This window comes from Anolis sagrei, chromosome 7 (genome assembly GCF_037176765.1).
Source record: "Anolis sagrei isolate rAnoSag1 chromosome 7, rAnoSag1.mat, whole genome shotgun sequence".
NCBI classification, from domain to species: domain Eukaryota; kingdom Metazoa; phylum Chordata; class Lepidosauria; order Squamata; family Dactyloidae; genus Anolis; species Anolis sagrei.
The window spans coordinates 16,470,961-16,595,444 of NC_090027.1; the positions used below are offsets into that span (position 1 = coordinate 16,470,961).

The window sequence follows — 124,484 nt, forward strand, 5'->3', positions numbered from 1 at the left end:
CACAAAATTACATCAATTCAAGAGAGATATTGACAAGCTGGAATGTGTCCAGAGGAGGGTAACTAAAATGATCAAGGGTCTGGAGAACAAGCCCTATGAGGAGCGGCTTAAAGAGCTGGGCATGTTTAGCCTAAAGAAGAGAAGGCTGAGAGGAGATATGATAGCCATGTATAAATATGTGAGAGGAAGCCACAGGGAGGAGGGAGCAAGCTTGTTTTCTGCTTCCTTGGAGACTAGGACGCGGAACAATGGCTTCAAACTACAAGAGAGGAGATTCCATCTGAACATGAGGAAGAACTTCCTGACTGTGAGAGCCGTTCAGCAGTGGAACTCTCTGCCCCGGAGTGTGGTGGAGGCTCCTTCTTTGGAAGCTTTTAAACAGAGGCTGGATGGCCATCTGTCAGGGGTGATTTGAATGCAATATTCCTGCTTCTTGGCAGGGGGTTGGACTGGATGGCCCAAGAGGTCTCTTCCAACTCTTTGATTCTATGATTCTATGATCAATTCACAGTTAACAACAATTCATATATTATAACCATAAAATCAATAAAATCAATAAAAACCAAATACAAACCCAATTTCTCCTCTTACATGGTCAGCGTTCATTAACACATAGATCTAGTTTTACGTTCCGCTTCATCAATCCTGCTGGTCTTACTCGCCTGATTATCTGATTTAATTGCCAGAGTGCCCAAAGGCCTGGTCCCATAACCAAGTCTTCACCCTTCTCCTAAAGGCGAGGAGGGATGATGATGCCCTGATTTCCCCGGGGAGTGAGTTCCACAGGTGGGGGGCTACCACTGAGAAAGCTCTGCTCCTCGTCCCCACCAGCCTCACTTGTGACAGTGGTGGGGTCGAGAGCAGCCCCCCCCCCCAGATGATCTTGATGCGGAGCATCTCCCCCCCCCAAGTATTTGTAGTTCGCCAAGGGCCGGACAATGGATTCTGTTGCTTCCTGATCCAGCACACATAACTGGGTTCCTGTTTCCTCTCTGTGAATTCTCTGGCTTGTGCACTGGACCCTGGCCCCTGATCAGGGAAATGTAGTTTTCTAAAGGACATTGCCCCACTCTCCACCATTTGTGAATTCCTTGCGGACCTCTTTGCCCTCACTGATTGACTTGATGCCCTATCGTCATGAACTTCCCCCACGGACTCTGAGCCAGGCCTCTTGGAGAGAATAGTCTCCGCCTGTGCTTGCGCCCTTGCCAAGAAGATCATACCTCAAAACTCTGATGAATTGCTTTTATCAATTGTTACTGCCTCTAATAAACTTTGCTGGGATGGGATGGGGATCTCTTTATGAAATTTATGAAACTTATGAAGATTTATGAAGAATGTATATGATGTGTATAATATGAAATCTGTGAGATGTACCTTTGCCCTTTTCCCTACTTTTCCCCTCTGAACTTTTCCCTACCAAGAAAGGATGTGGCCTGAGGTTACAGCTGAGGAAATCAATTTCCTCAAAATAACCCCATTCATATTGACATTTTGCATGGATCAGGGTTGACAATTATCTCAAGGTTTGTTTTCAGAGTCAGACAAACAACCCAGAGATGGGTCAACCGAAACCCGGAAAACGGACTGATTAAATCAATCATGGTATTTGTGTAAGCTCCTTTGTGATTAAGGGTCCCCTTGTCTGCAGAGTTTGAGATCCAAATACCACCAATAGCCCCTTTTCATGTCTATACACATCTGCAATCAGAAATCAGGAAATCCTTTGTTTCTCCCGTCTGCCACCCTGCCGTGTAAGAACAAAGGCTCTCAATCAGCTGGCGGACTCCTCCCAGGCGTTCCGCCCCCTCTGAGCTGTCAAACCACGTCCCGCCTCCTGGCCGCTGATTGGACCATCTTCGGAGGCGCTCTAAGGGCTCTGATTGGCCCCCTGGAGGCGACAGCGCCTGGCGATTGGAGGGGAGGCGGGACAAGCGGCCAAGCCTCCTCCCAGCTGTTCCAGAGCCAGCCAATCAGGGCGGAGAGAGCTGACAGAAGGCGGGCGGGAGTTTCAAACCAGGTTTTCTTTGTTTTACTTGTATAAATATGCCTGGAAATCACTGTACTGTATGCTTATGGTGGAATTATCCCTGTAACGCATCCTTTTCAGCTGAATCGCAGAATAAACGCCTCGGTCTCTGATACCTTTTCAGCCTGGTGAGATTTATTTTTAACACTTTTGCGTCTTTTTGGATTGGCATTTGCTGGCTGCTCACCAAGGCCAAGGACCCACTTCGCGGTCCTCAGGGATCTCCCCCGCTGGGAAGACCCCCCAAAAGAGCTCGATATCAATCTCAGACTCCGGGGTGGGACGTAGAGGGAGATACGTTCGGACAGATACACTGGACCGGAACCGTATAGGGTTTTGTAGGTCAAAACCAGCACCTTGAATTGTGCTCGGAACTGAATCAGTAGCCAGTGGAGCTGGCACAGCAGGGGGGTGGTATGCTCCCTGTATGTCGCTCCGGTGAGCAATCTGGCTGCCACTCGCTGGACTAGTTGAAGTTTCCGAACAGTCTTCAAGGGCAACCCCACGTAGAGAGCGTTGCAGTAGTCTATTCGGGATGTAACAAGAGCGTGGACCACCGTGGCCAGATCAGACTTCCCGAGGTACGGGCGCAACTGGTGCACAAGTTTTAATTGCGCAAAAGCTCTCCCAGCCACCGCTGAGACCTGGGGTTCCAGGCTCAGCGATGAGTCCAGGATCACTCCCAAGCTGCGAACCTGCGTCTTCGGGGGGAGTGTAACCCCGTCCAGCACAGGCTGTAACCCTATACCCTGTTCGGCCTTATCATAGAATCATAGAATCATAGAATCAAAGAGTTGGAAGAGACCTCATGGGCCATCCAGTCCAATCCCCCTGCCAAGAAGCAGGAATATTGCATTCAAATCACCCCTGACAGATGGCCATCCAGCCTCTATTTAAAAGCTTCCAAAGAAGGAGCCTCCACCACACTCCGGGGCAGAGAGTTCCACTGCTGAACAGCTCTCACAGTCAGGAAGTTCTTCCTCATGTTCAGATGAACTTCCTGGCTGTGAGAGCCGTTCAGCAGTGGAACTCTCTGCCCCGGAGTGTACTTAGAAAAAACTTTTAGATTTTACAAGCCATGCATGGAAACCTGTCACAACGTCTCAACCTTTCCTTTTGGGTTCCGCAAATTGTTCCGTCAGAGAGTTGGAGGCAAAATCTTCGAGATGACAAACTTGGATGTTGATGAGAATATATATTTTTTTAAAAAAACCATAAAGTGTTCTAGAACACGCTGTGGGCTTTTCTAAAGCAGAAATCCAAACATCAGGAGTTAAATTTCATTCTTTGTTCCCACTGCAGTCCCAGGACAAATGTCTTCCCTTAGGACATTTCCTATTGCAAGTGTCAACACTACAGGAGAAATATGGCAGAAAACAGGGGTGGAAAATATGCGCCCCTCCAGTCATTGCTAAGATGCACCAACCGTCAACTGCAGAACATTCAGAGGGCTGCACATTCCCCAACAGCATCATAGAATCATAGAATCAAAGAGTTGGAAAAGACCTCATGGGCCATCAAGTCCAACCCCCTGCCAAGAAGCAGGAATATTGCATTCAAATCACCCCTGACAGATGGCCATCCAGCCTCTGTTTAAAAGCTTCCAAAGATGGAGCCTCCACCACACTCCGGGACAGAGAGTTCCACTGCTGAACGGCTCTCACAGTCAGGAAGTTCTTCCTCGTGTTCAGATGGAATCTCCTCTCTTGTAGTTTGAAGCCATTGTTCCGCGTCCTAGTCTCCAAGGAAGCAGAAAACAAGCTTGCTCCCTCCTCCCTGTGGCTTCCTCTCACATATTTATACATGGCTATCATATCTCCTCTCAGCCTTCTCTTCTTCAGGCTAAACATGCCCAGCTCCTTAAGCCGCTCCTCATAGGGCTTGTTCTCCAGACCCTTGATCATTTTAGTCACCCTCCTCTGGACACATTCCAGCTTGTCAATATCTCTCTTGAATTGTGGTGCCCAGAATTGGACACAATAGTCCACGTGTGGTCTAACCAAAGCGGAATAGAGGGGTAGCATGACATCCCTAGATCTAGACACTATGCTCCTATTGATGCAGGCCAAAATCCCATTGGCTTTTTTTGCCGCCACATCACATTGTTGGCTCATGTTTAACTTGTTGTCCACGAGGACTCCAAGATCTTTTTCACACGTACTGCTCTCGAGCCAGGCATTGTCCCACATTCTGTATCTTTGCATTTCGTTTTTCCTGCAACAGTGGAGTATCTTGCATTTGTCACTGTTAAACTTCATTTTGTTAGTTTTGGCCATTCATCTCTCTAATCTGTCAAGATCGTTTTGAATTCTGCTCCTGTCCTCTGGAGAATTGGCTATCCCTCCCAGTTTGGTGTCGTCTGCAAACTTGATGATCATGCCTTCTAGCCCTTCATCTAAGTCATTAATAAAGATGTTGAACAGGACCGGGCCCAGGACGGAACCCTGCGGCACTCCACTTGTCACTTCTTTCCAGGATGAAGAGGAAGCATTAGGGAGAATCACCCTCTGGGTTCGTCCATTTAACCAATTCCAGATCCACCTCACCGTAGTTTTGCCTAGCCCACATTGGACTAGTTTCCTTGCCAGAAGGTCATGGGGGACCTTGTCGAAGGCCTTCCTGAAATCCAGGTACGCTACATCCACGGCATTCCCTGCATCTACCCAGCTTGTAACTCTATCGAAAAAAGAGATCAGATTAGTCTGGCATGACTTGTTTTTGATAAATCCATGTTGACTATTAGCGATGGCCGCATTTGTTTCTAAGTGTTTGCAGACCACTTCCTTAACAATCTTTTCCAGAATCTCCCTTTGCATCATCGCCAGGTGGCCCACCTTCAGCATTCTTCCTCTCCAGGCGCTTCCCACTTGCAGCGCTGCAAGTTGGAGTAGGCTTGGTTGACCTCGCCTGGAATCATACTGTGTCCAGTTCTGGACTGTGGTGTTATTTATTATTTACTAGCCGTCCCCTGCCACGCATTGCTGTGGCCCACATGGTGGTTCTGTGTGGGAGGTTTGGCCCAATTCTATCATTGGTGGGGTTCAAAATGCTCTGTGATTGTAGGTGAATCCCAGCAACTACAACTCCCTAATGTCAAGATTCTATTTTCCTCAAACTCCACCAGTGTTCACATTTGGGCGTATTGAGTATTTGTGTAGAGTTTGGTCCAGATCCATCATTGTTTGAGTCCACAGTGATCTCTGGATATAGAGATCTCTGAACTACAACTCCAAAATCAAAGGGCACTGCCCGCCAAACCCTTCCAGTATTTTCTGTTGGTCATGGAAGAACTGTGTACCAAGTTTGGTTCAATTCCATCACTGGCGGGGTTCAGAATGCTCTTTCATTGTAGGTGAACTATAAATCCCAGTAACAACAACTCCCAAATGTCAAGGTCTATTTCCCCCAAACTCCATCTGTGTTCATATTTGGGTGTAATGAGTGGTCAAGCCAAGTTTGGTCCAAATCCATCATTGTTTGAGTCCATGGTGCTCTCTGGATGTAGGTGGACTACAACTTCCAAACTCAAGGTCAATGTCCACCAAACCCTTCCAGTATTTTCTGTTTGTCATGGGAGTTCTGTGTGCCAAGTTTGGTTCAATTCCATCATTGATGGAGTTCAGAGTGCTCTTTAATTGCAGGTGAACTATAAATCCCAGCAAATGCAACTCCCAAATGACAAAATCATAATTTTTGAGTGATGGTCACTCCTTGTGTTGTGAGACGTTTTGTTGCCAAATTTGGTGTGATTTCGTTCATTGGTTCTTTTGTTTTTAAGGTACTCATTATGCACAGAGCATTTTTATATATATAAATTAATTTATTTAGAGTTTTTATAACCCGGTCTTCTCAACCTCCAGACTCAGGCCGGCTAACAACAGAGGATTCAGTACAATAAGATAAAGCAAATATACATCATCAATATAAAATACATTAAAATGATGCTAACTGGAGCTCATTATCAAGAGAGGTCTACCCCTCTGTTTAAGGAGCTCCACTGGCTGCCATTTATTTTCCGAGCCCAATTCAAGGTGCAGGTGCTCACCTACAAAGCCCTGAACGGTTTGGGACCACCCTACCTGCGTGACCGCATTTCCATCTACGAACCCACACGCTCGCTCCGGTCATCTGGGGAGGCCCTGCTCGTGATCCCACCTACGTCGCAAGCGCGCTTGGTGGGGACACGGGACAGGGCTTTCTCTGTGGCGGCCCCCCGACTTTGGAATGCCCTTCCAAAAGAGCTTCGTCAGGCCCCTACTCTAGCAGTTTTCAGAAGGAACCTAAAAACTTGGCTGTTCCGATGTGCCTTCGCAGATTAGGAATCCCCCATCCCAAGTCCTAGAAGCACTTTAGCACAACCAATGTTGCTGCACACCGCACTTTTAATCCTACGTTCCTCCTGCCATCTCAGCACTTTTAACCCCTGTACCCCATTGCGCCAGCCGAACCAGTTTTAATAGTGTCTTGATGTATTGATGTATTGTCATTGTTGTTATTTTGCTTAATTGTTTTGATTTGCTTTGTTTATTGTTGTGTTATGTTTTCTATTGTATTGTGTTTTGAGGCTTCGGCCCGTGTAAGCCGCATCGAGTCCTTCGGGAGATGCTAGCGGGGTACAAATAAAGTTAATAATAATAATAATAATAATAATAATAAAAAAATACAATTCATACCATTAACAAAAAAGTCAGTTTGTCAGAGCGAAATCACAAATTACAAATTCATTGCCATCCGCCAGTAGGTCAACAGTTATTGACTCAGTCTTCAATGGCGGAAACAGAAGAACGGCCTACCTCGGGGGAGTGTGCTTGCTCCATCCATGTTCAACATCTACACAAATTTATTTATTTATTTATTTATTTATTTATTATTTAAACTTATATGCCGCCACTCCCCTGGGGCTCGGAGCGGCTTACAAGAATAGCTAAAATCTAACAAAATTTAAAAACAATTTAAAACAATGTAAAAACAACACTATCAAACATTAAAATCCTGTCGAAACAGGTATGTCTTACATGCCTTGCGGAAAGCTGATAAGTCCCGCAAGGCACGGACTTCAGGTGGCAGAGTATTCCAGAGTGATGGTGCCACTCCTGTGAAGGCTCTGCGTCTGGTTGCTGTTAGACGCAAGGTCTTGACACTGGGGACTTCCAATAGATCTTGGTCCTCAGAACGGAGGGATCTCTGGGGTTGGTAGGGGGTGAGGCGGTCCTCAGGTACATCGGCCCCAGACCTTGCAAGGCCTTAAAGGTGAGTACCATCACTTTGAAAGTGATCCGGTGCTCAATTGGTAACCAATGCAGCTGTAGTAAGATTGGTGTTATGTGGCATCTCATCGGAATTCCCGCAAGACGCCGAGCAGCTGCATTTTGTACCAACTTGAGCTTCCGGATCACCGACAAATGGCCAGCTACTGCCAGAAGGGACAGAGAGTTTCATCTATGCTGATGATCGTGCCATTACTGCTCTCAAGCAGGGAACTTTGAGATGGTAGAACAGAAGCTCTCTGAAGCTCTCGGTGCTCTTACTGCCTATTACACGGAAAACCAGCTGATCCCCAACCCATCTAAAACACAGACATGTGCCTTTCATCTCAAGAACAGAGAAGCATCCTGAGCTCTGAAGATCACCTGGGAAGGAATCCCTCTGGAGCATTGCAGCGCACCCAAATACCTGGGAGTCACTCTGGGCCGTGCTCTTACCTACAAGAAGCATTGCCTGAACATCAAGCAAAAAGTGGGTGCTAGAAACAATATCATACGAAAGCTGACTGGCACAACCTGGGGATCACAACCAGATACAGTGAAGACATCTGCCCTTGAGCTATGCTACTCTGGTGCTGAGAATGCATGCCCAGTGTGGAACACATCTCACCATGCTAAAACAGTGGATGTGGCTCTTAATGAGACATGCCAAATTATCACGGGGTGTCTGCGCCCTACACCACTGGAGAAATTACACTGCTTAACCGGTATCGCACCACCTGACATCCACCAGGAAGTGGCAGCCAATAGTGAAAGGACCAAGGCAGAGACATCTCCAGCTCATCCCCTGTTTGGGTATCAGCCAGCACGTCAACGACTTAAATCCAGACATAGTTTTCTAAGATCTACAGAGACACTCACTGGAACACCTCAGCAAGCGAGAGTCCAAAAGTGGCAGGCTCAAACCCAGAACCTCAACCAATGGCTGATACCAAATGAGAGACTCCCCCCTGGGCACACAGAGGACTGGGCAACTTGGAAGGCGCTGAACAGACTGCACTCTGGCACCACAAGATGCAGAGCCAACCTTCAGAAATGGGGCTACAAAGTGGAATCCTTGACATGCGAGTGCGGAGAGGAGCAAACCACAGACCACCTGCTGCAATGCAACCTGAGCCCTGCCACATGCACAATGGAGGACCTTCTTGCAGCAACACCAGAAGCACTCCAAGTGGCCAGATACTGGTCAAAGGACATTTAATCAACTACCAAGCTCGCAAACTTTGTGTTTTGTATGTTTGTTTGTTTGTTAAAAAATGCAATACAACTGGTTTGCTCCTGGCATGATAAATAAATAAATCTGAACATCCAGTTCAGGACTGTGGTGTTGGAGGAAAATCCTGAGAGTGCCTTGGACCGCAAGATCCAACCAGCCCATCCTCCAGGAAATAATGCCCGGCTGCTCACTGGAGAAAAGGGTATCAGAGGAAATATGAAGTACTTTGGCCACATAATGAGAAGACAAGAAAGTTTGGAAACTACAAGGGGTATTTTTTAAGTAAGGTCCATTTGAACATAAGTACTCAACGAAAGTTTATTTCAAAAAAGTAAATTTATTTTCAGAAAGTATGTACTTCACTCTATTTTTTGACATAGTTGCCAAGTTTGTTCAAACTCTTATCATACCTCTGAACCAATTTTAAAATACCCTCTTCATAAAAACTTGCTGCCTGCTGACGCCACCAAATCGTCTGTAATCAAAGAAGGGCGACTGGAGCGGTCCTCATCATGGACGTTGTCACAGCCATCTTTGAATTGTCGTACCCACTTACGCACTTTGCTTTCACTCATAACAGTATCACCATACACTTCACAAATCTGTCAATGAATTTCTGCAGCAGGCAGGCTGACAAAAACCGTATCACTGAGCGAACCTCACATGCGGCGGGTGAGTTGATAGTCTTAAACATTTTTGAAGCACAGAACAGAACCGTACAGGTTAGCTACAGAGCGGAAACTGAGCACAGTTGTTCCCGAGGCATGCCGGAACACGACACAATTAAACATTAAGAAGTTATTATCTGAAGGCCAGGAATGAGGTTTATAGTTTGTTAGAGAAAGAGAGCACTGCAGAATATTTCTGATGTTCAAAAAGTAGTGAAAAAAACTGATAGGTATAGATATATTTATTTATCTATCAATAACTATCCCTTTCTCTGGCTGATCCACAGAGTACAAGGGAGCCTTTTACAGCCTATTTCAGAGCCTGGCTCTTTAGCGCAAGCTGTAGAGACTCACGCTTTCAGTTCTGGAGGTCCCCGTTTCAATCTCTGGGGTCTGTCAAGATGGCAGCCGTCACATATGCACCTAAGAATCAGAAGGGAAAGTGTTGCATCTGTCAAGCAGGAAATTTAGGTACTGCTTTATGTGAGGGCTGCATAGGTTGACAGCAAACTAGACTAATGGCCAGAAGCTCACTCCAACTCGGGCTGGCTTTTAACTCATGACCTCCCAGTCAGTAGTGATTGAATGCAGCTGGCTCCCAGCTAGCTGCGCCACAGCCCGGTTTCCAACATTATTTGCCTTTATAATGTTGGAAACCGCTTTGAGTTCTCTTTAGGGGGAGAAAAGTGGCATATAAATGTAGTAAATAAATAAGTAAATAATAATTCTGGGCCCCACATTTTTTTCAAAAAAATGTTATTGCTAGATTTAGCAATCAAAATGTATAAATGTTCATCCTTTCCCCTTTTTACAACATCTTAGTCAAAAGAGTATACCCTATTTTATACAAATCAACCATAAAAAAGAAAGAATCAAACACAGCTTAAGTATCATTCTTATCTTGTTTTTAACTTTCCCCAGTTACCACATATACCACATATATCCATACTACACTTCTTTTATCTGGTTATACATGTTTCATTACTATTATTATTATTATTATTATTATTATTATTGTACCTCCCCTCCCCCTGTCCTTGTTTTGTGCCACCTTTGTTGAAGCTGTTTGCAATTTATAATTTAGATTTCAAAGTATGCATGTATGTATGTTTAAAATGTAGCAGCTATGTGCCGAGTGAAATGTATTCATGTGTGGAAAAAGTTAACTGAACCATGTAGGGAACGGCATTCCTAGAGAGGTTATAAATCAAGTGTATAGAACAAATGGACGCAGCATCATGCATTGTATGTTATACGTCACTCTGGAATGCAAGAGGTGTGGACTAGTACTGATAACAGTTAGGATGTTCGCGATGTTACGATCGGATGGTAAAGCAGCAAGTTTACGATGTGCTGAGTGTTAAGTAGCTGTAAAATAAAGTAGTTTGTAGCGTAAAGTGGCTGTGATTGATCTGTTTCCAGCCTTGCTGTGCTGCTGATGCCACTGACAACCTTCACCAGGATCAACCACTTCATCTTGTTTCACAAATTTGTGAGAAAGAGTTGAGGAGCCTTCTAACCAAGGTAAAAGGAGAAAGCACAAAAATGGGTTGCAGTTAAACATCAAAAAAGCCAAGATGATGGCAACCAGACTGACTGATAACTAGCAAATAGAGGGAGAAAACATGGAGTTCGTGACAGACTTTGTATTTCTAGGTGCAAAGATTGGTGCAGATGCAGACTGCAGCCAGGAAATCAGATGACGTTTACTTCTTGGGAGGAGAGCAATGGCCAATCTCGATAAGATGGTGAAGAGTAGAAACATCACACTGGCAACGAAGATCCACATAGTTAAAGCAATGGTATTCCCCATAGTCACCTATGGATGTGAGAGCTGGACGATAAGGAAGGCTGAGTGAAGGAAGATAGACACTTTTGAACTGTGGTGCTGGAGGAAAATTTTGAGAGTGCCTTGGACCGCAAGATCAAACCAGGAAATACTCCAGGAAAGAAAGCCTGACTGCTTAATGGAGGGAAGGATAGTAGAGGCAAAGATGGAGTACTTTGGCCACATAATACTTACTTTACTTAGGCGATCACTCGTAGCTCGAAGATTATTGTCTTCCAGATGTGGGATAGCCAATACTCCAGAGGACAGGAGCAGAATTCAAAACGATCTTGACAGATTAGAGAGATGGGCCAAAACTAACAAAATGAAGTTCAACAGCGACCAATGCAAGATACTCCACTTTGGCAGGAAAAACGAAATGCAAAGACACAGAATGGGGGACAATGACTGGCTCGAGAGCAGTACGTGTGAAAAAGATCTTGGAGTCCTCATGGACAACAAGTTCAACATGAGCCAACAATGTGATGTGGCGGCAAAAAAGTTAATGGGATTTTGGCCTGTATCAATAGGAGCATAGTGTCTAGGTCCAGGGAAGTCATGCTACCCCTCTATTCCGCTTTGGTTAGACCACACCTGGAATATTGTGTCCAATTCTGGGCACCACAATTCAAGAGAGATATTGACAAGCTGGAATGTGTCCAGAGGAGGGCGACTAAAATGATCAAGGGTCTGGAGAACAAGCCCTATGAGAAGCGGCTTAAGGAGCTCGGCATGTGTAGCCTGAAGAAGAGAAGGCTGAGATGAGATATGATAGCCATGTAGAAATATGTGAGAGGAAGCCACAGGGAGGAGGGAGCAAGCTTGTTTTCTGCTTCCTTGGAGACTAGGACGCGGAACAATGGCTTCAAACTACAAGAGAGGAGATTCCATCTGAACATGAGGAAGAACTTCCTGACTGTGAGAGCCGTTCAGCAGTGGAACTCTCTGCCCCGGAGTGTGGTGGAGGCTCCTTCTTTGGAAGCTTTTAAACAGAGGCTGGATGGCCATCTGTCAGGGGTGATTTGAATGCAATATTCCTGCTTCTTGGTAGAGGGTTGGACTGGATGGCCCATGAGGTCTCTTCCAACTCTTTGATTCTATGATTCTATGATATAGTGGTATGGTGCATGCAATATAGCAATGTTTAATGCTGATATAGTACTATGCTAATCATATAATATATTTTATGTAATATATACCTTGTAAGCCGCTCTGAGTCCCCTTCGGGGTGAGAAGGGCGGCATATAAATGTTGTCAATAAATAAATAAATAAATAAATAAATAAGCCTCTCCGCATAAGTGGTACCTAAATTTCCTACTTGACAGATGCAACTGTCTTTCGGGCTGCAAAGGTCGACAGCAAGCTACACAAATTGGTGGGAAGCTCACTCCGACCTGGGCTGGCTTCGAACTCATGACCTCTCTGTCAGTAGTTATGGAATGCATCTGACTCCCAGCCATATATAACAGTATAGTATATTGTACTATCTATATATATAAAAATGGTCTGTGCATAATGAGTACCTTAAAAACAAAAGAACCAATGAATGAAATCACACCAAATTTGGCAACAAAAGGTCTCACAACACAAGGAGTGACCATCACTCAAAAAATTATGATTTTTTTCATTTGCGAGTTGTAGTTGCTGGAATTTATAGTTCACCTACAATCAAAGAGCATTCTGAACTCCATCAACGATGGAATTGAACCAAACTTGGTACACAGAACTCCCATGACAAACAGAAAATACTGGAAGGGTTTTGGTGGGCATTGACCTTGAGTTTGGGAGTTGTAGTTCACGTACATCCAGAGAGCACTGTGGACTCAAGCAATAATGGATCTGGATTAAACTCTACACGAATACTCAATATGCCTAAATGTGAACACTGTTAGAGTTTGAGGGAAATAGAATCTTGACATTTGGGAGTTGTAGTTGCTGGGATTTACAGTTCACCTACAATCACAGAGCATTGTGAACCCCACCAACGATTGAATTGGGCCAAACCTTCCACACAGAACCAATATGTAGGCCACAGCAACGCGTGGCAGGGGACGGCTAGTACCATTATATATTATCAGTAATATTACATGTAACATAAAATATACAGTTATAATATAAATATAATAATATAATCCAGTTCAAAGCAAATAATGTGGATTTTTCCCATGCCCGGTCAATATTGTAGCTTCTTATCCTCCTTTGGAGTCGTGTAAGCACAGGATGGATGGCCATCTGTCGGGAGTGCTTTGATTGTGCCTTTCCCTGTTGCAGAGAGCGAGGGAAGGGAACCAGTGACGCGCATGCGCCCATGCTGCGAGGCTGGGACTACCACTCCCGGCATGCCAAGCGCCGCGCATGCGCCGCAGCGCGAGTGGGTGGGTGAGCGACGGAGCCGGGGCTGGAGCGGCGGAGGGGCGAAGGAGCCGAGCTGCCCGCGATGACGCCTCCTTGGGTACCTTCCGGCGGGGGCGCCCCATTCCCCAGGGGAGGGAGGGAGGGAAGGAGCGAGGAAGGGGGTCTTGGCCTCGATATCGCATTGGGCTGGACCTATTCCTGAGAGAACCAGAGGGCGGGGCTAAACTGAGGAATTGGGCCATTGGGGGCGGGGCCTCATCGGTTAGGGGCCTCCAGGGGGCGGGGCTATAGCGATGTTGAATTGAAGCATTGGTGGGCGGGCCTTGTTGGCTTGGCGATCAAGGGGGCGGAGCGATGAGGTATTGGTGGGCGGGCCTTTTTGGTTAGCGGGATCAAGGGGGAGGAGCCATACCAAAGATGAGGTATTGGTGGGTGGGGCTTATTGGTTAGGGATATCAAAGGGGAGGAGCCATGCCAATGATGAGGTATTGGTGGGTGGGGCTTATTGGTTAGAGGGATCAAGGGGGAGGAGTCATGCTAATGATGAGGTATTGGTGGGTGGGTCTTATTGGATTGAGGCCAAGGGGGAGGAGCCATGCCAATGATGAGGTTTTGGTGGGTGGGGCTTGTTGGTTAGGGATATCAAAGGGGAGGAGTCATGCTAATGATGAGGTATTGGTGGGTGGGGCTTATTGGTTAGAGGGATCAAGGGGGAGGAGTCATGTCAATGATGAGGTTTTGGTGGGTGGGGCTTATTGGTTAGAGGGATCAAGGGGAGGAGCCATGTCAACGATGAGGTATTGGTGGGTGGGGCTTATTGGTTAGAGGGATCAAGGGGGAGGGGTCATGCTAATGATGAGGTATTGGTGGGTGGGGCTTATTGGTTAGAGGGATCAAGGGGGAGGAGTCATGTCAATGATGAGGTATTGGTGGGTGGGGCTTATTGGTTAGAGGGATCAAGGGGGAGGAGTCATGCCAATGATGAGGTATTGGTGGGTGGGGCTTATTGGTTAGGGGGATCAAGGGGGAGGAGTCATGTCAATGATGAAGCATTGGTGGGCAGGGCTTATTGAATAGGGGGATCAAGGGGAGGAGTCATGTCAATGATGAGGTATTGGTGAGTGGGGCTTATTGGATAGGAGGATCAAGGGGGAGGAGTCATGCTAATGATGAGGCATTGGTGGATGGGGCTTATTGATTGCAGGGATCAAGGGGGCGGAGCAATGTCCAGGATGGGGTATTGGTGGGCAGGGGAGGCTTGACCCATTACGCAAAGTATGCATTTGCAGTATAGTTGATTTTGCCCAGGGGCGCTCTTGGAGGAAAATAGACCTTGACATATGCGAGTTGTAGTTACTGGGATGTATAGTTCACCTACAATCAAAGAGCATTCTGAACTCCACCAGTGATGGAATTGAACCAAATATGGCACACAGAACTCCCATGACCAACAGAAAATATATATCAGTGATTGGGGGGGGGGGGGGGCAAAATACTGTTTGCTTACCATTGAAAATTACCTAGGGCCGCCTCTGTTGGTGGGTGGATCTTATTAGGGTGATCAAGGGGATGGAGTCATGCCAATGATGACGTATTGGTGGGTAGGACTTACTGGATTGGGGACCAAGGGGGAAGAGTCATGTTAATAATGAGGTATTGGTGGGCGGGACTTATTGATTAGGGGTATCAAGGGGGCAGAGCCATGCCAGTGATGAGGTATTGGTGGGCGGGACTTATTGGATTGGGGATCAAGGGGGAGGAGTCATGTCAATGATGAGGTATTGATGGGCAAGCCTTATTAGGGGGCATCAATGGGGCGGGGTTATGCCAGCGATGAGGTATTGGTGGGTGGGACGTACAGGTAAGGTGGGGGGGGGGTCAAGGGGGCAGAGTCATGTCAGTGATGAGGTACTGGTGGGCATTAATTAATGGGATCAAGGGGGCGGAGCCATGCCTAGGATGAGGTATTGGTGGGCAAGCCCCATTGATTAGGGGGCTTAAGAGGGCAGAGTCATGTCCATGATGAGGTATTGGTGGGCGGGACTTATTGATTAGGGGGATCAAGGGAGTGAAGCCATGCTAGTGATAAGCTATTGGTGTGCGGGCTTTATTGATTGGGGGATCAAGGGGGTGTAGTCATGTCCATTGATGGGCGGCCTTATTGGTTAGGGGAATTAATGGGGCATGGCCACTAAACTGGTATGATCAAACAGTGAATTTTAGCATTGCAGAATTTCTATGGAGTTTCTGCAATGGCTTCTATTTTGGGTGCTAATTGACAAAAGCAACTATGACTACAACTTCCAACATGTTCTCTCTTCCTTCGTACATAGGAGACTTTGAGACTAATGTGCTCCCCAGTGACTCTGATTTTATTGTTTCCATTAGGGGATGAACCGATGTAGCACAGACAACTACTGCCAACATGAAGATCAGAATGTTACGTATCCAGGTTACAAATCTGTCCATGTAAGTATTCTGGTTACTATCAAAGGTAACTTGCAACAGTTAAAATACACAAACCGTCATCAAAAATGGGAAGAAAAGATACATAAATCAAACCAAACCTTTGATGTGGATAAAAGAGTACTGCAAACCATGATCTTAAAGGGAAAAAAGAGCCATTATATTGTAAACTTAAAGACCCCACAACCTCTGAGGATGCTTGCCATAGATGCAGGCTTAAGGTCAGGAGAGAATGCTTCTAGATCATGACCATATAGCCCGAAAAACCTACAACAACCCAGTGATTCCAGCCATGAAAGCCTTCGACAATACAAAGTAGTTTGCTGAGTTCTTAAATCAGTATCCATAACTCTCTTCCTACAGCATTAATACTGTATATACTCGAGTATAAGCAAACCCGAATATAAGCTGAGACATCTAATTTTGCCACAATAAACTGGGAAAATGTATTGACTCGAGTATAAGCCGAGGGTGGGAAATGCAAAATAAAAATAGATACCAATAAAATTACATTAATTGAAGCTTCAGTAGGTTAAATGCTTTTGGATATTTACATAAAACTGTATTTTTAAGATAATTTTAAGATAAGACTGTCCAACTCTGATTAAACCTTGGTTCTCACCTTCCATGTAAATGTGCTCACTTATTCTTCCCATAATAATGAAGAGAGTAAAATAATATATGTAAGAATAATAATAATAAATAGATTATTTATTTATTTATTTATATTATTATATAAATGTAATATAAACAATAAGAAATAGAGAAAAATAATAAATGCAATAATAATAATAATAATAAATAGAGTAAAATAATAAAGGTAATAAAATAATACTAATAACAGAGTAAAATAATAATCTTGACTCGAGTATAAACTGAGGGGAGCTTTTTCAACCTAAAAAGGGGGCTGAAAAACTAGGTTTATACTCGATTATATACAGTAATTAATAATTAGGAATGATTTTGCACTGCACTTTGTGTTATGAAACCTATGAGGACTACAAAAATCCTAATGGGCTATGCAGCGGAAATATAGGATAACAGAATTGAAACAGTAAAGGCAAACTGTTTTGACACTCATCCAGGCAGATAAATGAAAAGTTTTGAGGGCCTAATCTGATGTATTTCCTCGCTGCCATGCTTTCCAATGTATTTGAGGAAACATAAATGCTCCATATCCACTGGGATGTTTGTGGTACCCAAATACTGAGGTGGGACGTGCTTTATGTAGTTACCAGCTTTTTGTGTTTGCCAAAAATGTAACTTATATAGATAGATAGAGATAGATAGATAGATAGATATAGATAGATATAAATGTATGTATGTAAAGTAAATATGTGCTGTCGAAGGCGTTTATGGCTGGAATCACTGGGTTCCTGTGAGTTTTCCAGGCTGTATGGCTTTCTGCAACATGGCCATACAGCCAAGAGAACTCACAGCAACCCTGTAAAGTAATGGTTTGGACATTTTCTGTTTGTTTTTTAAAATTCACAATTCTCTATAATAATAATAATAACTTTATTTTTATACCCCGCCTCCATCTCCCCAAGGGGACTCGGGGCAGTTTACAAAGGGACAAGCCCAAAGAACACAGAGTTAAAACCATAAAACAAAACAAAATAAAAACATATCACAATAAAACATAACAGTAAAAACTTTGCAATGCTGAGCAATATAGTACAGAGTTCAGAGAGCTCGTGAGTTTGTGCAAAATTCCTAGATAGAGCTACAGCATGGGAAAGTGCAAAATCAAAAGGCAGGGCTGGGAGAATAATGTTCTTGGGCATTAAAATGTCAGAATAATGTTCTTGGGCGTTAAAATGTCCGGCACATTAGCACATGCTAAAGTGCCGGAAACTTAGGTAACATTCAAACAAATAGCCAACACCTGTAGGGAAAAGGTCCGCAAGGCTAAAGCAAAAAACGAGCTCAGACTTGCCTGGGACATTAAAAACAATAAAAAGGGCTTCTATTCTTATGTCAGTAGAAAAAGGAAAAACAAGGAGGCGATAGGACCTCTTCGAGGAGAAGATGGGGCAATGCTGACAGGGGACAGGGAAAAGGCAGAACTACTTAATGCCTTCTTTGCCTCGGTCTTCTCACAAAAAGAGAGTCTTCAACCTCAGCAAGATGAAGTGGATGAGGGATTGGAGAACATCCAACCCCAAATTGGGAAAGAAGTCGTCCAGGAATACCTGGCCGCTCTTAATGAGTTCAAGTCCCCAGGGCCAGATCAACTACACCCCAGAGTATTGAAGGAACTAGCGGAAGTCATTTCGGAACCATTGGCAACCATCTTTGAGAGTTCTTGGAGAACGGGAGAAGTTCCAGCAGATTGGAGGAGGGCCAATGTGGTCCCAATCTTCAAGAAGGGAAAAAAGGACGATCCAAACAACTACCGTCCGGTCAGCCTCACGTCGATACCAGGCAAGATTCTGGAAAAGATTGTTAAGGAAGCGGTCTGCAAACACTTAGAAACAAATGCAGTCATCGCTAATAGTCAACATGGATTTATCAAAAACAAGTCATGCCAGACTAATCTGATCTCTTTCTTCGATAGAGCTACAAGCTGGGTAGATGCGGGGAATGCCGTGGATGTAGCGTACCTGGATTTCAGTAAGGCCTTCGACAAGGTCCCCCATGACCTTCTGACAAGGAAACTAGTCCAATGTGGGCTAGGCAAAACTATGGTGAGGTGGATCTGTAATTGGTTAAGGGGACGAACACAGAGAGTGCTCACTAATGCTTCCTCTTCATCTTGGAAAGAAGTGACAAGTGGAGTGCCGCAGGGTTCCGTCCTGGGCCCGGTCCTGTTCAACATCTTTATTAATGACTTAGATGAAGGGCTAGAAGGCATGATCATCAAGTTTGCAGACGACACCAAATTGGGAGGGATAGCCAATAGTCCAGAGGACAGGAGCAGAATTCAAAACGATCTTGACAGATTAGAGAGATGGGCCAAAACAAACAAAATGAAGTTCAACAGTGACAAATGCAAGATACTCCACTTTGGCAGAAAAAATGAAATGCAAAGATACAGAATGGGGGACAATCCCTGGCTCGAGAGCAGTACGTGTGAAAAAGATCTTGGAGTCCTCGTGGACAACAAGTTAAACATGAGCCAACAATGTGATGTGGCGGCAAAAAAAGCCAATGGGATTTTGACCTGCATCAATAGGAGCATAGTGTCTAGATCTAAGGAAGTAATGCTACCCCTCTATTCTGCTTTGGTTAGACCACACCTCGAATATTGTGTCCAATTCTGGGCACCACAATTCAAGAGAGATATTGACAAGCTGGAATGTGCCCAGAGGAGGGCGACTAAAATGATCAAGGGTCTGGAGAACAAGCCCTATGAGGAGTGGCTTAAGGAGCTGGGCATGTTTAGCCTGAAGAAGAGAAGGCTGAGAGGAGATATGATAGCCATGTATAAATATGTGAGAGGAAGCCACAGAGAGGAGGGAGCAAGCTTGTTTTCTGCTTCCTTGGAGACTAGGACGCGGAACAATGGCTTCAAACTACAGGAGAAGAGATTCCATCTGAACATGAGGAAGAACTTCCTGACTGTGAGAGCCGTTCAGCAGTGGAACTCTCTGCCCCGGAGTGTGGTGGAGGCTCCTTCCTTGGAAGCTTTTAAGCAGAGGCTGGATGGCCATTTGTCAGGGGTGATTTAAATGCCATATTCCTGCTTCTTGGCAGGGGTTTGGACTGGATGGCCCATGAGGTCCCTTCCAACTCTTTGATTCTATGATTCTATGATTGGCCAATTCTTTAGAACTGCCTAGTCAAAAGCACAGTGGAACATCTATGTTTTTAGGTTCTTGCAGAAGATGTACAGGGTGGGTGCCAGTCTGAGATCCCTAGGTAGAGAGTTCTAGAGCTGAGGGGGCATCACCAAAAAGGCGCTCTCCCTTGTCCTCACCCACTGAGACGGAGGTAGAAGCAAGAGATTAGAAATAATTTATTTTTGTAAACTGAAAGATAATAGGAAATATTTAGAGGAATAAGTGGAAGTCACTCAGGCTTGCTATGGCCAAGTTGCCTTAAGGGCTCACTGAAATCAATGGAACTATTCTAGAGTTGAGGTAAAATGCCTGCCTTTGCAGTGCTGAGTGGATTCTGCAACACGATACGCATCTTGGGGGAGTTAACATGCCCTGCTTTTCTGGACGAAAGTTTAAACGCCTGGGCAAGCAAGTAGTTTTGACCTTGCAGTGGAAATAATAAATGTAAGTGGGGAGGGAGTTCCACAATAAAGCTGCCATGACAGAGAAGGCTCACTTCCTTGTTGTGACAGAGCCTCTGCTTATAGTCTTAAAGTCAGGCAGGCTTATCCTGGAAGAGGCACTGTTTCATATGTTTTAGTCCCAAGCTACTTAGGGTTTTAAAGGTAATAACCAGTGCTTTGGCTTAGACTTGGAAATGTGTTGGCAGCCAGTGAATTGGTGCAATATGATTCCACCTGGATGCACTAGTTACAGTTCTGGCTACTGTGTTCTGTGCAAGCTGGTGCTTTTGAGTCCTCTTCAGGGGTGGCCCATTGCAGTTGCTTATTTATTTATCGTGTCATCAGCAACCATTGTATCACAATTCTAACAGAGCAAAACAAACACACAGATTAAAAAGGAAAAGGAAAAAAAAACACACACAGATTTTGCAAATTTGGTATTTGGTTAAATGTCTTTTGACCAGTATCTGGCCACTTGGAGTGCCTCTGGGGTTGCCGCAAGAAGGTCCTCCATTGTGCATGTGGTAGGGCTCAGGGTGCATTGCAGCAGGTGGTCAGTGGTTTGCTCTTCTCCGCACTCACATGCCGAGGATTCCACCCCGTAGCCCCATTTCTTAAGATTGGCTCTGCATCTCGTGGTGCCAGAGCACAGTCTGTTCAGCGCCTTCCAAGTCACCCAGTCTTCTGAGTGCCCAGAGGGGAGTCTCTCATCTGGTATCACCCATGAATTGAGGTGCTGGGTTTGGGCCTGCCACTTTTGGACTCTCGCTTGCTGGGGTGTTCCAGCGAGTGTCTCTGTAGATCTAAGAAAACTATGTCTTGATTTAAGTCGTTGACGTGCTGGCTGATACCCAAACAGGGGATGAGCTGGAGATGTCTCTGCCTTGGTCCTTTCACTATTGGCTGTTACTTCCCGGCGGATGTCAGGTGGTGCAATACCGGCTAAGCAGTGTAATTTCTCCAGTGGTGTGGGGCACAGACACCCTGTGATAATGCGGCATGTCTCATTAAGAGCCACATCTACTGTTTTAGTGTGGTGAGATGTGTTCCACACTGGGCATGCATACTCAGCAGCAGAGTAGCATAGCGCAAGGGCAGATGTCTTCACTGTGTCTGGTTGTGATCCCCAGGTTGTGCCAGTTAGCTTTCGTATGATGTTGTTTCTAGCGCCCACTTTTTGTTTGATGTTCAGGCAGTGCTTCTTGTAGGTCAGAGCACGGTCCAAAGTGACTCCCAGGTATTTGGGTGTGTTGCAATGCTCCAGTGGGATTCTCATGGGGACATGAGAGAAGCCTCCTCGCAGGATTGCAAGACATCCGGGCGTCCCCTGGGCAACGTCTTCGTAGACGGCCGATTCTCTCGATCCAGAAGCAACCAGAGACGACTTGCAGCATGCAAACAAGGAAGCAAAACAACCAACGGTCCTTTTCAAGACCAACCATGACAATAATCTCAATCAACAACGAAGGCATGTCAGCTGCCAAAGAACAACTGCTCTATGAACTGTGCCGAGATAAGAAATTGCAGTTGCTGAATGCATTACAGTTATTGAATCGTAAATATATTAGAGCCTTATACCTTGTAGACAAACCATGTACCATTGCAACCACTGAACCAGTAGGAATGGAGTAAACTGCACCTTTAGTCGCCAAAATATGATTAAAGAGTACCCCCAGTTCTCAAACTTGGCAGATGCAATGCCATTTGTAGATGGCCACAACCACCCACCAAGCAGGAAAAGACCATGATGGTGAATGAGATGGGATGGACCGTGATGGGATTGCATCTGCCAAGTTTGAGATCTGGGAGAAGGGGGACTCAGGGCAGCTTACAGCCAGCAACAATTCAATGCCCCACATAAATAACAAATAAGCAACAGTTACATAATAAGTTAAAACATTAAAATTAGATTAAAAACCATTTAAGATAGTACAAATTGAATTAGTTGGCATGTCAAGTCCGCATTCTACGATCAACTTAATCAGAAGCCTGTCCATAGTCCTTTTTCCCTAGCATTATCGTCATTTCTATTGTCAGCCTAATATTCGAATGCCTGGTCCCATAGCCACATCTTCAACTTTTTCCTGAAGGAAAGGAGGGAAGCCATTGACCTAATTTCGCTGGGGAGTGAGTTCCACAGACGGGGGCCCACCGCCGAGAAGGCCCTGTCCCTTGTCCCCACCAAGCGCATTTGCAACAAAGGTGGAATTGAGAGCAGGGCCTCCCTGGAGGATTGTAAGTTTCGAGGTGGGATGTAGGGGGAAATATGTTCGGACAAGTAAGCTGGGCCAGAACCGCATAGGGCAGTGTTTCTCAACCTGGGGGTCAGGACCCCTGGAGGGGTCGCGAGGGGGTGTCAGAGGGGTCGCCAAAGACCATCAGAAAACAGGGTATTTTCTGTTGGTCATGGGGTTTCTGTGTGGGAAGTTTGGCCCAGTTCTGTCACTGGTGGGGTTCAGAATGCTCTTTGATTGTAGGTGAACTAGAAATCCCAGTAACTACAACTCACAAGTGTCAATGTCTATCTTCCCCAAACTCTACCACTGTTCACATTTGGGCATATTGAGTATCCATGCCAAGTTTGGTTTAGATCCATTATTGTTTAAGTTCACAGTGGTCTACCTGGATGTAGGTGAACTACAACTCCCAAACTCAAGGTCCCACCAAAGTGTTTTCTGTTGGTCATGGGAGTTCTGTGTGCCAAGTTTGGCTCAATTCCATCATAGCTGGAGTTCAGAAGGCTCATTGATTGTAGGTGAACTATAAATCCCAGTTACTACAACTCCCCAATGACAAAATCAACCCCCCCCCCAAACCCCACAACTATTAAAACTTGGTCGTATTGAGCATTTGTGCCAAATTTGGTCCAGTAAATGAAAATACATCAGATATTTACATTACAATTGATATCAGTAGCAAAATGACAGTTATGAAGTAGTAATGAAAATGACTTTATGGTTGGGGGGTCACCACAACAGGAGGAACTCTATTAAGGAGTCGTGGCAATAGGAAGGTTGAGAATCACTGGCATAGGGCTTTATAGGTCATATAGGAAATGGAGATGAACACCACCCCTCAGAGTCGGTCACTACTAGAATTGCTGTCAGGGGAAACCTTTACCTGTACTAAGTGATATAAAAGAAGAAGAAATTGGAGACAAAGTGAAGAGGGTAGCAGAAACAGAGTGAGTGCTTTATTTGACCCTGACTCCTCTTGCACCGGCATGAGAGACTGCATCCAAGGGGATATGGACCTTGACAAGAAATTCTTTAAATTGAAGTTTGTGGCAGCCCTTTCTCTAATTTATTTATTTATTTACTGTATTTGTATGCCGCCTTTCTCAGCCCGTAGGCAACTCAAGGCGGTCAACAGGGCAAAATGCAATGCTTACAGTGTCATAAATACGATTAAAAACATAACATATAATAAAAACAAAACAAATCAATAAAATATAAATTTATCGTATCTCCTATCGTCCGGACTCATTGTCTAGTCGTTCCATTTCCCTATGTCAGTTACTCTGCATTTGCAAATCAGTTCCAATCTCATTTTGGAGCCATTCAAAACACGTTAGCCTTGATGAAACCCTGCGGAGGGGGTGCCAATAGGTATATGCCTTTTCTTGTACTCTGACAGTATCTCCCTCTTTTAGATCTCTGCTTTGAAGCAGAATGGACTCCTGCAATCATTGTCGGCAACACCTAATGGATGCAGAGAAACAGGTAGCGTACCAGGTTAACGGAATGCAACACCTTAAATCCTGTTGTGTTTTTTTCTTTCTGTTGAGATAGGATGCTGAAGAGCTGTAGCCATCACTGCTATCAGTGACTAAGTCATATCCCTTTGAGCCCACTGAGAAGATTGCTGTCATTCTCCTAATGATCCTTATCAGAATAATGACAGATGGCAGTTGAACGAAAGAAGGAGCCAAACTGAGCTGGCTTCTCAGCTGAGTCAGTAGAGCTGAGCTTGCTTCTGATCTCTCTCTTTACTACAACTATATGAATAGAAGCAGCTACCCAATGTGAAACAGCTCTCTCATTGGACAAAGTTGAAAGCAACTTTTAGTTTATTCACCCACATGCAACCTTTTACCGCATCTAGATGATGATTCTGTATTTCCACAGCTTCTTTGGTAAAGGGAAAGAGAGAGATTTGGGTAGGTTCAGCATCGTGGTGATACCTAACACTAAAACCCTGGATGATTTCTAGTGGCTTCATATGGATGTTTAAAAGTATAGAGGACAGTATTGAGACCTATAGAATGCTGAAGATCAATGGCCAAGAGGCTGAGCAACAGTTTCCCCACCCCACCTTCTGGGAGCATTCAATTGAAAAGGATTTTGGATAAGGGAAACTATTTATGATATCGGTCCACCCCTTTTTCTCATCTTGGGACTTGCAGCATGGTCGTTATGTTCAATTGGGGAGTCACGCTGCCTCATTGTGTTTGTGGTTCTCAAATACGTTGGGAGAGAGCACGCATGTTGCCTAAATCTCTGGTTTAGGAGAGTTTGTATTCCACACTTTACTCTAAGTCCACAATAAGAGCAGGGAGCTGTTTTATGTGTGTAAGAGAATTTTTTTAAAAATTAGAACTAATTTCGGCAATATTAAATCTTATATACAGGCATGGGTCAACTTCGGCCCTCCCTCCAGGTGTTTTGGACTTCAAAACAAGCCTTTGGGGCAGTGCAGTGAAGCAAAATGGTTTCCTGAGATGGTTTTAAACAACTTTTAATGTGAATACAAGTGATTTTAATGTTTGTATATATTTATGGTTTTACGTCCCGGCATTGAATGTTTGCTGTATCTATGTTGTGCTCTGCCCTGAGTCCCCTGTGGGGTGAGAAGGCTAGAATATAAATGTTTTAAATAAATAATAAATAAATAACTCCCAAAATTCCTATCATCCTACCGGCTGGTAAGAATTGTCGGAGTTGAAGTCCAAAACACCTGGAGGGAGGGCCGAAGTTGGCCCATGCCTGGATTATAATTTTACCTCTGTTGTATTTCATTTCCATTCATTCCCTTTCTCTTTCCTCTTAGATGTTAGTGCGGAGGTCCTGCAAGCCAGGGAAGAGTGGGATTCTGTGGCAAATGTCCTTCCTGGAGGTATGATAATCTTCCATCATGATAGAGAGCTATTATCAAGCATTGAAATTTATTAGTATGGACGATAATCAAGAAACGGCACCACAGAAACATTTCTGAAGGATTTCAGTGTAAATGTTGTTGATGTAACGAGTTCTGCGCGTGCTAATATTAAAGCTTGTGCACGTTGTTAATGCTTTCATTTTCCTTTTGAACAACTTCAATTTTTATTTATTTATTTATTTATGATATTTATATGCTGCCCTTCTCACCCCGAAAGGGACTCAGAGTGGCTTCCAAGTAATATACAATACAATAAATAAATAAAATAAATACAATATCTTCTTGGACCCCTCTCTTTACTCTGGTCCCAGAGCAGCAGTTGGTGTTGGGGGGAGGGACTCCCAACTGATGACACTGAAGACAAGATGGCTTTTTTGAGAATGTTGTTTAGCACCATGGCGAGAACGTAACGAAACTGGTCATGGAACATAAAGAGGCAGACATTTTGTGTAGTGTGGTCATATTTGTACTAGGGGTGTGTGAATCTGTATGCACACATGTGTCCAACAGACACATGTGTCCATCAGTCTCAGTGGTTCCCAACCTTTTTTTTTTTGACCAGGACTTCACCAGGGACCACTCTCCAACATTAGTACCAAAAAAGTTACAAATTGGTTTTTGGTCAACTTTAGATTCATAGAATCATAGAATCATAGAATCAAAGAGTTGGAAGAGACCTCATGGGCCATCCAGTCCAACCCCCTGCCAAGAAGCAGGAATATTGCATTCAAATCACCCCTGACAGATGGCCATCCAGCCTCTGCTTAAAAGCCTCCAAAGAAGGAGCCTCCACCATACTCCGGGGCAGAGAGTTCCACTGCTGAACGGCTCTCACAGTCAGGAAGTTCTTCCTCATGTTCAGATGGAATCTCCTCTCTTGTAGTTTGAAGCCATTGTTCCGCGTCCTAGTCTCCAGGGAAGCAGAAAACAAGCTTGCTCCCTCCTCCCTGTGGCTTCCTCTCACATATTTATACATGGCTATCATATCCCCTCTCAGCCTTCTCTTCTTCAGGCTAAACATGCCCAGCTCCTTAAGCCGCTCCTCATAGGGCTTGTTCTCCAGACCTTTTATCATTTTAGTCGCTGTCCTCTGGACACATTCCAGCTTGTCAATATCTCTCTTGAATTGTGGTGCCCAGAACTGGACACAATATTCCAGATGTGGTCTAACCAAAACAGAATAGAGGGGTAGCATTACTTCCTTAGATCTAGACACTATGCTCCTATTGATGCAGGCCAAAATCCCATTGGCTTTTTTCAGTTTGGTTATTTGGGGTACTGTTTGGTTATTTGGGGTACTGATTTAGAAAATTACATTGGATAGACCACATCAGCTCTAGTTTCTGATACAGATCATATGCCATCCAGTAGTTGCCACCTGCTCACTCACAGAAAATCATATTTAATAATCTGGAGCTGATGTAGTAGTAGTAGTAATAATAATAATAATAATAATAATAATAATAATCTATATTATTATGTTATGTTCATTTGTTATGTTATGTTATGTTTATTTGTTATGTTCATTTGTGGGATTAACATAACTCAAAAACCACTGGACAAATTGACACCAAATTTGGACACAATACACCTATCAGGCCAACAAGTGACCATCACCAGAAAACACTGAAAACCACAGCAGAAGGGACTTAAAAAGCAAAAAAACCCAAAATTTACGTTATAACGCATGCACGAAACCATGCACACATATCTATCTATATAAATAAAAATGTAATGTTTGTTTGTGGGATTAACATAACTCAAAAACCACTGGGTGAATTGATACCAAATTTGGACATAATACACCTATCAGGCCAATGAGTGACCACTCATAAAAACACTGAAAAACACAGCGAAAGCAACTTAAAAAATAAAAAATAAAAAACCATCACAACACATGCGCAAAACCATATATATATACACAAACACAAATATATACACATAAAGGTTTTCCCCTGACATTAAGTCCAGTCGTGTCTGACTCTGGGGGTTGGTACTCATTTCCATATGTGTATATACACATATGAGTCCCCCTGCAGGGGTTGAGAAGGGCGGGGTACAAATAATTGAAATAAATAAATAAATAAATATACACAAATATATACAGACACATTACACACCTGTATACGCACAAAACACATATACACAGACTGGGCCACAACAACGCGTGGCAGGGGACGGCTAGTAATAATAATAAAACTTTATTTATATTCTGCCCTGTATCCCCCAAAGGATTCGAGGAGGATTCCAAACATAAAAGGCAAACAGTCAGTGCCTGAACATAATAACAATACATCCATAATAATGAAAATTGACAACCCAACATATAAAAGCAAATTCACATCTTGTTGTCCCATTTGCCAAAAATCTAGCCTCCTGTGCCCTAATTCAAGCAGTAATCAAATGTTGGAGCATAGATCCCCAGAGCCAATTTTGTACTGCACAGTGGTTAACAAGTAATGTTTTGCAAAAATAAAATTTCTTCTTGTTCTCCTGTTCCTTTTCCTTGTTCTCCTTCCTGTTGTTTTGTTGCAAAATGCCTTCAAATGTACCCTAAAGGTATCTGAGGGCATTTCCAGGGTAGTAAGATAGTAATTTTCAAGATAGTAATCTTTCATTGGAGCCCCCGGTGGCGCAGTGAGTTAAAGCACTGAGCTGCTGAGCTTGTTGATCGAAAGGTCGCTGGTTCGATTCCGGGGAGCGGCGTGAGCTTCCGCTGTCAGCCCTAGCTTCTGCCAACCTAGCAGTTCGAAAACATGGAAATGTGACGGGAAGGTAACGGCGCTCCATGCAGTCATGCCGGCCACATGACCTTGGAGGTGTCTACGGACAACGCTGGCTCTTCGGCTTAGAAATGGAGATGAGCACCACACCCCAGAGTCAGACATGACTGGACTTAATGTCAGGGGACTACCTTTACCTTTACCTAATCTTTCATGGGTAGTCGGCCTCTCCATTGCCTCAGCATTATAAGAGGGTTTCATGAGACCAAAAGCTCTCATTGCCGTGTGGTTTTGAGGCAACGGTGTAGTAATGTGAGGCCACAAACCATATTTTCATTCTTGCTAACCACTGGTGGTCCACGGACTACAGGTTGGGAACCACTGATCTATCTGGACTCTGTGCGTCATATTCAGGGAGCCATGAAATGTCTTCATGTTGGAACCCAACTTAGAGGATAAGCCTTAAGAGTTGCATTGGAATTAGGCTTCCTCAAATCTTTAAATCCTGTTGAACTGGAGCCATGCAGTGGCTTTGCCCAGCCATCCTTCCCCATCTTTGGATTTGCAGAGTGCTACCCAAGATCATTTGGGGAGTTGTTCTGTCTCATAGGATTTGTAGTGTTCATAATTAAGATAAAAAATGTATGCTACTGAGACCAGAAAGCCTATATTCTGATTTCAAATGGGATGAGAGTGGATTATCACATTGAAATTAATCATCTTGAAATGGATTTTGCCTTTAAAAATGATATAATGTGGCTTTGAAAGATTACAGGAAGCTAATTAGCAAAACGTTTTAACTATGATTCAGTAAAGCCACAACCTTTTTCTAATTCAGGTTGAAAAGTGTGGTCAGTTTGCTGGAAGGATGGCAGGATTTTTATGTTTTGCCATGGATGCCAGAATTTCAGAGCAGGAATCTAGTAACATTAGTATTCAACTGGAATTCTGCTTTTCGTGAGTAAAGGATTGAAGAGTTAAATATGCTTTACTCTTTAACTGCAGAATTAAAGATTAAGATGAAAGATTAAGGACTGCAGCCTTAATGAGATTGAGGCAAGGCTTTCTGCATAAGATACTATGGTGTACATTAAAAGATCAACTTCTGAAATCTCACTGGCTCTTCTAGGCAAGGGCAATGGCTTGGATATAGTGGCTTACTTAACAAATATGCTGTCTAATTGTGAATAAGCAAATGTAGCATTCTTTCTTTCCTTTTGTGTGTGTATAACCTCACTTTATTCGTGTTTACTCAGAAATAGGAGCAGAACAATCCTAGTAGATACTACAAAATTCTTATGTAGTGTAGGATCTTGCTTTGCATGCAGTCTGTATTTTATTGCACAATAGTAATACTTTGTGGACCCAGTCACCCAATATGGAGTCGTTTTTGGAGCTCTTCACTATCTGGTTTGATGATGATGATGATGATGATGATGATGATGATGATGATGATGATAATAACAACAACAATAATAATGTAGACTCTGCAAGGAAGCAGATGAAACAATCGATCATATCCTCAGCTGCTGCAAGAAGATTGCGCAGACAGACTATAAGCAGAGGCATAACACTGTTGCTCAGATGATTCATTGGAACTCGTGCCACAAATACCATCTGCCTGCAACAAAGAACTGGTGGGATCACAAGCCTGAACACGCCAAACTACTCTGGGACTTAGGAATTCAGACTGACAGAGTTTTGGAGCACAACACTCCTGACCTCACAATTGTGTTAAAAAACAGAGTGTGGATCGTCGATGTTGCAATCCCAGGTGACAGCAGGATTGAAGAGAAACAACTGGAAAAGCTCACATGAGGATTTAAAGATCGAACTGCAAAGACTCTGGCACAAACCAGTCAAGGTGGTCCCAGTGGTGATCGGCACACTGGGTGCAGTGCCTAAACACCTTGGCCTGCACTTAACCCAATCGACGCTGACAAGATTACCATCTGCCAGCTGCAGAAGGCCACCTTACTGGGATCTGCACACATCATTCCCCGATACATCACACAGTCCTAGATACTTGGGAAGAGTCTGACGTGTGATCCAGTACAACAGTCAGAAGAGTGATCTTGTCTGTTGTGGACTCACCTTGTTGTGTTTCTAATAATAATAATAATAATAATAATAATAATAATAATAATAATATACTTTATTCATATTTCGCTCTATCTCCCCGAGGGGACTCAGAGCAGATTACAGTGTACATATATGGCAAACATTCAATGTTGTTATACAGTCGACAGCAAAGACAGACAGTACATAAACAGAGGCAAGGCTTCCCTCTTTTTTCATCTCTAGCATCTGGAGGCTGTGCTCGACTTGGCCTTGGGGAGGTGCTGTTGTTTCATTTTTCCACGCCAAGGAACCTGTTGTCCATGGACACCTTCCTGATCGAACTACCAGCATGTTTCCAGGGGCGCCATTTTACCTCCTCGCCAAAGTGGTACCTATTTATCTACTTACATTGCTGTTTTCAAACAGGGCTGACGGCGAGAGCTTAACCCATAATGTGCCTATTTCAGTTTCATGTATGAACAATACAGATATAAATACAACATAGATTCAAGTGCCATACTTTAAAATCAACAGCACCCCCTGTGGCTGGACTCACCTTCCTTGGCACCAAAAAACCCCCAAAAAACAAAACAGCTGGACACTGAGTCAACAACACTTCCTTTCTGTGTATTGTCTATACAAAAGCGGCATTGAATGTTTGCCATGTATGTGTGCTGTGATCCGCGCTGAGTCCCCTTCGGGGTGAGAAGGGTGGAATATAAATAAATAAATAAATAAATAATAATAATAATTATTATTATTATTATTATTATCTTGAGCTTTTGACCTTTTTCATTCTTTTATTGCAAACTGCTTTGTGCATTCACAGGTCAAAAAATAATAATGCTTTCTTCTTCTTTTTTGTAGGAATATTGGAAAAGTCTTTTGGCCCCATACCCTTGATCTCTTTCAATGAAGCACTGCAGTATTTTCAAACAACAGATCTCTCAGACTGCAGGGTATGTATGTGCCAGCCAGAATTGCTTTGAGAGTCATATTAGTGTAAATATTTTAGGCATTGACAATGCTGACAGTTCTTGTTTGGTCATGAGTATTCTTATTGGTATTTCATATTGGCAGAGAGAGGTAGAATTACTGCAGCCAGTAGCTGATGATTTTACTGTAATGGGAAGTCCTCACCATCCCAGAGTTTATACATACACATACTGTTTCTAGTGTATGCGAACACAGATAATTCTGGTCCATTTTAACAGTAGTAGGAGGCAAGCCATCTCAAAATGCAGTTTGGTTTTTTTTGTCATGTCAGGAGAGACTTGAGAATCTGCAAGTCGCTTCTGGTGTGAGAGAATTGGCCGTCTGCAAGGATGTTGCCCAGGGGATGCCCAGATGATTTCATGTTTTTATCATCCTTTTGGGAGGCTTCTCTCATGTCTCCGCATGAGGAGCTGGAGCTGATCCACTTCTCCCCGGATTCGAACCTGCGACCTATCGGTCTTTAGTCCTGCCAGCACAGGGGTTTAACCCACTGCGCCACTGGAGGCTCAAAATGCAGTAATTTTGTCCTATGGAATTTATATATATTCAGTTCAGAAAATACTTTTTCCACTGGCCACATCTCACTTTGAACTCTGAATTTTAGACCCTCCAAAATGTGAGCCAGCATGGCGTAGTGCTTTGAGCATTGGATTATGACTATGGAGGTCCGAATTTGAATCCATACTTGGCACTGGAAACCCAGGAGCCGAGGTGGCGCAATGAATTAAACCCTTGTGCCAGCTGAACTGCTGACCTAAAGGTTGACGGTTTGAATCCGCGAGATGGGGTGAGCTCCCATATGTCAGCCCCAGCTTCCCATGTGGGTAGATGAGAGAAGCCTCCCGCAGGATGGTAACACATCCGCGCGTCCCCTGGGCATTGTCCTTACAGACGGCCAATTCTCTCACACCAGAAGCGACTTGCAGTATATTCTCAATTCGTTTCTGACATAATTAAAAAACAACAACTGGAAACCTGCTGGCTGGCTGGCCATTGGCAGGCCAAAGACTCTCATCCTCAGAGGATGGCAATGACATCCCCCCCCCCCCCCCCAAACAAATAACGAATATATTTTGAGAATCAGAGAATTTTGAGAGAAATAAAGGCTTCAGGAGCTGCCAAAGTGAGATCTGAGGACCTTTTCGCCAGTATGATAAGTATTATAATTATTTTGTTTCCTGTGTAATTGTATAAGGCAGGGGTCTTCAAACTTTTTAAACAGAGGGCCAGGTCAAAGTCCCTCAAAATGTTGGAGGGCCAGATTATAATTTGAAAAAAAAATGAATGAATTCCTATGCACACTGTACATATCTTATTTGTAGTGCAAAAAAACACTTTGAAACAATACAATAATTAAAATGAAGAACAATTTTAGCAAATATAAACTTATTAGTATTTCAATAGGAAGTGTGGGCCTGCTTTTGGCTGATGAGATAGGATTGTTGTTGTTGTTGTTGTGTGTTTTCAAGTTGTTCCAGACTTTGGTTGATCCTGAGCAAGGGCCGGTTAAATGACCTTGGAGGGCCGTATCCGGCCCGCGGGCCTTAGTTTGAGGACCCCTGGTATAAGGGGTTAGTTGGCTCTATTGTTTTTTCATGGATGCTGCCAGAAGGTGCTATTCTCAAACATCTCTATTCCTTTTACATATATTTATTCCAGAAAAAGATTCAGCCAACACTTCAAAGAAGAGGGCTGGCTGCTATTGCCCATTTCCTCTTCGGTCCGCCCCGCCTCTATCAACAACTGCAAAGTGAGAGGGACTTAGCCCTGGCAATAGCCCAGTGTGAGTATCTGGTCTGATAGTAAAAGGCAAGCAACCTACTCAGTTTGAATTCCACCTTGCTTAATATCACCCTACCTTGAACATTTGGTAAGATTTGAATTGTAGCTGGAACTTGGAATAATTATTGTAATACAATATAATACTAATAAAAATACAGTATAATTATCTAATAATTATATAGTTTATATTACACAAGCCACGCGTTGCTGTGGCCCAGTTTGCGTATATGTGTTTAGTGTGTGTACATACGAGTGTATATATTTCTGTATATATGTGGTTTTGTGCATGCCTTGCAAGGTATTTTTTATTTTTTGGCTTTTAAAGTTCCTTCTGCTGTGTTTTTCAGTGTATTTGTGAGTGTTGGTCAATTGTTGGCCTGATAGTCGGGGGGGTGTTTGGGGTTCAACCCCCCCTCCCCCCGAAATTTTTCAGGTTAAAGAAAACTTTTTTTTTTGGGCTATTTTTGGCCTTACTAACCTTTCATACTTTGTATCTTATACCTTTTACGGAGCAATAAGGGTCTATGGACTGTACTAAAATGTTGTGTTATCGAACTACTCTTCATGATTTGCTAAAAAAAAATTCACCCCCCCCCCCCCCGAAATTTTTTTCTGGCTATGGCCCTGCTGATAAGTATATTGTGTCCAAATTTGGTGTCAATTCATCCAGTGGTTTTTGAGTTATGTAAATCCCACAAACAAACATTACATTTTTATTTATATAGACTAGCAGTCCCCTGCCACATGTTGCTGTGGCCCAGTCTGGTGATCTCGAAAATAAAGTCATATATGCAATTTTCTTTATACTTGTGGGTAAACAGTATTTCTTGCTGTTTCTTTGTCAGTGTTGATGTGGAGATTGTCTGGTTTGCCCACTCTGGAACATGCAACATATAATTGTCCTTCTTCAGGAGTCGCTTTCAAATCTGCGTGTGTGAATTATATCTATCTATCTATATCTATGGCTTGATGGCTCTTTGTCAGGAGGGCATTGATTATGTTTTCTTGCCCTGGTGAAGGGAATTGGACTGGGTGGCCTTAAGTATGGGGGTTCTGTGTGGGAAGTTTGCCCCAATTCTGTCGTTGGTGAGGTTCAGCATGCTCTTTGATTATAGGTGAACTATAAATCCCAGTAAGTACAAGTCCCCAATGTCAGGGTCTATTTCCCCCAAACTCCATCTGTGTTCATATTTGGGCATATGGAATATTCGTGCCAAGTTTGGTCCAGATCCATCATTGTTTGAGTCCATGGTGCCCTCTGGATGTAGGTGAACTACAACTCCCAAACTCAAGGTCAATGCCCACTAAACCCTTCTAGTATTTTCTGTTGGTCATGGGAGTCCTGTGTTCCATGTTTGGTTCATTTTCTTCATTGGTGGAGTTCAGAATGGTCTTTGATTGTAAGTAAACTATAAATCCCAGCAACTCCCAAATGACAAAATCAATTTTTTTGAGTGATGGTCTCTCTTTGGGTTAGTAGGTGTCTTGTGGCCAAATTTGGTGGCAATTCCTCTAGTAGTTTTTGAGTTATATTAATCCCACAAACGAACAATTAATTTTTATTTATATAGAAGATGTAATATTACCAATAATATTGCCGTCTACTGGTATAGTACAATACAGTAATATATAATACTAATATTGCGCTATGCTAATAATATAATATATAATGTAATTGTATGTACACATAACTTGTAAGGCCAATCTGAGTCCCCTTCAGGGTGAGAAGGGTGGGATATAAATGCCGCAAATAAATAAATAAATAAATACTGGTTTGGGCCACCACATTAAGAATGTGGCCAGCGCATTCTGACTGGTAATTCTGGAAGTTGAAATCCAAAAAAGTAGATTTTGGGGGCTCTTTGCTTGAGCAACTTTTTATATCCCTTTCAAGCAAATCCAGTCTTTTAAGTAGGGCTTGGAAAGACTCTTGTGTGAAACCTTGAAAACTCCTAACCCGTCAGGAATTTGACTTAGAGCTTGTCTACCCACATAGAAAGAGCCATCCTCGTTTTGTAGCTGCTGTCATCCTGACACAATATACGAGGGTTGAATGAAAAGCAATGCCTCCACCTTCGTAACTCCTCAACAGATGGCAGTACTGGTATGTGTCAGGTACTGGCTTGTTCAGTAGACTCTTCTCTACAGTTCCGTTTTGGCAGGAAGTCTTAGCATTGAACAGTTGTGTTGTTAAAGTGCGAAGTATGAAACCCTGCACAGACGGTTGGTCAATGCAACTTAAGCAACGTGCAGTCATTGAATTCTTGACAGCAGAAGGTGTCATCCCAAAGGAGATTAATAAGAGAAATCAGAGAATGCAAACCGTTTATGGTGATTGTGTTGATGTGAGTACTGTGCATCGTTGGGCGAGTAAGTTTAAAGATGTTGAGGTGGGAACATCTGACTTGCGTGACAAACCAAGAGTTGGATGTCCTGTGACAGCCACCACCGAGTTTCACAAGCAAAAGGTTGATGGATTGATTCAGGTTGATCGTCATATCACTCAAAGAGAAAATTTCAAGCATAATCAGCATTTCAGAAGAAAGTTTGGGTCACATTATTGCTTTGCTTGGCTATCGGAAGATCTGTGCATGATGGGTACCCAGGATGCTGACGCCTGAAATGAAAGCACACAGACTTGAAACTTCAGAGACTGGATCTCACCACCATACAACATCCTCCATACAGTCCAGATTTAGCACCGTCTGACTTCCATCTGTTCCTGATAATGAAAGAAGATCTGCAGGGACATCGTTATGCTTCTGATGAAGGTGTTGAGAGAACTGTGAGACGCTGGTTGCAGAAACAGAGTGTCGACTTCTTCCGTAACGTCTTTAGAAAACTTGTTCATTGTTTGTAGAAATGTATCCATTTGTCTGGTGATTATGTGGAGAAGCGAATAGTGGTAGTTAAGGAGCACATTCTAAGGATTATTTCTGCATTTGATTTATTAAAATATTCCCATCTAAACCCAAGTAACAAAGGTTTAGGCATTTGCTGGCATGGTTTGCCTGAGTTCTTTCTCCTCCGACATAAGGGTTACGTATGCAGATGTCAGCACATTCCCTCTTAACAGGATATCTGCAGCCATTCTGAGTTGTGGAAAAAAAGGCAAAGGGTTCTTATGTAGCTGAGAAGGAACTGGTCCCGCATCTCTCATTTGGGGTGAAAAGAAGACCCAGGGCCAACTTAAGGAACCACACGAAAATATTGATAATTTTGAAAATATTGCTGCACAGATGAAGACAATGGGGCGAAAAGAATCTATTTGCCTTTTCTACTTATCTACTCACATTTGCATGTTTTTGAACTGTTAGGTTGGCAGGAGCTGGAGCTTACAGATGGGAGCTCACCCCGTCTCGCGGATTCAAATTGCCAACCTTCGGGTCAGCAGTTCAACAGCACAAGAGTTTAACCCATTGAGCCACCATGGCCCCATATTTTACTCACAGAAAGATATCAGACTTTGGTTTGATATAGCCTGATATTCTTTTACTTTGACTGGTAGCATTTTGCAAACATTTTTTTTTCTGCTTCACATCTAGTTGTCCAAGATCTTACTTGGGCCCTGCAAATTAAAAGTATCTGCTTTTTCTGTTTGGAAAAGTTATTGCCTTTTGTAGTCCAGAAAGAAAACTCCTCAAAGCCCTGGCTCTTGTTCCCAGTTACATATAAGATGTTAATCAGCGATTCCGTGTACAGGTAGCTTGGACAACAATGAAAAAGTGCACATGCGGATCCTGCAGACAATCTACAAGAAATTAACAGGCTCACGATTTGATTGCGCCCGTTACGGAGCCCATTGGGAGAACCTGGGATTTCAAGGTATGGCAAAAATACCCGATCCTTCAGGGTTTTTATAATGTACCCTTTGCCCTCTTTCTTTTTTTTTATTATAGTTTTTATTAGTTTTCCAAAGTTTACAAACAGAGAATAGTGCGGAGTGGAAAAAATAAAAGAGGTAATGAAGGTAATGTGACGATGGGTGTTGGGGAAGGGAAGGGGAGGAAGAGGAAAGTGAGAAGAATAAAGAAGAAGAAAAAAAAAAGAAAAAGAAAGAAAAGAGAGAGTTCAGACCCGAATAGGACTTCCCAATGTCTCTCCGAGATTGTTTGCAGGGGGGGGGGGGTGCGTCCCGGTTCCTTCCTTGCTTTATTTTATGGTAGTTTCGAATCCTTTTTCCGACTTAACTTCTCTTATCGTTATTCTTCATATATTGGACAATTCAATAAGTAGAGGGATTTCCTTTTTTTTAAATAAAATCCTTGAAACCCGACCAATCTGTCTTCTTGATTGTTCCTTTAATTCTTTGAGATAGTTCTTCCATTTGAATAATGTCAAACAATTTCAGAGTCCAGTCTGGGTATATCCTTTTGTTTCCATACCTTTGCCAGTAGGATCCTTGCAGCTGTGCTTATTAGGAATAGGATTTTATCTTGGTTTTTGGTTAATTTTTGTGGCGTCATACCTAGTAAGTATGTCTCTGGTGCTAAGGGGAAACTTATTTTGAGTATTTTTTGGGTAGCTTGATGAATTTGGTTCCAATATTTTTTAATTCTTTTGCAAGACCACCATAAGTGGAAGAAGGATCCCTTCTCCTTCTCGCATTTCCAACAGCTATTAGAAATATTTTTATTGAATTTTGCTAATTTTACTGGTGTGTAATACCAACGGTAGTACATTTTGTACCAGTTCTCACGTAGGTCATTTGCTATTGTATATTTTAATTTGATATTCCATATCTCTTCCCATTGCTTTGTCATTATAGAATGTTTTATATCTCTAGCCCATCTAATTTGACATTCCTTTATTTGTTCCTCCTCTGTATACCAGCATAATAGCTGCTGGTATAAGATTTTAATTATTTTTTATTTTTTTCCAATATCCTATCCCAAATATTTTTGTCTTGGTTGAAACCTGTTTTCCCGTCTTCTTTGAATCCCTGTAGAAGTTGGTGATGTTGTAGCCAGGTTAAATTGGGGGCTAATTGTTTTATTTCGTCTAATGATTTTAGTTCGAGTTTTCCCTTTGCCCTCTTTCTCATCTGCAGGTTTGGGATCTCAGAGGAGGGCCATTGTGGAGGATTTTAAGAAATGAGCAAATTCATATAGTAATGGGTGATTCTTTGGAGAATTTCACATATGATTATTATTATTATTCAAATTCTCAAATGTGGATGTAGCCTGTTATGATTATTTAATAGAAAGATGTCTTTTATTGTTTGTTCAGAAGGGACAACATTGCACTTTCATTAGGTTGCATGCCATCTAGCATCGATGTCTGGCAATTAACAATCCTCAAATGTAACATTATAAAAGCAATAATTCACAAGTACGGCCAGCATAAGAGCCTTTATTAGTTTTGCATAGCAGGCTTTCTCTCTCTGTGTATGTGTGTTTATACCTAGGCTTGGATCCAGGCACAGATCTCCGTGGGACTGGATTGCTAGGATTGATGCAAATACTATATTTTGTAATGGATTCTCGGATATTGCCTGTAGCTCGGGAGATTTTCAGGCTTTCCCATCATGAAACACAGGCATGTTTCCTCTCTTTCTTTTGCTTTGGCTCAGGATATTAAAATGCAGTTCATAGAATCATAGAGTTGGAAGAGACCTCATGGGCCATCCAGTCCAACCCCCTGCCAAGAAGCAGGAATATTGCATTCAAATCACCCCTGACAGATGGCCATCCAGCCTCTGTTTAAAAGCTTCCAAAGAAGGAGCTCCCACCACACTCCGGGGCAGAGAGTTCCACTGCTGAACAGCTCTCACAGTCAGGAAGTTCTTTCTCATGTTCAGATGGAATCTCCTCAGTTATTGCACGGCTGTGGTAGAAATCACTTGAGCAACCTGATTTCCTGCTAGTTATTTATTTATTTACGACATTTATACGCCGCCCTTCTCACCCCGAAGGGGACTCAGAGCGGCTTACAAGGTATATATACATACAATATATTATTAGCATAGTACAATATCAGTTTTAAATATTGTTATATTGTACTATATCAATTATACTGTAATATTCTTAGTAATATTACATGTAATATAGATATATAATTATAATATCATATTATTATTATTATTATTAGTAGTAGTAGTAGTAGTAGTATTATATTGCATTATAAAATAATATTACAAATAGGCTAAATCATTCTCTGCAGGAGTCTGCAATAAAGGTTTTAAGGGTCATAACTCCTGTCTGTAATCTGAATTCCAGCAATGGTTCTTCTGGAGATGCATCTTTAAATTGTCATAAATGTTTTGATTTCCTCCATGGTTCTTATATTACCTGTTGGGAGGAAGTACGAGGGGTGTTCATTAAAGATTTTCCCTGATCTACTTCCTGTGGACTGAGAGCAATTAAACTTGGCACAGTTATGACCGTCCTCCTCTCTGTTGGAGCCACATAGGGACACACATTTCATAGAATCCTAGAGTTGGAAGAGACCTCATGGGCCATCCAGTCCAACCCCATTCTGCCAAGAAGCAAGAAAATTACATGCAAAGCACCCCTGACAGATGGCCATCCAGCCTCTGTTTAAAAGCTTCCAAAGAAGGAGCCTCCACCACACTCTGGGGCAGAGAGTTCCACTGCTGAACGGCTCTCACAGTCAGGAAGTTCTTCCTAATGTTCAGATTTATTTATTTATCATGTCAGGAGCAAACTAAACAGTTGTATTGCATTTTTAACAAACAAACAAACAAACAAAGCACAAAGTTGGCAAACTTGGTAGTTGATTAAATGTCCTTTGACCAGTAGCTGACCACTTGGAGTGCCTCTGGTGTTGCTGTGAGAAGGTCCTCCATTGTGCATGTAGCAGGGCTCAGGTTGCATCGCAGCAGATGGTTAGTGGTTTGCTCTTCTCCACACTCGCATGTTGTGGATTCCATTTTGTAGCCCCATTTCTTAAGGTTGGCTCTGCATCTCGTGGTGCCAGAGCGCAGTCTGTTCAGCACCTTCCAAGTTGCCCAGTTTTCTGTGTGCCCAGGAGGGGGTCTCTCATTTGGTATCAGCCAATGTTCAGATGGAATCTCCTTTCTTGTAGTTTGAAGCCATTGTTCCATGTCCTAGTCTCCAGAGCAGCAGAAAACAAGCTTGCTCCCTCCCCCCTATGACTTCTTCTCACGTATTTATACATAGCTATCCTGTCTCCTCTCAGCCTTCTCTTCTTCAAGCTAAACATACCCAGCTCTTTAAACTGCTCCTCATAGGGCTTGTTCTCCAGACCCTTGATCATTTTAGTCTCCCTCCTCTGGACACATTCCAGCTTGTCAATATCTCTCTTCAATTGTGGTGCCCAGAATTGGACACAATATTCCAGGTGTGGTCTAACCAAGGCAGAATAGAAGGCTAGCATGACTTCCCTGGATCTAGACACTAGACTCCTGTTGATGCAGGCCAAAATCCCATTGGCTTCTTTTGCCGCTGCATCACATTGTTGGCTCATGCTTAACTTGTTGTCCACGAAGACCCAAGGATCTTTTTCACACATGCTTCTCCCAGGTTTTTAAGCAACTATAAACACCTCGCTTGTAGAAGTCGACAGGTTGCTCCAATAGCCACTTCGGAAACCAGAGTCTCATCATCTGAAAAAGGCTTGCCTTTCAAAAATAACTTCATTGTTGGAAAAAGGTGGCAGTCCGATGGTGTGAGGTTGAATAAGGGGGATGCGGTAGAATTTCAGAGTCACAGGAGCATGCTTCCATTTGGGCAACATGTGAGTTGTGGACTGGTGCATTGTCTTGCAGAAGGTGAACACCTTTGGTGAGCACGCCACATTATCTCTTGGTTTCGATGGCCTCCCACAATTTCCACAGCAGCGAAGCATAGTCTGCCCCAGTGATCATGGTACTCTTTGCTAAAAAATCCATCAATACTACTCTGTGCTGGTCCCAAAATACTGTGAGCATGACCTTGCCTGCAGAGATTTGGGCATGTGCCTTCTTTGGAGGGGGTGAGTCATGATGCTTCCATTGCATCGACTGGACTTGAGTCTCAGGATCAGAGTGATGGACCCAGCTTTCATCCTGTGTGATCAGTCTGTTGAAGAAGTTCTCCTGGTTTCCCTGGCACATTGTCAATGCATCCTGAGAGCATTCGACTAGTTCCTGCTTCTGGAAAAGTGTGAGCAGCCAGGGAACACAGCGAGCGAATACTTTTTGCATGTGAAGATAATCTTGACATTTTGGGCTAGGTGGCAAATGGTTACACAGCGATTTTCCAAAATGGCGACCTCCACTTGCTGCATGGTGTGTTCATCAATAGCAGAGTGGGGTCGCCCTGGAATTGGAGCTTTTTCCACCAAATTCCAGCCACATTTGAATTGATGATGCCAGTTCTTGACTACATCATATGATGGGGAATCATCACCATAAACCTCTTTCATCTCATTGAATGTCTCCTTTGATGTGTGGCCTTTCAAGGAAAGGAACTTGATGACTGCTCGGTATTCCATTGGGTCCATTATCAAACATCACACCCCTTCAGCACCTGTAAAATCAAGACTATTATCAGTTCTGAGTTGTAAATTGGCACGTAACCTATAGAGACTTATATCATTACACATGTGCAGTTTCAGCGTCCTGTGATAAATAAAAGTGGGTCAGGGGAAATCTTTAATGAACACCCCTTGTAGATGCTCTTGCTTGTATTTAGGTCTTGCACTAAAAGTCACTAGTTGCATCCTATGTAGAATAGTTATGTTCATTAGCAAATACACTTCTCTGAATTCCTTCTGCTTCCTTTAAAGAATTTCCCTTTCTGCGTGATGTCTGTGAATATTACTCGCATCGTAATCCAAGTACTAAGGGAAGAACGCCTTTCTAGGTGAGTTTGAGGCATGTGACTTTATGCCCTTTTATTCTCTAAATGTGGCTGGCTGAGCTAGGGCTGCAAGTTTGAATTGACAGATCAATTGGCTACATTAATTAGATTGATCAGTGAAGGGAAACCTTAAATAGAGGGCTCCAAATAAAGGGGATTTTTAAAATTGACATTGTTTTGATTATATGTTTCTCTGCAATATGTGTATAAAAAGACTATTTCAGAGGGCCCTTCTCTCTAACAATAGATATGTTTACAATTTTATCCACTATCCTCAAACCGACACCTTTGATAATATTTGATTTGTACAATCTATTTAAATTTACATAGTTAGAAGACAGTGTGATGACTTGGATGACTCTCAGTCAGATAATGGCCCTAAACCAGTGGTTCCCAAACTTTTTTTGACCATGGACCACTTTGACTAGAGACCACTCTCCAACATTAATACCAAAAGTGTTACAAATCAGTTTTTGGTCAAGTCCAGATTTGGTTTGTTTATTTGAGGTGCTGATTCAGAATATCGCATTGGACAGACCACATCAGCTCTAGTTTCTGATACAGAACATATGCCATCCAGTAGTCGCCATCTGTTCACCCACAGAAAACCAAGTTATTTATTTATTTACAGTATTTCTATACCGCTTTTCTCATCCCTGGGGGACTCAAAGCGGTTTACACGTAACTGACAAAACTTCAATGCCATACATTGGACACTGACGTGATGCCAAACCATAACCACCACAATAATAAAACCACAATTAAACATAAATCATAATTAGACAGTACATAAGCAATCATTAAAACAATAAATCATAAAAACAGTCTCGCCAGTCGTATTGTCATTGGACGCAGTGTATTATTTGAGAACACAGAAATGCTGGACCACTCTTAACAAATACCATTCTTTATTTCTTTATTATTTATTTATTTACGTCATTTCTATCCCGCCCATTTCAACCCAAAGGCGACTCAGGGCAGCATACTGAATCAGCACTATTAGATGCCGTATATAAATACATACATATCCCAACTAAAGGAGCCCCCGGTGGCACTGACCTGCTGAGCTTGTTGACCGAAAGGTCGCAGGTTCGATTCCGGGGAGCGGTGTGAGCTTCCGCTGTCAGCCCTAGCTTCTGCGAACCTAGCAGTTTGAAAACATGCAAATGTGAGTAGATCAATAGGTACCGCTCTGACTGGAAGGTAAGGACACTCCATGCAGTCATGATGGCCACATGACCTTGGAGATGTCTATGGACAATGCCAGCTCTTTGGCTTAGAAATGGAGATGAGCACCACACCCCAGAGTCAGACATGACTGGACTTAATGTCAGGGGACAACCTTTACCTTTACTATCTCAATTAAAAGCAATTAAATTACATCATAATACATATAAAAACCATAGAAACAATAAAAACTATATAAATCTATAAAACCAATGTCTTTCAGTTCAAATTCCTCATCTGTTTATGTTGTCTTCGCTGTTCTGTGTTCATATACCTATTTGCATTTATCTGGTCACACTGAAGTTCCAAACACTTGCTCAAAAAGTCAGGTCTTCAATCTTTTCCAAAAGGTCAGGAGGGAGGGGGCCCGATCTAATGTCCTTGGGCAAGGAGTTCCACATCCGAGGGGCCACCACTGAGAAGGCCCTGTCTCTCATCCCCGCCAAACTCACCTGTGAGGCAGGCGGGACGAGAGCAGGGCCTCCCCAGGCGATCTTAATTGCTTTTCTCAGACTACAGAAACGCAATTGAAATCCACAAGCATGTGAACAATTTCAAAAGAAAGGAAGAAACCATGAAAATGAATAAAATCTGGCTGCTAGTATTAAAAACTCTAAAATCAGGTCAGTAAATAAAGAACAACACTCAGAAAACAGGGTAATTCCAGACAGAAAACACCTCCCAACAAAGGATTTCCCCCAGGCGGAAAGCAGCCAGGCTTTGAAGCTGCCAGACTATTCAGTGCTAATTAAGGTGGCCAATTCACACTTACCTCAAACAGACAAGAGTTCTTTCTCTACCATGGACATCATAAACCCCACTTGCCTAGTTTCCAACAGAACTCAAAACCTCTGAGGATGCCTGTCATAGATGTGAGCAAAATGTCAGGAGAGAATGCTTCTGGTACATGGCCATGCAGCCTGGGAAACTCACAGCAACCTAGTGTCTTCTCAAAGTTTGGCATTACTTGATGTTTAGTCAGTGGAGAAGGCCTCCACTTTCAAACTAACTCTCCCACAAGAAGAAGGAGAAGAAGAGAGAGGAGGAGAAGAAGAGGGGAAAGGAAGAGGAGCATTCTGTAGAATCGAAGTCTCCTCATTAGTTGCTTTTCATCGTCTCTTGTGCATGGGTTTATTCTTCTGCTTTGGCTGGAATTGGCCACATGTTTGGCAGTTGAATTGTCTTCTTAATTTAATTCCTCCATTTGGGTATTGGAGACAATCTGTCCATCCCTGACTAACAGATAATTACTGATGAGGAATGTTGGGCATTGCAGTCCGTTGTCGTCTTAAAAGTTACTTGATTCCCTAGAGCAGGTGGACCAAAAGAGTGTCTTGGAATAAAACAGCTTCCTAATATTCTAAGTATCCGAAAAATCCCCCTTCCAAGTTCTTCCTTCTCATAAATGAGAAAATACGTTGTGCTTTTTTCTTTCAGAGAATGTAATCGAAGACAGCAGGTGATTGCGGTGCTAAATGATTTGTATGTGGCTGTATTTTTACGCCTCTTCAATATTTGGAAAACACAACAAAAGACCATTTGTGATTCTGGTTTTGTTCTTAAAGGTGAGCTTTTCTAGTCCTCCTCCCAATGGATGACATAATTTGCTTTTTCTATGTGTATATATCACATTATGAAATGACTACTATATGAGATGTCTTCATGGGCCCGGTGGTGCAGTGGGTTAAACCCCTGTGCCGGCAGGACTGAAGACTGACAGGTCGCAGGTTCAAATCCGGGGAGAGGTGGATGAGCTCCCTCTGTCAGCTCCAGCTCCCCAAGTGGGGTCATGATTGAGGCCTCCCACAAGGATAATGAAAACATCAAAAATAATCCGGGCGTCCCCTGGGCAACGTCCTTGCAGATGGCCAATTCTCTCACACCAGAAGCGACTTGCAGTTTCTCAAGTTGCTCCTGACACGACCAAAAAAAAAATGGGTCTGTTGAAAATACTCTTCTGTTCACAACTGTTTAAAACTTTTAACAACTTTTAAAAATTGGTTCCTTGATCACAGTACATTTCAAGAAGGGAAAACATTTACCAACTATTTTATTTATTTTTTATTTATGTCCTGCTTTTCCTCTCTTAAAATAAGTCTCTTATCCCAAATAGATCCCATTTAACCATTGCTTTATTTGCAAATTTGCCATATCTTGCGTGTATGATATGATATCCTCCCATCTTTCCTTCATATTACATTTGTGTTTTTTAAATCTCCCAAATGTGTTTTTCCTAAAGTGAAAGTAAACCATAAGTCATGTCTATCATTTTTATAGCCCAGGTTGCATTATTATTATTATTATTATTATTACTTACTTATTTACTTAGGCGATCCCTCGTTTTCCGAGGAGGATTGTCTTCCAGTATTCTTGTGGGTCCGTATGTGGCTGCGGAGCCCTATTCTTGCTCTGCATCTTCTTCAGCAGTGAGGGCATCGGTTTCCAGGTGGAAGGAAGTCTCGGTCGGGGTTGGCTTGATGAGCCTTCCTCTTGGCACACTTCTTCCTTCCGCCCTCCATTCGTGCCTCTTCAAATTCTGCAGCACTGCTGGTCACAGCTGACCTCCAGCTGGAGTGGTCAAGGGCCAGGGCTTCCCAGTTCTCAGTGTCTATGCCAGAGTTTTTAAGGTTGGCTTTGAGCCCATCTTTAAATCTCTTTTCCTGTCCACCAACATTCCGTTTTCCGTTCTTGAGTTTGGTGTAGAGCAACTGCTTTGGGAGACGGTGGTCAGGCATCCAGACAACGTGGCTGGTCCAGCGGAGTTGATGGTGGAGGACCATCACTTCAATGCTGTTGAGTCTTTGCTTCTTCCAGTATACTGACGTTTGTCCACCTGTCTTCCCAAGAGATTTGCAGGATTTTCCGGAGGCAGCGCTGATGGAATCGTTCCAGGAGTTGCATGTGACGTCTGTAGACAGTCCACGTCTCACAGGCATATTGCAGGGTTGGGAGGACAATAGCTCTGTAAACAAGCACCTTGGTATCCCTACGGATGTCCTGGTCCTCAAACACTCTCTGCTTCATTCGGGAAAAATGCTGTGCTCGCAGAGCTCAGGCGGTGTTGTATTATTATTATTATTATTATTATTATTATTATTAGGTTCTTGTGGGTTTTTTTCGGGCTATAGAGCCATGTTCTAGAGGCATTTCTCCTGACGTTTCACCTGCATCTATGGCAAGCATCCTCAGAGGTTGAGAAGGTCTGTTGGAAGTAGGAAAAATAGGTTTATATATCTGTGGAATGGCTGGGGTGGGGCAAGGAGCTCTTCCCTGCTGCAGTTAGGTGTGAATGTTTAGCTGATCACCTTCATTAGCATTTGAAGGCCTGCCTGAGTCTGGGAAAATCTGTTGCTGGGAGGTGTTAATCTGTGCCTGGTTTTTTCCTCTCTGTTGTTTAGCTGTTATAATTTTAGAGTTTTTTAATACTGGTAGCCAGATTTTGTTCATTTTCATGGTCTCTTCCTTTCTGTTGAAATTGTCCACATGCTTGTGGATTTCAATGGCTTCTCTGTGTAGTCTGACATGGTGGTTGTTGGTGTGGTCCAGCATTTCTGTGTTCTCAAATAATATGCTGTGTCCAGGCTGGTTCATCATTATTATTATTATTATTACTATTACTATTATTACTATCCTTTAGATAAAGATCTCAGATGTTCTCCATCATGGTCCCTGTGAAATATGTACGTGCAAATTTCACAGGTGACCACTCAGAGAAACCCGGTTACAGGTAAGCAACTTTTATATATCTTGTTTTTTTTTCTATAGACTTGGAGATATTTGCCAAAAGAAACCCAAAGCAACTGCTTAAACATTTGGAGATGTATATGAATGGGTGTACTGTTTCAGCCGGGGAAGATGGTTTCCAAGCCCATGCTTCAGAAGTTCTTGGTTCCAACATAAACTCTCTTATCACTGACAATAAAGGGTTAACATTTACTGGAATAGGTGATCTGCCGGTTGAGAGAGAACAAGAGAGCTGAGTTGGATCCAAACGGACACTCCAGTCTTTGTACATGATTTATCGATAAAGCCAGTTGATGTCATCTACCAGGGGCTCTGCAGTTATGCTGTTGAAGTGCTTGAAATCCTGAAGTGCTTGAAATACTGCTAAAGTAGATGTGCAAGGCTTCCGTTTTGGGGCCAGGGCCATTAAACAGCTGCAGAAGGAACCCCAGGGGATGGATTCGGATCAAGGGCAAACTGCAGTTTCCAGAATGGAGCCGTCGGGACAGAATCCGTTCATCCCAGCCCTCTTTTTAAACAGGAATGTACATCTGATTTCTCTGAAGTCCTATTGAAAATAAAATATTCTCCCAGTTACCAGGGTTTAAGACAACATCAGTCGAATGAGCTAAGAAATCTGTATTTACGCATTGCTGAATCTGAGCTATAGTGAGCCTTGAATTGCTGCTGCACAACCAAAGGCTTGTCACGGGCCTACATTTCCATCAATTAGATTTTTTGTAGAAATATATAAGACAAAAAGCTGTTAAATCCTTATGTTCTATCAACTGGGAAACATCGGTTTTCAATGTGTACCTGGTTTTTGTTTCTTTTATGAGCTGTTGTCAATAAGAACCACTATATATCTTGATGTTGCAACTATCCAACATGTATGCTGTTGAGTATGGTAACAAAACCAGCAGTGAAAACTCACTATTTAAACATTTACCATATCATGGTTGTAACTTTGAACTTAAGCAATCTGTAGCCTCCAACCATATGATACATCCAGTCTTGTCCTTGCCCCATTCGACCACAATCCCAGATTTTTGTGTGGCTGTTGGTGGTCATTGAAGTGGTACTTCTAGGCTAACCATGTGACCGAAGGCTTTGAATGTCTATCTTGTGTAGTGGAAGCTGCCACCCCATGGCAACTGTCACGTAATTTCCTTAATGACTCATTTCCTACTGTGACAATATCATTTGGACATCCTTTCAGGCATACCAGCTATATGTAAAAAATGCTTGATGGGAGGCTTTTCCATTAAACATATTATAATCTTCAACCCCACGATGTCTGTGTCTGTTTTGTTCAACTAAAGTTCCAAACAATGTGAGTTATGATGAATCTGTGAATATAATTAATTTCAAAATTTACCATTTGTGCAGGAGTATTATATGGATAGGCGCCATTTACAACAACAATAACAACAACAATTTATTTATTTATATTTATTACTCTCAAACATTTGTACCCTACCCTTCTCAACCCCTGGGGGGGGGGGATGGGACGGGGGACTCAGGGCAGCTTACATCCGGCACAATTTGATGCCATTGCATATAAATAATACATACGATAATACATATAAAAACACAGTAAATTGATTTCAAAATTAGTTTTAAAATAAAGAAGTACATTAATGAATAGTGAAATCCTAATGTAGAAACAAATTCAGCGAGCACAATACAATCGGAAGCCTGTCCATAGTCCATTTTCCATAAAATAATAATAATAATAATAATAATAATAATAATAACAACAACACTTTATTTGTACCCCACTACCATCTCCCCAAGGGACTCGGTGTGGCTTACATGAGGCCGAGCCCAAATACAATAATAACAATAATACAAGATATTAAAATAAAAAAACGTGGACAATAAGATATGCAACATTAACAATAAGATAACACACAATTAAAACTGTGGGAAGGCCAAATGTAAAATTAAAATTGAAAATAATGCTGGAGCATGGGCGAAAAGGTGGTAGTGGCGTTTGTGGAGAACATACAAGCAGACCTAAAATGTAAAGTGCTTCAGAGGACAAAGTGCTATGGGATCATTATTCTGGGAATAATTATTACCATTGTCTGTTATCTGCCAGCTACCCAAAGGCCTGGTCCCATAACCACGTTTTCAATTTCCTCCTGAAGGCGAGGAGGGATTTTGTTGACCTGATTTCTCTGGGGAGCAAGTTCCATGGGTGGGGGGCCACCACCGAGACTATACTGCAAATGTTTACTTTGCATAATGTGTTGAGCCGCCCCTGCATGGCTATCATATCTCTTCTCAGCCTTCTCTTCTTCAGGCTAAACATGCCCAGGTCTTTAAGCTGCTCCTCATTGGGCTTGTTCTCCAGACCCTTGATCATTTTAGTTGTCCTCCTCCAGACACATTCCAGCTTGTCAACCTCTTCCCTCAATTGTGGTGCCCAGAATTGGACACAGTATTGCAGATGTGGTCTAACCAAGGCGGAATAGCCTTCCCTGGATCTAGACACTATACTCCTATTGATGCGGGCCAAAATTCCATTGGATTTTTTTGCCGCCGCATCACATTGTTGGCCTCCTCAATCAATTCCCTCCCCCCGCCCCCATAAGAAACAAAAAGCAGAAAGGAGAAGCATCAGTTTGATGTTTGCTGAAATATCACCAAATGGAGTTGATGGCACGCTACCTGAGATGTCCTCCATCGACTCTGCAGCCTTCTCCTAGGCTTTGTATTTATTTATTAATTTATTGGAGGTTGACTAACAGATGGCATAACAACACTGCAGTGTGCATGGCACATTCCCTGAGCCTTGGACGAAACACACTCGGAGCAGATGTTTCAGCTCTGGTGCTGTAAAGAATGTTCCTTTGTATAATAATGATTCCATCCATTCCGCAGGAGTGGAAGACGTGACTCTTGTAGACGGGCTACCATCAGGAGTGGGCTTCATATCTGAATAAAGGGGGAACCTTCTCCCTTTGTGCAGCACCCCTTTTCCAAGTGCCGGGGCTCCCGAGCCTTTGGAAGGGCCTGGCATCTGGATTCAAAGCCACTATGGTGTTATTGTTGTTGGTGTCAGTGTCTTGGAGCTAATGCATATTGATGAGGGAGGCTGAGCCCACAGATTGTTCAAGCGCTCTGCAGAGAAAGGGGAGGCAGTGGAGCGGCTGGGAATACGGCACTGTGTTTCCTCTCCTGTAAAGGCAGGCGGGCAGCTGCTGCTGGCTGCTTCCCATCACAGATCTGGGATTTGGTGTTCTTCCTTTCCTCTTTCCATCACTGGAAGATACCGAATGGGAGGCTGAGCTAAGAGCAGAGCTTCTGCCATACTCAGGTATGTATCTGTGGTCCTTAGGATGGGGTGGGGTGGTGGGGGATTAGGGTGGCAAGGCAGCATCAGTCGCTCACATGCAAGGGCTTATCAGCATCCCTTCCCTATTGTTCGTTGCAAAAGGCCTGGCACTTTTTGGGCTGCTTGCTGTTCTAACATGAGAAATGGCTTAGCTGTGTCCCTTTGCCATTTGTGAAGGGAGAGGCAGTGTAGTTGCATATCTATAGTGGCTCTTGTTGGTGTGTGTATCTGAGGGTCCTCTTGTGTATGTATGTCTGTGTATCAAGATTGTTTACCTATTTTGGAAGGGGATATCCCTATCTATCTATCTATCTATCTATCTATCTATCTATCTATCCACACAATTTCTTCTTTAGGATTGGGTCATAGATGCCATATACATATACATATACATGCCATATACACAGCTTCTTTTGTGTCTGTGACTGTCAGGCTCTGTGAGAAGCATTGTATGTACAGGTGGCTCATGTGCATCTCTGCCATAGAGGTGGATGGCAAACATCAACAAAAAGCATGGAGGATATGACTGTGTGTTTGGGTGAGACAAAGGGAATTGCGCTGGGAATCAGTCTGCTTGCATAGATTTTATTTATGAGACTGCATGTAGTATGACCATTGATGGTGGCTTGTTTGCTTTTTAATAGTCGGAAAGATGTCTGATGTCTGACGCTCAAGCAGTTTACGATTGAGTATGGATATTTGTGGGCGCCTGGTGTTGTGATGTGCTGCTGCATGACTGGAAAATGGTGAGCTGCTACAATTGTTTTGACTCTAGGAAGGAAGCCACTGCCCTTGGCCTCTGAAGCATTTCTGTATCCGTGGTTTACGGCTGAAAGAGACAACTTGGTTTGTGTGATTTACAGAGAACGATGGCCGTCCAATGGATTGCTGTTGTGCTTGTGGTCTGAGCACAAAGTTGCTCCTATGGACAGGCCATGGAAGGTGAGGCGTATGTATGTATAGTCCGGGGGTGTCAAATTCATTTTCACAAAGGCCACAACAGCATTATGGTTTATTGTCGAAGGCTTTCATGGCTGAAATCACTGGGTTGTTGTAGGTTTTTTGAGGCTATATGGCCATGTTCTAGAGCAGTGTTTCTCAACCTTCCTAATGCCATGACCCCTTAATCCAGGTCCTCGTGTTGTGGTGATCCCCAACCATAACATTATTTCCGTTGCTACTTCATAACTGTGATTTTGCTCCTGTTATGAATTATAATGTAAATATCTGGTATGCAGGATGTATTGTCATTCACTAGACCAAATTTGGCACAAATACCCATTGTGCCCAAATTCAAATACTGGTGGGGTTGGGCAAGGATTGATTTTGTCATTTGGGAGTTGTAGTTGCTGGGATTTATAGTTCACCTACAATCAAAGAACATCCTGAACTCCACCAATGATGGAATCGAACCAAACTTGGCAGACAGAACTCCCACGACCAACAGAAATACTGGAAGGGTTTGGTCAGCATTGACCTTCAGTTTGGGAGTTGTAGTTCACCTCCATCCAGAGAGCACTGTGGACTCAAAGAATAATGGATCTGGACCAAACTTGGCACAAATACTCAAGACGCCCAAATGTGAACACAGATGGAGTTTGGGGGAAATAGACCTTGACATTTGGGAGTGGTAGTTGCTGGGATTTATAGTTCATCTATAATGAAAGAGCATTCTGAACCCCACCAATGATAGAATTGTGCCAAATTTCCCCCAAAGAACCCCCATGACCAACAAAAAATACTGTGTTTTCTGATGGTCTTTGGCGACCCCTCTGACACCACCTCGCGACCCCCTCAGGGGTCTTGACCCCAGGTTGAGAAACTCTGTTCTAGAGGCATTCTCTCCTGATGTTTCGCCTGCATCTATGGCAAGCATCCTCAGAGGACTTCACAACCTCTGTGGATGTTTGCCATAGATGCAGGCGAAATGTCAGGAGAGAATTCCTCTAGAACATGGCCATATAGCTCAAAAAAACCCTACAATAACCCAGCCTTATGGTTGGCTTTAAAGGGCCATTTGTATGACTGTATAAATTATGTTGCCTTGACATTGAAAGCCTCACAGGCCAAATAAAATGACATGGTGGGCCAAATTCGGCTCACGGGTTGTCGGTTTGATTTGTGTGGCATAGCAGGATGCTGTATATTTAAAGAAGGGAGGAAGCAAGAAGAGGTCATTCTGGACACAATATTTTGCATTTCCGTTTCCTTCTTTATTTTGTTACAAGACAAGTGAGGGAGACAGGAGTCTTCCCAACTGGCTCACAAAGCAAGGTGACCTCTAATGCACTCTTACCGTGACAGTGTGGCTCTGATGTGTGACTCCGCAGGGAGGCCTATAGAGAGTGCAAGCACAGCCCTCCTGGCAATGGCTTGAGCTCCTGTCAGCATCTAGCATCCTTGCACAGCTATTGACGGCTCCTTATCCTGGCAGGCCTGCTGCTGATGCTAGCACTTCATTGCATTTTCCTTCAATCCAGTGTTCAGAGTCAGTAGCTGTCAGGGTGTAACTGTTTGTATGGTCTGAATTACAGCTCCCAGAATCGCTAGCCATTGGCCATGGTGGCTGGTGCTTTCGGGAACCGAAGCCCAAAAACATGTAGACTTTTTATCATGTCAGAAGTACTGCAAGTTGCTTCTGGTGTGAGAGAATAATAATAATAATAATAATAATAATAATAATAATAATAAATCATCTCCTCAAGGGGACTCAGAGCAGATTCTACATATGCAAAATAATGCAAAAACATACAATATAAAACATAAACATAGACATAAACTGTTAACACAACATATACTGGGGGAGATCATCCGGAGTTTCGGACTGAGGTGTTATCTCTACGCAGATGATGTCCAAATCTGTCACTCCTTCTCACCTGTCACCAAGGAGGCTGTCCAGACCTTGAACGGTGCTTGGCCGCTGTGTCGGACTGGATGAGAACTATCAAATTGAAACTGAATCCAGACAAGACGGAGGTCCTACTGGTCAGTCGTAAGATCGAACAGGGCATAGGGTTACAGCCTGTGTTAGACGGGGTGACACTCCCCCTGAAGACACAGATTCGCAGCTTGGGAGTGATCCTGGACTCATCGCTGAGCTTGGAACCCCAGGTCTCAGGGGTGGCCGGGAGAGCTTTTGCACAATTAAAACTTGTGCACCAGTTGCTCCCGTACCTTGGGAAGTCTGGTCTGGCCACGGTGGTCCACGCTCTTGTTACATCCCGAATAGATTACTGCAACGCGCTCTACGTGGGGTTGCCTTTGAAGACTGTTCGGAAACTTCAATTGATCCAACGGGCGGCGGCTAGATTACTCACCGGAGCATCATACAGGGAGCATACCACCCTCCTGTTATGTCAGCTCCACTGGTTGCCGATCCAGTTCCGAGCACAATTCAAGGTGCTGGTTTTGACCTACAAAACCCTATACAGCTCCGGTCCAGCGTACTTGTCCGAACAGATCTCCTTCTACATCCCACCTTGGAGTTTAGGATCCTCTGGGGAGGCCCTGCTCTCGGCCCCACCTTTATCATAAGCGAGACTGGTGGGGATGAGGGACAGGGCCTTCTTGGTGGTGGCCCCTCGCCTGTGGAATTCACTCCCCGGGGAAATTAGGTCATCAACATCCCTCCTCTCTTTCAGAAGGAAGTTAAAAACCTGGATATGGGACCAGGCCTTTGGGTAAGCTGGCAGATGGACAAAAGACATTGACGACCAGAGTAGGAAAGGACTATGACAATGCTGGATGGATTATGGGTTTATGAATGGGCGAACGTTGACCACAAGATGATTTTATTGCTGCTATTGTATTAACTTGATCGTTTTAACTAGTTATAATTATTGTTGTTATATTGTATTTGTATATTGTATTTTGTGAACTGTTGGGCATCGAATTGTGCCTTTTGTAAGCCTCCCTGAGTCCCCCCTAGGGGGTTGAGAAGGGCGGGGTAGAAGCACTCCAAATAAATAAATAAATAAATAAATACATTGAATTCAATTTAAAACCAGTTCCGCTCTCCCTCATGCAAGGTAAGCTGCCAGGGGCAAAGATTTCAATAAGAGGCCTGGACTATTTGGAACAGGCTGGGCCAAGGAGAAGGGGAAACTGGGGCCGTCTACAGAGACGTTGCCCAAGGGACACCTGGATGTGTAACCATCCTGGTGGGAGGCTTCTCTCATCTCCTTGCAAGCTAGAGCTGACAGATGGGAGCTCACCCTGTCTCACGGATTCGAACTGGAAACCTTCAGGTCAGCAACCCAATCTTCAGGTCAGCAGTCCAGCCGGCACAACCATTTATTTAACCGTTGCGTCACGACGGGTCACCGTGGATGAACAGCTTCGAATCATGTGAGGAGTCCAAGCAGCTGAGTACAGCTTACATATTTATATCTCTCACAAATTGTCACAAATTGTGAGGAAATGTGGAAAATGAGGATTCTGACAACAATGTAACTATGATGCCATTTTAACTTCTTTTTAATATCCCATGGAAACCTGGGGTTGGTGATCTGGGGATGCGCTAGAACTCCCTGGCTGAGAATTGCAAATGCCCTTCCCTAAACTGCAAATCCTAGAATTCCATGGAAAGTATTTTAAAGCTAGTTTTCAAAGCTCATGTGCAACTTGCAAACTCTTTTGCACAGAATCTGTATGTGATTGATTAACCTTGAAAACTGCATTCCCTGCAGTTGTTGTTCATTCGTTCAGTCGTCTCCGACTCTTCGTGACCTCATGGACCAGCCCACGCCAGAGCTCCCTGTCGGCCGTTACCACCCCCAGCTCCCTCAAGGTCAGTCCAGTCACTTCAAGGATGCCATCCATCCATCTTGCCCTTGGTCGGCCCCTCTTCCTTTTGCCTTCCACTTTCCCCAGCATAATTGTCTTCTCTAGGCTTTCCTGTCTCCTCATGATGTGGCCAAAGTACTTCAACTTTGTCTCTAGTATCTTTCCCTCCACTCTCACAACCACCATGTCAGACTACACAGAGAAGCCATTGAAATCCACAAGCATGTGGACAATTTCAACAGAAAGGAAGAAACCATGAAAATGAACAAAATCTGGCTACCAGTATTAAAAAAACTCAAAAATTACAACAGCAAAACAACAGAGGGGAAACAAACAGGCACATAAAATCACTCTCAACAAGATATTTCCCCCAGGCACTTCCAAGCCATTGAATGCTAATCAAGGTGATGAGCTGAAACATTCACACCTAGCCCCAGCAGACAAAAGTCCTTTGTCTCACCCTGGTCATTCCACAGATATATAAACCCATTTTTCCTACTTCCAACAGACCTCACTACCTCTGAGGATGCTTGCCATAAATGGAGGCGAAACGTCAGGAGAAAAATTGCCTCCAGAACATGGCCATATAGCCTGGAAAAACCTACACCAACCCAGTAATATAAACATATTTGTACATAAAAGTACATTTTAAAACACTGGGTGTGACAGCAATAAAATGAGTCTGAATAGACGTTTTAGAGGGTGAGGTAGGGTTGATTGCCCCAACAGGTAGAATAAAGTGCTTCAGGAGACATTTTGCAGAGAATTGGTCAGATCAGGGAATTATTGATCTTTCAATCAGGGAAGGCACAATGGAACAACTAAGTTTTCAAGCTCCTCCTAAAGACTGCCAATGTGGGGGGCTTACCTAATAACCTTAAGGAGCGATTTCCAGAGCCGAGGGGCCACCACAGAAAAGGCCCTCTCCCTCGTCCCCACCAGTCAAACCTGCAAAGGGGGTGGGAGGGAGAGAAGGGCCTCTCTGGATGATCGAAGAGATTGCGTGGGGTCATAAACGGAAATGCGCTCATGTTGGTAGGTGGGTCCCAAACAGTTACCTTAACCTATTTCATAGCTGGTGAGGGAAGGCTGCCCAGATGGGCTGTATCTGAGCAGCCAATTTTCCCTGTGTGTTTGCTTCCTTTGTGGTTGCTACCAGCACTGTTTAGCAGCATTCCAATCAGAGCTTCTAAAAAGGAGCGCCATCTCTCTAAGTAGGATTCCATAATAATGAATCTAAAAAGAGATGAGGATTCTTAGAGAAAAAGTCTAGGGAAACTTCAAGAGAGGGGTGGCAGAGTTGTATGTATGTCCAAGTGAAGGACAGAGGTGAATGGTGGCGACCGTTTCCTCAGACTTTTATTTCCTGTGCCGTCACACTCAGACACTATGAAGTTAAAACTAAGATGTGCTTCTCTCTTTATCTGGGTGAACCGTGGATGTCTTTCTTAGAAGCTCCAGATTCTCAGCAACTGAGGCCAGTCCAGAATTGAACATCAACAGAACATTTCTTTTTCAAAGTCCTTGACAGACTTGGCACAGCCTGATAAACTTATAAACACAAACAGTCAATTTGGGAAACCATATAGATGTTCTTTCTTTCCTTTTTCCTTGTTACCGAATCACAGAATCATAGAATCAAAGAGTTGGAAGAGACCTCATGGGCCATTCAGTCCAACCCCCTGCCAAGAAGCAGGAATATTGCATTCAAATCACCCCTGACAGATGGCCATCCAGCCTCTGTTTAAAAGCTTCCAAAGAAGGAGCCTCCACCACACTCCGGGCAGAGAGTTCCACTGCTGAACGGCTCTCACAGTCAGGAAGTTCTTCCTCGTGTTCAGATGGAATCTCCTCTCTTGTAGTTTGAAGCCATTGTTCCGCGTCCTAGTCTCCAAGGAAGCAGAAAACAAGCTTGCTCCCTCCTCCCTGTGGCTTCCTCTCACATATTTATACATGGCTATCATATCTCCTCTCAGCCTTCTCTTCTTCAGGCTAAACATGCCCAGCTCCTTAAGCCGCTCCTCATAGGGCTTGTTCTCCAGACCCTTGATCATTTTAGTCGCCCTCCTCTGGACACATTCCAGCTTGTCAATCTCTCTCTTGAATTGTGGTGACCACAATTGGACACAATATTCCAGGTGTGGTCTAACCAAAGCAGAATAGAGGGGTAGCATTACTTCCCTAGATCTAGACCGAGTTAACTTTTCCCCAACGGTTGAAAAATCCTGGGATCTTTTACCCTAACCCTGAGCTGTTATCTTTCAGAAAGAGCAGGTCTTTCTCTATCTAAGCTCAAGATTAGTTTTGGAGATGAAGTAATGGAGCCTCTCCCAATGGCAAGGAAATCCTGAGATATTCCCTGCCCCAGCACTGAGCTACTGTCCTTTAGAAAGAGCAGGTCTTTCTCTATCTGAGCTCGGCGAGAGGGTAACCTCAACTGTACTCACAATGGCTTGTCCAAGCTGCCTAGCTTGACCACCAGCACATCTGAGGTTTTTTTCTATACTAAAGAAGGCAGGAGAGCCTTTCCAAAATGGAGATCTCATCCCCAGGAAAAAGGGCGGTCTCTAGACCAAAAGGATACTTTTATTTATTTATTTATTTATTTATTTATTTATTTCGTATACTTCTACCCCGCCCTTCTCAACCCCCGAGGGGGGACTCAGGGCGGCTTACAAAATGGCACAATTCGATGCCTACACAATAATACAATAAACGTATAAAAACAGCAGCTAACCGGTTAAACAATTAAAACAACAATACGTATCACAGTGAATAGCCAATCTCAAGCACAGCGTTCGCCAACTCAGAGTCCATACTTCGTTCCACATTGTCTATTCCTATCCGTCATCGCAGTCCTTTATTTATCTGCCAGATTGCCCAAACACCTGGTCCCACATCCATGTTTTTAATTTCTTTCTAAAGGAAAGGAGGGATGTCGCTGATCTAATTTCTCCAGGGAGTGAATTCCATAAGTGAGGGGCCACCACTGAGAAGGCCCTGCTCCTCGTCCCTGCCAATCTTACTTGTGACAGAGGTGGGGCCGAGAGCAGGACCTCCCCAGAGGATCTCAAACTCCGAGGTGGGACATAGAGAGAGATGCGTTCGGACAGATATGCTGGGCCGGAACCGTACAGGGTTTTGTAGGTCAAAACCAGCACTTTGAATTGTGCTCGGAACTGGATAGGCAGCCAGTGGTGCTGAAACAACAGGGGGTTGGTATGCTCCCTGTATGATGCTCCGGTGAGCAATCTGGCTGCCTCCCACTGGACTAATTGAAGTTTCCAAACAGTCTTCAAAGGCAACCCCACGTAGAGTGCATTGCAGTAATCTATCTTTTTTAAACCAATGACTGCAAAAGGCTTGCAGGCTGGCTTCCAGCCTCTGCTAATGTTTAACTTTCAGGGTGCTGCTAAGACTGTAGCAACCCTAGGGAAAATGCAAAGGGATGCTATTTTATGCAACTAAGGGGCAATGCAAACCAAGCTCCTGGAAAACGGAACATTTCCAGCTCCCCATTTTCCTTTGATTCCCATCTTCATCTGCTCCTGTCACATGGTGTGTGGCCAAAGGGAATCCAACTCTGCCTGTGAAATGAAGCAGCTATCAGAAGCCATTGCTGTCTGCCCAGAAGCTGAGTGTCCTCTTGGAATTGGAGGTCATCCCTGCTATAGAAGACTGCATTCTTTTAAGGGAATTCAAGATGACAACAGTTATGCCGAGGGATCGAAAGGGTCGTGATTGACAGGGGGAGGGATGGGGAGGAGAGCCCTGGGGCTTTCACGTTTCTTAAAGTCTTGACTCCGTGCTTAACCATGGAGAACTAAGGCACCATTGTTATTGCCCATAGAAGATGTGTGAAAGAGTTCAGGACCAGAATAATAAAACCCCTTGGTGTAGCAAGGTCAAGAGTGAAGCAGAGCTATTGTTGGACCGGCATGGCAAGCAGGGATGGGGAATGAATAGGACACGGAGCAGTGGCGGCAGGAACAGATTTTTTTTTTTTAGGAAGCAGATACGTTGACAGATCCTTCTATAACGAAATGCTGGCTGAAGTAGATTCGCTTCACTCATAAATAACTCACAGAAGTTATTGGATTGCTTTTTTAAAAAGACACTTTCTAAGAGATTAATAGTTTGAATTTTGTATTATCTCGACAAAGAAGAACCGGTGATCCTACAAATGCTGATGAACAACTGTGTTTGTTGTATTCCCCAGGCTGGCTGATGAAAGTTTATGAGATTTGGAGCTCTGCAACATTTGTCTGCCTGCATGTATTTCTTTATTTACTACATGTACGTGTGAAAAAGATCTTGGAGTCCTCGTGGACAACAAGTTAAACATGAGCCAACAATGTGATGTGGTGACAAAAAAAGCCAATGGGATTTTGGCCTGCATCAATAGGAGCATAGTGTCTAGATCTAGGGAAGTCATGCTCCCCATGCTCTATTCCACCTTGGTTAGACTGTAGGGGCAAAAACCAAAAAGATAATCCACAAATCCAAAATCCAAGAGCAGATTGCCCCATCCCAAGGAGGGCGAGGAAGGACACCACGAAAGTTGAATCTTTAAAACTGCAAAATGCTATTTATTGCGCAGCTGAAGCAATAGTGACAAACATGCATATGGGTATGCAATAAAGGGGTTTGTCCAACCTAAAGTTGGTTGCATTGATTATTTATGACTTTCATTAAAACAGTTTGATTGGTACATAGAAATCAATCATCTCATTGGTTCCCAAAGACAAATCATTTCATTGGTCTAAGTTAGCTATGCAGTTGTTCATTAGTTGTTTATGATTTTGATTGACATTATAGCACACGTGGGATCCTAACAATGGCACAACTATAACATAACTATGGTCCATTGTTCTCTGACCATGACTGTATCTTATCTGTTAGTCTGTTGCAAACATGGCTTCAGAGCGACTGGGAAACTTGGGGGTTCTATCTAGCAAACAGCTAGCTGGTTTTGTCCGGATATGTTGTTACCCTTGAATAGTAACTTCTTCTTTGGAGCACTGATTTCTCAAACAATCAGCATTTTCTGTGAACAAAGGCCTACTGCAGAAATAGGCCAATATGGCAGTAAATCATGACATATGGGCATAGGGGAAATATATGAAAATTCCCTTTTTTTTTTTTTTTGAAATGATTTTTATTAAGTTTTTCACAATCCACACATGGAAAGAGGGGGAACAAAAAACAAGAAGATAGAACAGTAGGAAAGGGAGAGGTACACACAAAAAAAAAACACAGAAACCCACCATATCTAACTACCATCTAATACATACAATACAACTACTCAAACTATTCTAAAATGACTTCCACTCCAACCTCAGGATCTTTTCAAGATATTTCTTCACCTTAATATCTATTCTCATCCCATTGTTATTTCAGCTTTCTTTTCATAATCATATATCAGGGACCAATCTGTCCTCCTCAAAACTCTTCCTTCATTTCTTCTCAACAAAAAAGTTAGTTCGTCCATGTCTCTTATTTCTTTAATTTTCTTCCACCAGTCTTCAATACTCGGAACCTCACCATTCTTCCAGTATTTGGCAAAAACCATCCTAGCCGCCGTTGTGCAATAGGTAAATAATTTATCTTCATTCTCATCCAGTTTACAGTCATCATCTGTAAATCCCAGAAGATAATATTCAGGTTTCTTCTTAAAGCTTTTCTTTAATATTTTTTGTAACTCCTCATGAATAATAGACCAGAACTTTGTTGTTTCTTTACATGTCCACCACATGTGGTAAAAGGTGCCTACTTGCTCACTACATTTCCAGCACTTATCTGATACATTTTGATACATATGGCTCAGTCTACTCGGAGTCAAATACCACCTATAAAACATTTTATACCAATTTTCTTTTAAGTCCATAGCATATGTGTATTTCAATTTTTTATTCCACATCCTTTCCCATTCCCCAAAGTGGATGGGCCTTCTTATATTTTCCGCCCATTTAATCATAGAGGTTTTCACCTGTTCTGTTTCTGTCATCCACTGGAGCAATTTATTGTATAATATTGTAACCGTTTTCCTTTGTGTTTTTAGTATTCTATCCCATATATTCTCGTTCCAATCAAAACCTGTTTTTTGATCTTGTTTAAAATAGTCTTTAATTTGTAGGTAATTCCCTTTTTAAAACCACGTCCCCTCCATGATCACACCTGGAATATTGTGTCCAATTCTGGGCACCACAATTCAAGAGAGATATTGACAAGCTGGAATGTGTCCAGAGGAGGGCAACTAAAATGATAAAGGGTCTGGAGAACAAGCCCTATGAGGAGCGGCTTAAGGAGCTGGGCATGTTTAGCCTGAAGAAGAGAAGGCTGAGAGGAGATATGATAGCCATGTATAAATGTGTGAGCGGAAGCCACAGGGAGGAAGGAGCAAGCTTGTTTTCTGCTTCCTTGGAGACTAGGACGCGGAACAATGGCTTCAAACGACAAGGGAGGAGATTCCATCTGAACACAAGGAAGAACTTCCTGACTGTGAGAGCCGTTCAGCAGTGGAACTCTCTGCCCCGGAGTGTGGTGGAGGCTCCTTCTTTGGAAGCTTTTAAACAGAGGCTGGATGGCCATCTGTCAGGGGTGATTTGAATGCAATATTCCTGCTTCTTGGCAGGGGGTTGGACTGGATGGCCCATGAGGTCTCTTCCAACTCTTTGATTCTATGATTCTATGATTCTATCCCACCCTTCTCATCCCAAATAGGGGACTCAGAGCGGCCTTACAAAAAGGGCAATTTGATGCCATATAATAATAATATTTATTTATTTATTTATTTATTTATTTACTGTATTTGTATACCGCCTTTCTCAGCCTATCGGCGACTCCAGGCGGTTTCCAACAAAACAGTATACACAGTATCATAAAACAATTTAAAACATTACAATTACATAAACTACAACAGCAATAAAAACAACATCATTGGCGTCTCCTTATTGTCAAGCATTGTCCGATTCCATCATCCATCGTCAATTTCCTATGACATTTATCCATATCCGTTATTCTGTGTTTTTGGACGCTTGCTCAAACAGCCACGTTTTGACTTGCTTCCGAAACGTTAAGAGGGAGGGAGCAGATCTAATCTCTCTAGAGAGGGCGTTCCATACCTGCCGGGATTTATAGTTCACTTACTATCAAAGAGTATTATGAACCCCACCAATGATAGAATTGGGCCAAATTTTCCACACAGAACCTCCACTACCAACAGAAAATACTGTGTTTTCTGATAGTCTTAGGTGACCCCTCTTAGGTGACCCCTCTAACCTCGCAAACCCTCCAGGGATCCCGCCTCCCGGGTTGAGAAACACTGGGTTAGAAACCTGGCTGCTACCCATTGGATCATTTGAAGCTTTTGAACAGTCTTCAAAGGCAACCCCATGTAGAGTGTGTTAGTAATCTATGCAGGATGTAAGAAGAACAAGTCTGACTTCCCAAGATACTGGCACAACTGGCACACAAGTTTTAGTTGTGCAAAAGCTCCCCTGGCCACCGAAACCTGGGGTTTCAGGCTCAACGATCCCGGATCATTCCCAAGCTGCGAGCCTGTGACACGTATGACACCAGTATTCCATATCACCAATAATTATAATTATGGATTGCCAATGCAATTCAATCGAATTTGTTGATCCAGCTAGGAAACCTCATTTGTACACATCATTAATTGATTCTATGCCTATTATTATTATTATTATTATTATTATTATTATTATTATTATTATTTACAGCATTTATATTCCGCCCTTCTCACCCTGCAGGGGACTCAGTGTACACATATATGGCAAACATTCAATGCCAATTTTGACATACAGACATATACAGACATACACAGAGGCTATTTAACTTTTTCTGGCCACCAGGGGAGCTGTCGCTTTCATCGTCCATCTGCAATGCTGATGAAGTACTTCCGCATTCCCCGCATGCTTCCCCGCTGGAATGCCTTGCTGGAGTCTTCTTTATGGCCTCTTAAATTAGTTAATTTAGCCTCCCCACACTTTAAGGCAGTGGTTCTTAACCTGGGGTCCCCAGATGTTTTTGGCCTTCAACTCCCAGAAATCCCAACAGCTGGTAAACTGGCTGGGATTTCTGGGAGTTGTAGGCCAAAAACATCTGGGGATCCCAGGTTGAGAAGCACTGCTTTAAGGTGTTACCTAATTTTCCTACTTGACAGATGCAACTGTCTTTCGGGTTGCAAAGGTCAACAACAGGCTACACAATTGGTTGGAAACCCACTCCAACCTGGGCTGGCTTTGAACTCATGACTTTTTGGTCAGAGTGATCTTAATGCAGCTGACACTCAGCCAGCTGCGCCACAATCCCGTTCTAACCATGTTCCCCCTTTACACCAACACTCAACATGTTTAGACATTTTGATCATTTGCTATATATTTTGACATATCTGAAGTTCCTGATCTATCTAATTGGCTCTTGAAGTTCTTGGAATTCTGGTTGCCATGTCAGATTTGGTCTATAGCTAATTCAAATTCTTTCCTTGTTTGTTGTCTGGATCCCCTTGTGAGCTTTTGTCTCTTTATTCCCCTCTTGTTTTTTCAGCACTGAAAGGCTATATGCCCATTCAATAACAGGAAAGAAAAGTCCTAATTGGCTTCCATTTGGAGATTCCAGAAAGCCAAGCACTAAGAATAAATGGGAGCTAGAGATGATGGTTCAAATGGCACACACCCAGGATATTTGCATGGATTGACCAATAGCACTGTAACGACTCACTGGTGTTCTTTGTAATTTCAGAGGTCATCCTTCTTCCACCAGCCAAGCCAAGATGGAGGCCCCTCTGGTGAGCCTGGATGAAGAGTTTGAAGACCTGAGGCCATGCTACATCGAGGAGAGGGAAGAGAAATCCCGTTATTTCTATGGCTCCTCTCCTCAGCATCTGGAAGACCCCTCGCTTTCTGAGCTTGAGAATTTCTCCTCTGAAATCATCAGCTTCAAGTCCATGGAAGACTTGGTGAATGAGTTTGATGAGAAGCTCAACGTTTGCTTTCGGAATTACAATGCCAAAACTGAGAACTTGGCCCCGGTGAAAAATCACCTTCAGATACAAGAAGAGGAGGAAAATTTGCAAGATGAGGAGTGAGTAGTAGTAGTTATTTATTTATTTATTTACGACATTTGTATCCCACCCATATCAGCCCAGGGCAGCCTGCAAGTCGGCAACAATTAGATGCTATATATAAAAATGCATACATCAGTAAAAAGCAAAGCAAAGAAAACAAAACATCACTGTGCTGTCGCACGCAGGGGCTATGACAATGTCTGTTTACAGGATGTGCTTTCTGTATGCCCAACGGGATGCCGGGGTGCCTCAGCTAAAGGGTCCCATAGGTTTCCCAACACAAAGTTCTGTAGAGGCTCAAAATAGGTTCAACAAAGTTCTTTATTAAGGCTTAAATCTTTGAACAAATGAATTAAATGCTTTATAATCTTGAAAAACTAGTAGATTTCTTGATCTGCCAACAAGGGACAGGCAACTGCTTGATAAACTGTTCCTATCTTCTTTAGGGAAACCTTCCGAGCCCTCCTTGGGCAATCTTTCTTTACCTTAATGGCATGAGACCCCCCTAACTCCCGGTTCCAAGCTACGTTATGGATAGCTTAAGTGGTCCCTTACCAGGCAATGGTTGCTGTAGATTTGCCAAGCTGGTGTCCTGTAGATTTGCCCCACGAAGGCCGTGGAACCATTCCTTTATTTTCCAGCAAAAGCTGGCTGTATTCCCCCAGCAAAGCTGTGGAACTGTAACTTTACTCCCCAGCAAAGCTATAGAGGTTTCCTTTCCCCCCAGCAAAAGCTGTAAGAAGTGAAGCTTTTTGCTGGTGGGACAGAGAAAGCCCACACATCCTGCTGTAAGGCTCCAAACTGTGAGACTGAACTAAAAGTCCCCTTTCCCCTCCAAACCTGGGGAAAGGGGTGGATCTAAAGGCTCTAATGATTATCAATAGGTTGTTGGCCCTATGACTGCAACCAGAGGAAAGCTACCCAATTGCAAAATGTAAGACCCAAATAAATTCAAACAAACGAACAGTGCAAGAAAAAGAATCAAATCCCCTGGCACAACCGTGCCAGCACAATCACAATACATTTTAAAACCATAAAAATAAATAATAAAAATTATAAAGAAAACTATACCTTCTTGTTCAAATCCTCAACCGTTCCAGCGTCTTAGCCATTCCTAGTTCATTTTCCGATTTGAGTTTTTTTTTTCCCTTCCTTTCTTTTTTTGGTCATGCTGTGATTCCAAACACTTGCTCAAAGAGCCAGGTTTTCACTCTTTTTTAAAAGGTCAGGAGGGAGGAGGATGATCTAATATCCCTAGGCAGAGAGTTCCACAGCCGAGGGGACACCACAGAGAAGGCCCTGCCTCTCATAGTAGTTATTCTTAGAATTTGCATCTTGCTCTTCATCAGAAAATAACCCAGATTTGATTATGGAGATCAGTAGGAAGACCATTCTCAAGCTTAGAGTCTCAAAAACAAGAAGAAAAGAGCTTGGGAGAATGGAAATTGGGAAAAGGAAAACACAGGCATTGGTTCTAGTTGCATAGTTTATAGCTATTGTTTCAGGAAAGGAGGAAGGAAGCGAGCTCCCAATAGTTGTACTTTCTTTGGACAAAGGAGAACCAGTCTGGAGGAAGACCACCTTTCACCTCCTCCTCTCTACTCCAGCCCTACCACTAGGCAGAATGAGGACTCCAGGGGCAGATGCTGAGGATGGAGGCCAGAAATTGGATATTGAGGCAGAATTGTTTATGTTTCATAGTCTCATAGACAATGATGCTGGGGAAAATGGAAGGAAAAAGGAAGAGGGGCCAACTAAGGGCAAGATGGATGGATGGCATCCTTGAAGTAACCAGCTTGACCTTGAAGGAGCTGGGGGTGGTGACGGCTGACAGGGAGCTCTGGTGTGGGCTGGTCCATGAGGTCATGAAGAGTCGGAAGCGACTGAACGAATGGACAACAACATAGTCTCTGAGCCCCCAGTGGTGCAGTGGGTTAAACCCCTGTACCAGCAAGAACAGAAGACTGGTAGGTCTGAGGTTCGAATCCGGGGAGAACACAGATGAGCTCCCTCAATCAGCTCCAGCTCCCCATGCGAGGACATAAGAGAAGCCTCTCACGAGGATGGTAAAACATCAAAACATGGGCATCCCCTGGGCAACATCCTTGCTGATGGCCAATTCTCTCACCAGAGGCAACTTGCAGTTTCTCAAGTCACTCCTGACACGAAAAAAAGTCTGCCAGGTGGCCCCTAAGCAAACCTGCCATCAGAAATAGTGGAAAATGGAGACTTTTTGCTAATGTAGATTTTTAACAACAAAACCAGCCAGATTTTGTACATGGAAGATGAGGACAACCATTTGTGGTACATTCTTTCCTTTCACTGTTTCCCTCATATATCTCCCCACTCATTTTTGTTTACATTTCCTTCTTCTCTTGCTTCCTCACAAACACTGGCTTCTTTTTTTCTATTATATTTCTTCTTTTTCTTCCCTCCCTCCCTTCCTTCTTTGCTTCCCTTCCCTTCGCTTCTTTTTATTTCCTTTCCTTATAACTTTTTCCCTTTTTATCCCTCCCTTCGCTCCTTTTTCCCTTTCCCCTTCCTCTCATTCTCTTTGTTGTCTGTCTCCTTCCTTCCTTCCTTCCTTCCTTCCTTCCTTCCTTCCTTCCTTCCTTCCTCTCTCCCTCTCTTCTCCTCATACAAATGTCTCCTAAAGTAATGGTAAAGATTGTCCCCTGACATTAATTCCAGTCATGTCTGACTCTGGGATGTGGTGCTCATCTCCATTTCTAAGCTGAAGAGCCGGCGTTGTCCATAGACACCTTCAAGGTCATGTGGCCGGCATGGCTGCATGGAGCGCCGTTACCTTCCCGCCGGAGCAGTACCTATTGATCTACTCACATTTGCATGTTTTCCAACTGCTAGGTTGGCAGAAGCTAGGGCTGACAGCGGAAGCTCACGCCGCTCCCCAGAATTGAACCTGCAACCTTTCAGTCAACAAGCTCAGCAACTCAGCGCTTTAACCCACTGCGCTACCAGGGGCTCCTAGCCACAGCCAATGTGTCATAGCCACAGCCAATCCACTTTGTTTCTTCTTTCCCTCCGCTCTGGGCCTGAAATGCATGGTTCCTCCTCTTCAGACTCCTCAGTTATTTCCAGTTGAATATTGAAAGGTATATGTGCCAAGTTTGGTTCAGATCCATCAAACCATGGAGGAGCCTTTGCGGTATAAATGTCAAAACCAACCAACATATATACATACTTTAAGTTTTATATAGAGAGATGATACATGAATAACATTTCTGCAAAGTTGACTGGAATGCTGTGGTTTGGGGCAGATATCAGCAAACTTCATTTGTTGACATCCAAAAGAAATCCAGCATCTCTTTTATGGACAGAAAAATATTTTCTCTTTATTTTACTTTACAGATTTTTCCAGGATTTGTGTTCTTTCTGCTGTTGCTTCTGTTACTCTCCTGTTTATGTTTAGTCCCCTGCAGCTGGTAGGGTTTCTCCCCCATCTTTTCTTGGCTTGATCCCAGAAATGTGGTTTGTGTTTTTCCCTGAATAGAAACATTGTTTACTCTTCTAAAGATGTCTCCGCAAAGCCTTACCTTTCCAAAAGTCATTTATGCCAAATATCTTGCTCTACTAGATTTCGATATCGTGCTGGTTCTGTTCTGGTAGAAAACAACAGACATCAAATGGATCTGAATATGGCAGCAGGGCTGAAATCAAGATATTTGGGACTTGCCCCAAGAGAGTCAAATCTTGCTTTGTGCTATCTGGCTCCCATCGGCTCATACCATAAACACTATGTGCGCTGATGCATATTCAGGTGTATGTATCAGACTGATTAGAATGAAATAATTATGTCTGGATTGGGATATAGGAGATTAAAAGCTAGTTTCATTGATTTTACCAGGATGCTAATCTGAAAACTAAAATACAGGTCTTTCCAATCTATTGTTACCAGGCCCATTTACACTACAGAATTCTAGTACTCTTATTCCACTTTCATTGTCATGGGTTTATTCTGTGAAATTTGGGACTTATAGTCTGAGTAGACACTAGAGCAGTGTTTCTCAACCTAGAGGTCGCGACCCCTGGAGGGGTCGCAAGGGGGTGTCAGAGGGGTCACCAAAGACCATCAGAAAATACAGTATTTTCTGTTGGTCATGGAGGTTCTGTGTGGGAACTTTGGCCCAATTCAGTCGTTGGTAGGGTTCAGAATGCTCTTTGATTGTAGGCGAACTATAAATCCCAGCAACTACAACTCCCAAATGTCAAGTCTCATTTCCCCAAACTCCACCAGTGTTCACATTTGGGTATATGGAGAATTCGTGCCAAGTTTGGTCCAGATCCATCATGGTTTGAGTCCACAGTCCTCTTTTGATATAGGTGAACTACAACTCCAAAACTCAAGGTCAATGCCCACCAAACACTTCCAGTATTTTCTGTTGGTCATGGGAGTTCTGTGTGCCAAGTTTGACTCAATTCCATTGTTGGTGGAATTTGGAATGCTTTTTGATTGTAGGTGAACTATAAATCCCAGCAAATATAATTCCCACAGGACAAAATCAATACCCTCCCCCAATCCTACCAGTATTCAAATTTGGGTGTATTGGGTATTAGAGCCAAATTTGGTCCAGTGAATGAAAATACATCCTGCATATTAGATGTTTACATTACTATTCATAACAGCAGCAAAATGACAGTTATGAATAGCAACGAAACTAATTTTATGGTTGGGGATCATCATAACATGAGGAAGTGTATTACAGGGTCGTGGCATTAGGAAGGTTGAGAAACACTGCAGTAGAGCAATGAATACTCAGAAGCATCATAGTTAATAATGGTCTTCTTCAGAAATATACCTTATTGTGTTGTCGAAGGCTTTCATGGCTGGAATCACTGGATTGCTGTGAGTTAGTTAGATTACTAACAGGAGCGGGATACAGGAAGCATACTACTCCTCTTTTGCGCCAGCTCCACTGGCTGCCAATTAGCTTCCGAGCACAATTCAAAGTGCTGGTGTTAACCTATAAATCGCTAAACAACTCCGGCCCAGTTTACCTGTCCGAACGGATTCTCCCCTATGAACCACCAAGATTGTTAAGATCTTCTGGAGGGGCCCTGCTCTCGGTCCCACCAGTCTCGCAAGCGTGCCTGGTGGGGACGAGGGACAGGGCTTTCTCGGTGGTGGCCCCTCGGCTCTGGAACTCCCTCCCACTGGAGATTAGAACTGCCCCTTCTCTCCTGACTTTTAGAAAACAGGTGAAAACCTGGCTCTGGAAACTAGCATTTGATGAGTGAGTCAATAACTCGCGGCTATATGGATGGATGGTGATGAACAACGATTTTATTGTGACGACTTGGCCATTGTAATTATATGATTGTATTTTTGGTATTTTAATGTGTTAGTGTATTATGGAATGTGATGTTTTTAAACCATTGCTTGTGATATTATTGTTGGAAACGGGCCTGAGTCCCTCCACGGAGGTGAGAAGACCGGTATACAAAAATTCTAAATAAACAATAAATAAATTTTCCAGGCTGTATGGCCATGTTCAAGAATCATAGAATCATAGAATCAAAGAATCAAAGAGTTGGAAGAGACCTCATGGGCCATCCAGTCCAACCCCCTGCCAAGAAGCAGGAATATTGCATTCAAATCACCCCTGACAAATGGCCATCCAGCCTCTGCTTAAAAGCTTCCAAAGAAGGAGCCTCCACCACACTCCGAGGCAGAGAGTTCCACTGCTGAACGGCTCTCACAGTCAGGAAGTTCTTCCTCATGTTCAGATGGAATCTCCTCTCTTTTAGTTTGAAGCCATTGTTCCGCGTCCTAGTCTCCAAGGAAGCAGAAAACAAGCTTGCTCCCTCCTCCCTGTGGCTTCCTCTCACATATTTATACATGGCTATTCTATCTCCTCTCAGCCTTCTCTTCTTCAGGCTAAACATGCCCAGTTCCCTAAGCCGCTCCTCATAGGGCTTGTTCTCCAGACCCTTGTTCATTTTAGTCGCCCTCCTCTGGACACATTCCAGCTTGTCAATATCTCTCTTGAATTGTGGTGCCCAGAATTGGACACAATATTCCAGATGTGGTCTAACTAAAGCAGAATAGAGGGGTAGCATTACTTCCTTAGATCTAGACACTATGCTTCCTTAGATCTAGACACATTCGCTCATGACGTTTTGCCCACATCTATGGCAGGCAACCTCTGAGGATGCCTGCCATAGATGTGGATGAAATGTCAGAAGAGAATGCTTCTGGAACATGGCCAAACAGCCGAGAAAACTCACAGCAACCCAATAGATCTTCTTGTTTTTTGTCTTAAAATCATTTGTGACATATGGCAAACATAAGGCAACTCTGTTATGAGGATTTCTTGGCAAGATCTGGGCAGAGGGAGTTTGCCATCACCTTCATCTGAATTTGGGAGAATACAATTTGCCCATTGGGTTTCCTTGGCTGAGCAGGGAATCAAACCCTGGTCTCCAGAGTCAAACTACTATCTTTACTGCCACATTGATCTTAAATGTTATAAATGGTTTTGTTATTTTTAACCAGGTCATTTAGCAAGAAGAGGACGCAGCAGCTTTGTCATTTCTGGTTTGCTTCATGCTCTGTTTTTAATCCTGCCTGCTGAGAAAATTGCCCGGAGAGGAGCTCCCCTGTTGTCAAGGCAGCTTTCCTCTATTAACATACTCTTGCTTTCTTTTCCCTCCTCCCAGGGTTTGGGATGCTCTTACCGATAATTACATCCAATCCATCTCCGAGGACTGGAGAGATCCTAACATTGAGGTGCTAAATGGAAACATCTCCGACACAGAGGTACTTACCTGGATTCCCTTCTCCCCATTTCCCTCCATGAATCATAAGATTGAATATTTGGCAAACGTATGCAGAAGCATTTCTTTGAACAGGAGGCAGTGATTAAGCAGCTCCATTAATGCATGCAAAATCGTGGCTATTCGCTATTCCACAAAGCAGGACTAATATCAGTGTGAGAATGAAGTTCTTGCTCGATAGCAGAATAGATTTCCCAGCACTCCTTGAATTATGGCCAACTTCTCTTGGTAAGACAGAGAACTGGATAAAGAGAAAGAGAGAGCAAAACAGCCTGGGGTGTGTGCATCTAAAAGGAAGCATTGTCATCCAGGATATTTTTTCCTCCGAGACTGACATTGACGATGTTTGTACCGCCCTCTCCCCGACACATTTGGAACAATGGAGAGACTGCTGGGCTTTTGAACAATGGTGACTCTGATATCCAAAGGATGCACATTGCAGAATGTGGATGAGACCCCACCAGGCCCTTGTGTTTTTGCAGGATTTGTTGGAGTGTTGCTGAAAGAGTAGGAGACTTTTCATGGTACACAACTAATGTGCTGTGATTCCATTTAGACAGCCATGGTTGCAACCTGGGTAATTATGGGATTTGTAGTTTGGTTAGGTGCTGGACCTATTTGGCTGTGTGGTACTCCAGAGCTGGGAACACATCTGTGCTTAATAATAATAATAATAATAATAATAATAATAATAATAATAATACTTTATTTGTACCCCGCTACCATCTCCCCAAGGGACTCGGTGCGGCTTACATGAGGCCGAGCCCAAACACAAAAATACAAGCAAAACAACAACAGTACAAGCAATTAAAATAAAAACATAGGCAATAAAATATACAACATCATCAATAAGACAACACACAATTAAAAACAGTGGGAAGGCCAAATGTAAAGTTAAAATGGAAATAATGCTGGGACATGGACAAAAGGTGATAGTGGCGTTTGTGGGAGGGCATACGAGCAGATCTAAAAAATGTAAAGTGCTTTGGAGGGCAAAGTGCTATGGGATCATTATTCGGGAAAGGCACACTGGAACAACCACGTCTTCAAACTCCTCCTAAAGACTGCACACAATACCCCTATCAGGCCATCAAGTGACCATCACTCATAAAAACACTGAAAAACACAATGGGAGAGATTTAAAAAGCCAAAAAATAAAAATGCATTACAACGCATGTGCAAAACACCGGGATTATGGCACAGCAGGCTGAGTATCAGCTGCATTAAGATCACTCTGACCAAAAAGGTCATGAGTTCGAAGCCAGCCCGGGTTGGAGTGGGTTTCCAACCAATTGTGTGTAGCCTGTTGTCGACCTTTGCAACCTGAAAGACAGTTGCATCTGTCAAGTAGGAAAATAAGGTACCACCTTAAAGTGTGGGGAGGCTAAATTAACTGATTTATGAGGCCATAAAGAAGACTCCAGCAAAGCATTCCAGCGGGGAAGCATGCGGGGAATGCAGAAGTGCTTCATCAGCGTCGCAGATCTGACGATGAAAGCGACAGCTCCCCTGGCGGCCAGAAAAAGTTAAATAGCCTCTGTCTATGTCTGTATATGATGTATGTCAAAAATTGGCATTGAATGTTTGCCATATATGTGTACACTGTAATCCGCCCTGAGTCCCCTGCGGGGTGAGAAGGGCAGAATATAAAAGCTGTAAATCAATATAAAAGCTGTAAATAAAACCACATATATACACATATAAACAAATATATACACATAGGTAAAGGTTTTCCCCTGACATTAAGTCCAGTTATGTCCAACTTTGGAGGTTGGTGCTCATTTCCATATGTGTATATATACATATGAGTCCCCCTGCAGGGGTTGAGAAGGGTGGGGTACAAATAATTAAAAGAATTAAAAAATAAATATACACAAGTATATATACACACACACATATACACAGACTGGGCCACAGCAACGTGTGGCAGGGGATGGCTTTTATATATATATATATATATATATAGAGAGAGAGAGAGAGAGAGAGAGAGAGAGAGAGCAGTTCAGCCAAACAGTATAAAAAAAGCAATGTCTAAAGGTAAGAAATAGTCCATGAAATCATGGTAGAACAGTAGCATCAAAAACCAGGAATACAAAAGCAGAATAAATCCAAAACACAAGATTCAGGGAAAAACTTTGAAACTTGGAAGCATAGAACATGAGCCACAGGAAATATGGAACTATAAATCCCTTACCAGACTTGACTTGACAACAGTTGTATCCTCAAACCTCAACGTTGACCAGACTGTTGGGCAAAACACCTGGCTTCTCTAATATACTCCAAAAAAAATAATGTCTTTTCACATGAGATTCAGATGTGGGCCTCTTTTCTAATAAGTGCCATGACTTTGTATTCTTTGTTGATCAGCCTGAAGTCTACTAAAATTAAATCTCCTATCAACAAACTCATTACCATTATCTCGGCACCTAGAGTTTCAGCCTTTGAACTCCTTTCCCTAGAGATCATCTCCGCTGCATCCTCTGGAATGTTTTGGAGACACAGATTGCTCAGTTTAGGGACTTAAAATCTCAGACCCAGGATCCCCATTCTTAGGCCCAGAATTGTCGTTAACAGTAATATCAGACACCTCCATGGGCAGAACTACAACAGCCTGAAAATTCTAAGTGCAGATACCAAGACTACACAGGACAAAACCTTGCCAGTTAAAGTATATTTATTTATTTAACATGTATACCCCTACTCCCAATTTGGCTCGGAGCGGTTTACAGAAGCAGATTAAAAGCAATACAATTAGCTTTAAAAATAACAATAACAAAACAATAGGCAGCGAGAACAGGCATAGTCCGGGTTGTTCACCCGTCAAAAGCTTGCCGGAAAAGAAAAGTTTTACAGGCTTTCCTAAAAGCAAGTAGGTCTCGGATGGTTCGAGTTTCAACCGGCAAGGCATTCCATAAATAAGGGGCCACGATCGAGAAAACTCTCTGCCTAGTAGATGACAAATGAAAAGTCCAGATGTTGGGGACTGCAAGCAAATTTTGGTCTTCAGACCAGAGTAATCTCTGGGGTTGGTAGGGGGATAAGCGGTCCCTCAGGTACGCCGGCCCCAGACCATGTAAGGCCTTAAAGGGTAGTACCAGCACCTTGAAAGTGATCCGGTACTCAATCGGAAGCCAGTGCAGCTGGTGATACGACACCTCGCTGGCACTCCGGCGAGAAGACGAGCTGCCGCATTTTGCACCAGCTTCAGGTTCTAGATCACTGACAAAGGAAGGCCAATGTAGAGGGCGTTACAGTAGTCAAGCTTCAAGATGACCGTCGCCTGGATCACCATAGCCAGGCCGTTCCTAGATAGGAAGGGAGCCATTCGCCTAGCCTGACGTAGATGGAAAAACGCAGATCTGCTCACAGCAGAGACCTGGGCCTCCATTGTGAGCAGAGGGTCCAATAAGACACCAAGGCTTTTTACAGAAGATGATGGACGTAGTATCTCGCCATCCAGAGTAGGCAGCTGGATCTCCCTCCCACCCGGACGGCCCAGCCAAAGGATCTCTGTCTTCACTGGATTCACCCTCAACCTGCTGGCATGCAACCATCCAGTAATGGCCTCAAGGCACTGATGGAAATTTTTGGGTACGGAGTCCGGCCGGCCCTCTATCCTCAGAATGAGCTGAGTGTCATCAGCGTACTGGTGGCACTCAAGTCCAAAGCTTTGCACCAGTCAGGCAAGTGGTCGCATATAGATGTTAAATAATAGAGGAGAGAGAATGGCTCCCTGCAGGACCCTGCATACTAGTGGAGACCTCTCGGAAACCATCCCTCCCCTCAACACGCGCTGTCCCCGATTCTGGAGGAAGCAGGACACCCACTTAAGGGGTATCCCCCTAACCCCAGTCATGGCTAGGCGGTGGGTTAGTAGATTGTGATCAACCGTATCAAATGCTGCTGTGAGGTCCAATAACACGAGCAGCGCTGATCCGCCTTGATCCATCTTATAGCGAAGCTGATCTGTGATGGCAACTAGCACAGTCTCCGTCCCATGCCCACTACGGAATATAGTGTAATTGTGTAATGTGAAAGTGCCATAGATTTTAGGCACTTCATAAAATCTCTTGAAATGAAAAGCAGTGGTATAATATAGCAATGTAATTGTACTTTCAGGCTGGGATGAATAGAAGCTAATAGTCCAAAAACATCTGGAATGTGGAGGGATTCCAATGTGGGATCCTCAAATACATTATTTTGGCCACACAATAGATAAGTGTCCATCTCTCCTTTCATCATTCCAGGATTCAAAATCCGAATCTGAAGATAAATTCACTCCATGTTAGAGCCCAATGGAAAAGAGAAATCTGATCCTTTCTCGGTTTTCACCTTCCATGTTTCCAAACCCTACAATAATATTTGTGTCACCTTTGTAGGCTGTCTCATGGAAAATTGTAGCTTTCACCCCTGGCTTCCTTATTCTGCTCAGTCAACAATAACTTATTAGGTCTTAAATTATTAATGGGTTGGCTGGAGTGAAGAGCTAATTTAATCAGGCCAGGAAGCATGGATAACAGATGTTGTTTTCAGTGGACAGTGAAAACTTTCTGATAATCCAGAATTTCTCCAATGGAATATTACAGTTCTGAGAAACATGTGATATAATTTTTGGTAGGATTTTGGCAGTCATTATTTCTCTCCCTGTATATGCAACAGCTCAGCCATTGTGTGAATAGAATGCTGGAGTACATCATACAATCACAGAGTCATGGAGTTGGAAGAAAACACACACACACACACACATACCATTATGTCTTCATTTCCAGGGAATCCTTTCTGTTTCATGCCTGCCTGTCATGTTTTTGAGTCTCAATCCTAGTAACCTGGGGTGCAGAATTGTTAGTAGTGATGATCATCAGTGTGGATATTGATTTCATGAGTTGGTACCTAGAAATGTATTGATTTGTCTCTAGTTTGTTTCAGCTAAGCAGAGGTCTTTCCCACAATTTGTTCCATACTAGCATGTATTCAAAAGAACAAATCAACAGTGACAAATGCAAGATACTCCACTTTGGCAGGAAAAATGAAATGCAAAGATACAGAATGGGTGACGCCTGGCTCGAGAGCAGTACGCGTGAAAAAGATCTTGGAGTCCTCGTGGACAACAAGTTAAACATGAGCCAACAATGTGATGTGGTGGCAAAAAAAGCCAATGGGATTTTGGCCTGCATCAATAGGAGCATAGTGTCTAGATCTAGGAAAGTAATGCTACCCCTCTATTCTGCTTTGGTTAGAACACACCTGGAATATTGTGTCCAATTCTGGGCACCACAATTCAAGAGAGATATTTACAAGCTGGAATGTGTCCAGAGGAGGGCGACTAAAATGATCAAGGGTCTGGAGAACAAGCCCTATGAGGAGCGGCTTAAGGAGCAGGGCATGTTTAGCCTGAAGAAGAGAAGGCTGAGAGGAGATATGATAGCCATGTATAAACATGTGAGAGGAAGCCACAGGGAGGAGGGAGCAAGGTTGTTTTCTGCTTCCTTGGAGACTAGGACGTGGAACAATGGCTTCAAACTACAAGAGAGGAGATTCCATCTGAACACGAGAACTTCCTGACTGTGAGAGGCATTCAGCAGTGGAACTCTCTGCCCCAGAGTGTGGTGGAGGCTCCTTCTTTGGAAGTTTTTAAACAGAGGCTGGATGGCCATCTGTCAGGGGTGATTTGAATGCAATATTCCTGCTTCTTGGCAGTGGGTTGGACTGGATGGCCCATGAGGTCTCTTCCAATTCTTTGATTCTATGATTCTATGAAATCTGTACAAAATTTGTACAAAAATTCTCCTGAGGTTATTTGAATTGCTGCAAACTGAATCGAAAATATTTATTTATTTATTTATAACATTTGTATCCTGTCCTATTCTTGACCTCTGAAGAGGGACTCAGGATGGTTTCCAACAATATAAAAACACCAATAAAATACATAATTACATAAAATGATAATAAATATATATTTAAAACCAGTTTGCCAAGTTTAAAATGTGCTCCAAATCAGTCCAAAAAATGTGGTCCATACAATCTCATCCAAGCCAATAAAAACTGTCTATTCTGTGAAAGCTTGCTCCCACAGCCAAGCCTTAAGTGTCTTACAAAAAGTCAAGAGGGAGGGGGCAGATCTAACCTATTTAGGGAAGGAGTTCCACAGCTGAGGGGCCACCACGGAGAAGGCCCTGTCTCTCTGCTTCCTTGGAGACTAGGACGCGGAACAATGGCTTCAAATTACAAGAGAGGAGATTCCATCTGAACATGAGGAAGAACTTCCTGACTGTGAGAGCCGTTCAGCAGTGGAACTCTCTGCCCGGAGTGTGGTGGAGGCTCCTTCTTTGGAAGCTTTTAAGCAGAGGCTGGATGGCCATCTGTCAGGGGTGATTTGAATGCAATATTCCTGCTTCTTGGCAGGAGGTTGGACTGGATGGCCCATGAGGTCTCTTCCAACTCTTTGATTCTATGATTCTCGTCCCCAGCAAACACGGGTGCAATGGTGGCGGGACCGAGACCAGGGCCTCCCCAGATGATCTTAAAGTCCTTGATGGTTCATAGAGAGGGACACGTTCAGACAGGTAAAGTGGGCCAGAGCCGTTTAGGGCTTTATAGGTCAAAACCAGCACTTTGAATTGTGCTCAGAAGCTAATAGGTAGCCAATGGAGCTGGTGTAACAAGGGCGTTGTGCACTCCCTATACCCCGCTCCTGTAAATAACCTGGCTGCTGAGCATTGGACTAGCGGAAGTTTCCGAGCAGTCTTCAGAGGCAACCCCCACAAAGAGCGCATTACAGTAGTCTAGTCAGGATGTAACAAGAGCGTAGCCCACTGTGGCCAAAAGTATTTTATATTTAATCCACTTAGCAGAGAGGGGGGATTCTGTAGATTCTGGCAAGTGAAAACTGTTTCGATGTCTCCAAGTTTATTTGCTCCCTCATGAATAACTTTTGCCATTTCTATTGGTCGGCCGTACGTGTCCCAATTTCATCTGTGACATGTTGAAGAGTATGTAATTGTATCACCTCCTTTCTGATCTTTAGAAACATAATTCTGTTTTAAATCTGCATTTGATTACTATTAGTCTCTTAGTGCCTTTTTCAGGGAGGAAACAGGACATTTATATCCAGAATGAATGAAAACATAGATGTCCAAACATCCAAGATTAATGATCCTTATATGAACCTAGAACTAGGAAATATTAATTCTTTGGTCTAAAACTCTGAGGATGCTACTGCTCTTCAGAGTCAGTGGTCATGTAGGCGAGGTTGTTTTTGGAGTTGTCATTTGTGAGATGTGCTCGTGAAGGGTGGATAGTATGGCTTTTAGCAGCCTTTTTATAAACACTGCAGTAGAGATTTCTTCTTCTGTGACCAGTGAAGTTATGCAATATCAGCTGCAGGAAACAGATAATGTTAGTTACATCAGCCAGTTGCAGTAATTCAGTCAAGTAATCTGCTGGAGTCAGTGAAACAGCGAGACGAGGAAATATTGATTACCTTTCTAAATAGGAGAGGCAGACTTCCTGGCTTTTGGGGTTGCCAGCTTGTTCTTTGCTTTTCCAGTGGCTTGTACAAGAAACAATGGATTTAAATGTCAAGGAAAGATTTGACTTCAATATTAAGATGAGCATAATTACTGTAAGAGCTGTTTGATAATGGAATAGTCTGTCATTTCTAAGGAGTGCTTTAGTTTTGTATTCAGGGTTGGGCTTGATGGTCCATGTGGTCCCTTTCAACTCTAATAGTCTATGATAATCTATATAAATAAAAATGTAATGTTCGTTTGTGGGATTAACATAGCTCAAAAACCACTGGACAAATTGACACGAAATTTGGACACTATACCCCTAAAAGACCAACGAGTGACCATCACTCATAACCCCCACACAAAACAGTGGAAAGGACTTTAAAACCCAAAAAACCTAAGTGATTAAAAGCTAAATGATGATGCAGAAAAAGGGAAGAGGGAGGGAAGGAAGGAGAGAAAGAAAGAAAGAAAGAAAGAAAGGAGAGAAAAGGAAACATGGAAGCAAAGAGCAAAGGAAGGAAGGAAAGAGGTAGAGAAGGAAGAAAGGAGAAAAGGGGAAGGAAAAGAAAAAAGGAGGAAGGAAAGAAAGAGGTAGTGAAGGAAGGAAGGAGAGAAGGAAAGAAAAAAAGGAAAGGAAAGAAAGAGGGAGCGAAGGAAAGAAGGAGAAAAAGAAAGAAAAAAAAGGAAAGGAAGGAAAGAGGGAGTGAAGAAAGGAGGGAAAGGAGAGAAAGAGGGAGGGAAGGTTGGCCACAGCAATGCGTGGTGGGTACAGCTAGTATGAAATAAATATGGTAAGTTCCTCTTAGAGTTCCCTGTTATTTTTTCAGACCTCAGCCCTGCCAGTGTACTGAGTAGCAGGCCAGAGAACTTGCAGATAACTCATTAAACTAACAAATAATGTATCATTCATTCTTTTCCAAAGAGGGTTGGTGTCTCACCAAACTACAATCCCAATTAATCCATAGCATTGAGCCACAACAGTTAAAGCAATGTCAAACAGTGTAGGTGCACCTTAGTTAATGAAAGTGTCTCTTTGTATTGTCGAAGGCTTTCATGGCTGGAATCACTGGGTTGTTGTAGGTTTTTCCGGGCTATATGGCCATGTTCTGGAGGCAATTTTTCTCCTGATGCAGGCGAAACGTCAGGAGAAAAATTGCCTCCAGAACATGGCCATATAGCCCGGAAAAACCTACAACAACCCAGTGATTCCGGCCATGAAAGCCTTCGACAATACAAAGAGACACTTTCATTAACTAAGGTTAATGAAATCAACGAATTGATTTTAGAAACAAATTTTTCCGTGGTTGCCCAGCCCTAATAGGCAGCCCATGGAGCTGATGTAACAAGGGCATTGTGCGCATAAAGTTAAAAGATAGGTAAAGCTCCTGGATCAGATGGTTTAAGTGCTGCGTGTTTTTGTTATTATTATCAAATCATTTATTTCAGTCATAGACCAGCACATATTCTAGTCCAGTGTTTCTCAACCTGGGGGTCGGGGCCCCTGGAGGGTTGCGAGGGGTTGTCAGAGGGGTTGCCAAAGACTATCATAAAACCCTGTTGGTCATGGGGGTTCTGTGTGGGAAGTTTGGCTCAACTGTATCTTTCAGAATGCTCTTTGATTGCAGGTGAATATAAATTCCAGCAACTACAACTCTCAAATGTCAAGTTCCCCAAACTCCACCAGTGTTCACATTTGGGCATATTGAGTATTCGTGCCAAGTTTGGTCCAGATCCATCATTGTTTGTATCCACAGTGCTCTCTGTATGTAGATGAACTACAGCTCCCAAACTGAAGGTCAATACCCACCAAACCCTTCAGTATTTTCTGTTGGTCATGGGAGTTCTGTGTGCCAAGTTCAGTTGCATCATTAGCGTTCAGAATGTTCTTTGAATTTAAATGAACCCTAAATCCTAGCAACTACAACTCCCAAATGACAAAATCAACCTCCCCCCAACCCCACCAGTATTCAAATTTGGGCGTATTGGGTATTTGTACCAAATTTGGTCCAGTGAATGAAAACATATCAGATATTTACATTATGATTCATAACATTAGCAAAATTACAGTTAGGGGTCACCACAACATGAGGAACTGCATTAAGGGGTCACAGTATTAGGAAGGTTGAGAACCACTGTTCTAGTCTATTGGTTCTCAACCTGTGGGTCCCCAGGTGTTTTGGCCTACAACTCCCAGAAATCCCAGCCAGTTTACGAGCTGTTCGGATTTCTGGGAGTTGAAGGTCAAAACATCTGGGGACCCACAGGTTGAGAACCACTGTTCAATGCAATTTGACAGAAAGGGAAGATTTCTGTACAATAGAAAGGCATTTGAGAAGCAGCGATGATAACCAAGGAGATTAAGACCTGACTAGGACTTATGGTTATAGATCTATCTTTGCTGAACAATAATTCCTATATATTTACTTCAGTTTTAGACCAAAATAATTAAGAATATTCTACAAGAGTTTATATATGAAGAACAAAACAGATTTTGACCAAACACACAACTATAAAGTAACACGAGATCTTAGATGTTGTGGAGTATTTGAAACAGCACAAGAAGAAGCCAGCAGTGTTAATATTTTTAGATGTAGAAAAAGCTTTGGATAATTTGAACTGCCCTTTTTTCTTTTTTTAAAGGAGAAAATCCATTTTGAGAAACAATTTTTTTAAATTGGCACAGAATGAGACTAAAACAGCACAGATTATTGATAGCAATATTGAGAGCAATTGCCATTGTGGTTTCTATTGTTGTAAGCCACCCTGAGTCCCCTTGGGGAGAAAGGGCGGGCTGTAAATAAAGATTATTGTTATTATAATCCAATGGGAATACTTGTAATTTAGATAAAATAAGTACATATATGTATTTTATTTTATATGTGTCTGTTGTTTTATGTGGACTGTTGTTTTTATTGTGTGTGTGTGTATAATATTAAAAAAGAGAGTGAACCGGAAATCCAAGTGGGACCCACTCTTCCTAGGGCAGTGTTTCTCAACCTGGGGGTCGGGACCCCTGAGGGGGTTGTGAGGGGGTGTCAAAGGGGTCGCCAAAGACCATCAGAAAACATAGTATTTCCTGGTGGTCATTGGGATTCTGTGTGGGAAGTTTGACCCAATTCTATTGTTGGTCGAGTTCAGAACGCTCTTTGATTGTAGGTGAACTATAAATCCCAGCAACTACAATTCCCAAATGTCAAAGTCTATTTTCCCCAGACTCCACCAGTGTTCACATTTGGGCATACTGAGTATTCGTGCCAAGTTTGGTCTAGATCCATCCTTGTTTGAGTCCACAGTGCTCCTCTGGATATAGGTGAACTACAGCTCCCAAATCAAAAAGCGTTCTGAACTCCCACCAAACCCTTCCAGTGTTTTCTGTTGGTCATGCGAATTCTTTGTGCCAAGTTCAGTTTAAATCCATCACTGGTGGAGTTCAGAATGCTTTTTGATTATAGGTGAACTATAAATCCCAGCAACTACAACTCCCAAATTACAAAATCAATCTCCCTCCCAACACCACTAGCATTCACGTTTGGGCATATTGGGTATTTGTGCTCAATTTAGTCCAGTGAATGAAAATATATCAGATATTTACATTACGATTTATAACCGTACTAAATAGCAACGTATTTAGTATCAAATAGCAACGAAAACAATATTATGGTTGGGGGTCACCACAACATAGGGAATGGCATTAAGGGGTCACGGCATTAGCAAGGTTGAGAACCACTGTCCTAGGGAATCAGCATGAAGTTTAGGCTTTTTTCCCTCCTTCAGATCCGCGAGAAGGAGGAGGATGAGCTCAATGAGAAGAGTGAAAATGATTCCGGTATCAATGAGGAGCCTCTACTCACAGCAGATCAGGTACCTGCTCTCCCATGGCTTTTCCCAGATTGAAAATACGAAATTCTCTGGATATTCCATTTTTCTATCAGATGACTACTATTCTCCACAAGTATCCTAACTTGACGGAGATAGTCCTGATTAATTCTCTATTGTCCCAGCTTTTCAGCTGCTTTTAAAATGCCTCAACTTCTCCCTTACTCCACTTTATCCATATGTCCTCAGCTTAGTTAAATGCTGCAAACTGAGTTCAAGATACAAAGAAGTTCCATCCTGTGGACAAGCAGTGCATGGGTGGATGATTTTTCCATCAGTTTTGAGGGGATCTAAGTAGGAGACGTTTATTTATTTATTTATTCACAGTATTTATATTCCGCCCTTCTCACCCCGCAGGGGACTCAGGGCGGATTACAATGTACATACACATGGCAAACATTCAATGCCATAGACACACAACATATATAGACACAGATGCTATTTAACATTTAACATTCCAGCTTTTTCATGAGGGTATTCTGGCCACCAGGGGAGCTGTCACTTCCCTGCGCATTTGTGACACTGATTAAGTACTTCCTCATTCTTTGCATGTTTGCTGGAGTTCTTTATGGCATTAGCCTCCCTGCATAAGCAGTACCTAAATTTCCTACTTGACAGATGCAACTGTCTTTTGGGCTGCAAAGGTCGACAGCAAGCTACACAAATTGATTGGAAGCTCACTCCACCCTGGGCTGGCTTCGAACTCATGACCTTTTGGTCAGTAGTGATCTTAATGCAGCTGATTCCCAGCCAGCTGCACCACAGTCCCGATGACACTCCATTGCTGCATTCACTTGAAGAACTCAGTTTTGGGGATAGCAGCTTAAGTAGGATAGTAGTAGTAGTAGTAGTAGTAGCAGTAGTAACAACTTTATTTGTACCTTGCCTCCATCTCCCAAAGGGACTTGGGGCAGCTAACATGGGGCCAAGCCTAAGCAATTACAATAAAACAAAATAAAATACATACAAGACACACGGCAACATCAAATAAAAATGTATTGTCGAAGGCTTTCATGGCTGGAATCACTCAGTTCTTGTGGTTTTTTTTCGGGCTATATGGCCATGTCCTAGAGGCATTTCTCCTGACGTTTCGCCTGCATCTATGGCAAATAAAAATGGTTATACAATAGTAGCAATCTGGAACATGTTTAGAGGAGACTGAACATCTGGAAACCAAGAGCTTTAAGGAACAAGGAGCAGCATATGCTTAGCTTGGAGAAGAGACGACTGAGAGGTGATCTGATAGTCATTTTAAATATCTGAAGAATTATCGTGTAGAAGTTTGCTTTTTCTTGCTCCAGAACTCAGAACATGAACCATTACATTGAAATTACAAGAAAAAACCTTCACCTAAGTAGTAGGAAGAGCTTCCTGACAGTAAGAGTTGTTCCACATCAGAATATACTACCTCAGAGAGTGGCAGACCCTCCTTCTTTAAACAGATACTGAATGCACATTTTTAGGAATGCTTTAGTCATAAATTGTTGCATGGCAAAGGGTTGGATAAGATAAGTACTTTCTATTGGTCATGTGGGATCTGTCTGGGAAGTCTGGCCCAATTTTTTCATTGGTGGGGTTCAGAATGCTCTTTGATTGTAGGTGAACTATAAATCCCAGCAACTACAACTCCCAAATGTCAAGGTCTACTTTCCCCAAAATCCACCAGTGTTTACATTTGGGCATATTGAGTATTTTTGCCAAGTTTGGTCCAGATCCATCATTGTTTGACTCCACAGTGCTCTCTGTATGTAGGTGAACTACAACTCCAAAACTCAAGGTCAATGCCTACTAAACCAGGGGTCCTCAAACCTTTTAAACAGAGGGCCAGGTCACATTCCCTCAAACTGTTGGAGGGCCGGATTATAATTTGAAAAAAACATGAATGAATTCCTAAGCACACTGCACATATTTTATTTGTAGTGCAAAAAATACTTAAAATGATACAATAATTAAAATGAAAAACAATTTTAACAAATATAAACATATTAGTATTTCAATGGAATGTGTGGGCCTGCTTTTGGCCGATGGGATAGGATTGTTGTTGTAATTGTGTGCTTTCAAGTTGTTTCAGACTTAGATTGACCCTGAGCGAGGGCCGGGTAAATGACCTTGGAGGGCCGTATCCGGCCCCTGGGCCTTAGTTTGAGGATCCCTGCACTAAATCCTTCCGGTATTTCTGTTGGTTGTGGGAGTTCTGTGTGCCAAGTTTGGTTTGATTCTATCATTGGTGGTGTTCAGAATGCTCTTTGATTGTAGGTGAACTATAAATCCCATTACCTACAAATCTGAAATGTTAAGGTCTATTTCCCCCAAACTCCATCTGTGTTCAGATTTGGGCATAAGGAGTATTTGTGGCAAGTTTGGTCCAGATCCATCATTGTTGGAGTCCACAGTGCTCTCTGGATGTAGGTGAACTCCAACTCCAAAATTTAAGGTCAATGCCCACCAAAACCTCCCAGTATTTCTGTTGGTTGTGGGAATTCTGTGTGCCAAGTTTGGTTCGATTCCATCATTAGTGGAGTTCAGAATGCTCTTTGATTGTAGGTGAACTATAAATCCCAGCAACTACAACTCCCAAATGTCAAGTCTACTTTCCCCAAATCCAACCAGTGTTCATATTTGGGCATATAGAGTATTAATGCCAGGTTTGGTCCAGATCCATCATTGTTGGAGTCCACAGTGCTCTCTGGATGTAGGTGAACTCCAACTCCAAAATTTAAGGTCAATGCCCACTAAACCCTTCCAGTATTTCTGTTAGTCGTGGGAGTTCTGTGTGCCAAGTTTGGTTTGATTCCATCATTGGTGGAGTTCAGAATGCTTTTTGATTGCAGGTGAACTATAAATCCCAGCAACTACAACTTCCAAATGACAAAATCACCCCTCTCCCATCCCCACCAGTATTCAAATTTGGGCATATTGAGTATTTGTGCCAAGTTTGGTCCAGATCCCTCCACAGTGCTCTTTGTATGTAGGTGAACTACAACTCCAAAATTTAAGGTCAATGCCCACCAAACCCTCCCAGTATTTCTGTTGGTTGTGGGAGTTCTATGTGCCAAGTTTGGTTCGATTCCATCATTAGTGGAGTTCAGAATGCTCTTTGATTGTAGATGAACTATAAATCCCAGCAACTACCACTCCCAAATGACAAAATCAATCCATACCAATATTCAAATTTGGGCATATCGGGTATTTGTGCAAAATTTGATCCAGTGAATTAAAATACATCCTGCATATTAGATATTTACATTATGATTAATAACAATAGGAAAATTACAGTTATGAAGTAGCAATGGAAATAATGTCATGTATTAATGGGTCGCGGCATTAGGATGGTTGAGAAACACTGCTGTAGAATATCCCATTGTTTCCTTCACATGTAATGCTTAGTGTATGGCTCGGTGGGATTGTTGTTTTTGTCTCCGCTTTTGGAGTGAGCGAGCCATTAATATTGGTAGCTTATTCCATACTGTGCAGCTCTTTGACGCATCCGTGAATTTCTGTTGGTTTCCATGGCAATGATATCCAGTTCATTGAGTGGCTACGGTGCCCTGCTGTTCCGGGCGGTGTTTTCCGCAGTGAGCGTGCTTGGATTGATTGAGTTATTTTGAAAAACACAACCATGTTGAACAACCACAGTGTTGATCACCACATTGCCATTTTTCACAGTCAAACGTTCAAACCGTGGTGCTTACATGGGGAAAAAAAAGGATGTCATGTAGAAGTAGGCATGTCAGAGTATATAACTTATTATATAACACATTTTTTGTGATGTCTTGGTTTTTAGGCCTGTTCTCGGCATTCCTTGGGGCGCAGATTCAGAAAATTGCGTTGGATAGACCACATCATCTCTAGCCTCTTATCAGGGCCATAGCCAGAAATTTTTTTTGGGAGGGGTTGAAATTTTCGGGGAAGGGGGGGGGTTGAAAATTTCATGGGGGGGGGTTGAAACTTGCCTCTTAGCTAACACTGTAGCAAAGAGCACAGCAGGAGGCAGAGCAGCCTTCAATAGCCTGCATCTCCGCCCTTGTCAACCACCTCCACCAAGTCTGGCCTCCTTAATGAGAGCATTCAACGTCTCTCCCCCCCCCCCCCCCCAACTTGGTTGCTTCACTACTGTTCTGTCGCGCGCTGGACCTGTAAATAATGGTCTTTAGAACAGGATGTGCAATCTTTGCCCAGCGGGAAGCCAGGGGGCCTAAAGAGAAGTTCTCAAAGGTTTCCACCACAAACAGTCTTTAGATGGCTTGAGAAGTACACCAAAGTCTTTTATTAATGAACAATCAAACAGAAACTTCTCTTGTCTTCAGTAAAGTTAAGCAAATGATTCCAGGCTTTTAGGCAACTGGTGAATTCCTAATCTTGCCCACGAAGGACAGGCAACTGTCTTCAATAACTTCTTCTTTCAAGAAAAATCCCCTTTTTAACTTCTCCCAGGCTGACTGTAATCTAACCCTTACTGATGTGGGCTCCGCTACCAGGCCGAACTGCGTCTCGAACGCCGAGTGGACCTACCAGCAAGGCAGTAGATGTTCTCTAGCTGGAGTTCTTTGGTCTTTAGGGCTGTTTTCCTGGAAATTCTTTGGAGACTCTTAAGACCTTTCTCCCCCGGAAGGTCTTAAGGGTTGAAGCTTTTGTACAGGGGAAGCTTGCACACATCCTATACATAAGCTTACCTTGCTGAGACTAAAAATGGCTCCCTTCCCTTCCCAATTGCCCTGATCAAGGGGCGGGACCAAAACTTAACAATGATGGACAAGTGACTTGCCCTATGACTGCAACCAAAAAAGCCACCTATCTGCAGATTCCCTGAAACCTAGGACTGCAAGCAAACATTTAATAAAAAGCAAATAAAGTTGGAGCTCCTGGTACAGCTGTACCAGAACAACTACATCGGCTATTGCTGCAAGTAATGACAGTGTGAATAAATTGTCAATATTTGCCTGAGATAGTGCTTTCAGTTCTGGAGGGACTCTTGATTTTTTGCATCTCATAGACTTAGCAGGGGGATTTGGTTAACCAGTTAAAATTCATGAGTAAACCAGGTTTTTTAAAAAAATCTGAAACATTTCCGGGGGGGGGGGGGGGGTTGAACCCCTAAGCCCCCCCCCCCCTTGCTAGTGGGGCCTGCCTCTTATATATATGTGGTCGAAGGCTTTCATTGCCAAAATCACTGGGTTGTTGTAGTTTTTTCGGGCTATATGGCCATGTTCTAGAGGCATTCTCTCCTGACATTTCACCTGCATCTACAGCAAGCATAATCAAAGGTTGTGAGACTTCACAACCTCTGAGGATGCTTTCCATAGACGCAGGTGAAATGTCAGGAGAGAATGCCTCTAGAACGTGGCCATATAACTTCTCTTTTAGAACCCATGTTAATTTGGCCATTTGGGCCAAATCAGAAAATTGCGTTGGATAGACCACATCAGCTCTAGCCTCTTATATATTTGTGGCTATATGGCCATATAGCCCGAAAAAACCTACAACAACCCAGTGATTTTGGCCATTCGGGCTATATGGCCATGTCCTAGAGGCATTCTCTCCTGACATTTCACCTGCATCTACAGCAAGCATAATCAAAGGTTGTAAGACTTAACAACCTCTGAGGATGCTTTCCATAGACGCAGGTGAAACGTCTGGAGAGAATGCCTCTAGAACATGGCCATATAACTTATCTTTTAGAACCCATGTTAATTTGACCATTTGGGCCAAATCAGTGACTTCAGCAATCCCTGCCTCCATTGGGTTGCTGTGAGTTTTCCGAGCTGTATGGCCATGTCCCAGAAGCATTCTCTCCTGACGTTTCATCCACATCTATGGCAAGCATCCATATCAGTTCAACTGATATCAGGGCCAGCTAACACCTCCCAACAAAGGATCCCCCAGGCAGGAAGCAGCCGGCTTTGAAGCTGCAGGGTCATTCAGTGCTAATCAAGCTGGCCAATTATAGTTCTGGCCCAGGCTACCTGTCCCAACATATCTCATCCCACGAACCATCACAAAGTTTAAGATCTTCAAGAGAGGTTCTGCTCTCAATCCCACCATTATTGCAAACGCGGTTGGTGGGGATGAGAGACAGGGCCGTCTCGGCAGTGGCCCCCCGTCTGTGGAACTCTCTCCCCAGGGACATCAGGTTGGCCACCTCCCTCCTGTCCTTTAGAAGACAACTGAAGACTTGGCTCTGGGACCAGGTATTTGATTAATCGAATAGCGGCAATTGGAAAAAAGACTTAGGATATTTATGACATTGAATCTGCCTAGACTTGGATTTGGTTTTACCGGCATGTGTAATCTACTGTCTAATGAATTGTATAATGTGTTTTAATGATTTTTAATGTTTTAACGGTTTTTAATGCTTTACTTCTACTTCGAATTGACAGCATCGTATGGTGCTTGTGTGAGGCTGCCCTGAGTCCCCCTTCGGGGGGAGAAGGGCGGGGTAAAAGGGCATGAAATAAATAAATAAATAATAACCAAGTTGGCCAATTACAGCATTCACACTTGCCTCAAACAGACAAGAGTTCTTTCTCCCACTCTGGACATTCCCATTTTCCAAGTTTCCAACAGACCTCACAACCTCTGAGGATGCTTGCCATAGATCAGTGGTTCTCAACCTGGGGGTCGGGACCCCTGGAGGGGTCGCGAAGGGGTGTCGGGGGTCAGCAAAGACCATCAGAAAACACAGTATTTTCTGTTGGTCGTGAGGGTCTCTGTGTGGGAAGTTTCGCCCAATTCTATCATTGTTGGGGTTCAGAACGCTCCTTGATTGTAGGTGAACTATAAATCCCAGCAAGTACAACTCCCAAATCTCAAGGTCTATTTCCCCAAAACCCCATGAGTGTTCACATTTGGGCATATGGAATATCCGTGCCACGTTTGGTCCAGATCCATCATTGTTGGAGTCTAGAGTGCTCTCTGGATATAGGCGAACTTCAACTCCCAAACTCAAGGTCAATGCCCACCAAACCCTTCCAGAATTTTCTGTTGGTCATGGGAGTTCTGTGTGCCAATTGTGGTTCAATTCCATTGTTGGTAGGGTTCAGAATGCTCTTTGTTTACAGGTTAACTATAAATAATATAAATAATATAAATTTATAAATTTATAACTATAAATCCCAGCAACTACAACTCCCAAATGGCAAAATCAATCCCCCCGCCAACCCCATCAGTATTCAAATTTGGGCATACTGGGTATTTGTGCCAAATTTGCTCCAGTGAATGAAAATACGTCCTGCAGATCATTATTTACATGGTGATTCATAATGTTAGGGTTATGGTTGGGGGTCACCACAACATGAGGAACTGTATTAAGGGGTTGCGGCATTAGGAAGGTTGAGAACCACTGCCATAGATGAAGGTGAAACATCAGGAGAGAATGCTTCTGGAACATGGCCATACCGCCCAGAAAACACACAACAACTCTTAGATATGGTTATCATGGTTTTCTACAGGTGAGAAGATGGTGATTGGTAGATGGCATATCTTCTGTATCTCAAAAACCAGAGCTGATAGTGGAAAGCTGGTGCCATTTTTGGAATCGGCCGGTCAAATATACCCAGAAAAAGGGCTAACATTTGAGGCATCAAAATGTGTGTTGGCCAAATGTGTAAGCATTAGCTGCTGAAATTCTCTTTGTCACAAAACCATGAACAATATAGGAGCCAATTACTCTTCTTCATGGGAACATCCTAATACTAAGCCTTGCATTCCTTCTGTGAAGGATGAAACACTCTTGTGGTTAATGCTGCCACAGAACCTTTGGATTGCCTATAGATTTGTCTACAAAACCCAAATATAATCCTTATGGCATTGCTCTGTGGTGGGCTGTGATGCCCAATAGCCAGACCTTAGTGTCAAGAGATATTGCCCAGCAACAATAACAAACACTTTCCTGCTTTGCGGGACATTAATCTTTTGCTGTTCGAGGCTTAGCGATCCCTAATGCTGCCTGTTTCAAATATCTATTTATTAACAGTATTTATGCCCCGCTCTTCTCACCTCGAAGGGGACTCAGAGCGGCTTGCATATAATAATAATAATAATAATAATAATAATAATAATAATCCAATAGAATACAACAGCCAGCAGAGTGATCTTGTCTGCTGCGGACTCATCTTGTTGTGTTTCTAATAATAATAATAATAATAATAATAATAATAATAATAATAATAATAATTTCTTCGTGTCAGGAGCGACCTAGTGTGAGAGAATTGGCCGTCTGCAAGGACATTGCCTAGGGGATGCCCGGATGATTTGATGTTTTTGTCATCCTTGTGGGAGGCTCCTCTCATGTCCCCGCGTGAGGAGCTGGAGCTGATAGAGGGAGCTCATCCGCCTGTCGGTCTTCAGTCCTGCCGGCACAGGGGCTCCATTAATAATAATACAATAATAATAATAATAATAATAATAATAATAATAATATAATAATAATAATAATAATAATAATAATAATAATACAAAGTATGATTGTCAATGTTGCAATCCCAGGTGACCGCAGGATTGAAGAGAAACAACTGGAAAAGCTGACATGATATGAGGATTTAAAGATCGAACTGCAAAGACTCTGGTACAAGCCAGTTAAGGTGATCCCAGAGGTGATCTGGATGCAGTGCCTAAAGACCTTGGCCTGCACTTAAACACAATTGGTGCTGACAAGTTTTCAATCTGCCAGCTGCAAAAGGCCACCTTACTGGGATCTGCATGCATTATTCGCCGATACATCACACAGTCCTAGACACTTGGGAAGTGTCTGACGTGTGATCCAATACAACAGCCAGCAGAGTGTCTGCTGTGGACTCATCTTGTTGTGTTTCAAATAATAATAATAATAATAATAATAATTATTATTATTATTATTATAACAACAACAATAATAATCATAATAATGGTGGTTCCAATGGTGATCGGCACACTGGATGCAGTGCCTAAAGACTTTGGCCTGCACTTAAACACAATTGGCGCTGACAAAAGTACCATCTGCCAGCTGCAGAAGGCTACCTTACTGGGATCTGCATAAATTATTCGCCGATACATCACACAGTCCTAGACACTTGGGAAGAGTCCGACGTGTGATGCAATACAACAGTCAGTAGAGTGATCTTGTCTGCTGTGGACTCATCTTGTTGTGTTTCGAATAATAATAATAATAATAATAATAATAATAATAATAATAACAACAACAACAACAATAATGGTGGTCCCAGTGGTGATCAGCACACTGGGTGCAGTGCCTAAAGACCTTGGCCTGCACTTAAACACAATTGGCACTGACAAGATTACCATCTGCCAGCTGCAAAAGGCCACCTTACTGGGATCTGCACGCATTATTCGCCGATACATCACACACTCCTAGACACTTGGGACTGTGATGCAATACAACAGTCAGCAGAGTGATCTTGTCTGCTGTGGACTCATCTTGTTATGTTTCAAGTAATTAATAATAATAATAATAATAATAATTTGCCAGCTGCAAAAGGCCACCTTACTGGGATCTGCACGCATTATTCGCCAATACATCACACACTCCTAGACACTTGGGGAATGTCCAACGTGTGATGCTATACAACAGCCAGCAGCGTGTCTGCTGTGGACTCATCTTGTTGTGTTTCTAATAATAATAATAATAATTATTATTATTATTATTTATACCCCACCACCATCTTCCCAAAGAGGACTTGAGGCGGCTAACATGAGGCCAAGCCCAAAAAAAGTACAGCAATAAAATACAACACATCAGAAAGATTACATCACAATCTCTATGTTGACGTTCACTTTTGGTTTTTTGTGGCCGATATCGATTCTCAAATATTTCCTTCCACAGCCAAGTGTTAAGCATTTAAAAATGAACATTGGTACATCTTTAGAGATACGCCACATAGTTTTGCTTGGGTGTTCTTAAGATGCTGCGTTTCCATAGTATCATGTGCTAAACCCAGACATTATCCTTGAGTGACTTTGGTGCTACTGGATTTTTTTCCCCCTTCAGGTGATTGAAGAAATTGAAGAGATGATGCAAAATTCACCAGACCCTGTCGAGGAAGAAGAGATTTTGGAGGAAGACGATGGCGGAGAAACCAGCAGCCAGGCTGATTCAGTCCTTCTGCAGGAGATGCAGGCTTTGTCACAAACCCTCAACAACAACTGGTCCTATGAAGGTGAAGTTGTCTGGAGAGTTTCACACCCTTGCTTTCCCTTTTTTACAATTATGCATCTTCAAACAGGACACGCAGTCACCCTCAATGACAAGTGACAATCTCCTGTCATACTATACAATTATAGCAGATCTCCATGTTGTGTTTTTCAGCCATTTGTCAATATTTTCATTCTTCAAGGAAAAAGTTTTTCACAATTTTCTTCCTATTGGGAGAAAGATGTTAAAAAATGGAGTTTTCAAGGATTATGCACGGTTTATAACCAATTCTATGCAAAGTTCACACATGACTTTTTTTTTGCACAGAAATCAAAATGTCACGCTCAGGAAAGACTTTTGCTGGAGCAGAAAATGTGATTTTCTAAGGACATGACATGATTCGGAGTTCAATCTAAAAAAAAAAAATCTGAATTGTTGTTTTTGCACATAAAATAATATTTTCTGCCCAGAAAATAGCTTATTTTACGCAGAAATATTTTCTGCGTAGAAAATACTGGGTTGTTGTAAGTTTTTCCGGGCTATATGGCCATGTTCTAGAGGCATTTTCTCCTGACGTTTCGCCTGCATCTATGGCAAGCATCCTCAGAGGTAGTGAGGTCTGTTGGAAGTAGGAAAATGGGTTTATATATCTGTGGAATGACCAGGGTGGGGCAAAGGACTCTTGTCTGCTGGAGCTAGGTGTGAATGTTTCAACTGACCACCTTAATTAGCATTTGATGGTTTGGCAGTGCTAGCAAAACTTACAACAGCAAAAGAACAGAGAGTTAACAATCAGGCACATCTCAACAAAAGATTCCCCCAGGCACTGCCAAGCCATCAAATGCTAATTAAGGTGGTCATTTGAAACATTCACACCTAGCTGCAGCAGACAAGAGTCCTTTGCCCCACCCTGGTCATTCCACAGATATATAAACCCATTTTCCTAGTTCCAACAGACCTCACTACCTCTGAGGATGCTTGCCATAGATGCAGGCGAAACGTCAGGGGGAAATGCCTCTAGAACATGGCCATATAGCCCGGAAAAACATACAACAACCCAGTGATTCCGGCCATGAAAGCCTTCGACAATATGTAGAAAATACTGTTTTTTGTGCGCAATGTGCAGTTTTGTGCAGAATAAATCCCAAACTATGAAGATTTCTTTTAATATAGATTTTTTGGTAATAATCTTTATTTGAGATTTTCATTTAAAAGCATAACAAAACGAAGCGTAAATAATGATGTGCAAATTAGGTTGTAATAGAAAAAAGAGAAAAGAAACAGATAGAGACAAGAGTGCAGTAAAAAAATGCCAACAAAATAAGCACAGAGAAAAAAAGAAAAGAAGAAAAGAGAAAAAAAGAAAGAGAAGAAAGAAAAACAATATTTTCACTTCCTGGTATCATCTATAGGTATTCTTTTTTTTTTTCCTTTCTTCTCTCTCTCCTCCTCCTCTCCTTCTCCTTCTTTTCTTTTTCTTTCCCTTCCTTTTTATCTTTTTTTCTCTTTATTTTCTCCAATTATTAGATCAAAATCCTCTTTTTTTTGTATCAAGTATTCAGTAACTTTTTCCCAATCAGCTTCTTCCATTTTTGTTCCTTTATTCTTTGAAATGAGGAAAGTGAGTCTGTCCATGTTTCTGATTTCTAATATCTAAAAATCTAATATAGATTTTTTATTGAGGGTAATCAGGGGTTACATGGGTAAACCGGGAGGGATCAGGAAAGAGTATGTATGTATATATATATGTGTGTGTGTGTGTAAATTATATATATATATATATATATATATATATATATATAATTTTTACATGTAAAGTGGGAGAACATTAAAGGATAGGATAGTAGGAAATGGATAATAAAAATGTGAGAGGAAAAAATATAAATAAATAAATAAATAAATAATAAGTGTAAAAAATGTTCTAGTGACTTCCATCTAGTCCTTAGTGGTTCTATCTTTATCTCTAGTAAAATATTCTATATTTGAGAGTGAATAAAGTGCAAAATTCTTCATCTTTAATTAAAATACCAAAAAAATTAATCATAATAAGAGTATAGAAAACGGCGAAGATTTTATTGGATTCAGATTTCTCCTTGTCAGGGTTTTCTCACTTTTAGAAAAGACTTTTTTCAAATATTTTCTGAACAGTTTTCCCATCCCTATTTTCAGCCCTACTTATGCAAGGAAATTAACAATGCAAGAGACTAAAAATGGAAAAAATGGAGGGGGGGGGGGGAAGGGAATACTATTGGTACTTCCCTCCATAGACACAACAATTCAAAAGAAACTGTGGGACTTGATTGTTGATCTCTGGCATTTCATCTTTTTCAATTTTCTCCTTGTGATGTTGAATACTGAAGACGTTAATGGGTTGTTGTAGGTTTTTCCGGGCTATATGGCCATGGTCTAGAGGCATTCTCTCCTGACGTTTCGCCTGCATCTATGGCAAGCATCCTCAGAGATTGTGAGGATGCTCACTACCTCTGAGGATTTTTTTTTTGTCGTGTCAGGAGTGACTCCTGGTGTGCGAGAATTGGCCGTCTGCAAGGACGTTGCCCAGGGGACGCCTGGATGATTTGATGTTTTTATCATCCTTGTGGGAGGCTTCTCTCATGTCCCCGCATGAGGAGCTGGAGCTGATAGAGGGAGCTCATCCGCCTCTCCCCGGATTCGAACCTGCGACCTCTGAGGATGCTTGCCATAGATGCAGGCGAAACGTCAGGAGAGACCAGTGTTTCTCAACCTGGGGGTCGGGACCCCTGGAGGGGTCACGAGGGGGGTGTCAGAGGGGTCACCTAAGACTATCAGAACACAGTATTTTCTGTTGGTCATGGGAATTCTATGTGGAAAGTTTGGCCCAATTCTATCGTTGGTGGGGTTCATAATACCCTTTGATTGTAAGTGAACTATAAATCCCAGCAGCTACAACTCCCAAATGTCAAGTTTCATTTCCCCAAACTCCACCAGTGTTCACATTCGGGCGTATTGAGTATTCCTGCCAAGTTTGGTCCAGATCCATCATTGTTTGAGTCCACACTTCTCTCTTGATGTGGGTGATCTACAACTCCAAAACTCAAGGTCAATGCCCACGAAACCCTTCCAGTATTTTCTGTTGGTCATGGGAGTTTTGTGTGCCAAGTTTGATTCAATTCCATAGTTGGTGGGCTTCAGAATGCTCTTTGATTGTAAGTGAACTATAAATCCCAGCAACTGCAACTCCCAAATGACAAAATCAATACCCTCCCCCAATCCTACCAGTATTCAAATTTGGGTGTATTGGGTATTTGTGCCAAATTTGGCCCAGTGTATGAAAATACATCAGATATTTACATTAAAAAAACATCAGATATTTACATTACTATTCATAACAGCAGCAAAATGACAGTTATGAAGTAGCAATGGAACTAATTTTATGGTTGGGGGTCACCATAACATGAGGAAGCATATTAAGGGGTCGTGGCATTAGGAAGGTTGAGAACCACTGTTCTAGACCATGGCCATATAGCCCGAAAAAACCTACAAACCACCCAGTGATTCCTGCCATGAAAACCTTTGACAATACGAAGATGTTAATGCTGATCTTGGGTCACTCAGGGCCCTTCCACACAGCCATATAACCTAGAATATCTGGGCAGAAAATCCCACAATATCTGCTTTGAACTGGGTTATCTGAGTCCACACTGCCATATATCACAGTTCAAAGCAGGTAATGTGGGATTGTATTCAGTTGTGTGGAAGGGTCCTCCGTACTAGATCACGGGCAATTTTCTCTTTTCTGATTTTGCTGAAGTTCATCACTTGCCAGACCTAGTTAGTGTAGTCAATTCTGACAGGTGCTTGGAGTTGTGATCCACACACAAATCTACTCCCTTTACCTGTCACTGAATAGGATGTGATTTTGTTATTGTACTCTGAAATGTGAGATGTTCTTGTCTTTGTCCCATTCTTGTGGGATCTCAAAAACACTCGGAAATAATGATAATGTGAACTCAAGAGTCTGGTTTATGCTGTCCTTTAACACTGGTTTATTTGTTTATAGGCTGCCCCATCCCTAGAGCCTGGGGTGAGTTACAATTCTTACAACCAACAGTCTGCCCAAGTGAAACATACAAGTCAATAGAATCACATATCATTGCTTCTAGCCCAATTGTGAGGCTTTTAGCCCTTGGTGTGAAAAACTAAACCAAGGCAAAATATCACTTACTGACTATAACTGTGGCCCCTTCTACACTGCCATATAAAATCCAGATTATCTGCTTAGAACTGGATTATATGGCAGTGCAAACTCATATGATCCACTTCAAAGCAGATAATATGGATTATCTGATTGGATAATCTGGATTATATGACAGTGCAGAAGGGGCCTTGGGCTACCCTAGGGCTATGCCAATCAGAAAGAGAGGGAAGATTCAGACTAGCAAATTATACAAAACAGGTTGCAACAAGTTGTGATTATAGTATACAGATTATAGTAAACACTTATAGTATTAGGTTCTTGTGGGTTTTTTCGGGCTATAGGGCCATGTTCTAGAGGCATTTTTCCTGACGTTTCGCCTGCCTGCAGGAGAAATGCCTCTAGAACATGGCCCTATAGCCCGAAAAAACCCACAAGAACCTAGTGATTCCAGCCATGAAAGCCTTCGACAATATAGTTATAGTATTATGATACATGGCTCAGTAGTACTATATGCAAAAAGGACCCTGGGGTTATTATTGTTCATAAATACAACATGTGCCAGCAATGTGAATGCTATCCTAAGCTGCATTAAGAGACGCATTTCTAAGGCTCCTTCTACACTGTCCTATAAACCAGGATCTGATCCCAGATTATCTGATTTGAACTGGATTATATGCCCAGGCATGGGCAAACTTTGGCCTTCCAGGTGTTTTGGATTCTTATTGGCTGTTAGGAATTGTGGGAGTTGAAGTCCAACTTCTGAAGGGCCAAAGTTTGCCCATGCCTGGTCTACACTGTCAGATAATCTGGGATCAGATCCTTGGATATAGGGCAGCGTAGATCCAGCCTAAATTGAAAAAAGTAATAGTCCCACTATGTTTTATGCCAGTCAAGTAGTGTGTTCAATTCTTGGTGCTTCATTTTGAGAAGGATACAAAGTAGAGCAGGTTTAGAGAAGAATGCTGATGTGAAGAGGCACAAAGAGCATAATATAAGAGGGAAGGTTGAAGGAACTGGGCATGTTCAACTTGGTGCAAAGTAGACTGAGGCCCCATCTACACTGCCATATATAATCCATATTACCTGCTTTGATATGACCCAGTTCAAAGCAGATAGTGTGGGTTATATGCTTTGATAATCTGGATTAGGTGGCAGTGTAGAGCAAGCCTGAGAAGTGACATGATTTCACACTTTAAAACAGTGGTTCCCAAACTGTGGGCCGTGTCCCACTGGTGGGCCGCAAGACCTAAAATCAGGTCCACAGCTCTAGATTATTAAATATGCTTTCCTGTGGGTGAGTAGATGGCGACTACTGGATGGCATATGTTCTGTATCAGAAACTAGAGCTAATGTGGTCTATCCAATACAATTTTATGAATCAGCATCCCAAAAAACCAAACTGAATCTAAAGTTGACCAAAAACTGATTTGTTAACCTTTTGGTACTAATGTTGCAGAGTGGTCCCTGGTCAAGTGGTTTCTTATCAAAGTGGTCCCTGGTCAAAGTGGTTCCTGTTCAAAATGATCAATGGTCAAAGTGGTTCCTGATCAAAGTGGTCCCTGGTCAAAGTGGTTCCTGGTCAAAGTGGCCTGTGCTTAAGTTGTCCCTGGTCAAAGTGGTTCCTGATAAAAGTGGTCTGTGGTCAAGTAGTTCCTGGTCAAGTGGTCTCTGGTCAAAGTGGTTTCTGATCAAAGTGGTCCTTGGTCAAGTGGTCCCTGGTCAAAGTGGTCTGTGGAGAAGTAGTTCCTGGTCAAAGTGGTTCCTGATCAAAGTGGCCTGTGGTCAAGTGGTCCCTGGTCAAAGTGGTTCCTGATCAAAGTGGTCTATGGCTAAGTGGTTCCTGGTCAAAGTGGTTCCTGATCAAAGTGGTCTATGGCTAAGTGGTTCCTGGTCAAAGTGGTTCCTGATCAAAGTGGTCCTTGGTCAAGTGGTCCCTGGTCAAAGTGGTCTGTGGTCAAGTAGTTCCTGGTCAAGTGGTCCCTGGTCAAAGTGGTTCCTGATCAAAGTGGTTCTTGGTCAAGTGGTCCTTGGTCAAAGTGGTCCCTGGTCAAAGTGGTTCCTAGCCAAGTGGTCCCTGGTCAAAGTGGTTCCTGATCAAAGTGGTCCTTGGTCAAGTGGTCCTTAGTGAAAGTGGTTCCTGATCAAAGTGGTCTGTGGTCAAGTAGTTTCTGGTCAAGTGGTCCCTGGTCAAAGTGGTTCCTGAACAAAGTGGTCCCTGGTCAAAAAAGGTTGGAAACCACTGCTTTAAAAAAATGGAGGGCTGCCCAGAGGAGAGGGCAAGATTGAATGATTTTAAGTTTCAGGAGACTAGATTTCAATTGTATATCGGAATACACTTATTTGCAATAAGAGCAGTTCAGCAGTAGAACTAATTTCCAAGAGAGGTAGTGGGTTCTCCTTCTCTGAATGCCTTAGAACAAAAATGCTGGGCAGGGAGGGCCCTGTGCTTCTATGTTTCACAAGGCAACATGTCCTGGGTCACCCACTCTCCTTTTTCCATGTGCTCCCACTGACACTTACCTGTGTGCCTGTCTCTTCCCATTCTCCAAAGGCTTGGGGCACATGTCCTCCTCGGAGCTTTCGGAGCTCCTGGACCAAGTCGAGGGGGCGATCCGGGACTACTCAGAGGAACTGGTGCAGCAGCTGGCTCGGCGGGATGAGCTGGAATTCGAGAAGGAGGTGAAGAACTCCTTCATCACAGTGTTGATGGAAGTCCAGAACAAGCAGAAAGAGCACAGAGAGCTGATGAAAAGGAGACGGAAAGAGAAAGGGCTGAGTCTACAGAGCAGCCGGATAGAAAGGGCAACCCAAATGCCTCTCAAGGTGTGTGAAACATTGCACAATATGTTTTCTATCAGTAAATAGAGGGCTGGGGTTGATTCTAAGGCTCTATTACTGTATTGTGTTTGCATTCCAAAAGCAACCTCGAAAATGCTGTGCAAAATCCCCAAATGAATGACCACAGCTGATCGTCTGGTTGTTATATTTTCACAAACAGCATGGCACATGTGCTGCCTCTTGGGCAGTATAATCTTTGCACACTTATCCTGGAGCCCCAGTGGTGCAATGGGTTAAACCCTTGTGCTGGCAGGACTGAAGACCAACAGGTTGGAGGTTCGAATCCAGGGAGAGCAAGGATGAGCTCTCCCTGTTAGCTCCAACTCCCCATGCGGGGAGATGAGAGAAGCCTCCCACAAGGATAGTAAAACATCAAAATAAGGATGTTGTCCCCTGGACAACATCCTTGCAGACAGCCAATTCTCTCACACCAGAAGCGACTTGCAGTTTCTCAAGTTGCTCCACACATACACTGTTGCACTCCAGGTCAGAAAAAGCCCTCTGACTTTAAAACACACCACACAAAGAGAGAATAAACAAATCTTCTTTTATTGAAGCTTAGTAAATATCCAGAAGAAATAAATGGTTGTAAGAAAATAAGAAAGTTCCAAAAAGTAATAAGTCCATAACAGGTAGTAACACAAAGCAATGTCCACACCCAATATAAAAGCAATCCAAAACAGCATTTATCCAGACAGGAATCAACAGGATGCAAAGACAATCCAAAAGGCTAAAAAACTCCACAGGAACAAGACCCCTTGAACAGGATTTCCATGGTATATGAATTGATTTCCAAACAATGCCTGATCTAACAGGTTTCTCCTTGAGGCAAACCTTATATCCCAAAACTCAGAAATTGGTTTTGCTTTCCCCACATTTACCCCTTATCAGATGAAGCCTTTCAGAGCGATGTAAACACTGAGTTTGCTGTCGATCCTGGCTAATCTCCAGCTGCCTATTCTTTATCTCTCTATCTGGCTGCTCATTAAAATTCCCAGGTGTCAGATTGTTTTCCAAACCCAAATCTTGAGAGCTCACAGAGAGAGGGAGTAAACTATCATTGCTAGGCCCAGCAGGAATATTCTCATGAGAAACTGCCCTTTGCACTGGGGCCTCTCTGTCATTGTCTGCCTGAAAACCATTGACCAAACCATCTCCATTTTGTACCTCATCCTCAGCACCATCATTTCTCTCATAATTTCCCTCATCATTTCCCACATCAGGATCCTGAAACACAAACACAGGCTGATTCCCAACACACACACACACACACACACACACAACAGTTATCTAAGAAAAAATCTTGTTTCATCAGGCAATTCCACCTGAACATTAGGAAGCACTTCCCAACTGTGAGAGCTGTTCAGCAGTGGAACTCTCCACCCTGAAGTGTGGTGGAGGCTTGCAGTTTCTCAAGTCGCTTCTGACACTAAAAAAAATATATTAAAAAATGCCTGCGTTCACTGATTTCCAGGGAATAGAAGTCCAAATACCTGGTGTACTAGCAGATGCTTCTCCCCAGTTCAAAGGATTTGACAATTATCCAGTAGCCTGTGTTCTATCATGTTCTGTTTTCATTTCCATATAGCGGTTCAGTATGGAAGGTATCTCAAACATTCTGCAGACTGGAATCCGACAGACATTTGGGAACTCAGCAGCAGATAAGCAGGTGAGTGTAATTATTAATGAGATGTGTTTATCTGTAGTACTGTACGTTCTCGGTGGATATAATTTTTTTTGTTATACTGCCTGTTGAAGGGAGGAAATGGAAAACCGAGGAACAAAGGATAGGTATGAAACAGAATCTTGAACAGTAATATTTCTCACTAAACATTTTCTTTCAGGCCCTGTTTTTCTTATTAATGTTTTTTGTGCTAATAATAATAATAATAATAATAATAATAATCTATATAAATAAAAATGTAATGTTCGTTTGTGGGATTAACACAACTCAAAAACCGCTAGACGAATTGCTGCCAAATTTGACCACAGGACACCTACTAATCCATGAAGTGACTATCACTCAAAACTTACTTACAATCAAAGAGCATTCTGAATGCCACCAATGATGGAATTGAACCAAACATAGCACACAGGACTCCCATGACCAACAGAAAACACTAGAAGGGTTTAATGGGCATTGACCTTGAGTTTGGGAGTTGTAGTTCACCTATATCCAGAGAGCACTGTGGACTCAAACAATGATGGATCTGGACCAAATTTGGCATGAATATTCCATATGCCCAAATATGAACACAGATGGAGTTTGGGGGAAATATACCTTGACATTTGGGAGTTGTAGTTGCTGGGATTTATAGTTCACCTACAATCAAAGAGCATTCTGAACTTCATCAATGATGGAATTGAACCAAACTTGGCACACAGAACTCCCACGACCAACAGAAAAAATTGGGAGGGTTTGGTGGGCACTGACTTTGAGTTTGGGAGTTGTAGTTCACCAAATCCAGAGAGCACTGTGGACTCAAACAATGATGGATCTGGACCAAATTTGGCATGAATATTCCATATGCCCAAATATGAACACAGATGGAGTTTGGGGGAAATAGACCTTGACATTTGGGAGTTGTAGTTACTTGGATTTATAGTTCACCTACAATCAAAGAGCAATCTGAATCCCACCAATGACAGAATTGGGGCAAACTTCCCAAAAATTACAAATAAAACACAACAGATTAAAAACATCAAATATAAAGATATAAAAACAGTCACAATTGTAAACAATAACAAAACAATATGGCTGAAATAAAGAACATAGCTGAGGTACAGGCTCATTGAATACAATACATTCTGAAGGGGTTACAATTACATATGATGATGAATTTTAGGATGCAGGAGGGAGATTGGTGGATGTGTTTAATCCTTTCCAGTCCCTGTCCCTTGGAAAGGTCTCTAAAACCTTGCATTTCCACTCTGCTCAATATTTTTACTCTGGAGGGTTGTTTGTAAATGGGGAGGATAGTTAAAAATGTCAAGCAGGACAGGAAAAACAGGGATTTTCAGGGGATAATATGTATGTAGGAGAACAGTCATCCTCATACTCCTACCTGAAGATACCCATTGCAGATTACCATACCTCTTCTATGAGAAATACAAAGAAAACAGAGGTGGGGACCCTGCCTATCCCTTCTGTTGAGTGATGCTTGCCTGGATTAACATCTATCATATGGTTTGACATGTATCTCTAAACATATGTCAAAATATTTACAGGAATAGTTCAACTTGTCATATTGACTGAAGAGAGCAACTTATGTATACACTAGCACATTCAAAACACCCAGTGGGCAAGATTCTGCAGCAGAGGCTATGATGCATAATTTCATGTTGACGGTGCACCGCAATTGATACACAGTTGTGTCAGTTAGTTGTAAGAATGCACAATAGAGATGCAAAGAAGTCTTGTCTGCTTGAAGCAAATGTGAATGTTGCAATTGGACACCTTGATTAGCATTGAATGGCCTTGCAGCTTCAAAGCTGTGAGACTGTGGCACAGCTGGCTAGGAGTCAGCTGCATTATTTTCCGGTCCCAATTCAAGGTGCAAGTTATCACCTATAAAGCTCTAAACGGTTTGGGACCCACCTACCTTTGTGACCGTATCTCTCTCCATGTACCTACCCAGGCCCTTCGATCTTTGGGGGAGGCCCTCCTTTCGCCCCTACCAATCTCACAAGCTCGTCTTGTGGGCACAAGGGAGAGAGCCTTCTCCGCTGTGGCTCCCTGACTCTGGAACTCATTACCGGGAGAGATCAGGAAAGCCCCTTCTCTAGAAACATTAAAAAAGAACCTTAAAACCTGGCTCTTCTGCTGCACCTTTAGCGAGTAGGTGCACAACATGACACCATTGGTCTTGTGAACACTTTTGCCACTGGAATACACGCCCTCCAAATGGGAAGTTTAGCTTCACAACTCTGTGTGTTTTTATGAGCTCCCTGCAAATAGCCTGCTCCTATTTTTATCTCATTAGAGTCTTTTAATTGTTTTATCCTGTACATGTGGCCCGCCCATTGTTATTGTGATTGTGTTTATTGGAATGTTATTTTGTTACTGTTTTTTTTCTATGTAATTTTGATGATGTTGTTTGTTGTTTATACTTTGGTTTTATTTTGTTGTAATATGTTGTCCGGGCTTGGCCCCATGTAAGCCGCTCCGAATCCCACTGGGGAGATGGTGGCGGGATATAAATAAAGATTATTATTATTATTATTATTATTATGATCGCTACTGACTGAAAGGTCATGAGTTCGAAACCAGCCTTGATCGGAGTGAGCGTCTGACCAATTTGTGTAGCTTGCTGTCGACCTTTGCAGCCCGAAAGACAGTTGCATCTGTCAAGTAGGAAATGTAGGCACCACTTATGTGGGGAGGCAAATTTAACTAATTTACGAGGCCATAAAAATCTCCAGCAAGCATGCAAAGAATGAGGAAGCACTTCATCAGTGTCACAAATGGTCGGTGAGGAAAAGCTCCCCTGGTGGCCAAAATACCCTCAAGAAAAGCTGAAATGTTAAATTGCCTCTGTGTCTGTCTATATATGTTGTGTGTCTATGGCACTGAATGTATGCCATGTATACGTACATTGTAATCCGCCCTGAGTCCCCTGTGGGGTGAGAACGGAGGGAATATAAATACTGTAAATAAGTAAATAAATAAATAAATGAATAAAGCCTGGCTGGTTGCTGCCAGAGTACATTGTGCATCAGGAGACTTGTGCAATGGGACATGGGGTACAATGGCCCCAAATGTTGGATCTGCTTGTGTAAGGGTCCCAATGGCATAACTAGATCTCCCCCCTTGAGGATGTGAATGTTGTGCTTTGGTGAATTTCAACTTTGCATGATTGCATGTAAGTTGGCTTACAATGATAGAATTTCCCAACAGGATGTCACCCAAACAAACCAAAAACTAGTTTCTTGAACCATTTTTAACCTTTGCTTTGGGCAACAAAAGAAGTGATAGAGGATTCTTCTGGGTGGAATGGATTAAGATCTGATGGTGGTGTTTCTTTCCAGTATTTGAACACAGTGATTCCATATGAGAAGAATGGAGTGCCTCTCTCCGTCGAAGACTTACAGATGCTTACAAATAGTAAGTTCTTAACCATGATACGTTGTGTTTATTACAATCCATTGTTTCTAAAACGTATTTAAAATGTTACTTTTTGGATGTCTTTTCTAATGAAGTAAGTTTTCAAGAAATACAGCATTGGGTTGCTGTGAGTTTTCTGGGCTGTATGGCAATGTTCCAGAAGCATTCCCTTCTGATGTTTTGCCCACATCTATGACAAGCTTCGTCAGAGGGTGTGAGGTCTGCTGGAAACTAGGCAAGGGATGGTTATATATCTGTGAAATGTCCAGGGTGGGAGAAAGAACTCTTGTTTGAGAGGAGATATGATGAGGGCCATGTATAAATATGTGAGGGGAAGTCATAGGAAGGAGGGAGCAAGCTTGTTTTCTGCTGCCCTGGAGACTAGGACGCAATGGAACAGTGGCTTCAAATGACAGGAAAGGAGATTCCACCCGAACATTAGGGCTCGTCGCTGAGCCTGGAACCCCAGGTCTCGGCGGTGGCCGGGAGAGCTTTTGCACAATTAAAACTTGTGCGCCAGCTGCGCCCATACCTTGGGAAGTCAGATCTGGCCACAGTGGTCCACACTCTTGTTACATCCCAATTAGATTACTGCAACACACTCTACATGGGATTGCCTTTGAAGACTGTTCAGAAACATCAATTAGTCCAGCAGGAGGCAGCCAGAGTACTCACCGGAGTGTCATACAGGGAGCATACCACCCCCCTGCTATGTCAGCTCCACTGGCTGCCGATCCAATTCCGAGCACAATTCAAAGTGCTGGTTTCTGTATCTGTCCAAACGGATCTCCCTCTATGTCCCACCTCGGAGTTTAAGATCTTCTGGGGAGGCCCTGCTCTCGGGCCCGCCTCTGTCACAAGTGAGATTGGCGGGGATGAGGAGCAGGGCCTTCTCGGTGGTGGCCCCTCACCTATGGAATTCACTCCCCAGGGAAATTAGATCAGCGACATCCCTCCTTTCCTTTAGAAGGAAATTAAAAACATGGATTTGGGACCAGGCGTTTGGGCAATCTAGCAGATAAATAAAGGACTACGACGACCGATAGGAATAGACAATGTAGAATGAAGTATGGACTCTGAGTTGGCGAATGCTGAGCTTGAGATTGGTTTATTGACTGTGACATATATTGATTGTTTTTAACTGTTATAACAGTTTTAATTGCTGTTTTTATTCGTTTATCTGTATTATTGTGTAGGCATCGAATTGTGCCTTTTTGTAAGCCGCCCTGAATCCCCCCTATGACAGATATAGTATCATAGATTTGAAAGGGACCCTTAAAGAAGGACAATTATATGTTGCATGTTCCAGAGTAGGCAAACCACACCATCTCTCCATCAACACTGACAAAGAAACAACAAGAAATACTGTTTACCCACAAGCAGAAAGAAATTACACATATTAGAAACCAACACTTTCTGATTATTTTCCAGATCACCAGACTGGGCCACAGCAATGTGTGGCAGGGAATAGCTAGTTTAAATATAAATATATGAGGTCTCTTCTAACTCTATGATTCTAAGGAGGGGGGGGGGGGAGGGAGGGAGGGAGGGAGGGAGGAAGGCAGGCAGGCAGGCATTTCCTTGAATGGCTTGTACTATTAGTTTATGGCTTGTAAAATCTAAAAGCTTTTTCTAAGTACACTCCGGGGCAGAGAGTTCCACTGCTGAACAGCTCTCACAGTCAGGAAGTTAATCTGAACATGAGGAAGAACTTCCTGACCGTGAGAGCCGTTCAGCAGTGGAACTCTCTGCCCCGGAGTGTGGTGGAGGCTCCTTCTTTGGAAGTTTTTAAACAGAGGCTGGATGGCCATCTGTCAGGGGTGATTTGAATGCAATATTCCTGCTTCTTGGCAGGGGGTTGGACTAGATGGCCCATGAGGTCTCTTCCAACTCTTTGATTCTATGATTCTATTGGGGAATGTGCAGCCCTCTGAATGCTCTTCAGTTGACGGTTGGTGCATCTTAGCCATGACTGGAGGGGCGCATATTTTCCACCCCTGTTTTCTGCCATATATCTCCTGTAGTGTTGACACTTGCAATAGGAAATGTCCTAAGGGAAGACATTTGTCCTGGGACTGCAGTGGGAACAAAGAATGAAATTTAACTCCCGACGTTTGGATTTCTGCTTTGGAAAAGCCCACAGCGTGTTCTAGAACACTTTATGGTTTTTTTTAAAAAATATTCTCATCAACATCCAAGTTTGTCATCTCGAAGATTTTGCCTCCAACTCTCTGACGGAACAATTTGCGGAACCCAAAAGGAAAGGTTGAGACGTTGTGACAGGTTTCCATGCATTTGGGGGGAATCGCCCGTCTCCCTTTGAGTCTCTATGGCAACTGTGTTTTGAACCGACTGGAACAAATGCCGTCTCAGTTCCCTTGAAAAAGAGTGAAAGGCCATGAATGGCTGTTTTTGTGCACAGAGCGAGTTTTGTGCGTGACAACTTGTGTCCAGAGGCAAAGACTGAGCTAGTCATAAATTTGGGCTGGTTTTTTCAGTTTCTCTCTCTCTCTCAATTAACTGGTGTGCAAAGCTGCATCAGACCATTATGCAAGCAGGATGGATAGTGAGCGGGAAGAAATGTCCTTGAATAAGAATCAAAGAACAAGCAAAACACAAAACCCTTTCAATCATCCGTATCCATGTTTTTACCAACAGAGCATGAAGCCATGTGGCTTAACATCTGACTTTTTTATTTTCCCACATTCTGCACAGAACTTACTACAAGGTCAGTTTCGTTCCTATATATTTCAATTTGGAGTATATATATATATTTCAATTTTCAAAACTGTAACTATATTTAAATACGTGGCCAAATGCACATTTTAATCTCAAAATACCCATTTAAATGTGCCAAGGATATTAAAACCAAGACCTGTTACACAGAGGTGATCTTGCTTTCTGTGAATTACAGATGATTCTTGAACTATCCCAAATTGGAACTAGATTTTTCATCCAACTAGTCATTGTGAAAGCCTGGTCCATATTATGATAAAAAGTGACAACACCATTTAGACATAGGTGAATTTAACAACTCTGCTTAGAAAGCCATGAAGAGAACGGACAGATTTCAGGCTTTGTTCTGGTGCTAACATGGCTAATCCTGAACATGTTTTCAAGTTGCTTCAAAGCCTTCAGGAAGGCATAAGATCTTGATTGGGAAGAATGTTGTGTGTGTGTGTGTGTGTGTGTGTGTGTGTTTTCCATGTCAGAAGCGACTTGACAAACTGCAAGTTGGTTCTGGTGTGAGAGAATTGGCCATCTGCAAGGATGTTGCGCAGGGGATGCCCAGTTGTTTTACCATTCTTGTAGGAGGTTTCTCTCATGTCCCTACATGAGAAGCTGGAGCTGACAAATGGAAACTGCTGACTTTTCGGTCAGCAGTCCTGCTGGCACAAGGGTTTAACCCATTGTTACATGCCTTGCTATATGCTTGCGAAATGTGGATTATCTACAGACGTCACATGCAACTCCTAGAACAATTCCATCAGTGTCACCTCCAAAAAATCCTGCAAATCTCTTGGGAAGACAAACGGAAAAATGGCAGCATTCTGGAAGAAGCTAAGACCACCAGCATTGAAGCGATGGTCCTCAGCCATCAACTCCGCTGGACCAGCCACGTTGTCTGGATGCCCGACCACCATCTCCCAAAGCAGTTCCTCTACTCCGAATTCAAGAATGGAAAACGGAATGTTGGTGGGCAGGAAAAGAGATTTAAAGATGGCCTCAAAGCCAACCTTAAAAACTGAGAAATGGGAAGCCCTGTCCCTTGAACGCTCCAGCTGGAGGTCAGCTGTGACCAGCAGTGCTGTAGAATTTGAAGAGGCATGAATAGAGGGCGAAAGAGAAAAACATGCCAAGAGGAAGGCACGTCAAGCCAACCCTGACCAGGACCGCCTTCCACCTGGAAACTGATGCCCTCACTTTGGGAGAACATGCACGTCAAGAATAGCTCTCCACACTCACCTACGGACCTACTGCAAGTACACCAATCTTGGAAGACAATCCTATTCGGACAACAAGGGACCGCCTAAGTAAGTAAGTAAGTTAAGTAACCCGTTGTGCCACCAGAATCTCCTCAGAATGTTGTGTGATATTCCAGAATTGAGTTCTAGATTATTTTCCCTCTGTCGGTTAGCCCTTTTCTCCTCTAATTTATTCCTTTCATCTTCTTTCCTCAGTTCTTTTTGCCATGAAGGAAGACAATGAGAAGGTCCCTACATTGCTAACTGACTACATTTTAAAAGGTAACTATGAATAGGAACAAGGGGATCTGCCTTGTGTTGAGTCAGGCCATTGGTCCACTGCACTGGCGGGCAGGAGCTCTGCAGGGTCACCACCAAATGCCTATAAACTATATGAACTCACATGAGCATTAAGGTCTTTGCCCCTAATCAGCAACAGCTCAATTGGTAAATATGGTGGAGGGGGACTTTGCAGTACCGGCCTCATTTGTGAAATTCCCTTTCCAAAGATATTAGAGGAGGGATGGAACTAATAGGCTATACTGACTGGCATGTCATTGACAGTTGATCCATGGAGAGTACCCATCCCTTGTCAACATAAGACCTTTTCATTTTCATTCACTTTGTGTTACAAAGGGTTTTAATCTATTGTTTAATCCAGGGGTTCTCAACCTTCCTCATGCTGCGACCTCCTAATACAATTCCTCATGTTGTGGTGACCCTCAACCATAAAATTATTTTCCTTCCTACTTCATAACTGTCATTTTGCTACTGTTGTCAATCATAATGTAAATATCTGATACACAGGATGTATTTTCATTCACTGGACCAAATTTGGCACAAATACCCAATACGCCCAAATTTGAATACTGGTGGGGTTGGGGGCGGGGGGTGTTGATTTTGTCATTTGGGAGTTGTGGTTGCCGGGATTTGTAGTTCACCTGCAATCAAAGAGCATTCTGAACTCTACCAACAATGGAATTGAACCAAACTTGGCAAACAGAAAACATTGGAAGGGTTTGGTGGGCATTGACCTTAAGCTTTGGAGTTGTAGTTCGCCTACATCCAGAGAGCACTGTGGACTCAAACAATGATGGCTCTGGATCAAACTTGGCACGAATATTCAACATGCCCAAATGTGAACACTGGTGCAGTTTAGGGAAAATAGTCCTTGACATTTTGGGAGTTGTAGTTGCTGGGATTTGTAGTTCACCTGAACCCCACCAATGACAGAATTGGGCTAAACTTCCCACATAGAACCCCCATGACCAACAGAAAATACTGTGTTTTCTGGTGGTCTTTAGTGACCCCTCTGACATTCCCTCGTGACCCCTCCAGGGGTCCTGACCCCCAGGTTGAGAACCACTGGTTTAATCTATTGTTAATCTATTGTTTCACTGTATTGTTGCACTATTGAGTGTTTTTTGTGAACCGTCCAGAGTCTCTCAGGGGAGATGGTGGCAGGATATAAATAATAATAATAATAAACTTTATTTACACCCCGCTCCATCTCCCCCAGGGGGACTTGGGGCGGCTTACATGAGGCATGCCCATCAGTACAGTAAACACAATATAACACAAAAGCATAACAGAACTAGAAAATAAAAAACATAGAATGCAGAATCAATATAATAAGCAACACAGCAATATAAAAATGCACATTAAACACACAAGATTACACTGGGCAGGGCCAAATTCAAGGATAAAATTTTAAAACACTGGGAGATTGGGCAATGTAAATTATTGGGAAGGGGGATTCAGGATGAGGAAGGATTTTAATTGCACGAATCATAAAAATAAAGCTTTATTATTATAATAATCTATTATTCTGAGACATTGCCTTTCTGAATTTGTTTTCAGTGTTTGTTACAGATACGTGAGGGCTGCCCCAGATCTAGGAGGGCCATAAGGAAGAGTGCTGGGTTCTGCAAATATAATGCCCTCTAGCTATCAGGGGCATTCTGAGAAACCCACAAATATGGTCTCACACATTGTCCCAACTGAAATGTCTCAGATCAGGTGTCTTCTGTCCAAGATGGGCTGATTTTGGTGCCAGGACTGGGACTTCGCTTTGGGCCACCTGTCCTTTTGTGCTACTTGGTCCAGAGCTGGACCATGTCTGGGTAGAGGGCATATCTGAGCAATATGTTCGTCACACTAGAGAATTAATCTACTTTAAATCCGGTTTCTGCCTCCTGCAGAATTTTGGGCTTTGTAGTTTAGTAAGGCTGTTAAAGGCCTCACTAACATTAGAAAATGTTGACCATTTCTGCTCCCTTGGCAGCCACCTCTCCATCAAAGTCAACATTGACACCGAAATACAACACCGCCTGAGCTCTGTGAGTGCAGCATTTTTCCAAATGAAGCAGAGAGTGTTTGAGGACTGGGACATCCGTAGGGAGACCAAGGTGCTTGTTTATAAAGTTATTGTCCTCCCAACCCTTCTATGCACCTGCAAGACGTGAACTGTCTATAGACTTCACACTCAACTCCTGGAACGATTCCATCAGCGCTGCCTCCGAAAAATCCTGCAAAGCCATGACATGTCACTGCAAATTGCTTTATTTAGGATGCAGCAATTCCACTAAAGTTGTGAAAACATCCTGGGAGGAGATGTCGCCATTCGTCCAGGCTGTTAGGCTGTCACCAGCCAATCCCTCTCCAATGCCAGAAATACAGCTTAATAGTGTAACATTAGAAAATGTTGACCATTTCCACTACCTTGGCAGCCACCTCTCCACAAAAGTCGACATTGACACTGAAATGCAACACTGTTTCAGCTCTGCGAGTGCAGTTTTTTTTCCAAATGAAGCAGAGAGTGTTTGAGGACCAGGACATCCATAGGGATACCAAGGTGCTTGTTTATAAAGCTATTGCTCTCCCAACCCTTCTATATGCCTGTGAGACGTGGACTATCTATAAACGTCACATGCAAATCCTAGAACGATTCCATCAGTGTTGCCTCCGAAAATCCTGCAAATCTCTTGGGAAGACAGGCGGACAAATGTCAGTGTGCTGGAAGAAGCAAAGACTACCAGCATTGAAGCGATGCTCATATGTTATCAACTCTTCCTCAAGGGGTTTGGAAACATTAAACCAACAGTTGCCCCTATTACACCATCATGGAGCCTGGAGGTTGTACTTTCATCTCTCCAAAGCACGCCGTATGAACCCATGGCTACATGTGAGATTTCATACCTATCCTGGAAGACGTCCTTCCTAGTGGCAATAACATCAGCAAGACGTGTTAGTGAGTTATGCACACTTAGGTCAGACGAACCATACCTCCGGTTCCACAAAGATAAGGTAGTACTCCTTACGGACATTTCCTTTCTTCCCAAGGTGTCATCTAAGTTTCATATGTCACAGGAGATTATTTTGCCAGCCTTTTTCCAGAATCCAGGCTCTTCTCTGGAACATAGTCTCCACATGCTAGATGTACGCAGGGCAGTAGCATTCTACCTTAGCAGAACCAAGGACATAAGGAAAACTCCAAAATTATTCGTGAAATATCGGAAGGATTCCTGTGGCCTCCCTGTGTCATCTCAACGTCTATCATCATGGATAGTCTCCGTGATCAAGTTGGCATATCAGAAATCAGGCCGAGAACTTCCATCAAAGGGCATTCTACAAGAGCAATGTCCACGATGACGGTGTTTTGGAAGGGTGTGTCCTTAGATGCCATATGTCGAGCCGCCACCTGGTCTATGCCGTTTACGTTCGTGTCACATTATAAGCTTGACTTGATGGAAAAGAAGGATGCGGCGTTTGGTCGGGCAATGCTGTTTTCTGCGTTGGCCATGTTGTCCGAATGCCCGATCACAGTCTCCCAAAGCAGTTACTATACACCCAACTCAAGAACAGGAAACGTAATGTTGGTGGACAGGAAAAGAGATTTAAAGACTATGGCATAGATACTGAGAACTAGGGAGCTCTGGGCCTTGACTGCTCTGACTGGAGATCAGCTGTGACCAGCAGTGCTACAGAATTTGAAGAGGCACGAGTGGAGGGCGAAAGGAAGAAACGTGCCAAGAAGAAGGCGCATCAAGCCAAATCTGACTGGGACCACTTGAGGAAAAACAAGTGGGTCAAGAATAGGGCTTCACAGCCACCTACGGACCCACCACCAAGACACTGCTCTTGCAGGACCATCATCCTTGGGCTATGAGGTATCGCCTAAGTAAGTAAGTAAGTAAGCAAGTAAGTAAGTAAGTAAGTAAGTAAGTAAGTAAGTAAAGGCTCCTCCCTAAACTACAAACTCCAGAATTCTGCAGGAGGTAGAAACCGGATTTAAAGTGGATTCATTCTCTAGTGTGATGAGGCCTTAATAGGAGAAATCATTCTCAAGATAGTGTCTCCGAGATGTTTTTAGAATTCATTTCCCTGATCCCTTGCCATTGACCATATTAATTGGAACCTGATCAGCTGCAAAGCTCATGAATCAGGAGGAAAGTCAGTTGTCCAGTGTCTGTTAATGCTGGATATTGTTGCGAAGGTAGTTGTTCCAACAAAGAAAGATGGGAAAATAAATATTTACAAATAAATAAATATCCAGTTGACCATAAACATTGATATCTTGAATTGTCTTGCTTTCCCTCTCCTTTTCCTTCCAGTTCTCTGTCCTACCTAAGTTCCCTGCTCTGAGCATCGTGAAACCAACAGGAGACAACAAGGCCAGTGTGTCATTCCATCCCAGGGACTGCATGACATAATGTAAACTTTTGAATTGTGTATTTAAAGATGTATAGTATTAACCTGGATTAAACATGAGCAGAACCCCTTCCTTTGCTGTCAGTTTCTAGTTATAGTAAAGATTTGAATGCAAGGGCTGCTGGTTTCCCCCTCTCCCTTTGCCACCTCTGTCTTGGAGGAAGCAGCACAGCAGCCTTCATCATGTATTTTCAGCCCATCTTTCCCTCAAGTAGCTTTGAAACTAATTTGAATACTGAAATAAACTTTCATTTAAAGGTTTATTAAAAAGTTGTCACACTTCTTGAAGAGCTGGTTCATTTCTTGAAAATAATTACTCCAGTTGCTTGGTTTGGTAATTATTCAGGGATTGATGAATTGGTTATTCGATGGAAAAAAACCCAGTCCCAATGGTTTGACCGATGTATCATTGACAGCAGCCATGACGTGTCACTGCAAATTGGTTTGTTTAGGATGTGGCAATTCCACTAAACTTGTGAAAACATTTTGGGAGGAGATGCCCAGGATGTTAGGCTGTCACCAGCCAATCCCTCTCCAATGTCAGAAATACAGCTTAATGGTGGTTAGACCACACCTGGAATATTGTGTCCAATTCTAGGCACCACAATTCAAGGGAGATATTGACAAGCTGGAATGTGTCCAGAGGAGGGCAACTAAAATGATAAAGGGTCTGGAGAACAAGCCCTATGAGGAGCGGCTTAAGGAGCTGGGCATGTTTAGCCTGAAGAAGAGAAGGCTGAGAGGAGATATGATAGCCATGTATAAATATGTGAGAGGAAGCCACAGGGAGGAGGGAGCAAGCTTGTTTTCTACTTCCCTGGAGACTAGGACGCGGAACAATGGCTTCAAACTACAAGAGAGGAGATTCCATCTGAACATGAGGAAGAACTTCCTGACTGTGAGAGCCGTTCAGCAGTGGAACTCTCTGCCCTGGAGTGTGGTGGAGGCTCCTTCTTTGGAAGCTTTTAAACAGAGGCTGGATGGCCATCTGTCAGGGGTGATTTGAATGCAATATTCCTGCTTCTTGGCAGAATGGGGTTGGACTGGATGGCCCATGAGGTCTCTTCCAACTCTTTGATTCTATGATTCTATATGTCAACATTGACACTGAAATACAACACCACCTGAGCTCTACGAGTGCAGCTTTTTTCCCGAATGAAGCAGAGAGTGTTTGAGGACTGGGACATCCATAGGGATACCAAGGTGCTTGCTTATAAAGCAATTGTCCTCCCAACCCTGCTACGCATCTGCAAGACATGGACGTTACATGCAACTCCTAAAACGATTCCATCAGCGTTGCCTCCAAAAAATCCTGCAAATCTCTTGGGAAGACAAGCAGACAAATGTCAGCATGCTGGAAGAAGCAAAGACCACCAGCATTGAAGCGATGGTCCTCCACGATCAACTCCACTGGACCGGCCATGTTGTCCAGATGCCCTACCACCATCGCCCAAAGCAATTGCTCTACTCCGAACTCAAGAATGGAGAACGGAATGTTGGTGGGCAGGAAAAGAGATTTAAATATGAGCTCAAAGCCAACCTTAAAAACTCTGGCATAGACGCCGAGAACTGGGAAGCTCTGGTCCTTGACTGCTCCAGCTGGAAGTCAGCTGTGAACAGCAGTGCTGTAGAATTTGAAGAGGCATGAATGGAGGGCGAAAGAGAAACGCGCCAAGAAGAAGGTGCGTCAAGCCAACCCCGACTGCGACCGCCTTCCACCTGGAAACCAATGCCCCCACTGGGGGAGAACATACAGGTCAAGAATAGGATTCTACAGTCAACTACGGACCCACCGCCAGTACACCGATCTCGGAAGACAATCATACTCAGACAACAAGGGATCGCCTAAGTAAGTAAGTAAGTAGGCTGTCCTTCTGATCAGTACTGTGCTTCCCACTGTGGTAAAAGAAATTCTTCAGTGAGAAGAACTTTTTCTGGAGTGTAATTGGAGGACCTCAAGATTGCTGGAGGGAACACCTCTCCAGGAATCTGTGTGTCTTCCAGTGTGATTCTGTGGTCAGCTTCCAGTGGAAGTTGACCATCCAGTAGTGCTGGAGGATCTAGAAATTCCCAGAAATATGTTTTCTCAGATTTTTTTTCACTTTCATGGAGGCCATGTGTCTCTAAACCAGTGGTTCTCAACCTGTTGGGTTCCCAAGATGTTTTGGCCTTCTTCTCCCAGAAATCCTAACAGCTGGTATTTATTTATCATATCAGGAGCGAACCAAGGATATAGTTGTAATGTATTAAAAAAAAACACAATGTTTAAAAACTTGGCATTATATTAAATATCCTTTGACCAGTACCTAGCCACTTGGAGTGCTTCTGATGTTACTATAAGAAGGTCCTCCATTGTGCATGTGGCAGGGCTCAGACTGCATTGTAATAGGTGATCTGTGGTTTGCTCTTCTCCACACTCACATATCGTGGGCTCCACTTTGTGGCCCCATTTCTTAAGGTTGGTTCTGCATCTTGTGGTGCCAGAGTGCAGATTGTTCAACACGTTTCAAGTCGCCCAGTGTTCTGTGTACACAGGAGGGTGTCTCTCATTCGGCATCAGCCATGGATTGAGGTTCCAGGTTTTTGCCTGCCACTTTTGGACTCTCGCTTGCTGAGGTGTTCCTGTGAGTATCTTTGTAGATCTTAGAAAACTATTTCTTGATTTAAGGCTTTGGGATTCTGGTTGATATCCGAAAAGCTGGTAAACTGGCTGAGATTTCTGGGAGTTGTAGGCCAAAATACCTGGGGACACACAAGTTGAGAACCACTGCTCTAACCATATTGAATTTGCTTAAGCGGCTGAGGGGGAAAAGGAAAGGGCCTGCGGCTGTTAGGAATTGTGGGAGTTGGAGTCCAAAACACCCGGAGGACCAAAGTTTGCCCATGCCAGCTCTAGATGTATAAACTTAGCATGATGGAGTCACCATTGGGAAACAACTACTGATCTAGCCTCATTAATCTACTCCGAATTATTCCACTCCTTGCATTTTAACGGTATTTGTGTATAGCATGCTTCACATCACAGCAGATGATGAAGACAGAAGCCAAAATATTGTAGTTTAACACTTTTTAAGATTTCTCTTTTGTTAGTCACTTACACCCAAACAGACACTTATAAATAGGAAAATGCAGCGGCAGAGTAGCTAATTGGAAAGTCTACAGACAGGAAGCGCTACGCCTTTCTTCATTCATTGTGGAGCAAAACATTTCACAGATTCACTGTTCAATAGTGCAGTTTCAAACACTTTGGGCCAGGCTAGCACAGCGGTTAAACCGCTTGCTGTACAAGATTCTGCTGACCAAAGGGTTGGCAGTTCAAGCCAAGGTCAGGGTGAGCTCCTGCCGTCAGCCCAGCTTCTGCTTGCCTAGCAGTTTGAAACAACAATGTAAGTACATAAATAGTAGGCTTGTTTGATCCAAAGAAAAAATTAGTTCAAAACTCGTTTCGGATGTAGGGGGTGCTTTGATTCAGAAGTCAATTCCGATTTTCACAAAAAAAATATTTCAAAACTTTTCAAAACTTCTGAGACTTCTGAATTCTTCCTTAATGGTTTGAAAGTGTTATTTCCTGTTTCATTAGGTGGTCTTGATTTTGAAAGTAGTTTATTCCAGAAAAGGGGGGGGGGGGAGCAAAGGGAGGAAATTCATCCACTCTGGTTTAAGACGCTTCCAAGGCTCGAGAGCAGATGTTGTGACTCAGCTGGAACCACAGAGTGCCTCTGATGAGGATGATGGGATTCAGGTTCACAATCTGGTTCAAAATGTCCCTGTTATAGTCAATGAGGAACAGAGGGTGGAAGTTCAGTTTCCCACAGCAAGAGATGAGTTTGTTGATACTGAAACTAGCCAGGTGCAGGTGCAAATTGACTCAGAGAAGGAGGACAGTTCTCAGCCTGATAATGAGCAGGAAGGCAATCTGGATAACACTAACGAACAGACTGTCCTTGACGAAACAGGAACCTTAGATCGTGCTGACCGTTTGGAATTCAGAGTTTGAAGGAGTGTGAGAATAGCTAACAAGAAGGAGGACAGAGGCCAAAGAAATGCCTTCATGTTTTGCAAAGGGTATTAAGCAGTGTGTTTGGGACCAAACCTTTGTCAGAGCAACTTTTCGTTTAACCAAGAAGCTTGCATTTTGCTTGTCTGGATTGTCTTGCAGTTCTTGTGTTCATGGTCTTAGGACTCAGTCATATTCTCATGGGATTTTGCTTTGCTAGTGGCCTTTTGGATCATGCTTCATAGTGTTGTTTTATATTGATCTTTTAGAACATTACTATTGCTATTAAGAACTTTTTATTTTTTACTTTTTTAATAAACTATAAAGACTTCTGGCTGTGTGCAGTTTGGTGTTTTCAGCAAGGTGAGCCTATTCTGAGGTGCGACACCAGAAGCGAAGGGAGAGGAAAGCCAGGGAATCTATTCATTCTGGTTTAAAACACTTCCCAGGCTTGAGACCAGAAGCAAGGGGAGAGGAAAGGCAGGAAATTCATCCACTCTGGTTTAAAACGCTTCCCAGACTCGAGACCAAAAGTGAGGGGAGAGAAAAGGTAGGAAATTCATCCACTCTGGTTTAAAACGCTTCCCAGGCTCAAGACCTGGAAAGGCAGGAAATTCATCCACTCTGATTCATCCACTCTGGTTTAAAATGCTTCCCAGGCTCAAGACCAAAAGCAAGGGGAGAGGAAAGGCAGGAAATTCATCCACTCTGGTTTAAAATGCTTAAAACGTCATACATTCGAAAAGGCGCATTATTATTATTATTTTGTGTTTGGGTCACCATGCCTGAAGGTGGATTCCCCTCCCCCTCCCCCCTTCCTTTCTCTCATCTTCTGATTGCATCGTCGGGTTTTGCTTCCCAGGCTCGAGACCAGAAGCGAGAGGAGAGGAAAGGCAGGAAATTTATCCACTCTGGTTTAAAATGTTTCCTAGGCTTGAGACCAGAAGCAAGAGGAGAGGAAAGGCAGGAAATTCATCCACTCTGGTTTAAAATGCTTCCCAGGCTTGAGACCAAAAATGAGAGGAGACGAAAGGCAGGAAATTAATCCACTCTGGTTTAAAATGCTTCCCAGGCTCGAGACCAGAAGTGAGGGGAAAGGCAGGGAACCCATCCAGTCTGGTTTAAAACGCTTCCCAGACTTGAGACCAGAAGTGGGGGAAAAGCTGAACCATTTCCAACTCACTTACTGCTTTATAACAGAAATGGCGGAAAAAGCTTTGGAAGAGCAAAGGGACTTCTGGTTTCCTTAAAAACTTTGAAATTGCTTCAAAAAGCAAATCTTTCCGAATTTATTCTGAATTACGAAGATTCCGACCCAACCTAACCATGCCTAATAAATAGGTATTGCTTTGGCAGGGAGGTAAAAGGCACCCTAAAAAACATGCCAGCAAATACAACCAGGAAAGGCATTCATGGATGACAGGCTCCTCAGTGTGGAAAATGAAACAACAGCACCTCCCCATGGACGAGTCGAGCACAGCCAGATGCCAGAGATGAAAAGAGGGAAGCCTTGCTTCTGTTTATGTACTGCCTGCCTTTGTTCACTGTATAACAGCATTGAATGCTTGCCACATATGTACCTATAATCCGCCGTGAGTCCTCTCGGGGAGATGGAGCGGAATATAAATAAAGTATATTATTATATTTTTCCATTTATCTCTCTTTAGTGGAGCCTGGTAGGCTTACTTCCAAGAAAAATGGCCTTGATGGTAACTTGATGTCTCTGTATATATAGCATGAGCTTCCACTGTCAGCCCTAGCTTCTGCCAACCTAGCAGTTCAAAAAAATGCAAATGTGAGTAGATCAATAGGTACCGCTCCGGCGGGAAGGTAACAGCGCTCCATGCAGTCATGCTGGCCACATGACCTTGGAGGTGTCTACGGACAATGTTGGCTCTTCGGCTTAGAAATGGAGATGAGCACCATTTATCTCTCCATTTATCTCTCTTTCCATTTATCTCTCTTTAGAGGAGCCTGGTAGGCTTACTTCCAAGAAAAATGGCCTTAAATGACCTTTGAAAAAATGGAAATCCATCTTTTTTGGGCACATGACATAGTGACGGAGGTAACTTGATGTCTCTGTATATATATATGGAGCCCCCGGTGGCGCAGTGGGTTGAAGCTCTAAGCTGCTGAGCTTGTTGATCAAAAGGTCGCAGGTTCGATTCCGGGGAGTAGCGTGAGCTTCCGCTGTCAGCCCTAGCTTCTGCCAACCTAGCAGTTCGAAAAAATGCAAATGTGAGTAGATCAATAGGTACCGCTCCGGCGGGAAGGTAACAGCTCTCCATGCAGTCATGCTGGCCACATGACCTTGGAGGTGTCTACGGACAACGCTGGCTCTTCGGCTTAGAAATGGAGATGAGCACCACACCCCAGAGTCAGACATGACTGGACTTAATGTCAGGGGACTACCTTTACCTTTACATATACACAAAATGTTAAATAAACACAATAAAATAAAGCTGGAAAACCTCATCTGGTAGCACTTTATAATAAATGGATATGAATTAATACTAAATTACAATGAATTTTCTATGAAATTACATATTACATTCATGCCATATCAGTATTCAAAATGGGGGGGCTTTTTTTTTAAATGCCCACTGTGACGCCAATACATTCCCAAGGAATTATCATCAATTCAACTCTTAATGTAAAGCGATCGATTAAACCTCTCGACTCCAAAAGAAGGAGCAATTTGAAAAAACTGTGCTTTGTGAGTGAGAAGAAAGAAATCATTCGAAATAAATAAAGCTTTGACGTGCAAGGAAACGGGCAAAACCCTTGTCATGGAAGTCCAGGATTGGTTCGAGCGATGTGCCGAGGAAGGTGTATGAACCATTTGAAAGGGGCTGGTGGTTTGCATCTGTGTGTTTTCTTTTCCTAACTAGGAAGACAAGACTGAATGGAGGAATGCTCCTGCTCCAGTTCATGGGGGAAAATGGAATTCCTTTGTAATTTCACTATCACAAGGGGAGAGAGAAATCCAGATTGGCTAAATAGCATATACTATAAATATTGGCTGGAATTCTGCATAGCTGGGGCGTCAAATTCATTTTCACCAAGGCCACATCAGTCTTACGCCGTGGTTCTCCATCTATGAGTCCCCAAATGTTTTGGCCTACAATTCCCAGAAATCCCAGCTACTTTACCAACTGAGAGTTGAAGGTCAAAACATCTGGAGTCTCACAGGTTGCAAAACACTGGTCTTATGGTTACTTTCAAAGGGCCACTGAATCCATGGACGGAGAATCTGTGGATAGAGGACCAACTATAATATTTTACATTAGTAGTTGGTGCTCTTTTGTTTAGACCCAGATGTTTAGACCTAGATGTTATTGCTTAGATCCAGATGTTTTGTTTAGACCTAGACAACACCTATCACTTTCGATTATCCACCATATGGACTGTGGATAATGGAAATTGAAACGCAACAGCAACTATGACTCTGAGGTTGGTGAAAGGATATCCACAAGCCTTGCATCTACATTCAAACCCAGTTCTCCTGACGTAAGTAAGTCAAACTGCAGCCTTCCGGATGTTAGTCTATCGCAACTCCCATCCGCTCTAGTCACTATGTCTGGTGGAGGCTCCTTCTTTGGAAGCTTTTAAACAGAGGCTGGATGGCCATCTGTCAGGGGTGATTTGAATGCAATATTCCTGCTTCTTGGCAGGGGGTTGGACTGGATGGCCCATGAGGTCTCTTCCAACTCTTTGATTCTATGATTCTAATGATGAGGAATACAGGAGTTATAGTCCATCACCTGAAGGGTCACATAAAATGACATGGTGGGCCAGATTCAGCCCACAGGCCTTGAGCTTGACACATGACATACAGTAGAGTCTCACTTATCCAAACTTCACTCATCCAACATTCTCCAATAGTCTGCCTCCTGCCCGGATTCAAAGCTGTTTCAATACATTGTGATGTAGGGCCAGAGGTTTAGCACAGCTGGTAAATCAGCAATTATAAGATCTATCAACCAAAAAGGTTGCAAGTTTGAAGCCCTGGGTTGGCGTGAGCTGCCAACTGTCAGCACCAGTTCATTGTTTACCTAAGCAATTCGAAAACAGCTTGAGCTGTGATTAGAGAAATTAGGTACTGCTAAAAAAGCGGGGGAGGTATTTTACGATGCCATAAAGAAAGAAGATCCAAAAATGTTGGGCGACCAAAAGGAAGAGGGAAGTCCTGAAGGCTCTTCGTCAGCACCCCCTGGACTCAAACCCAACCTTTCATGGTACCTCCTTCTGTTCTGTCTGTCTGTGTATTGTCTATACAAAGTGGCATTGAATGTTTGCCTTGTATATATATACTGTGATTCGCCCTGAGTCCCCGTCAGGGTGAGAAGGGCGGAATAAAATAAAGTATTATTATTATTATTATTATTATTATTATTTTGGTGCTAAATTTGTAAATACAGTAGTTACTACATAACATTACTGTGTATTGAACTTTCTCCATCAATTTGTTGTAAAACATGATGTTTTGGTGCTTAATTTGTAAAATCATCACGTAATTTGATGTTTAAAAGGCTTTTCCTTAATCCCTCATTAGCCAACATTTTGTTTACGTTGGATAAGCGAGACTCTACTGTATAGGCCTTCCATATGCATAAACCCTGTAGTATGGTGCTATGCAGTGAATTTGGGTTTAACCCACTCAATCCTCACTTACCGGGAAGTAATCCCTGCAATCTATGGGGATCTGTTCCTTTTCCCCCTGGGGAAGCATCAGATTGGCATTTCCCTCCTGTGCCAAACAGAGGGAGCAAGTGCGGATGAGCTCCCACTGTCAGCTCCAACTCCCCATGTGGGGACATGAGAGAAGCCTCCCACAAGGGTGGTAAAACATCAAAAACATCTGGGCGTTCCCTGGGCCCAGATGGGCTACAGAATTGTAGATGGCCAATTCTCTCACACTAGAAGCGACTTGCAGTTTCTCAAGTCGCTCCTGACACAATTTGGAGAAAGATAAAAAGGACTGCTCTCACAATTCCCTTTCATGCTGAGTAGGAAATGGGAATGAAAGGGGTTACGAAAGCCCATCGCTTGCAGTGGCTGCTTCCCAGTCATTGCATATTGGGAGACCTTCACAATGCCTACATAAGCCCCAAACTAGGAGTTATGTAGAGATTCTGAATCCCATAAAGGTATGCATTGAAAACGGCTATACAGGATTCCGGCCAAAGATTACTGGAGCCTCCCAAGGAAACACCAAACACTTCTTTTTTTTCCAGGGAGGAATACATTCAAGTCACAGAAAGTAGACAACTTGCAAATCCAGACAGTCCCAACTGTTATTCACAATAATCTGATAAACAAGGTCACCAAAAATATTAATTTTTTTTGTACACTGGAGACATTTTCCTGAGCACAATGTACAAAATAGGATGGGTCACAATTTAAAAATGGCACTCTCTCTCAAGCAGAAGTGGGAGGAAGTGGAATAGACTGACCAAGAGGAATAATTTGGATGGACAGCAGACAAAAGAGTTCGTTTTGTTTCCATGGAATTCATCCCTGCTGGCTTGACAGTTCCAGAATGGCTTCAAAAGGACCATTGCATGTGCTGAAGATGACCCAGGAATGGACAACGGATATTTCTAAGCATATCAAGAGCTTCAGGTGTTTGAGTCCAAACATTTGTGACATAACTGCCTCCAGTGGCGCAGTGTGTTAAACCCCTGTTTAGACTGGCAGGTCGCAGGTTCAAATCTGGGGAGAGAGCAGATGAGCTCCCTCTGTCAGCTCCAGCTCCTCATGCGGGGATATGAGAGAAGCCTCCCACAAGGATGGTAAAACATCAAAACATCTGGGCGTCCCTTGGGCAACGTCATTGCAGGCGGCCAATTCTCTCACACCAGAAGCGACCTGCAGTATCTCAAGGACTGAAGACGGATAGGTTGCAGGTTCAAATCTGGGGAGAGTGCAGATGAGCTCCCTCTGTCAGCTCTAGCTCCTCATGCGGGGACATGAGAGAAGCCTCCCACAAGGATGGTAAAACATCAAAACATCTGGGCATCCCCTGGGCAACGTCCTTGCAGACGGCCAATTCTCTCACACCAGAAGCGACCTGCAGTCTCTCAAGGACTGAAGACCGACAGGTTGCAGGTTCAAATCTGGGGAGAGTGCGGATGAGCTCCCTCTGTCAGCTCCAGCTCCTCATGCGGGGACATCAGAGAACCCTCCCACAAGGATGGTAAAACATCAAAACATCCAAGGCGTCCCCTGGGCAACGTCCTTGCAGACGGCCAATTCTCTCACACCAGAAGCGACTTGTAGTTTCTCAAGTCACAGGGGGTGTTTATCCTGGAGCCTCCAGTGATGCAGCAGGTTAAACTGCTGAGCTTGCTGACCAAAAGGTCAGCAATTCGAATCTGGGGAGCGAGGTGAGCTCCCGCTGTTAGTCCTAGCTTCTGCCAACCTAGCAGTTTGAAAACATGCAAATGTGACATCAATAGGTACCAACAACAATCCACGTCTTTAGTTCCTTACGGAATGTGGATAGGGAGGGTGCTAGCCTAATCTCCCTGGGAAAAGTGTTTCCAGAGATGAAGGGTCACCACTGAGAATGCCCTTTCTCTCGTCCCTACCAAATGCTCATGAGACGGGTAGATCAATAGTTACCACTTTGGCGGGAAGGTAATGGTGCTCCATGCAGTCATGCTGGCCACATGAATTTGGAGGCGTCTACGGACAATGCCGGCTCTTCGGCTTAGAAATGGAGATGAACACCATCCCCCAGAGTCGGACACGACTAGACTTAATGTCAAGGGGAACCTTTACCTTTACTAAGTTGATCCAGGGCTTCTTTCTGTGTAACATAGACTGGAATCTTGCATATTGCAGTTACATGTGCATGTATCCAGTTTGGGCTCTTGCACAAAGTACTATTTTACCACTCATTCATGCTGGAATACTGTTGGATAGGCACAATTAAAGTGCACCCAGTGAATGGTGAGTCAACATATAGATAAATCCAGTTGATTCAATGACAGGGGTGTTTAAGAAGTGCGGTGGTCTACCTTCTTTCATCCAGGTCTTGGCTCTTTCTAATACTCTCTAATGCTGCGTTGTACTTTCATAGCAGAGTTTAAAGCAGGCATGGGCAAACTTTGGTCCCTCCAGGTGTTTTGGACTTCAACTCCCACAATTCCTAACAGCCTACTGGCTGTTAGGAATTGTGGGAGTTGAAGTCCAAAACACCTGGAGGGACCAAAGTTTGCCCATGCCTGCTTTAAAGGATGCATTTTAATGTTTTTGAGAGAATCAGCTCACATTTCGTCCTCACCTCCTCCTAGAAGGTGCCACAGGACAGAGGCCCTATCTACACTGCTATATAATCCAGATTCTGATTGCATGAGGTGGCAATGTAGACTCATATAATCCAGTTCTGCATTCTGAAACTGTAGACCCAGCTTGAGACGTAATGTCAGCTTGAACAAACCAAGCACTGAGTTTCCTGATGTGGGAGCAGCTTTTCTTCCCACGAAAGAAATGCATCTATTTACACAGGGGTTACCTTCTTTGCTATTTTTAAATCCACACTGACTGCTTGAAATGAAGGGAGACAAAAGGAACGTGTCTATACGTTTAGATTCCTGGGGAACAGGCATATGT

At 43.1% G+C, this 124,484-nt stretch overlaps 2 protein-coding genes across 5 annotated transcripts; both read left to right on the forward strand.

The window, feature by feature from the left end:
- The first annotated feature begins 13,360 nt into the window (after nt 1–13,360).
- ELMOD3 (ELMO domain containing 3) lies at nt 13,361–47,840 on the forward strand. The gene is made up of 11 exons (XM_060787159.2): nt 13,361–13,458; nt 15,750–15,830; nt 23,708–23,777; nt 25,105–25,170; nt 30,864–30,955; nt 32,652–32,775; nt 36,477–36,599; nt 38,182–38,312; nt 41,526–41,602; nt 44,264–44,391; nt 46,592–47,840. Exons 1-11 carry the CDS (start codon nt 13,444–13,446, stop codon nt 46,804–46,806), a joined length of 1,122 nt encoding a protein of 373 aa, XP_060643142.2. The 5' UTR covers nt 13,361–13,443; the 3' UTR covers nt 46,807–47,840.
- Nucleotides 47,841–49,322: 1,482 nt separating this feature from the next.
- FEZ1 (fasciculation and elongation protein zeta 1) lies at nt 49,323–113,155 on the forward strand. 4 transcript variants are annotated; one of them, XM_060787203.2, is made up of 11 exons: nt 49,324–49,874; nt 63,441–63,782; nt 70,444–70,543; nt 81,846–81,932; nt 91,930–92,098; nt 96,113–96,136; nt 98,802–99,073; nt 100,677–100,757; nt 104,117–104,192; nt 108,374–108,439; nt 112,771–113,155. In XM_060787203.2, the coding sequence occupies exons 2-11, from the start codon at nt 63,472–63,474 to the stop codon at nt 112,785–112,787; spliced, it is 1,203 nt and encodes a 400-aa protein (XP_060643186.2). In that variant the 5' UTR covers nt 49,324–49,874; nt 63,441–63,471; the 3' UTR covers nt 112,788–113,155. The 4 variants fall into 4 exon arrangements, with proteins under 4 accessions (XP_060643189.2, XP_060643186.2, XP_060643190.2 ...); XM_060787206.2 differs by lacking the exon at nt 81,846–81,932 and having other exon boundaries at nt 49,323–49,874; XM_060787204.2 differs by lacking the exon at nt 96,113–96,136 and having other exon boundaries at nt 49,325–49,874.
- The last annotated feature ends 11,329 nt before the right edge of the window (nt 113,156–124,484 follow it).

Coding starts and splice junctions, on each gene's coding strand:
- FEZ1 (XM_060787203.2), top strand. CDS start 63,472: ATGGAGGCCCCTCTGGTGAGCCTGGATGAAGAGTTTGAAGACCTGAGG. Junction 100,758..104,116: donor ACTCAGCAGCAGATAAGCAG/GTGAGTGTAATT, acceptor GTTTCTTTCCAG/TATTTGAACACAGTGATTCC. Junction 104,193..108,373: donor CTTACAGATGCTTACAAATA/GTAAGTTCTTAA, acceptor TTCTTTCCTCAG/TTCTTTTTGCCATGAAGGAA.
- ELMOD3 (XM_060787159.2), top strand. Junction 36,600..38,181: donor GGAGAACCTGGGATTTCAAG/GTATGGCAAAAA, acceptor GTTTATACCTAG/GCTTGGATCCAGGCACAGAT. Junction 38,313..41,525: donor TTTCCCATCATGAAACACAG/GCATGTTTCCTC, acceptor CTTCCTTTAAAG/AATTTCCCTTTCTGCGTGAT.